The sequence below is a fragment of the Anopheles arabiensis genome, chromosome X, assembly GCF_016920715.1.
Source record: "Anopheles arabiensis isolate DONGOLA chromosome X, AaraD3, whole genome shotgun sequence".
Classification (NCBI taxonomy): domain Eukaryota; kingdom Metazoa; phylum Arthropoda; class Insecta; order Diptera; family Culicidae; genus Anopheles; species Anopheles arabiensis.
In genome coordinates, this window is record NC_053519.1 from 17,531,362 (window position 1) to 17,674,831 (window position 143,470).

A 143,470-nucleotide genomic window follows, 5' to 3' on the forward strand; every position below is an offset into this window, starting at 1 on the left:
AAAAACGATACACTTAAACAACTTAATGAAAATCGAAGTTCGGCTACAGACTAATTGCAAATAAACCCATCCCGCTCGGAAAATGCACCAATCCCGTAATGGTACGGTGTATCCCGGAAATCGTTGCCCCGCCCAAAAAGTTGCAGGACCCCCAATAACCCCCTCCCCTTCCCCTTCTCGATCGTCGTAAGCATTGAAAATGGCACGCTCTTTGTTCTGGCATTCGCATTCCCCTTACTCCTATGTCCTGTCCATTTTTGCTAACGATATTTCGTAATCCAACTGCCGTTAAGCTTTTCACTTCCGCTCATCAGTTTATGCCCCCTCCCACCCCCCCACTCTCCTTTGTTAATGCTGTACGAAGAGACACGCAGCAAAGTTCGCAAGATCTCGCCTATGAATTGATCACAATGGTTTAGCACGATACTTTTGTGTTTTGTGTTTTTAGCACGAATACAATTACAAATGGATGATAAATAGAAACGAAGCTAACTATGCCCTATTAAATACCACAAATGGCGCGGCAGGGTAAAAAAAAAAAGATTGGTTTCATATGTACAGGTCTTCTTGTTTCGCGTAGGCGAGAAACACACACACACACACACACATATAAACACATAATTCGAGAATTTTGAATTTTTTGAAGTGTAAAAAGAATGAAACAAAAAAACTTAGAAAAGAAAGCTTCGAGGGCGAGTCTTTGCGTAAAGCGTTTCTCCTTGACGTTTGTATGTGGTTTTGGTTCATTCGTCCTAGTTGCTACCCTTTGTGCGTTTCTTGTGTTTTTTTTTTCACTGTTTGTTCATATTCGAGACGTCCTTGCTTCTTTCACGTCCCTCCCTTCACACCTTCCAATTGGTTTTTTCCTTGTTACCTTTGCTGTATCTTTTCATCTTCTAGCATCCCTGCGGCCGTGGTACATTCCCCATTCTTGGACATTCCCTCTAAATGCCCTGTTTTTGGCCTGTTGTCTCACTACCAACGATCTATTGTAGCATTTTGACGCGTATGATGTTTGCACATATGTTTTATCCACACATTACTCAAGCTCCCTCAGTTTTTCTCTCGCTTCTTCATTTTCTTTCTTCTTCTTTTTCTCTCATTCTCTCTTTCTCGCACTATTTCCTTCTTGACTAGCCTTTACTTATTTGTAAAAAAGCATCTATCCGTCCATTGTAGGTTAAATACAAAATCGTTTTTAGGTTTTTGCTCCTCTAATTCGAATGCGATATCAGATGCAAGCAGGAGATACCGTTTGCTGGCATCCCCCTCCTTCCCCTCCTCCCCATAAATGAAGTACCCCTTGGGGCGGGTAAAGCGAGCCGGCCTTCGGCAAGCAATAACTAAGCACAAAAGCTTCCCCGCACCGGTGCCACCCTCCCCCCTAATCGTAATCCCGCGCTGTAGTTCTATTTTTTCGAGAAAGGTAAATGCGAAAAGAAAAAAAGAAAACAACACATACGTTAGCGCTATACACAGCGGTGGGGGCTAGAGGAAAGGGGCCACCTCCCTGGGCGCTTGGTTGTCAATATTGCTCATTTGTCTTGGTTGGTACCAAAAAAAAAAAAACACTTGGTAATTAGTGTTAGAGCGTTCATCGGATCATGCCTGGCTGCGTCGGGCACAGCTCCGGCATGGTAGAAGCAATGGGAACGGCCAGCGATGAGCCGCAAAAACATCGACCCATCAATGTCAGCTAGCCGCAGCACCGTGCCCTTACGATCACGCTTTTGGTTTTTTAGGTATGGTAGGCGCAGTTACAAAATATATTGTCATTCGTGGTTTCTTTTCCTTGTCTTTCGCTAATGGCGGCACCATCGAGATCGAGTAGCGTGTTCTTAAAGGGAAAATGAAATGAGTGAATGCATTGCTCTCTCTCTCTCTCTTTCTCTCTCTCTCATTATCTCTCTCTCTCTCTCTCTTTCCCTATCTTATTGCACCGGTGTAAATCGTATAAATCCTATAGGTATCGAAATGTTTTTTTTGTTTGTTTTCCCTGTGCCACTCTCCATTGGGGATAGGGGCAGTGTTGTTGTATCGGTGTGATTGTGTTGTTTCTTTTTTCCTTCGGCCAAATAAAAAAAAGGTTCGGCAGGGTTCGTGCTTAAAACGGTTCTACAACAGCAGCCACTGCGCTTCCTGGCCTTTTGGTAAGCCCACAATATTCACATACAAACATACACACAGACATACAAATAGGATTTTGGTCTTTACGTTACGTTGTCTATCGGCGTGCTGGCGCATTTGGCAGATATTCGGGCCTGGAGCGCTCGAACGAATGTTTTGCGTTTTTCGTTTGTTTGGCCACCGCCACCACGTGCGCGGCAAAGGAATGAGCTCTGAATGGTTTTTGCGCGTGTGCGCGTACGTTTGGTTTGTGTGGTGTTCAGTCTCCGGTTGCGTTTTGTGTTTTTTTTTGTTTTCCTTTTGTTTTTCTATCTTGTAGTGTAGTGTCGCTACACTTTATTACCGGGATGTCCTCATTAATACTCACTAAGCTACGCGCCAACTGCTCGGTTGCGCAAATATGTAGTAGCACGCGTGTGCCTTTTGCTCGTCTCCCGTTCTCTTTCTCTTGGGCCGAGATTCAACCTTACATTGCAGGGTGGAGGATGAACGAAAGTTTCATCCCCCCAGCCCACCTCCCCGTTCATCTCGGCTTCGTCGGACACGATCAAGTTGATAAATGTAAATTGGAAATGAATATGAGGATTCCGTTTTGCGGAGAAATCACCGGCACCGACCCCGTGTGCTGGTTTAATAATCGGTTGCGACTGTCGAAGGAAGAAAGAACAGGCGACCACTTCGCACAAGCGGTCAGTTCTGTTCCAGCGTTCGTTTGGCTCTTTATTCTTCCCACTCCTTCTCGTCTACGCCTTCCATGCTGTCCTGTTCGAGCTTCTTGTTCACGGACATGCGTGCGCTGACTGCATTTTTAATCTAAAAATAAATAGATGGAACATACGAAACCGGTGTTAATTTTACATATACTTTACCAAAAGTTTTAAGTGTTTAAGACGTGATTTTCAAAGCAATCTTTTTTTCGTTTGCTTTTTTGTATAGATCATTGATATCCATTATTAGTTCTTAATAAACATGAAAAAGTTGCTTAGCCATTTCTTCGATGAAACACTTTGCAAACTTATGTCTCATCTAATTCTCTAATCCGATTTTCAGCTTGAATACTAAAAAATGTTGGTTATCGTATGCCGTTCGTCTCTAGAATTAACTTTTGCGTTTTTCATAAGGCTTGGATATTATTTTGGATGTTTTCTATCCACAATAAAAACGATAAACGTCGTATCAAAACTCAATAAAGATACTGATTATGCACAAATATCTTGTCAATTGTTGCCTGACATTGCTCAGTACTAAACAGCACGGAATTGTCCCGAAAAGTATCATTAACACAAGAACACTATACATCAGAATAGATTCAAGAATGATGATGAGGGGTCCAGCGTATTGGCTAGAACCTATAGAGTTCCCCAAGGTAATATCTGGTGACCAGTATTGTTCTCACTTTACATAAACGACCTGCTTTATTTGATCCCCAAAGATTCCTGCTATATGTATGCCGTGAATTTCCGATTGTATGACAACTGTTTCCTCGTATGCTGATTGCCTGACTGTGTAAACCTTCTAAGATATTTGTTGTGCTCGGTGTAACAAAACTTCACGGATACCTGGCAAAAGTGTTCTGACATTCGATTGTCAGATATTCTAAAGATCTGAGAGGATTGCAGTGGAATCTCTCATAACTCGTTTTCCGAAAAACTGTGTTATGCGAAAGAATTGGTTCTAGGTCAAGACAGGGGTAGTTTTTTAAATGAATCTAAAAAACGAAAATTACAACCTAACGGAACATCTCCAAGTGACAACAGTAATGCATTAATTAATACTTAGAGTCGAAATTCTCGCCTTCACGAGCAAGCAGATCAAGAATGCATCTAAGGACAAACTAATCAATACAAAACACACTAGTGCAACACACACTTCTTAGGGGGCGACACACTAAAGTCCATGTCATGCCCAGTTACACAGCCGAAGCCAAAGAGAGTCTCCAATATTGATAAATAAGAAGGAAGGAAATGGAGCAATTAAACCTCAGATACTACTTCACTCACTAAACATGTAGATAAACTCTCCGCCCCGTTATCATATCTGAAAACAGTTACAGGGTTTACCAGTCCAATAAACAACTGTCCACTTGTTTATAACAATAGTCGTTTTGAATAGACACTGTGTGTGTTAATTATACAACAACCACAAGAAACCGTGCCGAATCCGACCGTTGTGCAATCGAAGGCGAAAATTGTGTTATTGAATTGGACAGAGAAGCTTACACCATCTTACGTGTGAGCAAGTGGTAGACAGCGGTGTCTATTCAAAACGACTATTGTTATAAACAAGTAGACAGTTGTTTATTATGCTGGTAAACCCTGTATCTGGACGTGGAGTGGACGCGCCCACGGCTCTCCACGACTTTTTTTCGATTTTTGTATGATTTCGTGAGTTTTGGACTGGCAGTAGGTGTTAACGTGTTACCACCCTTACACTTTTCCTATGCATTTATACACTGCCCCTGTTAGCAATAGGTTGATATTTAACGATTCTTGGCAATGAAAATCTAATCCGAATATCTTTGCCTGTACCCGTTCGAGAAAAAAAAAATTCTTAAGGTTGATCAATCACGTGATAAACATGGCCATCCAAAATTTCGGGATCAAAAATGAAATTGTGCGTTATGCGAGATTTTACTTGTTAAGAGGGGATTTAGGTTTGCTCGTTATGCGAAAAACTTATAATAAGGAGTATTCGTTATGAGGGGTTCCAGTGTTCTAGTTCAATTGTTCATAGAACTACGAGACTCATGTGATAATTATCCAAAGATATAATGTTCCGAACCTTTCTAAAGGCTCTATAAGTGTACTGTCTACACGTGAGCTAAACTGTGTGTTAAAGTATCCCAGCTGCGTATTGAGTATTAACACATTTAAAACCATACAACGCAATGCTTCGTCTTATCTCGATTTGGAACTCGCTTTTTGCTAACAGGACTTGTATCACTTGGCTATGGGCACAACTTGCACATTTTGTATTTGCTGCAACATTAGTGATCGAAAAAGGGACTTCTAAACTAAACTAAACTAAAAAACTAAAAACTGCCACGTTAAATGTACACCATCGGTTTCATAATTGTTATCAAAAACACACACACACAAGGTGTGTTTGCTTCATTAAGAAATGCGGTGCAACCCGGTATAACGAGTTGAACCCTTTAAGCAAAAAACTCGTTATTTCATTGCTATTATTATTGATCCATTTAGTCGATTATTTAAGTCTCTTTTTGATATTTACCGTTTGTTCCAATGTTCTCATGAACCAATGATGATTTACGTGATTTCCAATGGTTACGTGAGCAATAACAATGTGAAATGATATTTGATCGGTTTGTGTCTAGGGCAAGTTTGCTGCTGAGCTGGTATACATTTCTTGCCAGACTGTTTAATTTTTTTCATCAAAATTAAATTCTAAAAATTCTTCAGCACGAACTAACTTTTCAAAGATACAACAACGATACAACACCGAATGTTAGCCGATCGTGATCTTGATTTTTAATCTCCTTAGGCGAGATTTTAAATATTAAGAGAGTAATTTGATGAGCTTTTAGATTTGCTCGTTATGCGAAAAATTCATCGTAAGGAGTACTCGTTATGAGGGATTAAGCATATCCGATGAAAGAAGCAATCAAATCGTTTCCCGATTTGACCGTTAACGTAAACGAGTCGATTGAGGAGATGGCACAATTTTATCATAATCTTTAAAATCAGTCAGTTTCGATTGCTTCTAGTTTACCTGCTCTTGCACGTGTTCGGGCGCTTTGGCGAACGGTTTGTGTATGCCCTGGGTCATCAGCACGGTGTCGCTCTTCTTCGACGGTGTGGTCGTAACGGTCGGCTGAATCGAGGACACTGTAAAAGAAGGAGTCGCATTAATATCCTCGTTGAAAGGTGGAGCCCTCGTCGCTACTACATACGCGTATCCATGCCGTCCGGCTTCATGCTGATGCGGGCGGGCGCAACGTCCCGGCCGGCGAACCACTCCGCGGCGGTCAGCGTCGGCTGCCACAGCACCCGGGTCGGCGGGAACAGATCGTCCTGGAACAGTTCGACCTTAAGGCGCGGCACGGTGAAGCTGAGCGGCTCGACCGTCCCGTTCGTGAGGCGGAGGGCCCGTGCAAACTCAACCGCCGCCACGTCGCACTGGTTCTTGGCGAGAAAGCTGAGGCCCTGGGTCAGATTGGTGCAGCGGTGGTGCGAAAGTGGGCAAATGAACGGCGCCTCGTCGGTAATTTCGAAGCAGTAGATCGTGCTGTCGCCTTTGCCGGTGGCGAACAGCGTCGAGCTGTCCTCGTCGTAGTACGGCATCAGGATGGCGGGCGACACGTCCAGCCCGACCATGCCCATCGGTGCGCTCAGATCGGCCACCTTGTACACGTAGATCTGCCGTTCGGAGACTCTGCGAACGGGAAAAGGGTTCAGTTTAGTCGCGACGTCCCACTGGGGTCCGTCCCCGCATCAAACCTACTTGTCGAAGCCGGTCACCACGAGGTAGTCGCCCTCGAGCGCCCACAAGACGCGGGCCCCGCGCGTCCCGACCGGTCCGGTGCCCTCGCCGATCGGCTGGCTCGACTGGCGCGGCTCGTACACGCGGATGCGCCCGTCCTTCGACACGGTCGCACCGTACCGGCCGCACGGGCTCCACGAGAAGCAAAAGATCTGGTCGGTGTGACCGTGCAGGGTGCACTTTTCCTCCATCGTGCCGAGATCCCACACCTTCATCACCATGTCGACGCTCGCGGTGAGCAGCACGTTCTGCGCGAGCGGGTGGAACCGGAGCGTGTAGAGCTTGTCGGCGTGAGCCACCAGCACCGCTTCCGGCTCGTTCGTGGGCTCGGTCAGCCCGCCGGCCGGGATGCGCCACAGCTTGACCGAGCCGTCGTCGCAGGCCACCGCCAGCCGGGACGCATCGAACGGGTCCCACTGGAAGTCCATAATGTTCTGGATGTTGACCAGCGTCGGGATGACGCCGTCCGGCAGGCGCCCCGGATCGTTCAGCTCCAGCACCGCAATCTTGCCGCCGGCGCCCGCGATCGGCACCGCGACCCGCGCCGCATTTGCCGCAAAGCCGTCGCACTCGCCCGGTATCTGGCGGCTCAGGTTGCGTATGTTCTCGATGTGCGTGCTCTTGTGCCCGGGCGTACCCTTCAGATGGCGGAACTTGGACACGCGCCCGAACACGGTCGAAGTGCGCTTGGACGCCACATTGTTGTTGTTGTTGTTAGCGGAGGCGTTGTTGCTGGACGCGACCGTCGACACGCCAGCCGTGCTGTTGCTGCGCTTCACTATGTCCGGCATGTTTTCCTTGGACAGGTCGCTGCGGTTGCGCAGAAAGTCGGTGGCCGGCGGCGGCGGCATCAGGTCGGTGTCGTCCGTGCACGATTTCTGCTCGCCGCGCACCTTCAGCGATTCGCGGCGGCTAAACAAAACCAGAAGAGAAAGGGGCGTCAGTGCGTCTGCGGGAGGCGACCATTCGCGACCATGTGCTTACCGGAGCGGTGTAGGCGAGCTTGCCTTCTCCCCGTCCTGCACGCTCTGCGAACGGCTCTCGAACATGCGCCGCCGTTCGGCGAGACTGGTGCGCTGGGCGCTCAGCCGCTCGAACTGGCCCTTTGCGTCGTCCGCGGTCGCATCGAACTGGTCGACCGACTCCGACGAAGCTTGACGTTCAAATATCTGCACCACACAGAGAAGAAGAATGGAAATTAGAGACATTTTTGGCTGGGCACTTTCGGTATCAGTTGGGTCAGAAGGAGACTTTAAAAGGGATCACAATGGGATACTTTTTGTGGGTATTGCTGAAGAATTGGAACGCATTGTTTAACCTTTTCCTGTTCACCCGGCTGTTCAGCGCATGCAGACAGTTCCATGTCCCAAGGAGGTGTGGTTAGCGGTGTTAGTTGTTTAGAGGAGAGCGTTAGAAAAGAACATAGAAACAATTGGTTGGTACGAATTAGTAAGCGCACTACAATCACAATTAATGCTAACGTTGTGGGGCAGCACCGGTCCAGAGATGGGAATTCTTGGCTCCTGCTGCAGGTAAAGCGTACTGGTAACTTTTTTGGAAAGTATTATTTTGTTAGAATATGTGTCAAGTAACTCGGTATCAAAAAGTCAGTATCACTATAGAGTTGCCGAGAGGTGATTCTTTTCAGTTGTGTGGAATCAGCGTATATCAGCGGTCGGCCAACTTTTGAAGTAAAGGGCCAATTTTAATTAATGGTCGAGAGCCGCGGGCCAAGCCCCAAATCTTAGAAACAAAATAATCAAATAATGCTATCAAATAATGCGATTGGTAATTTATTTAAATTGGGTTAATTTTTGGTAATCTTTAATCTTTAATCTTTTTAAATATCAGTCAAGCAAAGGTCAAAATTGGTGGTTCCTATTATTGAAACTAGTTGTAAAAATTCATCAGTTAAGCATCGGAAACAAAGTGCGCAAAACAACAAAGCAAGAGTAATATTGCATCTTAATCACAAATATCACCATGTGCTTCTTGATGACCTCCTCGTTTCACGTCGAAAACACTATTAGAGATATTCTGGGGATGATAGAAAAGCCTTGATGACTGAAAAATCATCGAGACATCGATCAAAATACGTTACGAACTAGTAATGCTATGTCCTGTAAATTGATAACTAATTTCGTGTGAAAACATAGTTCGACAATTGTTATTCTCGTAAAAAGCAACAATGTGGAATCGTCAAACTCGTAAAAACAACAGGGTTTTTTTTTAAATACCCCTGAAGAAATAACAATGAAACCAACTGATTTGTGTGTAGTTAAGAAGAACTAACACAAGTAAAAACAATATTATCACGAGAAAATGCATGGAGCTATTTTCTCTATACCTAAAACTATGTATTACATGTATTGCGTTGGCGAAGGCCGAAAGCTTTCTCTCTCTCTCTCTCTCTCGTCGCAAAGTCGCATGCATAACTTTAAATAAATTTACTGCAACCAGACTTTAGTTTCTTCTCTATACAACATTTTGAATACAATTTCATTTACAGTCCTCCATTCCGAAAGTCTTATTGTCGTGTCTAAACAATGTAAATATAAAATATAAATTATTGAGGACCTCACTTATTGGCCCATTATTTCATTTTGCTACAATTAAAGTTGAAAGAGCACGACGGTATAAAATCATTAGTAATTTATGTAAGAAAAGTTGCCTCCCATCATTCAAAATCAGGCACATCCATTCGCCGGCCGGATTAAATGCCGCGGCGGACCGCATTTGGCCCGCGAGCCGGACTTTGCCGACCGCTGGCGTAGATGAATGGCTTGGACGGGATTCGAAAGTTTTACGTAATTAACATTAATGAACATTAAAACATTCTTCGCACAAAGCTGAGTTCGTTCCATGGGTCATCGAATCGCTTGCAAGATTCAAAGCACTCACTCACTCTTACACACAGTGCACATCTCTACTCTGTATTATTGTTTGTCTGCAAGTCTGCATCTCGGCAATTGGGAAGGGATTCTCGAGTATTTAATATTTTCAATGCCGCTTAGAATCTTAGAATAGCTGATGTAACGTGCATACTGAGTCAGTATGAGTTTCTGTGTTAAATTACTAAAATATTTCCCACATAGTAAAGTATGTGTTTTATGTAAAGTAAAATAATTGATGCTAGGGCCCAATGCTTTTAGGGGGGTCGCGTGGTACAGTCAACATCGCTCATCATCGCTTTGGGGTTATGTTTTACTCTGTGAACATCGCTGTAAATGTGACTCACTTAGTTAAATCGTTCGTAAGTTACGACCATTCTTCGAGTGTTCATTCTAGATTATTTAGCTCTCCACGGCAACTAGCAACGTTATCTATATTAGCTTTACATGATTATTTGATAATGTCATTTAAGGATTTAGGTCATCGTACGTGTGTCACTTACTTTCGTGGTTACGATGGAGCCACATTTAAAATAGTGAGTGGTTTAGCGGTAACGACTGTATGTACTTTCCAATTAATTTACTCTTATTGCTCATTGCTAATAATACGATTACTACGTAAAGCCCCGTAAAGTGATCATGTTTACTTTAATTTCTATAACCAGAGTTGTCCAAAATTTATAATATAAAGAATTAATTTAATGCATCAACTTAAAAAAAACTGTTTATACCCCATTACTTCTATAACCACCTACCCGGGTAGGTAATACATGAATTAAGGTGTTTTAGTTTCGGTTTAGTTGTTAATTGTATGATGATATCTATAGCAATGCCTATTTCTAGTATTCATGGATTCTATTCCAAAAGTTTTCTAGCTTCAAATATTCTTCTAAAGCCACATAGATTAAAATGCTTGACCCAATAGTCAACATGAACTGGCAGTCTGTCAGTGTCAGTTGAAATATTTATTCTGCATTAAATTAATGTAGCTAAAACCATACTTCATTAAGTTATGAAATATGAACCATTGAACCATTTAGTATCTATAATACATAATAAAAAATAAAAAAAGAAAAATATTCAGAAATATAAATGCTAATTCATGTAGAAAATGTATGACCTATTCGGGTAGATGGCTATAGAAGTAAAGGTGTAGTTTTTGTTATGAATACGAAGGTTAAAGTAAACGTGATTATTTTTAGTGTATCATGAAATACAAAATACCTATCAAAAGATAAGAGTGCCAATTGAAAAGGAATTCTATCTTTCAAATAATTTGCTTCATTTTTTACAATAACTAAAAGCTTATTTTTTACATATCCTCTTTATCCTACAAAACTGATATAGAACAACAACAAAATTAATTAATTAGAGGAATGAGCCATTCTTTTTTTCGTGCAAGACGCCACTGATGACTAGTTACTTTTTTCTTGTTAATTGCAGCGATAGTTTCGTTTGTTTTCCTTTGTTATATAAATTCCCATCTCTAGTGTATCCTGCCCGGGTTGACGACTGACGTGCTTACCTTGCGCAGCTCGGCATGCGGTATGGTGCGCGTCTCGACGTCGCACTGGTCCATCGGTTCGGCCGGTTCGGGTTTTCCCGGCTCGGTTGGACTGTCGTCCTTCGGCTCGTCCGGTTCGGGCGACACGGTCAAGGTGTTGCCGTTCTTTTCAGCCGGCGCGCTGCTGCCGCCGACCGTCGGGCCGGGCAGAGCGGCAGATTCCTTGTCGCTTCCCGGTTCTGCACCCGGTACGGCTGGCACGTTAAACACCTTCTCGAACGAGAAGTCCCCGGACGAACCGGTGCTACAGAACGGTTTCGGTCCAAGGCGTGGCTGCACGATAGAAAAAAGAAGTAGAAGAAAAAGAAGCAAATAATTAACTACCGAAGCGATAGGAATTACTCTTCATTTCGTTTTTTAGCAAAACATCTAAACACCCGATCGTTAATAGAAATGAAACCAATACGACAGAGCATGCAAAAGGAAATAGAAATAAAGTTTAAAGAAATAAGAAAAGGGAAATACATAAATGATATAATAAATAGTAAAACAAATTAGTAAATGCTACACACATGACCGCCTAATATTAATAGCAAAACAAGTAAACGAATAAAAAAATATAAAAAAAAGGCACAACTATGGTACATCATCAAGCGACAAAAACACGGGTGAAAGACTCGACAAAGGCACGCAGGTTGTTAACCTTGTATCCGCTGGTGGTGCGCGGTCGGGCAACTGGGCGCGGCACGTTGGTCGCCCCCGCCGGTGCGGCCACCGGCCCAGGCGGGCTCACGTCCTCCCCGCTGCCAACCGAACCGGCCGTCCCGGCCAGCTGCTCCGAGACGGAGTTGTTGCGCGAGGTCCTCGGCAGTGGCTTGGGCGGCGTCGTTTCGCCCGCCACCCGCCCTCCATCCGTTTCCGAGTCGAACGAAGAGCAGGACGTTTCGCGCTGCTGCTGCTGCGGATGATGGTGCGGATGATGATTGCCGTTGCCATTGTTCTCGACCGCCAGCGGTGTACCATTGCCCTCCTCGTCCCGCTCCTTGTGCACCGCCGATATCTCCTTGAAGCGCTGCTCGAGCTCACACTTTTCCGTGTGCGACTGCTGCTCCATGTGCTTGATCTTTTCCTTGATCGGCACGAACGTCGGCTTCACGTACGGTTCGCGCTCGATCTTCGCCGCGGTCGAGATGTTGTTCGGCGACTGGGCGCTGCGCATCTTGTTCGCGATATTGTTCACCACCTCCGTCAGTGGCCCGCGGAGGACCTTTTTTTTATTATTTATTTATTTTTTCGGGTTTTTTTAATGCGTTTTTTTGTACGAAGTGAATGGTTAGCGCGGGATTGGTTTTTGTGTGGTAGAGATAGAGATGGATATGTGTGTTGTTTTGTTTTGGTAGTTGATACAGAAGAGAGAAGCCACCAAGCAAGGTTAGATTGAGGAATGAGAGCAATGGAGAGAGAGAGAGAAAGAGAAAGAGGGTACATATATTTAGTGGGTATGGTAACAATGGAGTTATGAGACGGAAGGATTATGTCCAGCTAAATGCGGCTCTTATCATGGCGCAAATTTTGCCGCGCCACTGCACTAGATACATCGAACAAAGGATACGATTCATCCATCGACTGCGTGGTACGGGCCCACGCTCCATGCAGAATGTACAGGCACATTAGTAAGCTAACCCGACTATGCTAGACAAAAGTCTTAAAGGGGGTAAAATCATAGGTAGAAGAGGATGAAGATGACGAAGAAAAAACCTACAATGATTGGTGCATCGCCATGTTCCCGTTTCGCTGGATCGAGGCTAATCTTCGGCACGGGTGTGTTGGCACCGTTGAGCCACTGTGTGGCAGTCATTTCACTCTTGTAGCCGTTCGTGTCCGGGTAGAGATCGTTGTGAAAGTCTCGATACGTCTAGAAAGGAAAAAACAGTAGCCGATTATACCAAACTTTTGCCAAATTGCCCAAATGCTTCCAATGCTCCACGCAATGCCCGCTTACCTTTCGCGGCACCTGGTACATGATCGGGATGACCGAGTTGGACGTGAGCTGCATGATGCGGTTCACCTCGCCCTCCATCACCTTGAGCGCTCGCTTCGGCACCAGACAGGCGCCCTTGGTCTGTTCGCCCGAGTGCCGGATGCCCTCGATCAGGTACGGGTCCTTGTCCGTCACCTCGAGATAGTTGATCGTCGTGTCACCCTTGCCGGACAGGAACAGCATGTTCGTGTCGGGATCGTACAGCGGCATCAGGATGCCGGTCGAGCAGTCGAGCTCGAGCGTTTTCTCCGGCACCGAGAAGTTGCGCAGGTCGCGTATGATGACCTGGCGGAGTCGGGCCGCATCGAAGCCGGTGCTGAGGATGCGGTTCTGCTCGCCGAGCCAGACCACGCGCGAGTCCTTGATGCTCTGGTGGCTTTCGGCGGCGAGCGTGATCGGGGCGCTGGCGCGCGGGTCCAGCACGCGAACCATCTTGTCCTTGCAGCTGGTTACGCACAGCCGGCCGTCCTGCTTCCAGCTGAGCGACTGGATCACCTCCGGATGTTCGTTGTTCGCTGCAATCAATGCGAAACGTTGATGATAAATGTAAAGTAATTTCTGGTCACACTCTTCATTCAGGGTGGCTGAGCATTCTGTATCGCGGAATAATCAAACAAAAAGTACTTACAGAACGCTTCCTGCTGAGTGGTCAGATCCCACAGGCTGACCCAGCCGACCGCGGTCGCATACAGCAGACAGTCGGCGGTCGGATGGAAGCCGACCGTTTCGACGCGCCGCTGCTTGGTCGTGAACGTGCACTCGGGCGTCGAGAGCGACTGCTCCAGGCCCTTCTCCGGGATGTGCCACACCTTCACCAGGCAGTCCTGTGAACCGGTCGCGAGCAGCCCGTCGTGAAACGGCGAAAAGTCGAGATATGTCACCGTGTCCGAGTGGGCGTGCAGCAGCGGCATCGTCTTGCTCTTGCGCCCGCAGTCGTCGATCGGCAGCACGGCCAGGCTCGACCCGGCATGCTCCCAGTTGAACGCGATGAAGGCGGCCGACGCGGCAATGTTATTGCCGTACGTTTGATATGACCCGACGAAGATGTCCCGTATGCACGCCTCCGGCTTCGGCACGATCGGGGCCGCATTCTTGTACTTGGACGCCTTGAACCGCCACGCCATCGTGATCGCGCACTGGTTTAGCCTGAAAAGCAGGAATAGCGGTTAGGATTCTGGTCAGGGGATACGGTGCATCTTGATTAGTGATGGGCAAAGTAGGCAAACATCCGGAGTCGATTCCGACCCGACTCCCGAAATTTCGTAACTGACTTCGGAAGATAGGTCCTCCCAGCATTATCCAGAGTCGTCCAGAGTCGTCCAGAGTTGGAGTGGTCTAGAGTTGTCCGAAGTTGCCCAGAGTCACTCGAGGTCGGATTCGGAGATGACTGGAGTCGGCCAGAGTTGGCCGGAGTCGGAGTAGGCCTCGAAACAAAGCCCTGTATACGAAGTGCATGTGCAAAGTGAAAGACAAAACAACACAACAAAAAGAAGTGCCTGATCACAAGCACATTGCACCGGACGTATCCGGACGACTCCGATCGACTCCGGACGGCTGCGATTCCGGACGACTCCGACTATGGACGACTCCGAAAGACTCCAGATAACTATGGGCGACTTCGGACGACTTCAGACAACTAAAGACGACTCCGGATGACTACAGACATCTCCGGAGGACTTCAAACGACTCCGATCCAGACAACTACGACTCGGGATGACTCCAACTTCGAGCGGAATTAGTGGTTCCCATTTTGCTGGAGTAAGAATCGAGCTAACAATATTCGGAATTGGATCGGAGTCGCGTGTGCGCTCCAAAGAGCATATCATAAGACTTGAGCTAGTGGATAAGTAGCTAAGTGCTGTAAATTTCATATTTTGATACTTTGGGACTAACGGCTCACAGTGAGTTGCAAAAGAAGGCTTAATGGGTGTCAGTATTGAGTCGCCAGAGAGGATACGCTTGATTCTATTTAGTTTTGAGTGTCAAAACGAGTGAGTCAAAACATTCAAACTCCTTCCAAAGGCAATTCCTCCACTCGGAACTCACTAAAAGTAGTGATTATGCTTCGCTCCAATGCCCGTAATTTCCGGCAATCTTCATCATCGGTTTGGAACACTTTCCTAGAAATAGGAAGATTGCACTTGTGCGATACGAGAGGTATGTTCTTCCCGTTTCTCACCTTCCTCTTCTTTCTCGTCACACCCTTCATTCAGGGTGGCTGAGCATGCTGTATCGCGGAATAACGCTACCGTTTGCATCCGGTGAAGATAAGCTAGCGGAGAGTTTGCACAACAAAAAACCTGCGTGAAGGAGTGTGACACATCGATCAACAATTGTAAAACCTACCTAGAGTGTAATGAATTGGTGTCGGTTTTGAGCCGCCGTGCAGGATTAACGACTGAAGAGTTAGCCAAAACATTCAAACTTCTCCCGTGGCACGCTTTCTCTGCGCTTTAATACGCCAAATACTTTACTCTAATGCCCTAGTGCAAATGGTCGGGAGTCTCATGCATCGGTTTGAAATGTTCGAACCTAGGCAGAGGAAGATTGCACTTGTGCGATACGAGTGGTATTTTCCTCCCGATTCTCATCCCCCTCCATCGTCCCTTCCTTTCACATCCCCTTCACATTCCGGGTTGCAGTCCGCAATCCGTATCGCGGAATAAATGCTACCGTTGCATCCGGCGAGGAGAAGATAGGGGCGAGTCTTCAACGCAGGAACAGTACCCCACTTGGGGTTGAGCCGACGGAGACGGTGTGTTTTATGCGACAGGAAGAGACGAACCAAAAAAAACAAAAAAAAAAAAAACAAGCAAAAATACACACAGACGCGCACATGGACGCGGGATTGCGGGAAGACGCGTGTGCGTGCAGACAAACCTGCGTGTACATGTGTGACAACCATCGGGTAAGAAGTTCCAACGCCCGCCCGCAAAAAGGGATGGAACGGGTCATGCGGGACCCTTTTCCTTCGTGGGAGGGTGGAGCGGGGTGGTGCGTGTGGTTCGCTTTTCGCTCCGTGAGCAGAGGCGCGTGCGCTTTTCGTTAGACATATGCAAAACTCCCATCCAGGGGAGGGTGTTAGAAGCGGCGAAGGGGAGACGGAGGGGGAAAGGGAGCTTGTGGAGGGATATTGCTGGCGGAATACTGGAAGAGATATCAAACACGCATGCACACAAACACACATTTCCGCCTCGCTACTTATCGGACGCTCTTTTTCTCTCTCTCTCGCTCTCCCGGTCTCAGATATTTTGAGTTCTTGCCGTATTGTTTTTGTGGTTCGCCCGTCCGGCCCACCTACAACGGGTGGTTATATGCAAGCATGGGTGGTGTACGGACAGGAAGGCAAAAGCTATGCGCGCGATATCAAATCAACCGAGACCGGATCGAAGGGATAGGGAATCGCGCAACAAAGAAAGAGAGATAGAGAAAAAGAAACCCGAGCATGAGCGGATGTATGTGTGTGTGCGCGCGCACGCGAGAGAGAGAGAGAGATAGATAGAGAGAGAGAGGGAGGGAGATAGAGAGAGAGAGAGAGAGAGAGAGAAAGACAAGAGAGGAACCTTTACGAGTTTTGTGCACAAAGGAATACACATTTGAAGATAGAGTGACAGTTTGGGCTGTTGTTTGTTGCGAATGAAAAGAGAAATAAAGATACACTAAACCATTTCTTACGGTTCGTAGGGAAAATCAAATGCTTTTTTTAACCAGTTTGCACGTCGGATGGTGCTGATGGAAAATTTTGAACAAATTATGGAATGACTTCGGTGGACTTTTCTCACACTTTATCGTTCGGCTTCGGCCGACAAGTGCTACCATGAATCCCGTTTTTTTCTTATCCTTCCCTTCTATCTCTCTCATTCTCTCTCTATATTTCTCTCGCTCTCTCTCTCTCTCTCTCTCTCTCTCTCTTTCTCTCTCTCTATAGCTCACCCTCTATCGCTTCTTCCTTTTCCACTAACACTACGGCACTGGAAACATGCCCAGGACACAAATGTGGCTTTAATGGCTAATTCATTCATTTGCGATGGTTTTTAAAATACATCAAGCTTCGTATTGTATCAAGCGTATCACGCACGGCTAAAAAACACTCCCCTCCCACTTCCCCGCCCCGCTACATCACCGCGGGCCAAATGGAAAAAGGTGGCCAGAGAGAGGAGCACAGAATTTGTTTTCATTTTTCACCTTCATCCCACAAACCAGGCAATGGGAGAGAGGAGAGGAGGGGCAACACACAAAAAAAAAAAAAAAACACACAGAAAGCAAAAAGCACGCAACCACGCCGCCGAAAAACTGCCGGCTGCCGGCCGCAAGGGCGGAACCCCTTTTTTTTGCGCGTGCCGTGTTTTCTTCGCCTGCTGTCTTTACCTACCCTTCCCCTTGGCGCTCACACATACATACACGGCCGATAGGGGTGGATGCTTTTTAAAGGGAAGAAAAGCGGACCACCCCATGCAAGGTGGAGCGTGGGAGGGTGAGATTGGACGGGCGAGAATTTCTGCAAGCAAAAGTGCATCGAAGTAGATTTTTTTGTTTTTTTTTTTTTGTTGGGTCCATATGTGAGCATGTTCTAGGAGGCAGAGAAGTAGGCTAGTTTCTAGGCAGGTTTAAATAAAGGCACGGCGAAAACTTTGGTTCTATGTGTGTGAGTTTTTTTTGTGTTTTATTGCTGTTGCCGCATGATTTGGTTTGCACTGCACCGTGAAGGGAAATGGGGAGAGGGGTGGCGAACCAAAAAAAACCCAAAAACCAAAAAGAAGCTTTTCGCTGTGCCTTCGCTTTCCACCTCCTCCAAAGGCACATATGTTCACTTTATCTTTTAAAACCGTTGCCCCAAAACTGCATTACCCGTTTTGTCCTTCCGGTCGGGCGCCCTTGTGCCCGCAAAAGGGAAGGGCTTTTTTTTTGGGGCGTGTATGCTACAGTTGTATTGGGGAAGCAAAAAAATAAAATAGAAAAAGGACAGCACGCACACAGATGCAGAGACGACCGGGACGAGGTGAAACAATAGTTCCTTTGCCGGCGTGCGCTCGCGGACGCTCTTTGTCCCTTACCTTTGCTTTGCTAGAAGGTATCCGGAGGGTGTGTGTGTGTGTGTGCGTTAAAATGGTGACTTTTCGCCTTGAGCTTGAGCGTTTGCCGGCCGCTTCGGGATGTCTTGTACTTTGTTGTTGTTGTTGCTGTTGCTTTGGGTTGCTACTGCTTGATTGCTGCTGATTGCTGGCTCGGGCCGCTTACAGTTGTGCGTACCTTACATACACATGTACACATACAACTCAAAATTCCGCTTCCGTCACTGTCACTTTGTCCTTGCAGTCCCGGCTAAAAACGTCACGGGAAGTCGGCGGCCACCGGCGTCGGGAGGGCCACAGGGCGCGAGATAATATACCCGAAAGTGTACACACACTTACACACATACACGCGCGTACGCACGGACCGATAATGCACCGATTGCAGCGCGATGCACCGGGAAGGGTTTTAATTTTTTAAACAAACCGAACCGAAATGAAAAAAATAAAATAGATAGAGCGCCCGTTTCCGTGCACGGTAAAAAAAGGACCGGAGCAAAAGAAAAAACAAAACTCAAACGAAGATGTAACAAATATTCGCAATCGCCGCACACTACACACTACGCACACACAAACTACCGAGCGGACAGCAAAATGCAATTCACGGGCGTGTTCGCTTGCGATTGATTCGGGTTGCGCTCGTACTGCTGCTGCTGCTGATGCTGATTCGATTCCTGTGCTATGTTGCTACCTGGCTGCTGCAGACGATCGAACGAGACCTCCATCCGCGACCACTTCTGTTTCGTTAATGCTGCCCGTCTGCCCTTTTGCGCGATGCTCGGGCGGCTCTCGCTGGAAAACCATGATGATGCCGCCCGGCCCGGCCCTGCCCGGCCCTGCCCTGCCCTTGCCCCGCCGAAGATGCTGCTGTGAATGTGTGCGTGTGTGTGTATATGCGTGTGTGTGTACGCGTGTGTGTGTATGTGTAGAGTGTAATCGCCCTACCGTACGAAGACGCCGCGTCTGCGCCTGCGTCTGTGTTGGTGAGACGGTTGGCAAGGCGGATGCTTGCTACTGGAGCGCGCACCAACACACATACACAGATAAATGCAAAAAATACACACACACACACACACACACACACACACACACACACACACACACACACACACATAAAAATGTATTGTTACATTTGTCTATTGTTTGTAATTTAATTGTAAAAAATGTGTACAATAATAACAATTAAATTTACTAACTTCACATGCTCCGTCAGATTGTACGGCAAATTGCTAGAGTAAAACCGTCGTAGGCGGACCGTATGGTATCTCGGCCGCTGCACTGCCCACGAAGGTTTGCGTCCCGGGAAAGCCGATAGATGGCGCTACCCGGCAGTACGTTTCGTAGCCGTCGCGGGCGGCAAGCAATTTGATTTTCTGTTTTTTTTTCTGTTTGGTAGTTTTCCTAGAAACCCGATCACTGATTCGAAGGAATCGCAAAAAATCACTAGAATTTTGATCCACGTAAAGCTGTTGCTTATCAATGCGAGCGGCATGGAACAAGTGAAAACGAAACGCTCAAATTTAAATTTACCCGTCCGGTAGAAATGAGTCACATTAACCTCTGTAAGTGCATTTATTGCCATTGCTACGTTACTTCTCAAGGAGCATTTGCGTGCCAATATCGAGAAATTATAAACGAGGTTATTAATAGCTTTAAAGTGAAAATTTAAAATCAGCACTTTCCGGTGGCGAGTGCCTTTCTTGTAGAGCATAAATCGTAATATTTCGGCATGTTTATGAAGAAAACTAACCTTAAATCTCATTGTCACGACATCCGTACATTAACCCTATTCCAGGAAACCGGCTACCCGGGTAGCCAAATCAGTTTTCATTGCTTATTCCACTGATTCTAGGAATCCGATTGACTTGAAATTTGAAATGTAAGTGTAAACCACAGCCATTTTTCTCTGAAGTTTTTCGTATATGTTTTTGATTATAAAAATCCTGTTTTTTAGAATTATTTTTTGCAAATACTTCTATTTCAGGCCATCGGGCTACACGTGTTGCCAGCTACTTTGGTGGCTTATACCTTTTGAATGCGTAATAAAAACCGTTACAACACACCTGTCATCATAATTTTATAAAATGCGTTATTGCGACAAATGAAAAATTTCATAAAATGCTGTTTATTGATAAGTTATGTTGAATATACATTGTGTAGAGCTCCCTTATCTTTTAAAATTTTAATTGTGATAGAATTACATAAGACGTATAATATACAGTTCTCAAAACTATAATAACCATTTTATTGTGAAAATAGTGTAAAGTATTGAAATTTGAAATTTGAATTTTTTTAAGTTCTGTTATTTTTTGCCAAAAAACATCCTTTAAACTTTGAAAAGTTATAGCATAAAAAGAAGGAAACGAGTTGAACCAATCTAAGCACAGTTATAGAAACTACATTAGTTTATTCAATTCTCTTCAGAATTCTCATCGATACTCTTTCCTATTGGAAGTGAACTTCATATGTTGGAATTTGGACTCTATGGTACACTTTTTGGTCTGGCTGCTTGAAAATTCCTATTTGTCAAACAAGGGTGCTATAAAGTCCAATTCCCATTACATTAAGTGTAAGTTCATTTCACGTATGGAAGAGTCAATAAAATGAAATTGGAAAACTCTGTATTGTACCTTATTATTAAGCTGGCTCTTGACTGAGAGACGTAAATAAGCAAAATGGCAGAAAATCATGAGTCTTTTCATAAACTACATAGAATTGATAGAAAATAATGAAATAAAACAAATAACGAATAAAAACACATTGAAGGTCATGATAAGTTTGGGAATAGTTTTTAAGCAAATATACGGATTTGTATTGTTTTAATAAAACAAATATGACATATTGTACTTTAACATATTTCTACTTCTAAAGAGATTAAAATTTGAAGTTGGCGTTCCTTTGAACTACAAATGTCTTAAATAAATATAATTGATTTTTTCAAATTTAAAAATAGTTAAATACCATTGGCTGCAGCGCTGCCATAAAAAACTGAAACAATCTGAGCAAAAAAACATACCATTGAAACATTGTTCACATGCAAACCCCTGTTTCTAAGATTAACGACACGATGTGCAGGTACGTTGAATAGTTTAATTATACAATACGTTACCATGTCTCGCTCCAGACTCCGCGACGCGAAGCCCTCCCAAAGAGCTCGATTGAAAAACACTTTCCACGGATGTCTGCTTGCCGACCTGTATGTCGCCATAAACAGACGGATCAAAGTAAGCCCTCCCGACAGTGTTTTGACGCGCGTATTGTTGTTATTATTTGTTCCGGTGCTGGATGTTTGCGTCGCGTCGTCTGGCGAGCGAATACACATAAATATACCCCACGCCTAGCAGCTCTATCTGTTCGCTGTCCATCGAGGAGGGAAAACGCAACTACAAATTGAACTGGTTTGCGGTGGCTGTACGAATGTATTTAAAATTTAAACGCTCCTTTTAATCGAAATAAAACTTGAACAAAAGCTTGATTCACCGCTATTTGCTAACGGCAACTGCAACCAACGGCTCCATCGGTTATCACACGGTCCGGGAAAGTGGCAGTTTTTGCTGTGCTGCCCGCTAGGCATGAATCGATATTTAATCGGTCATGACTCATGACTTCATCCAACAGAGTTACTAATAGTCGGTTTGATTGCTTTCGAATGTTGCTGAATGGTTGGTGGTTTCCGGTGGCCCCCCTACATCGTCTTCTCACTTCAAACGCCCGCCAATGCTCAGCATAGGTAGACACGCGGTAGATGACTCATGCGGGGAGCACATGAAAATACATATGTGTTCAGATGCGGCGTAAGTCAAGCAAGTAAATCGACCATCGCGTCTATCTATAGCGTCTTCTTGCTGCTGGCAGCATCGTCGACATCGTCGGAGGATGCGGCATCGGCGGCGACCGTCGGGCCCACCGGGTCGTGACCGGGCGGCGCAGCTGTCTTCTTGCCTGCCCACCGGCACACCCCCCCGGTACAGTCGAACGGATTTTTCGGCTCCGTCTTGATCACGTTGCCGTCCGCATCCTTCTTCTCCCAGGGGTTCCAGTACTTGAGCAGGATCGGCTGTACGAACTTGTGCCACAGGTAGAGCAGCACGGGCACGATGAAGCACGGCACGCACACCATTGTTTCTTCCGGGTGTGAGATTGGAAGGTTGTCGTTTCCTTCACCGCGCGGCGGTCGTTGCTCTCTTTCCGGTTGTGTTGCCCTTGAGAATGAGTGTTACGAGCATGAGGCAGGTGTGGGCTGCTGGAGAATTACACTGAACTCACTTACTCAGGTGGTACGTTTGCAGATCGATGCAAACAATCCGTAGTCCTTTGGATTTGTATATTAGACAACACAGGGCCGTAGTCGAAGAACACTAGTCGAATGGGTGGAAGCTGCAGAATGGCCACGAATAAAAAACGACCACCACAGATGGTTTTGTGTTTTGTTTTGCCAGCCTTTTCTGTGTGATGAGAAAAGAAAACACACACACACACACACGCTCTACCAAAACAAGCGAGCTGACATCTGTGGTGTGACCAGTGTGACCAGATGATTTCGGCGGTTTGCGGTAGGAGTACCAAAATTGTATCGGATGTTTTCGGAAGGAATTTCAAATTTTGTCGGAAGTTTTCAGTATATTTTGAATCATAAAGGGGGGGTAGGTTCTATTTTTATTTCAAGGAGATGAATTAGATTTAATTCATAGCGGTCACACGAATGAGGCCTTTCAGTAGTGTCAATCTGAGAACCCAAGTGCCACAAATCCAGTAAACGACCACTAAACGGCTTCTAAACGACTCAAGTTCTCTACCTAAACGGAATATAGAAAGACTTCGTTTAGCAGACGGCAAACGACTCATGCATTCTAAAAATAACAAAAAAGCTGAAGGCGCCATCTGTTTGTGGGATACCTCAACCAGTTGAGCTTCATCGCTTGGAGGAGAGCTTTCTCATTTCCTCTGTACCCAAGTGCCACAAATCCACTAAACGACCACTAAACGGCTTCTAAACGACTCAAGCACTCTACCTAAACGGAATATAGAAAGACTTCGTTTAGCAGACGGCAAACGACTCATGCATTCTAAAAATAGCAAAAAAGCTGGTGGCGCCATCTGTTTGTGGAATACCCAACCAGTTGAGCTTCCTCGCTTGGAGGAGAGCTTTCTCATTTCCTCTGTACTGTTGTATGGTTTCGCATTGAAGTTATGCATCGCTAGAACTAGAACGGCGATACGATTGTTTAAATACTAAACTCCAACGGAAACCACCAGCACTGAAGCAAGTGAGATTTGAGTAATGGTTGTTGGTGTTGACACCTACGTATCTGACCACACGACCATTCAAATAGATTTTTGCTCGGAAAGTTAGGTCATGATCGGCTGTATAGGCTATATAGGTCATGATAAGATGAAACTTGCCGAAACACATTGCAAGAAAAGGATAGCAATATAATGTTGAGTTGTAATACGCCATCTATTGATCAAACCAATGAAGCTGTGGAGCTTTCATTTTTTTTCTATGGATATTCAATTTTCCAGTCGTTTAAGCTTAATCTGTGGCGCTTGGGTAACGAAGCTTGCATAGCAAGCATAGAACTGACAGCAATTCAAATAGCTATGAAAATGGCTATCCTGAAAAACCTGTGATATCCTGAAAAAAGCCAAAGATGAGGAAGAAATTGAAGAAACGATATATTTATTTATTTATTTATTTATTTTTATTTTATTAATTGCTCGGCCACGTTGGGTTACAGCAATAGTGCTTACTGACTATAGTATACAATTATTCACGAAGGAGTAGGAAGGAGTTTATGGTAAGGAAAAGGAGCGAAGACGGGATCGGTAGACAGGATAGGAGAGGACAGCAGGAAGGGAAGGCGGAAGTGATTACATTAGTAAACGCTGCTACAGCTTGATTTATGTCACAGTCAGCATCAGTAAAGGACCAATCGGTACCGGCTAAAATATGATGAAGCTTTTGGTAGTCCAGTTTCCTAAAATTGAACATACGAGCCGTAGGTATTCGTTGAGAGGATGCAGGGCGAGAGTGCGTAAGGAGCACACTTGTCTCATGAGCAGGATGATGATTGTCTAGCGCGACGAGTGGAACAGGTGAAGCTATGACGGGGGAGCAGCGCTCCAAGAAAGCATAGCATTGGCAGCATTGACCTTCTGTCCAATTGACTTTCGCGTATATTTTTTATGCCAGATAATTGCAGCAAACCGTTTACCGACATTCCATCAAGCAGAGAAACATTTTCACGAGATACACCAGTAGGAATGAAGTGATTAACCCACGATGCAAACGGTTGCCAGGAGAGTGATGGTGAATTAAAATCACCAAGTAACATCATAAGATCATTTGATTTAAGTTTGCCAGCAACGAAACTAACACTCTCATGCAAATCGTCAAGGACTTCTTCGGAAGAACGCAGATCGGGTGGAATGTAAACGGCGCCGATATAGATTGCAAGGTTTTGAAGCTTAACAATTGTCCAAACAGACTCCAGCGTGTCGAACGACAGTGATAAAGTTGACGTGTTCAGCACGGAAGAGCAGGCAATGAGTACACCACCACCACGGCAACGGTTACTGCTGAGAGAATTTCGGTCGCAGCGATAGATGACATACGCATCCTCCGAGATAAGAGAGGACGAAATTGAGCCATCGAGCCATGTTTCAGTTAACACCAACACATCCATATCAAGTTCAGATAGACAGAGAGGCGTAACTCGTCTAGTTTTGTGCGCAATCCTCATACGTTTTGATAGTAGATGTTTAGTAGATCGATCGAAGGGATGAGAGAGCGAGATGCGCCGGGAGTGCTCTCGCTGCAAGTTATTAACGGCGAAAGAGAGTCGGACGGATTATGTGTATTAGATGCAGGGTTAGCTTCCATCAATTCAGGTAAAGTCGGTAGTTCATGAGAATCTTCAGCCGGATCAGCCGGTTTACGCTTGCTGAAAGTACTGCGTATAAGGCAAGCTCATAGGGCCATGATCTGGCGAAATAGTGAAATCAGCGTTTCGCAGTTGTGTCGTGTGGTTGATAGAAGATGGCGATGAAGGATGATCCGATTCACGAGTAATAGGCGCAGAAGGTGCAAGGGATGCTGCAGTAGTGGGTCGCCAAACATTGACGGAGCGGGGATTAAGGTCGATGAACTCCTTAAAAGAGATCCCGCGAGGCCAGGTTGAAGCAGCCAAAGCAATAGCCCGGTGCGAATCCGGTACACCAATTTTAAAAGATACGTAGGAGAGCGTAGAAAGATCCCGGTCGCGCCGTACAAGGCTATATACCAAGATGTCGTCTGTCCCTATGTTAGAACAGGCCATTTCACGGATCGCTTCAATCGGAGTATCAGGAGCAATACGGGAGATAATATAATATAATATAATAGAAATAGGAAATAAATTTAAAAAATAGAGGAAATAGAAATAGAGGAAAGAAAATTTGAAATGATACCGTGGGAGAAAGATATTGACATAAACCAGGAAGAAGTGAGAACAATAAACAAATTGTTAACAGGACACGACCTCCCAAGCGCCACAGATTAAGCTTAAACGACTGGAAAATTGAATATCCATAGAAAAAAAATGAAAGCTCCACAGCTTCATTGGTTTGATCAAGAGATGGCGTATTACAACTCATCATTATATTGCTATCCTTTTCTTGCAATGTGTTTCGACAAGTTTCATCTTATACCTATATAGCCTTCTAACTTTCTGAGCAAAAACTATATGAATGGTCGTGTGGTCAGATACGTGGGTATCAACACCAACGACCATTACTCAAATCTCACTTGCTTCAGTGCTGGTGGTTTCCATTGGAGTTTAGTATTTAAACAATCGTATCGCCGTTCTAGTTCTAGCGATGCATAACTTCAATGCGAAACCATACAACAGTACAGAGGAAATGAGAAAGCTCTCCTCCAAGCGAGGAAGCTCAACTGGTTGGGTATTCCACAAACAGATGGCGCCACCAGCTTTTTTGCTATTTTTAGAATGCATGAGTCGTTTGCCGTCTGCTAAACGAAGACTTTCTATATTCCGTTTAGGTAGAGAACTTGAGTCGTTTAGAAGCCGTTTAGTGGTCGTTTAGTGGATTTGTGGCACTTGGGCTGTCACCATTTTGGCTGACCAAAATGAAATTAGTAGAATCAGGAGTGTGCCAAATATGCCAAACACAAAATACAGGGCGGCATATGGTTTTTAACTGCAAAAAATACGAAACAAATAGATGAGACATAACATTTGATAGATTAAAAGAAAGATGGAAACAAGAATCAGGATATGAAATTTAAAAAAAAACAAATTCATGAAGGAAAATCAAATAGAAATTAAAAAAATACAAACAAAATAGCATAGAAAGACAAAAATGAATTCAAGAAAAAAGAAAAAAACACAATAACATAAAAAAACCCAAATGACAACTGTCAGGTTAAAATATAGAGTAGGTAAGGGCAATGGCAACGCTGATCGGATGCGATTTTATGGGACGAGATTTATATGGGATTTGACAGATAACGTCGGACGTGCGATTTCGTCGTCCGACGTTATCTGTCAAATCCCATATAAAAATTTGACAGGCCGTCCGATAAAATCGCATGCGAAAAAGCGTTGCCATCGCCCTAAAACCTTGAATACATTTGAAACGTCAAATGTAGGGGAATACATCCTCACTCACCGAAGAAGAAGAAGAAGAAGAATTGTCAAATGAAAAAAATCACTAAAAAGACATAAATAACCGAATTCGCTTCACGAATTGCATTAAATATGTAAAAAATGACATAAATGAGCTAAATTCAATAAACAAAAAGAAACAATATTAATCACGTGAATTTTGGCGGTAGGAATACAGATACATCGGTATTACTGGTCACTCTGCAGCTGACCGCCCAGCATCAAATTGTCAAAGTTTTCTTAACAGGTTCAAACCAGCACCAAAACACCGTTACACCGTTGGAGTGCGTTCCGTTTTGCTGTTTTTTCTTTTATACCTTTATTCTTCTAAATTTCTTTTGTTGTTGTTTGTTTGTAATCTTTCTTAGTTTTGCTTCCATATGTATCACATCAAGTTTTATTTCTGGTTGGTTTTGCTTTGCCAGTTTTATCTTTGCATCTCTTTGCCCAAAATGCTTTTAATTATATTATATGTGCGCTGATTAGTAATTAAGGGTTTCTTGCTCACCTTTGGTCTGATTAGGGTTGTCCGATTTTTGCGTTCCATTTTAGGTCGGGATTCTTGGCATGAAGCAAGAAGAAGAAGGACAAGGCAGGAGGCTGGGGAGGATTGGTTGATTGGGCGCTAGCGTAGTAAGTTTCGCCCGTGCGAGGGCTGGTTGGGTTTCCACATTACAAATCATTCCTTATATTACGTTCCTACTTTATACGCTTAGCATTGCTGCTACACCGAATGAAGTGCTACTGCGTACCGAGCGCATCTTACAGACACAGATTAATCACACCTAGCCGTCAGCCATCCATCACTTGGCCCAGCCGCGCACATGGAATTATGTTGCGATTGTGATGGAGAAGGAAAGCGGTAACGGGGGTCAGAGTGATCTTTTTGTTTGCTTCTTTGTTTGTTCGTTTTGCATTCATTGTATAAGGTTAGTAGAGCGGTGTATGTACGCGTATGCTTTCTAGAAGACAGAGAGAGATAGAAACAGATGTGTGTGTATATTACATATGTATGTTTAATAAATATATGCCTGTGCCAATTGTACATATCTATATATTTACCCATACATATGCGTGTAAATAAATCATCACATGCTCGGTACATGCGCGCACATTTGTATATAGATTATATTATTATTATAATTATTATTATTACTATTATTATTATTTTTATTATTATGTAAAATTGCATTAATTCTCACTGATTTTTTACTTCTTCTTCAACATATAGATGCATCTAATCGTCCCTCTCCTTTCTGCAAACCCATTACTTTTCTGCTGGTATTCCCCCCTCTTCTCGCACTCTCATTCTCTCTCTCTCTCTCTCTCTCTCTCTTGCTCTCTCTCTCTCTTTTCTCTCTTCATGTCGTTATCGTTATAACATTCCAGGTCAGTATTCAGTATATAGCCTTTCCGCAAGTAGATTAGCTTAGTACACCGAGCTACCATGCGCTCCGACAGGTCTGCGAGTGGTGAAATACGATATGATAAACACTTACACACTTAGAAGAAACATCGAGGCTATGTTTTTTTGACTGTTTTGTTTTGTAAAAAGTCTACTATTTTACGATGTGTTTTTGGTTATGTGGGCCTAATTGGGAGCTATATTTTCATCATCCAAATTGGAGTATACCTGACCAATATTCTACTTGCCTCCAATCTTCCGTTGCTTCTCTCCCTGTCAGCTGTACCGTCTACTAAAAGCGGTGCGATAGTAACCGCTCTGCACCTAAGTCTTCCACTAGTAGCTAGTTACTAATGTGTTATTTATTTATTTATTTATTTAGAAAAAGAAAAGAGATATCTCGATCGATCTCAGTCACATGATAGTCAGTCGATCATCACACATCAACGCATGCACACACTTACTGGGATTTTTCTCATTGTTCGTTTTGCTAACTCTCTTCCTATATCGTTATTTCTGGATCCGGCAATGGCATTCTTGCCAAACCTTGAGTGTGCATGTATGGTAGGAAACACGTACGTGAGTCCTTGTTCATCGATTTGATATGTGCTTTCTATCGTAGATTGGTGGAAACATGGGCAGCAACTGTAGTGTGTGACGGAAAAAAAAGCTTTAGCCCAGTTCATTGGTCCAAAAACACATCCTGACGTTCACAGTTGGAGTTGGGGAAGAATGGGGAAGCAATAACACATACACAAAAGCCTCCTTTCAACACACCCACTTACACACGGATTGGCTATACGGACATCTCGATTCGAAGGGCTCGAACTATCTTCTATTTGCTCTTTTACATATCTATAGCACTTATAATTACAAAAGTCCCTATGGGCTGGGAGAGGGGGTGGAGCGCTGTAGCGTCAGTAGCGGTCTTTTTCGACCATTGCTCCTTCTCCTGGATACTAGCAGTAGTAAGTGGTGGCAGCACTTCAAGCTGCTAGGGCATGCACATATATGGTATGTTTCGAAATCTATTTTTCACTTTGTCTGATTTGCTCTCCTGCATGTGTGTGATGTGTGTTAGTGCACAATTATAGCATGTTTTGTTGACATACAGATGGTTATTGATACGTTTGCTTATCTTGTTTCAATACGCTGTGTAATATCTATATAGTTTTTGTGTCGCTTTCGTACCGGCTACAGCCCACGTTTGAATGTTGATTAGGTTAGCTTATGGAAGCTTCGAGCTTGGCTCGCTATGTATCTGCACACAAGCTACAGATACAGATTCTTTTAATTGTGTGGCCGTCGTTGCAATGGCTAAATAAAGCAATGTAAAGCATAGTTGTAGCAGTGAAGTATTGTTTGTTGCTGTAACTAATTCATTCCTAAGACTTCTAAGACGTGTGTTTGTGTTTTGAGAGTTTATTTTCATTAAAACAAAAAATTACCGTAAACATGATGCATACTTCTAGCAAACGGTTATTACCGTTCGTTTAGTTATTAGAAATAATAAAAAGCTTTTAATTGCCTCATCTACACTCCTGTCGACTAGCGGTTTAGTTGCGTTAAAGCAAAAGTATAACTACAGTATATGTCTTATGATTTTGTCTTGTGAAAAGATGAAAAGATCTTAACCTAGGTCATGTTTGCCTTTCCTTAAAAAAAGAAGTACCTGTTCACCGTGACACTGTACACGTGTGGTTTTTTTTTTAATACTATTGCTACTCTATCGGTTGCTGTGCTCACTGTTTGTACGAATGCTGAATTCGAGGGAAAGCTCCACTGAATAGCATACAGACAAGTATTGTTTGTGTGGGTGTCAGAGTCGCGGGGGGCGCTAATACTTCTTTGGCGTAGTTTGGAATGGTTCTTGCTTACACTAAATTCACTACTACAGTTTAATTCGTTGTATCACTAACTCGTCGTGCAGCCGCAAGAATTGCTTGCATTCTAGATGAAGAAGATGTAAGGAAAATCAGGTGCTGCGATCACTAAAAAATGAACAACTTGTAAATAATAAAGAATTAGTGAGGGTAAAACAGTTGAAAACGAAAACGAAAACGAGACAGAGACAAAAAGCAAACAGTCGAACAAAGACTTACACGAACATCGAAGAATGATACTGGAGTGCAAGTGCAATCTGCACACTATCGCACACTGCACACTATCGAAGTACGGGGCAAAATGCTCCCGTCCCACACGCACATCAAAACAACACAAGAAAGAGGAAAAGGGTTAAAATAATGGATAGTTGTATTTTGCAATAAAAAAGGGGTATTTCTTAATAGAAGACAAAAACATTCGTTCATCTTTGACTGTGTTTACGGTTACTACTACGTTTTAATGCTAAACATCCACTCCCCCTCTCCCCCCCCCCTCTCCCTCCCCCAATTATCACCCACACACTTTATCTAGATAAATCTCTGCTCTTTGTTTCGCGCACTTCCACCTTCCCACTGTTCTGTCGGCGTTCACTCGCAACTACCGCCTGTTTCGAGCTTGTGTTGTTTAACTTTGCTTTTCTTCTATCTTTGCTATAGAACTTTGACGATGAGTGTGTGTGTGTGTGATTTACTTTCTTCTCTCTTTCTATTTTGCAATTGCGCTGGACTTAGCTTCCATTGCGTTCGTGTGGATATTTTTTTGATTGCCTAAGGAGACCCGCAGCCGGCTTGCAGTATACGGTTCTGCCCAGACACCCTAAATCCTAAAGCCTGCACAATAGATACATGCATGCCTACAAGCACGAATGGAGTACACATACACGCACACACACACACACACACACACGAATTCTGTCATATAATAATAATATCGCGCTTCCCATCCATCGGGGAGGACCGATGGTGCTTAGAGGCTGTTGTGAAACTAAACCGCCGATGAGGCGGCGATACCACTAAACTGTGTCCGCTAAACTGTGTCGTTACTTTATAAATACAATAAAACAATACTTTGTTTAATTAAAAAAAAGTACCATTGCAAGCAGAGTACGTATAATACAATATAAAGATCACGAATTCAAGTGTGCTATCGATAGCTTAAAATAATTTCCACATTTCTTCGTTTCCCCGTCCTGTCTCTGCGGGAGAAATAGAAAGAGAGAAAGAGCATATTGAACCAAAATCACGAACCTCTGATTAAACAAAACAAAAACCCCCCTATCGGAAGCCGCAACAGGTAAGCAAAACGGAATAAAAAGACAGACCGGCAAACTGACTTAGTGAGTACGCGTTACGATCACTTAGGAGCTTGCTAGCCTCTCACTGTGTGTAACGTTTCTGGCGTTACAAATGTCCCGCAAGTAAATGCACATTAATTGTTCGATTTGGCGATCGTTAGCGTTACTGGCTTCGCGCGGGAACGATTGTTGATTGATTCCGTCGTTTGCTTGGGTTTCCTCTTTCTGTCTTGCTGCTGCTGCCTGCTGCGATCCATCCGGGGTGGATCGGGACTGAGTTGTTGTGTGTGTGTTGGTGTGCACACAATTGAGATTGTGTCCTATCTTCTCCTCTCCCCTCCCATTCCCCGATCCCCCACCGTTTCCGATGACTCTGCTGGCCGGTTCCGTTCGAGCCTTGGTTTCGAGATTCGAAGCCGAAACGGCGACCTACTGGCCTACTTCAGCAGCCGTTGCGCGCTGCTGCCGTCCTCCTCCTCGCCATTGCTTCGTTTCGGCCGCGTCGCACCGGTGCCTTCCTGCTGCTCGTCGCTACCCCCACGCAAACAGTTCAGCCTGTACTAATTGACGTTCGCTTTGCGCGAGCCACGCGGTTTGATCGTTTCGGAAATCTGCCACATCGCGTCCTCGTCTAGATAGTACTCGAAGTTGTCGAAGAAACCGATGATGCGCTCGTTCTTCTTGAACGGGTAGGATCTGCCAAAAAGGAAAACAAAAAGAAATGTGCGGCACACAAGCACACACGAGGTAGCGTTAGCAAGACACAGTAGAGATGCTCGCCTTTGGTCGACGTACCCTTTCTTAAAACGCTTCATGTTTACCACGATGTGGTACTGCTGCCAGCGTTTGGAGAAGTTGGTCGAACCGTCCGGCAACAGATCCGGGTTGCCGATATGCACGAAGGTAAGATCCTGCAGTACAAGCCCACTGAGACGACGACAAAAAAAGGAAAATAAAATCAATTCAATAAATCCAATTGCGCAACGTGGATGGGTACGAAACAAAGATTAACGTAAAGCTGCGCTGCACTTACATGTACGGAATGCAGGGTGGGTTTGTTTCAGCCAACGCTTGCCGGTACGCCCGGAAGCTGGAGCTGGAATCGATCAATGCGCAGTACTCCTTCAATCCTTCCGTGATCGTTTTATGCCACTCGAGCCTTTTAACGGCAAGCCAGGAACCACCACCAAGAACGAATGAGAAGCCATCGTGTTAAAAGGATGCTTTTGCTTGCCCGTGATACAGTTGATGCCCCCTTTCTCCCCCTCTGAAACAAATCATACCTTCGAATCGGAGCCGAATCCAGCGCAGACAGCAGGGCCAGATACGAGTTGTAGTTGTTGATTTTCCGCAGATGTTTCATAATTTTGATGAACTTGATCACGTGCTTCTCCCTATCTTTGGCATCGTTTTGGGAAAGTATCTGCGTGCGAGCCCTATAATGTATTGTAGGAGTATAGAAATTAGTGCCATACGCCAAACCAAACGCTTCTCTGCACGACCAGACATCATACCAGTAAGACATCTTGTTAAAGTGCTCGGTAAAACGGGTCAGATTTGGAGACCGCTCCTCGCACTGCTCCTGCGCCCATATCAGCACCTCCGGTATTTCGATCTTCTGGAACAGCTCCGCATCGAGCAGCGTCATTTGCTCGGCTATCTCGGCCGACTTCAGATCGAGCAGGGTCGGCGGCTGTGCGACGAGCGCCCGGGACGACAGCGTCGGCACGGTGAGCGACGCCTTCTGCTTGTAGATCAACGCCTTCTCGATCAGCTTCACCCGGAGCAGCTTCGCCATCGTCAGGTGGCCGGCGCTTACCAGCTGATAGTCAAAGTTCATCAGTATCACCAGCAGTCGTTCGCTCAGATCTGGCGTACTATGGGGGGTGGGGGAGCAAAAACGGTAGCATATAACATCAGTAAATCATGGCAAGCAAACAAAACAAAAAAAAGAAAGTGAGTTCGTATGGTGCGCTACGTACGTCAGATCGTTTACCACCCGCACCAGCAGGGAAAAGGATTCTTTGGCGGCTTTCTGTTTGGCATCATTCATCTGACAGTGGTAGACGGTGTACCGATGGGACAGCTTCTGGATTAAGTCCAACGGCGAGATAAAGGTGCGGAACGTAGTTATGAACGCTTCACCGTAAGCTGCAAGGGTTACGAAAAGGGTAGCGAGAATATGGTTTTATGTGGTTACTTGCGTTACGCTATTATGTTTTGCTCTAAGCAGCACACACACACACACACTGCCAGGTGTCCTATGGGCACCACTGGGCGGTTAGAATGCATTGACAATAAGCAGAGCAAAACTTGGCAGGCTCAAGCGCGCTTATCGGTTCGTCTCTTAGCCGCTCAATTAAGTTGAGTGTTTGTGCCATTGCTGTACCTTTTGCGAGTTGCAGAAGCGTTAGAGGGGCAAAAGCACATTACTTAAATTACTACGTAACTGGTATGGATAAAAAGGTTAATAATTATTCTATTTAGGTACAGATAATTCTATAAGCAACAGCCATCCCTCTTGAATAATGATTAAAAAAGTAATTCTATACATTATGTAAGCAATACGACCAGGCCATCACTAATGAATAATAAATAAATGTAATTCTCTGAATTGAAATGGCGCTCATTAATTCTATTCATGCCAGTACATAAGGTAACAGATGATTTAGAAAGTTTACGAGAAAAGTGTGTAAAAAAAAGGTTAACCAATTAATTTATCAATTTGTGTTTAAACGCAAAAACACAGAAAGCAAGCTATTCTAAGGAAACATACAGTGAACCCCTTCATAACGATTACTCCCTTTTGGATGAGATTTTCGTATAACGAGCAATCTGATATGCTCTGTGAGTAATTAGTACGCAAGTAAGTAAGTTTTACAGGGTTTTCCAAGTCAGTTTCGAATGTAAATATTGATGTTCTGCGTGCAAAATATAATTCCACATCACTCGGATGTTTCATTTTCATCATACAGGGTTTTCCATGTCAGTTTCGAATGCAAACATTGTTATTCATCACGTGCAAGATGTTGTTCCACATCAATCTGATATGTCATTTCCATCATAATAATTTTGAATTCCATCACCATGATTTTTAACACGTCTCAAGCTGGATTGAGTTTTATAGCTCTTTGTGGTGTTTGTAGTATGTGTTAAAACTGATTTCATTTTGAAAGAAATACACCACTTGAGAGCTGTTGAAAAACATCTTGGATGCGGTGAATAATTAAGTGCACATTCGAAAAAGACTTGGAAAATCATGTATTAATTAAAAATTTCTTCATCATTATTTTCAACACTTCACCTGGCAACGTATGATGCGATCCGTCTTTAAATCCCGACGAAAAAACGGTGGCAGCCCGTTGATGTGTTGAAAATCATGCTGGAGAAATTAAAAATTATTATGATGGAAAGGAAACATCAGATCGATGAGGAATGACATTTTGCACGCGGTTGACAATGTTTACATTCGAAACTAATTTGGAAAACCCTGTAACGGGCAAAATTAAACAAAATTAGGGTAACTGTACCAGTTTTCGACAGTGTACCTATTTTCGGCAGGGTAGCTAAAAACGTGAAATTTTGCACAAATGCGGTAAAATTTTTCGCCAAACACAATTTTGTAGTTAAAGTGTACTCATTTGTTATTCACATACGAAGTTTCACACCATTTCATTGCGTATTTTTTCAAAATATCAAATAAATTGTGCTTTTTTCGTCAGATTTGCTGTCGGCCAATAGTTCGGCAGGTTTTGTGATTAAGAGAACCAGAACAGTAAGACAATAAAAAAGTGGTGTATATTAAAGATTGTATGATTCTTTAATTTATTCTAACTTGTTCGGTATTTTAAAATCAAGATAAACAAGTTATTTTTCACTTTAAATGCTACCGAAAATAGGTACACAGTAAATGTTCATTTTTGACAGCTCAATGTTGTGGGCTCCTGCCGAAACTCGGAACAATAACACACCTTGGATTTGGCTGAATATTCCTTTAAGCGTTTATCAGATCTACCTATTTACATTGATAAAAACATTATCTGACCCGTATTTGCGATGCCGAAAATAGGAACATACTACCAAAAATATTAGCAAAACCAATGTTTGCATTTTCATGAATATTTGAAAAAAGGACTTTCAAACGGCAAATAAAAAATAACTTTACATATTACGATAATTTATTAATCAAAATAATATCACTTTCATGAAAAAATATAAAAATTGTAGGTGTACGAGCAGTTTTTGTGAAACTGCTGCAGTAGCCTGCCGAAAACTGGTACAGTTACCCTAGCATTAACATTTCCTCATAGTTCCTCACACATATGTTTACTTCTAATGGTGCTATTAGATTTGGTACATGGAATTGGAATCGATATGTCAAAGCGGGTTTGGCAGAAGTTACCATGCCTCAAAAAATTAATTCGGATTACCATATGTAGATTCCGTACCGATAGGAATTTAACTGTCAAAGAGTTGATAAAAACGTAAATAAAAGCCCATTTTCAATTAAATGCAATTCTGAACAAAAAACAGACAGACATGCTTTCAACGTTTTAACCCTTTGACAGTCTCGTGATTTTGCAAAAAATGGATCAAAAAATTGTCACCCGTTTTTATCTCAGATTTTGAAGATTTACACTTAATAAATACTGAAAAAAAATGTTCAAGTCGATTTTTTCCTGATATTTTCTATTAATACATGCTTGAAAGTGGTATTGCTTGGAGTGATCATTATTGTTTTTTTTTTTTTTTTCAAGTGTTGTGTAATGTATTCTTTCAGTAGCGTTGCGATGTTAGTAAGTATATCGCAACCAGTGCTGTAAAACGTCATGAGTATCACGAGATTTTCACCAACGAAAACAATCCGTGGTAGCTTGATACTCATTGCTGATACTCAATAAAAGTGCGACATGACATGCTGAACACGATATGTGAATTCTTGAGTCTAACGCGATACTCTGACTGACAAGCTTAGCTTAATGCCGGCGCAAGCATTATCATGATTTTTTTCTGGCTGTGAACAGTGCTGCCAAATGCCACTTTTCAATCATCAACACTCATGACTGAAACGAAGCTCAAATCAGATCACGTACACAACTGAGATGATCAGTGACTATACCCAAAAAGTTGGAGAATCTATCACATGCTTGGTGACATTTAGTTTAGCATCCAACTTTTGATCACTCACTTGGTCACGACATTGTTGTCGGCGATAATCGCGACATTCTTGGAATATACTTGGCATGTGGGCTCTAGCAACAAAATGAGCATGCTTTCTCCCTCTATCTGTTTTGATTATCTGTCGGGTCAAACAGAACGAGAAAACATGCTCATTTTGTTTCTTGGAACCACTCGCACGCAATGCATATCTCCCGTGACCATCGCGATGATCACCGACTGTAAATGTCGCGACCAAGTGATTGAACACGAGTTAGTTGCACAGAATGTCACCAAGCATGCGATGGTCGCACCAACTGTTTGAGGCTCGCCTCTGATCTTCGCAGTAGAGCTCGTGACGCTGAGATGATTTTGTTTCAGCCAGAATTTGTCATGACTATGTCAGTGACATTTTGCAAAATTGATCACAGCAAAAAAAGTCGTGATATAGTAACTGACCAAGCGATGGTCGCAAACATGTCATGAGCATGTATTAGTCACACCAATCGTTCTGAGTATCACCTCTGATTATCACAATTGAGTACGTGACGCTGATATGGATTTTGTTTCAGTCAGATTTTTTTATGGCATTGATAGTGACATTTTGCAGCACTGATCGCAACACGTCTGCCGTTATCATGTCTTGAATAAAATTGTTTCTCAGAATTACAGTTTCAATGCAGACAATAACATCAACCATATCCTAAGCGCTCGTGAGTTATCACACAGATTTTTCACGCGCGATAAAGAACGAAATTAAGCAAAAAATCAGCCCGAGTCTCACTCGGGCAAATCACTGCAAAAGCAATCTGTTACTTTGAGCGAGACTCGGGCAAAACACTGAGTGGGTTAACAAGCGTTTAAGTCGTTCGAACAGAAATGATGAAACAAATTCCATTTCAGATTCCCTGTGCGTTATCACACTAGAGACAAGAATTTCATAAAGCTCGCTGGAATCGATCTTGACAGCCGAATTTAAATTCCATCTACCAAATCCAGAGTACTTTAAATAAGTGCTTAATTGACTAATGAATGTTGTTTACACTTTTTGAGATTGGTACGAAATGTGTATCTTTTTAGAAGGAAGTTAAAAAGAACGGTCAGAATTGGCCGTATTAATTTATTGTAGTATTATTATGGCATGGGAACCAATAATCTGTTTTTTGTTACTAATTGTATAGAAAATTCAACCAGCGTAACGAGCTTTCCGTATTACTAGTGGGTCAATGCAACGCATTAATCTCGTTATACGAATGTTTACTGTACACTACTTGAACAAAACAAGTCTTACAATACAGAAAAGACATATAAATAATGTAATCTAAAATGGATTAAAATATTATGTTATCAAAAAGGAAGTTACATCCAAGCTAGGAATGTGGACGATAGTCCAAGGTTCGTCAAAAAAAAACCGAAAGGTTAAATAACTGCCAGGAAAGCATGCACTGAGTAGTACAACAGCGTGAAATTTAAAAAAAAACGGATCGGCATGCACTAGATACTAGCTTCATACAACTTTTACGTAATTCGGTATTGGTTGCATTTGTAAGACGAAACCGCTTACCATCCTCTAAACAATCGTCTGTCGGTATGGATATTTGTTTTGTTTCGGTAGTTTACAGAAATGAAGCAATGTAATGACACAGATTAATTGCGACGTTCGATTGCGAGGTGTTAGAAGGTACAATGGGAGGGGGAGGAGGTGGAAGAAGGATAGGGCCAGTGAATAGCCAATGTGTGCCACATATGTTACAAGGTTGATTTCAGTTGTTGGAAATTGATTTTCAGTTTGATAGTTATTGTTTTGACATTTGCAATACATTAGTAATAAGAGGGTGAACGATAATAGAATGGTATTGTGGTAGTGGTTAACGTTAAAGAAACGAGGCGAAGGTGTATACAGGGATACCGCGACAAAACGAAACAGACAAAAGACAAAAGAAGAAAAAAACAATACACGACACATTAAACGTTTTGGTGTGACTTTAAAGTACAGTGATAGCTGCCGGTGTAGCTGTACGCAACGGCTAGTGAGGAGGACGGGCTAGTGGGACGACGTGGCCCACCTGCTAGCGTGTCGCAGTACACAACCCGGGAGCCAACCCACTCGGCAATGCTAGCGAGCGGCACGTGCACGCAATGGCAGGAGGAGCAGTACGCAATGCTTACCGTCTGAGTTCTTCTGCACCCGGGTGGCGTGAATTATGAGTGCATCCGGGTGGCCACCCTTGACGTCTGGACCGTCCTCGTTTTCCTTCTTAAACACTAGATAGTTGCTCACGTCCAGCTCCTCCATCAGATTCAGTGGTTGCTGTTGCTGCTCCATCGCCATCGTCATGCCATTCTGAAACGCGGAATAACAGATTTTTAGATTAGAACTATCAATTTTAAACACCTGCAAAACACTCATAGACACCTTAAAAAAACAAACAAACAAAAGATGCCAAGAAAATGACACAAACCAAACATTTAGGTCGCATAGACAAGAGAACAAATAAGGAATATTTGATGTTCCAGAAAGAGACAAAAAGGTTGCACAAAACACAGCAGCATTTGTCAGTACTAGTTGAAAACAATAAAATTTGTAAAGGTCCAGTTACATTGTTCGTTCTCGCTAGTGTAATTTTTATTTTCACTAGCGCATATAGCGACGACCAGCGCAAGCTATAGGTCGGTATAATTTATGTGTCAAAATTATTCATACGTGGTGTCTCATCAAGTTTCGACCAGGCTATCTGTTAAGATGTTGATCAACTTTCATAAATTGTTACAAATTAGGCCGTTTAGTGTTGTTGGTGGACAAATCGTCATTGAAACAATGCGCTAGGCAATATTTCGCCCCATGTTCCAATCTCTATCCATCAGTGTGTGTAATTATAGCCTCCTCGACCCGAAACACTTTTTGACAGATAAATTATGACAAAAATTACACTAGCGAGCACGATCAATGTAGCCCGGCATTACAGGGTTTTCCAGGAGTTCTCATAGTTGTCACTTCCTAGACACTTCCTAGACTCTTTCCTATTGGAAGTGAACTTCGTATTTTGGAAATTCGACTCTATGGCACCCTTTATGGACAGGCTCGTTGGAAATTCCTATTGCATCTGTAGAACAAGGGTGCTAGAGAGTCCAATTCCCATTACAATAAGTTCATTTCATGTAAGAAAGAGTCAATAAAGTTTCCCACAGCTATGAGAACTCCTGGAAAACCCTGTAATACACAATACTTCTTCTACACAATAATGCACAAAATATGAAATTAATGAAGGAAATGAAACCTCTAACCCTCTAATAGCCGTGAGCACTGTTATGCTATTAAGAAAACCCATAGCAAAAACGTTAAGCGAAAAATTATTTGACTAACAGAAAAAGGGAGTGATTAACGGGAGGTGATAGGTTAGCGACGCCATTACACGTCCTACGTAAATGGAGTGGGAAAAGGAAAAAGTAGAAAGTAATAGTAGTAGTAGTAGTAAGTGCACCTTATTATTCCGTCTAAGTATGACCTCAACCTCGTCCCCGTCTTTGTTGCTTGCCCGTTCGTCACCGGCATCGCCGGCCGGCAGTGGCGATGGCGTGGTGGACGCTTCGTAGATCATCGCATCACTGGACGGCAACACGGCCTGCCCGCCGCTACTGCTGCTGCTAGTTCTACCCTTGTTATGGCTATCGTTTAAATAACTACTAGATTCAACGTTATTACTACTACTGCCGCTAGTGTTATTGCTGTGGCTGTGGTTGGTGACGCTGACTAGATGCTGGCTGGTGCTGCCGCTGCCGCGACCAACCGTACTGGCGAGATTCAAATTGGAAGCAGAGGAGGGAAAGGCGGAGGAGGAGGAGGCGGACAGATTGTCGCCGGCAATGGGCGCTCGCGTGGTCGCATCGCACAGGTGCAGATAGTCATCGTCGGCCGCGTGCTGCCAACCGGCCGGATGCCGCCGGTTAGGGGAGTGGTAACGAATGCCGCACTGCTCGGTGGCAGCGCCAGCAGCAGCAGCGCCACCATCGTCACCAACGGAAGAGATAGTGGTAGTAGTAGTAGTAGCAGCTATGTTGGTGAGGGTAGTACTAGTAGTGGAAGCGGACGCAGCACTGCCGCTAGCAGTGGCCGGCTCCGCCTCGGGCGCGGATGCCGCCAGTGGTGGTTGCGCTACCTTCGGTGTTTTCACGTCCAGCGTTTGATTGCAGACAGCCGACGGTTTGCCGCCCGCACCGGACTGGGTCGAGGCGAGCGAGGACGTTGATGGCGAGGGCGACGTGTTGATTGCGTTCGGCGCTTGGGCCTGCTGCTGGTGATAGTGGTGCTGCGCGTGGTGGTGCTGCTGCTGGTCCTGGAATATCTTCGGACTAGGTGGCGGGGTCGATGCGATGCTGGGCGTTTTGCTGTTGATGCGCTGGCGCTTCGGTGGCAGCGCGGGCGGCTTCACGCTCACGTTCGGCGAGCTCGGTGGCGACACCGTAGCCGGAGCAATGCGCGACGGCGAGAGGCTGAAGTGAAGAGGACACAATTTAAATGTTAGTGGACAGCGCAGATGCGAAGAGGATGCATCCGATTGGCTCTTCCCCCTTCTTACCTCATCGTTTGACTGTGTGAGATGCTGTGATTGCTCGTGGTGCTACTGGTCGATATCTGCTCCGAGTGCGCCAAATTGTACGTGTGCACCGAGTGGCGCATAAACTCCGACTGGTTCTGGGTGGCACTGCCGAAGATCTCCATGTAAGCCATGACTGCAAAATTGTTAAAACGAGACACGAAACACGATTAGGTCTGCAACGGTTTTGGTAGGAGAAACCGAACTCGATTGTGTGGTCACACTGAGCTACTACGACAGGCTTACCGATAACTAATCAAACATAAGTTCAAACAAATAGGAAAAAAAGGAAATACCGTGTCTAGCGTAAAGCGAAGCGTCAACTAAGAGAGACAGAGAGAAACAGGAAGAGAGAGAGAGAGAGAGAGAGAGAGAGCAATAGGAAGGATGCAAATCATTGAACGACAAACGAAAGGAGAAGGACAGAGCAGGTGACAGAAATGGTATAAAACAGATGTTTTTTTTTGTTCTTTTCCGAAACAACAACACACATTTAGGAGTACAATTACATAGTTGCAAACTTAGGAACACTGCAAGGACTATTTGTGTAAATGCCTCTGTTTGGTGTGCGGTGACCCTACCCCCATTTTCCCCTCTCCCCTTGCTTAGGGTCGCTAGATTGCTGGGGGGTCAGGTTAGGTGTGTGCGTGTGTGACACATTTTACTACTATTTGTAAGTACTGTAAGTGTGAGTGGTGGTATGGATGTGGCCAGTTGCAACTGTTTTGTTTTTTAATTGCGGCCGAAATGTGTCCAGGTGATACTGTTCAGTAATCCAATTCGAGCAAATCTGTGTGTCTCATCGTCCCCCACGGTTTTGTTGGTCTGAGAAGATGTAAGAAGCTTGAACAGAACAAAACAAAAAAATAGCCTTGGAAAGAGAGGCTTTTGTTATTCTGTTTCGCGTGTACACAAAAAAAAACTGAAATTTTTGAAAACAGAGTTTTGAACTGCTTTCTGTGTGTGTCTGTGCGTGTTTGACACATGTTTTGATAATAGGATGTGTGTGTGTGTGGTGTGTGTAGAAACAAAAAATATTCAAGACCAACTTACCTGAATATGCAACACTTTGAAACACTAAAGTGCGCGCATCACCATAAAATTAGATTAGAGAACGTGAGTTTGGTTGGCTTTCGTTTGGGCGAAGTTTGGTTAATAACAATACAAGAAGACTTTACTCACACACACACAAACGCGCGCGCGCGATATTTAAATCACACGCCACACACACCGCATACTGGATAATGGAAGGGTTTTTTCCTCTAAACGCTTGCATTCACACACACACACAGACACAAGCGCGCATGGGAATGCTGTTCAAACAGGCCCCTACATCAAGGGGAATTTCCCAAATACTATTCTTAAAAAGGGCTTCTAAAAGACATTGCGGCCATGGAAGTGAAAACGGTACGGGCTAAGAAAAGGTACGGCACGGGGGGAGGGGTGGGGGAGAGACATTGAACTTAATAGAATGGAAAGGAAAGTAAGATTTCAGCACGCTGGGCTTGTAGGGAGGGAGGTGGTGGTAATTCGTACGCAAATTGCTACGGAAATGGAGTGAAATCTCTCTAAGATGTAGTCTCTTCAAGATTATTTTTTTATATTCTCTTAGCTACATATAAGTGTTGGGTAAATCTGTTTCAGATTCATGAATCTAAACGAATCTTTGGAATGATTCAATGAATCTGAATCTTATTTGCAAAGTTTCATGAATCTCAAATGAATCGCTTAAGATTCATGAATCTATAAGATTCAAAAATCACTGAATATTCATGAATCTCTTACGATTCATGAATCTATGAGATTCATAAATCTATTAAAATTCATATATCTCCAAGGATTCACGATACATGATTCATGGCATGACCACCTAGGTTGTTACGCCAAGAAGAAAAATACTAAAAAGCTAAAGATTTATGATTTTCTTATGTATCCCTTGAGATTTATGAATCCCTAGTCATTCGTTAATCTTTCGAGATGTAAGAATCTTTTGAGCTTCATGCATCTTTCGAGATTCTCAAGGGATTTCGAGAATCTCAAGGGATAAGTCTCTAAAAAATCGTAAAGCTTGAGCTTTTTATTATTCTTCTTCTTGGCGTAACAACCTCCATGGTCATGCCATAAATCATGAATGGTGAATCCTCATGAATAGATTCATGAATCGTAAGAGATTCATGAATATTTAGAGATTTTTGAATCATATAGATTCATGAATCTTAAGCGATTCATGCATATTTAGAGATTCTTGATTCTTTGAAGATTCAGGAATCTTTGAAGATTCGTTAATGTTTAGAGATTCATGAATCAAGATTCGTATCATTCATCAACGAAAGATTCATGAAACCCAACACTACTACAGATGCGATTCGGCTGCCTAGCTTCTCGAAGATGAATTTTTGAATGGCAGAGCACAACAAAATCGGTCAAAGGAAGCAAGTTTTTTCCAGTTGTTTCTTGGATACTCCATTAATTTTCTTTAAAAATAATCTCTCCCTAAACTGTAGGTCTGTTGGAGATATACCTTAGAGTGATTTCACTGTATCTGGTCATTATTGAAGGGTCTGCATCCATAAACTACGTAACGCTTGTCAAGCGAAAGGGTTGAACTAGAGTTGAACAAGAGCGCGTCAAAAGTTCCCAATTTTGATTAAGGCGTTACATAACTTTGGCATGACCTCCGACGCGCTATGTTTGCTGCCCGCTGCCTGTGTTAGTTCTGCTTCAACGTTACGGCACGTACACGTGAAATCATTGACTTTTACAACAGGGGCAAAAGGGGAAAAAAAGCAAGGAGTTTCCTCTTCTGTCTATATTGCCATATGCGGGTACGAACTCTGATGGCGGTTCGATTTGCTCTCACGCTCTAAGACAGTGGGACGCGCTCGCGGGCGAAGGAAAACGATACTCACTATGCTTCTTCTTGATCGGTAGCGGCGGTGGCTCCTCCTGGAACCGGCTCATATGCCGCGGCTCGATCAGACTGATATGCTTGCTCGGTAGATTGTGGAACATCTGCTGCCGGCTGTACAGATACGACGGCGAACTCTGCATCGGGAAGTGGCCAAACGAGTCTTGAGATCTACAAAAAAAGTATTATTAATTAAAGTATTATGATTAAGAATTAAAAATAAATCAAAAGCACATTTGTTCAATGTAGCCGCTCTTTGCAGTGTGATATTTACCCTCGCTCCAGGTCAACCTCGTCCACGTTGTCGTACTGCGACGGATGGCGTTCCCGCTTAATACTGTGCGAGCGCGTCTTGACTGGCAGGGCCGGTGGTCGGTCCGTTGCACCACCGGCCGACGTCCGCGGAAAGACGTCATCGTTGCCGAGCTCGTCGATGCTGGGGCCGTGCACGAGCAGCTTCGACAGGCTGCTGCTGCTGGACGTGGTGACGGTCGATGTCAGCGAGGTCGCGCTGGCAAGCTGTTCGCTTGCCCCCTTCGGCCCCGCGCTACTGTCGTCGCTGGCCTGCGTGATGATCGTGTCGATTTTCTGATGAAAGTGCTGCTGCTGCTGCTGCTGATGCTGCTGATGATGCAGCACGTGTGCCTGGTGGTGCTGCTGCAGATGTTGCTGCTGCACGGCAGCTTTCCCAGAGGCGACCACCAGTGCCGCCATGCCGTCCACGATGGATTCAGACTTGTGCACGTACGACGAAGAGGAGGACGACGAGCTGGCACTTTTCTGGTGATGATGGTGCGTGGTAACGGTCGCAGCCGTGCTCTGGTACTGCATATGCATCTGCTGCTGCTGTTGCTGATGTTGATCGCGGCTGACACGCAGCGAGTACATCGACTCGAACCCAGACTCGTTCGAGTTGCGATTCAGACTGTTGTTGCTGTGCTGCGGCAATCCGCCCGCTAGATCGCCCGCCTCCTCCCAGTGCTGCGTGCCGCATCCGGCCGCACCGGCACCGAGTATCACCAGCCCGCCGAGGCTGGCGGCCGTAGCGCTCGCGTGCGACGAGCAGCTCGTGAGCGCCCGCAGCTCGTCCTCCTCGCGCGAGTGATTCAGCGCCGAGTCGAGCGAACCGGCGCTGGCACTCAGCAGGCTGCAGTTGTCCTCGGGCGACCGCGACCGTAGCGACATCCGGTCCAGCCCGATGCTGCCACCGGTGCCCGTTGCCCCGCCGGCACTACTGCCCGGTCCGCTCCCGAGCTGGAAGATGGTCGAATCGGTTGACGCGCAGTCGGACGACGCCGTGGTGGTGTCGTGGAAGGAGTGATTCTTGGCATGCTGGCTCTTGCGCTTGGGCGGCAACGGTGGCGGCGGTTCCTGCGACCGGTCCGGCAGCGGCGGTTTGGGCGGCGGCGGCGGGCTCGAATCGCGCAGGATGCTTTCCGTGCTGTGCGACGCCCGCACCGTCTTGAGCGACGTCTGCTCGAGGATGTCGCGCTCGCGCGGCGTCAGCGGAATGTCCGGCAGCGAGGTGCGCTGGCTGACCACGTCGACCGTCGGGCGCTGCAGCGTGTTCGAGCTCGGTCCGCCGGCACTGTGGCCCGCCGCGGTACCGCCCACCCCTGTGCCCGGGCCGCCGCTCCCGCCGGCCCCGATTGCCTTCCGGTCGGAGAGCTTCTCGTTCGCCAGGTTCACCAGATTGTTGACAGCGTTCTCGACCAGCTCGACCACCTCCTTCACGTTTTCCTTGCTGAGCGACGGGCAGTCGTCGCCCTCCTTCGTTAGCAGCACCTCGTCGCACAGCTTCAGCAGGTTGCCGAGCGAGACATGCACGTGGTTGGTCGCGTTGATGAATGCCGAACTGTGCTCGTTCAGTGTGTACGATTGCAGTGCTAAAAAAGAAGGTAGCGGGAGGATTGGTGTTAGTTTGTGTCAACGTTTCTTACAGCGGCTGCCCGTGCTTACCCGTGTGCACGTTCGCGATTGATTCCAGCACGACCGTACCGTTGCCCGGCAGCATCTCCAGCTTGTTCTTCAGTATGACGTCCTTGAAGTGGGTCAGCGCATTCTTCACCTGCCGCACGTGATAGTTGAGATCCTGCACCGGCTTGGCCGGCTCGTCGGTGGTGCTCTTGCGGCTGCCATAACTGGCCGCATTTGCGCCACTACCGCCGGCGCCACCCCGTGGACTGTTGGGTGAGTGAGATCTGCGGAATTTGCCCGATTTGCGCGAGGCGATCGAAAATAGCATATTAGAAACCGTTTTCAGGCTGGGCTGGGGCTATGTGTCACGAGAAGCGCGCGGAGAGTGGGAAGGAAATTGGGCAAATGGGTTGCGTCTTCCAGGTGTTTCTATCGTGTCTGGTTCGCGGGCACACTATAACAGGCACCTGACGCGGCGGTGGTCACGGTCAAAGCACTAATGCGACACTAATGAACCTTTGCAGCGCGAGGGCGCCTGCAGCGGGCTTGAGGTGGGTGTCGTCTTCGCGCAGTACGTGTTCTCGCGTACCCCTTGTTGTTGAGACGACGAAAACATACACGACAAACACACACACACACAAATGTCAGACACGCCTCGGTCGCCGTGTCACACTCGTAAGGCGCGTTCGTCGTTCGGACTCTATCTTTCGTCGCTTATCGTAGATAAGCAAACAATTCACTGATAATTCTCGCCCCTCTCATTTCTTCGCAAAAATACTGCATGTGTGTGTATGTGAGTGTGTGATTGTTGGTGTGTTTAAGAGTACCGAATGGGGAAAATGAATACCGTACAACAGTCCGACAGCTTATTCAGAAGCGACTTTGGCTGCTGTGTCGGACATACACACGAAACACGCTGGGCCCTTAGGTCGCGCTTAATCCTCTTGTGGAACACGGGATGGCTTGTTCGGGTATTGGATAGTTCCAACAAGCCATCGCTAATATTTGCGATGGAAAAGGTACATTGCGTTCTGTGACTGATAAGAAAATCCTTTCGCCGATTTATATGGTCTGTATGTTCAAGAAAGCCTAGAGACTGGGAGAGCTGGCCTCGCGAAGAGTCGTACAATATTTCAAAAGTAGGGGCTTCTCTCTTGACGTGTCTTTGAAACTGCAACAAAGATGCTGTTGTTGATGTGGACGGCTTAAACGCCGGTTTCCTGCATGTTGGACACGGGGTGTATCCTAAAGTCTTGAATAACTAAAACAACAGCAAAAAATCCTACCTAGTCATCGTGCTGGTCGGCGTGCGGATCTGCGATATCTTCTCCAGAAAGTCGTCCTTAAACGAGCGCGCCCGACGAGCCAGCTTGTTGCCCCGGATGCTGCCCTTGTGACCGGACGAGCCCGGTGCACCGGGCGTAACGCTGGCGCTGCTATTGCCGCCTGCCGCCTGATCGTGGCCACCAGCCGTCGGTGTGCTGGTGACGGAGCTTCCGCCGTTGCTGTTGCTGCTGTTGCTGTTCGAGCTGCGCCCACTCGAGACGGGCGTGGACGTGAGCCCGATGCTGCTACTGCCGGTGCTGGTTGCCGGCGTGCAGCTGCCACCGTTATCGTATCCTGCGAGGGTCGTGAGAGAGATAGAAAGTGGTAGAGAGAATAGACAGAATATGTTAGAAGATTGGTGGGATAATTTGTGTGTCCGTTTTCACTTTTCTTGTCGGCTGGTGCGAACCGCGGCACTGATGCATTGTATATCAATGACCGGGTCGAGCCTGGGGCAGACATCGTACGGCTGGCAAAGCGTACTAGAGCGTAACATTAGTGCTCGAAGTTTTCAACACAAGAATCACCAGCAAAATATTAATAAAATATATATCTACTGTGGTAATATGTAATGCCATACACCTAAAATAATATCAATAATAGTAATACTGTGATGATCACTACATGTTTTGTCTTTCCCGTGAGCCTCAATCGTAAACATGAATAAATAAAAAAAAAAAATCAGGAACAGTTACGTGGTATAATCGTCAACCCGAACGACATGACATCCGGTTTACAGAGAAAATAAACCAAATCAGTCACAAATTTAGTTCACCCCACACTTAGGTCCGTAATTCTTGAGACAAGGCTGTAGACACTGTAACTGCAATTCTTTGCGCGAAGTAGATATAAACAGCTCTTTAAAAGATGTTATGTCTAAAAACTTCTTCATTATGCGTGTGCTAGGCCACGTCGTTTTAATTTGTCTTTTAGAGATGCTAATCAGTCTTTAAAGTTGTAAAACCCTTTCTGCTGACGCTTATGAGATTGTCTGTTCCAAATAAAATTGGCGTTTTGATAGCTGAATTCAATGTACCTGTAAAGTTATTCTTAAGCACGTTTTAAGACATTTAGTTTGAGACAAAGGCACTTAAGGTCAACTGATTTTATCAAACGCATATCATATCAGTCTTGAATGAAGGGAACTCGGAACAAACTGTACAAGTTGTCCCCGAGGTACGTCATTAACGCGAACCGCGAAGAACTCGCGTATCGAGATTCTTAAAGGTTGTAAGTCTGCAGAAGCGCTACCTTAAGCTATGTAACTGATGAACATTATCTTGTGCACGTAGATTGCATTACAAATGGTCTGAACATGTGATCAGCAAAGCTTTTATACTCTTAAGCCAATCCGTTATGATTGATACGATGTTGTTGATTGATGTTTCCAATATATGTCAGCCATGTTGATAATTTACGTTTTATATTTTATGTTGATAAACAAAATCATAGTTTACGTGCAGAACAGAAAAAATTGAAATTTCCGAAACGCTTTACATTTCATGGTTATTACGGCACAGCGTTGAAATAGTTTTTGGCGCAAAGTGTGAATGTTTTGAAAATTTTGAACTAATTTTGTTGAGACCAAAATAATGCATATAATTAAACTGCTTTGATATAGTTCAAATTATGAAATAGTATTTAGGGTAAGTGTACCAATTGTGGCTATAGCACTAATAATGGCTATAACGAGCCATATATTTGCACTCAAACAATCAATTTGCGTCCTAAAACCACGGATGGATTTCATAAATCAAATATGAACATTTTGAAACATTTGTGCTGGTCACTTCCGTTTGAAAAATATCATTCATTGAAAATGTGTAACCAAGTTGTTGGTAGAATATTAGAGATTTTCAAGCATCGAACCATAATTTTATCTTAAAATCGTAGTTTTTGTGCAAAATGTTAATTATCAAATGACTTTACATCAACATTAGTAACATTTTATCAAAAAAGAGCGATTTTTTTTTCGTATGTTCATAGTATGTACAATTTAACATCAATGTACCAATAATCGCAGTTTGCTAAACTTTTGCCTTTTTACAATTGTCAATTTGGTCCAAGTGCAATAGACCAGGTAAATAACCTATATTAAAAATAAAAAAGGGGGTTTCGTTGTTATTTTTGCAATCTAAAGTGTGTTAATTGTTATTAAACGTGTTAAGCATCGGTTTTGTTGAAAAATATTATAAAATCGTATCAGTATAATGAAGAAAACCAGTCTTTTATGACTTTCATATGAAAAAGCGTAATCTGAAAACCGCCAGCACTACATGGTCCTATTGCCTTGTAAGTGTGCTCTTGTTCTTCTCTGATGGTTGGTTAGTTAGGGAAAATCTCTAACAGAATGTAAGTCGTTCTTCTAGATACTTGTAAAATGGCTACGATTCTTCATTTAAAGAGACTCAAACAGACCATCCTGATTTGCGTGCATCTGCTTCTCGTGCCCAAAACAGTAGCATATCGCTTACAGGTGATATGAAGTGTGTACAAACTCAGTTTAGGATTTATATTATCTGTAGAATAAGAATGTAAAATATTAATGGGATTATCAACTGTGCGATTAATTGAGCGTAGTTATGAACACAGCCAGTAATAGACAACGGAGATTTCAAACTATTAATTTAACTTATTTAATGGTGTTCATATTAGTGGTTGGAGCTCGAAATCCTAACTATCTGATTCCAACTCCGTCTCCGGAATCGATTCCGATTTTGAATTCAGGATTGGAATCGAAATCGCATCCGAAATCGGCTCCGGATTCAGAATTCGGAATCATAATCGGCTCTGGAATCTCCAAAGCATTCTAAATATTTTCGATGAGAACTCTAAATATGGGGCAAGGTATATTAATTTGAGTATGTAGATTTGTTAAACACAGTGATTAATTGACTTTATGTAATTTATAAAATTTACATCAATACTCTTTAAAATCAACATTTGGAAGATCATAAGATAACGTCCCTGTGTTCTCAGATTCTTGTGACTTTTAATCCGATTGCTATAGACCTCGATTTAATTTTACCAACGTTATAAAAAATACCGAATATGGTCCCAGAACATTGCAGGTAGCACAACTAAACGTTCGATAGACTCTGAAAAAAAAAAACGATTAATACCTTTTTCATCAAATTATCAAAATAATTCCACAGTTTTTGCTCGAATGTACTGAATGCTTTAACCACTATTTAATAAACCGCAAAAGATTCAAATGTACTTGAAAATGATTTATTCTCATCGAGATTTCGGACCCGAATCTGGTTCCGAAGCCAATTCCGATTCCGGAGCCGATTCCGGAGCCGATTCCGGTGCCGATTTCGGGAAAAAATCGGAGTTAGTCGGAATCGAATCCAACCAATACTTCATTTTCCCGTCACTAGTTCATATACTTGTTTATCAATAGTAAAATTATTATTATTTGATTTGAGTTCTAACAATGTCACAACATGTTTTTTTTGGCTTAGCTACAGCTATGACGAATTGGTAGGAACGTAAGGCATAATGAAATAATCGTAATAACCTCGTTCAAACTATGATAGGATTTAAAATGTTTCTCGAGAAATTAACTATCCTACAACAATTCAATCGTTCCAATTTGTATGTAAAAAACCACAATGCATTGTGCCGCAAAATTATTGAATCTCTTAGGAATGTCAATAAGGCAAACTTATAGACAACTAGGATTAGGGAACTTGTCTGGAATCGACTTTCGATATGAGCTTAAACGAGACAGTTTTACCGTCATATTAGCGTTAGCTCCTATCGATTATTGTCGAACGGAAAATCAAGCTGATGTCGATGAGTAAGCAGCATCCTGCAGGCTTTTTAGTACATGCACGCTTAAAATGCAATGCAAAATTATGTTTTGAATCTTTTTGCGTTCGAAAGTTTCCATCGTTTATTTATGACTGTTTTTAATTGACTGCAGCGCCAGTCATATGGGACTGACATGTCATATTCAAATCAGATAAATGTATGTCAATTAAATTTAAATGCTGCAGATTTAACGAACAAAACGCTTGTAATGCGGTACGTCGCAGTTAGGGAGTTAGGGCGTATGTAAAAATAGGGTTTTAGACAGACAAAAAAAAATGCACAAAGCAATGCGGAACCGCCAGCGATGATTAACTGTATCAATCAAAGAGAGCTAGTTTCAACCCGTTTTTATTGGTTCTTTTAAAATGACTATCGCGTGATTCACGCATTCAATACTTTTTTACTCATAAAATAAAAGTGCATAGCAAAAGTCTGCGATAGCAAACACACATGGCAAGCAGCGCTGCTTTGCGTTCGCTTCCATACGAAACACCAACCAATGCGCAGTGAGTGAGTCAATGTTCCACCTAAATTGCGGAGCCGGAAATAGAATTTTACAACAATTTCAAATAAACAACTCATATCGGGAATAGAGCAACGACCGGCAACGGGGCAACTGGAAATCGCATCAGATTCAAAATAAAGTTTTAATATCCAGGCATGCAGGCTCTTACCCTACCGTTCTGGCCTCGCATCTCACCGGAATGCAGCATGCAAACCCGATAGTTGCATCTTCCTCTAGCGAAATACTCGCGCATAGTAAACACATGCCGTGCAGCAGCATCACCCTCTCCACCAGCGCCCAACGACATCCCCCATATCCCTCCCAACCATCCCCCTCACCTTCTCGACACTTTTCTGTTTCAGCTAAGATTTGTAAGTACATAAACATTCCCTCTCTCTTTCTCTCTATCGGTTAAGTTCACTTTTAATTTAATTCAATGTTTCATCGCCCCACCGTATGCAATTAAACACTGGTTCGAAGGAATTTGATTCTGTGAGTGAGTGTATACGTATTTTGTTTTTGCTGGTCCGTCCCATGAGTTAATCCCACGCGATGGTGCCAACTGTTCCACTTTTGCGGGATGTATAAAAATAGTACATCGAACCGCGTTCCCGGTGCAGCCCGGTACAAGCACGAATTTTGGGTAATTGATTTTCCGACCGATGAGGGAAGAGAAGAGCGTGGAAATCGAATTTTTCGTGCACCGATGCACAGCCGGGATAGAATTGACAGACACGACTGGTAAAATGTGAATGACAGACACACACACACATTCATATATATATTCATACAAAACGGGTGTTGAATTTTGTTCTCGCTTGTTGTCCGCGTACAGAGGTTGGATGGGATGAAGTAATGGGGGACGTATGGTAATATCAGAAATACAGACTTTTTTTTTGTGGTCACTAGTTAATACAATGACGGCTAATTGACATGCCGCATGTGACATGTAGTTTGGAAGCGTTTGGGTGTCGCTGCTCGCCTCGGAACGCGTGCCATTGAATTAGAATGGTTAGATGACAGTGATGCGTTGGCCAGCTGCAACCATTGGCAACAAAAACGTAGGCAGTAATTAATAAATCTAATTACTTGAGAATTCAAAAATAAAAAAGGGAGAGACGAAGAAACGGAAAGCCTCGTTTCTAGTGTTGGATTTCATGGATATTTCATTGAGATTCTTTCTTATGAATCTTCTGCGATGAGTAATTCGAATCTCGAATCGAATCCTTGAAGATTAATCCCCAGAGAATCTCCAAGGATTCATTAATCTCGAAAGGTTAATGGATCTGTAAGATTCATAAATCTCCTGGATTTCATGAATCTTTAGAAGTGTATGATTGAATTTACACGATCCTATGACACAATGGTAAGCTTGCACGACTTAACAACATGCCCGTCGTAGGTTCAAGTCTCGCAATGGACCGTCTCCCCGCAGTAGTAGTATTTGCCCAGAAATCTCAAAAGCCTGTATAGGCTGACATGACTACGTAGGTTGCTACGCCAAGAAGAGTAATAATCAGAAGCTCAAGCTCTGAAGCAGAATCTTTGGAGATTTATCAATCCCTTGAGATCCCTAGAGATTCGTGAATCTTTCGAGATCCACAAATCTTTCGAGATCTATGAATCGTTTGAGATACATGAATTTTTCCAATATTCAAATTTCAAAGATTCATTCAGATTCATGAATCTGAATCAGATTTACTCAGAACTACTCGTTTCTGAGGAGGCTATACAGCCGCAACAAAAAAAAAATACAAACGCGTGTGTAAATGTGTTGTAGCGCCTGCTGCGCAGAGATAATTGAGCAAAGAGCATGACAATACAAACGCTCGCCAACACACACCGGGGCAAAATGCACCTTTTTAGAGGTCAATTCAATTAACACTGGGGACCACAATTTGCAACGAGTTTGGGGAGGCTATGATATTCATTGACGATTCATGGAGTAACGTAGTTAAAGTACAGTCTTTGCCGCTAAATTTTGACTCTAACCTACCTATTTTGTGTCTCGAAGGCACCAATTATTGACATCGTGTTACGAGTTTTTCCTCTAAGGCATTATTTTTTTTTGTAAATCGCTTTATTTTCAAAATTCTAAACGGTGTGTTCCAAAAGTATTGAAATCAAGTTAAGTAGATGATAATTTCATTTACAGAGTTCAAAATATAACAACTTTTATGCCAATTTTGAAAGTTTTAATGGCGTGAAAAAGTAGTTATTTATTTTCAGGTGTAAACAATGACAAAAATAGGTGCATTAGAGGCATAAATGGAGGCCTTAGAGCCAAAATGTAAGTTAAACTGTAAGTTAAACGTTCGCTCTTCCACATGTAATCGCACCGAGGAAGCATGACGCATTGTGGGGGTTCGACAAGCCCAGCATCAGCTGTAGTTGTGTGCGGGCGCGAGCAGTTCCCGAAAAACCGATCGGAATGCCTCATCATCTTGTATCTTGCGACCGATTTGGGCGGATGGTAGGCGGGAGAGTTAAGGGAGGAGCGGATCAAAGCATTCCACGTACTGGAGAAGATTGGCAGCAGAGAGCTTCGCGGAGCTAGGAATAGTGTGCGGGAACAACGCACCACCAGACTGCACGTTGCAACATGATCAGTATTCTAGCGATGTAACCGAACAGTCTCCATCCTCTCCCACCCCCACTTGGAGTCACCTCGATTGGGCACTTGGCGGGATGAAGGCTTTGGGGGGGGGGGGGTGTTTCGCGGTTTGATCGCGGAATATCACAAAAACGGGAGAAAATGACGGTCGATCGTGCGCTCCCCGTGCAACTTGTTCCATTTGCGCGCGCGTGACGACATAAAGAGAGAGCAAGAAAGAGAGAAAGAGAGAGAGAGAGAGATAATTTAAATAAAAAAAACTCTCCAGTGCCAACCAAAGACTGCCCGCCACTCTATCGCGCGCATCACCGATGCTTTTCACACTTTCAGCAACAACTGCAGAGTCACGGCGGGGTGACGAGATCTGGCCCCCATCCGGCCTTGGCACGAAATACTGTGTCAGGGTTTGGTACTGAGGTGGAGGGGGGGGGGAAGGGGAGATCTTGTTCGCACCTAGCGCGTACCCTTTCGGGGCAGACACGATGGAGGGGTTGCCGTTGATTGATTTCCAATATTTGAATGCTTCCCACAAGCCGTTCTCTTTAGGGCGCTCCAGAAGCACTCCAGCTGAAGTTGCGTGCGCTCTCCTTCTCCATTACAAGACGAATCTCCCTCTCCCTCTCTCCCTCTGCGTTCTGCACCACGGTCGCAGCCCGTGGGGGGAAACGGGGAAATGTCGCAGCGGGCGCGGCCCAAACATGGACAAAACTGGCTGTGGCTGCCGATTTTGGAAGTTGTCGCCGTTAAAAATAACTGCGCAAACCCATCGGGAGCCGTTTCTGTGCCGGTCTAGGGTTGCCGCGTTTGTCTTTGCTGGCAAGCAGCAATCCCATTCCCCGTCCGTATCGTCCCCACTGCTGACTAGTGCTAGATTAATGAGCTGTCGTGCTAGCCGCGCGGGAAGATGCGCAGTATCGGCTGAGAACGGCGGTGGAAATACAAGATGCTAGGCGATGGAAGGGAGAGGGCAGCGGGTAAGCAACAAAGCAGAAAGAACGTTCCATTTGGACGATCGTTTGTGGAAGACGTTTCTTCTTGGGCGCACGCAAGAAGTCTGTGTGGTTGTTGTTGTTTTTTTTTTGTTTGGTTTTGCTGCTGTACGGCACACTGACGACACTGTTTGGGGTACTCAGTGTACTGTTACAACAATCATGTTGCACGTTTCAGATCATAAAGATCGCTTGTTTGTTTTGTTCGGAAGCACCACTCTCTTCACAGTCACACAAGAGAGCACTTGTAACACATGCACAGCGAGAGATGCTAAGGCTGGTGTCAAAGAGCGGGTTTTTGGAGCAATTTCATCTACACCAACTTTACACTGCTCACTGTACAACAAACGAAAGACTAATCCGACCCGGAACCGGATCGCTCCCACCCCTCGGCCCGTTCCCCCACCATATGATCACACAGTATCCACACCTTGGATCACACTCACTCACCGCGCGAAACTGTGCGTCATCGACGCGAACTGTCGAATGGAATTTGACCGGAATTCAAATCCACCAGGCACAACACCACAACACAAACCGGCTGTCCTTTCTTCCACCTGTGGTTTTATGTGAACGTGTGCGTGTGTGCACAAAAGAGTGTGACAACCTTTAGCGTTTTTTTTTTAATGTATATTTTTGGCAGGTTGCTTTATGGTCGGTTGATTGCCGGCTGGTGTCTGTGGTTGATCGGAGCGCGCGTGATCGGACCGCGTTATGGCGTTTTGCGAGTGCTCACCGGTGGACGGCCCTGGCCATACTGTTCGCGGCGTCGTCTGTCTGGCGCGCGGCACGCGTGCTCCGCGGAAGGCCTCTGTATCCGCCCGTCTCTGGATGTGTGCGTGCGTGCGTGCGTGTGTGAGTGATTTTTTCTGTTTTTGGGATTGGAATGGAAACACACAGACACAGGCGCGACGGCTCCGTGTGCGTCCGCCTTGCTCTCGAATGAATCTCTCGAGTGTGTTGGGGTTGATCACTTGCACACTACGCCGCACCGAACTGCTGTTCGTTAGTGTACGCCGTCGTTTTGGTGTTGGTGTGTGGGGTACTGCGCACACGGCACGCTGCACACCGCCAACGGCCCAAACAAAGCTGTGCAAAGTCTGTCTGTGGCCGCAGCAAAAATAAATACCGACACAGCTCGCCCTAGCTCCCCGTACAATACTTTTACTGACAAACCATTCGGAGGGGTGATGAGGGGGAGGGGGGGGGAGCGTCAGCGCGGTTCATCTGCCGCCCGATCTCGGTCGGAACGAGGATGCTGCCCCGCGCCCGCTGCCTGGTTTGTTGCGCGCAACGACGGCGCAATGCTCTTGCGTGTGCAGCATCTCTCTCTCTCTCTCTCTCTCTCTCTCTCTCTCTCTCTCTCTTCCTTTCGATGCTGCCTGAGCGCTGCGAAAGGAATGTGCACGATTCCCTATCGCGCCGGCACATGGTAGAGCCGGAGAACGTGCGGGACCGACGTTAGATAAAGGGCTAGAGAAGCGCACTTGTAGCTGGGGCGGGGTTGCTTCTGGAGCGGCGCTTGCAGTGCATCGCCACCACCACCACGGCGCTTTGGGTAGAGTGTGTGGAAAAGAATAAAAGAAAAATCCCAAACACACACCAACACAGAGACAGCTCCAGTGGATCGGTGCCTCGCTCGCAGAGACGAAGAGACGCAACGCAAGAGAAGCAACGCATCAGACAGCACTATTTTGGGTTGCAACCAGATGATCGTCAGGCCGATCAAGCGAGCGGAAACGCCAGAACGTGCAAAAAAAAATTAGCAAACGACAGTAAATCACCGCAGATAGAAAGAGAGAAGAGAGAGAGAGAGAGAGAGAGAGAGAAAATGAGTATACGAGGGCTTCTCTTCCCTTGCACAGAGCTCTTCTCATACATTTGTTCTACTCTCGCGCGATGGTGCCGGATGTGACAAAACAAATAAATACGGCACCACCACACTTTTACACTACTCTCTCTAACTCTAACTCTTCTCGTTTATGAGAGTCGTCTAAAACTATTACCTACTAAAGTATTACATACTAGAACGCCGATAAAACTGTAAAGATACGAATGATGATGATCGTTCCTACGGGAGAGATGAGTCCTGGATCAGATTTGAACTCACCTTCTCCGGCGCCATATGCCGGAGTGCTACGCATGGTACCAAAGTACCGCACTGGTACCGGTCGCGTGTAATTGCTATTTTGTTGTATACCTGTGCACATTTTTCGGTCAGCAACAACAGGTGGGTTGTTTTGCTTTGGCAACGTACTCAATCCGCTCGTAAAACATGTTTCCCTTTTATTTCATTTCATTTCATTTCATTTCATTTCATTTCATTTCATTTCATGTTTCCCTTTTATGATTTCCTTTTATATTATTTGAATCGCTTTCAAATAATTGCATATTCTTATTTGGTACATCGTCACGATTGTGATACGTACGCAAAGATACACAAAAAAAGAAGAATAAATACTCACATTATCATACATACTATTACGCACCCCCACCCCCCCCCCCCCCACCGATGGAGCGATAGCAAACAAACCTCACGCGCATGGTGCATTCTTTGCAGCGGCGGATGTAACAAAACATCGGCAGACGACTAGGTCGGTCGTGTGCCGCTGGGGCGATGAAGTGAACCGACCAAGACATAAAAAAACAACAACAACGTATGCCCCACCGGTGGAGCGTGCTGTAAACCGTGTGGCCGGGGTTCCGTGTTCATGCTACGCGGTTGCTTCTACGGAGCGCACGTCCGGAGGTGTTTGTTTATGATGTGCAATAATTAATTAACTAATTAATTGCTTTTGGCGGCTGCGGCGCCAGGTCATAGGTTGTGGGGGAAAGAAATGTAAAAAAAAAAAACAAAACAAAAACACCCACCACAGCATGCACACAACAAGCCTACCATTCATGAGGTGTGATGCTAGAGAAATGTGGGAAGCGTTTTAGTATAGATTGAGTATAGGCGCCTTAATTATCAGCAATTGGCACGGTGTCAGCACGTAATGAAAGGGCATTGCACACACGTATAAGGGAGGATACGAGAATAAAAAAAAAAGTGTGCTACTGTCAACGACAGTACTGGAGGCATCGGCTCACAACAAAGCGTCAAATTTATTTAACATGCATCAAATTAAGTTATACCCACGTGGCGTGTGATGCAGTCGGGAGGGGTTTAGTGCTTAATGAATTGAACAATTACATTACACAGTCTGCCTGCCAGCCATAACCACCAACACCTCCACCACCATCAAACAATTCTGGTTAATTGAATGCATTAGCCTAATTAATAGCGGTCAAAATCACTCTGGTGTGTTTTATGGTGTATTGTGATTGGTAAAATTCCAATCAGGCATAGCGAAATAAAAAGTAAAACAACAACACCAGTAAGCTTTTTGTTCGCGCCGGACACGGATCGGAACCAGAAAAACAAACAAACACAGACCGAAAGGAAAAGTTGGAACTGCGTAATACAACGCCTTAAAAATGACCAGTGAGATGTGCTCAGCCGCACGCCGTCGCTGCCCTGGCCATTATGGGTGTGTGTACTGTTAGTCACTTTCTCCATTCAGGCACATGCAACTTGCCGAGTTGCGTTTGAAGGACGAAAACAATCAGAATACGTAAAAGGCACGTCAGCGCGCACCAAAGCAACTCGTGACTGTTGTTATATTTGGCTACGACAAGAGAAAGCATGGCAGTGGAGAGCAGAAGACGAAAATCCTAATAGGTCCCAGGATCCCCAGGAAGTCATCATAGCTTACTTGACGTCTCGTCATGGTCGTCCAACGGTAGATGCTTGTACAGGAATGGCTGGCCGTGGGGCATCTTGGACAGCTCCTGCCGGTCCTGCCGCTCCCACTGGCTCACGTCATACGTGGACGAGTAGGACCCACCGAACAGCTTTATTCTGCTCGCCGCTGTTCGCCGCCCCAACCCAGGCGAGTCGAGTGTTGCGCTGCTTATGTTAGACACTTCCGCCACGTAACCGGCGCACTCTTGGCGCATGGTGGGAGCAGCCGGCACTGGCGCTTTCTTGAAGTCGACGTCCAGAAACGGGTCCAGATTGGAGGCGCTCTTGAGCACCACGGCGGACGGATGGAACCGAAGCTGATGGGTTTTCCATTTCTTCCGCTCGAACGAGGCACAGTCGAAAAGGAACGAGTCGTCAAACTCGGGCATCTTATGTGTTGCGGTTGCTCTCCCTCTCTTTCTCGCGCTTTATTTTCAAACTCTGTTAGGCTATATTGTTTCGTTATGCACTCACAGCGATCACTTTGTTGTTGGTAAGGCACTGCAGCAAGGGCGAAGGCACAATTCTAACACACATTTTTATTGCCTCCTCCGGAACACTCATTCACAGGGGTATAAGTTCTAGCGTTTTGAAGATGTGCGAAAAATATTTCATTAGGCACAACGATGGCAGCACTTGACGAGCTCAAACGTTCTTCCGTGCTGGTGCTCTTGTCACGATTGGTCAACATTTTTTGCTCAATCTAACATCAGATGCAATTTCAAGTCTACGAAAGTTCCCCAGAAACCAGGAACTGTATCAACACCGATTGCCGTGACATTAAATTATGTGTTTTTTTTTTTGCTGGATAGAAGCGACATAGAAGAAGGAAATAGACATTCAGTTCCCAGCAACAAACGTCACTAAAGCTCAGCATTCCCCGCCCTGTGGTAATGTGTTTCTTCTTTCTCTGCTTCTTGGTTCCCCTCTTTTGTTTTTTATTCCATTTTACGCGTCTAATAAACGCGACCGTGAACCAAGACCATGTCGTCGGTCCTATGGCGGAGATTTCCTCAATCCCATCATCATCATCGTCGTCATCACCACGGGCCGGTCTGGTAAGAGGAGGAAATTCTTTGCCAACTTCAACTTCGGCTGAGGGTCACAGACAAAGATACACCGAGAATGCCGAGTAGCAAATTCTCTCGGAAAAAGCGTATTAAAAATGCAAAAAAATAAGCCATCCAAGACGTTGCGGAGTTGGAGCTCTGGCAACAGATCCAAACGACTCCGTTCCGGTCACAACGCACACAGGCGAAGACAAATAGAAAACAAAAACCCAGAGCCGGATTAACCATCTGGGAGTTAGGAAGCAAATCGTTTCCACGGTTCAGTTCGATCCGATTGGAGCAGCAGCTCCAAAGCGAAGCTCTAATTCCAAAAGCAGCAGCAGCTGGGGATGTTGGCATCTTCCGACCATTGGCCCGTCGGTCAACGGCTGTCCAAGCGGCTCCATACAAGAGAGCACGTCATAGAGCAGCCGACCGGAAACCACACGCTTGTGTCTTACGAAACGGTCCAGAGGTTCGCAGTGGTGATATATCGCCTTCTCTACGCACAGGTTGGTGCGGCATTCTTGGAGCCTCTTGGCGGTGCGTGAAATATATGTGAGATGCGGGTTTACCTTATCCCCCCCCCCCCCCCTGCTGTAATAGAACCCGTTCTAAAGCCTACACACCGAATTAGTACGCTACGGATTCTTTTTTGGGAGCAGAAAAGCTAAGAATCTTACCGTGCGTGACTCAAAACCCGTTAAGTCTTGGCTGGTCTCTGACCCCCACGCAGCCACCCATCAACGGGTAATTAAATACGCAAAAAGTATTATTGCACCCTCACAAGGATTAAAAATAATGTTCTAATGTGCAATTTCATAAGCCGGAATCGTAAACAACCGGATATATGTCTTAAACCGAGGACCACCAGCGCATATTCACCACATTTAATTGGAATGTAGAATGCAATGTTTTAATGTGCGCTTTCAACAATAAACATCCGGAGGAAATTCTAGGACCGAGGACCACCATCGAGGATGTAGGACAAGTACCTCCAGGGCTCCCTATAAAGCACTAGCCAAACGAATTGGAGCGTTGTTTGTTTACTTTACAAACATTCCTGCAAAATGTTCACCCATTTTCGCAGCACAAACACGCAGCATAATCTAGCATCAAACTACAACTACAACGGATGAAGGTAATAAAAGATTCGGATTGCAAAGCAGTCGCCTTCTTCCGCAGGCGAAACGATCAACGATCCCTCGGCATTTTGGGGTAGGGCAAATGACTAGCCCAGAATGGCAGTGAAGAAGCCCCATAGCGGCATCAACTGCATTTGATTGAAGCGAATCGGGATCAGATCATGTCGTATGACGTTTGCCATTCGGTGCTAAAAATAGATCACTATGTGTCTGTGCGAGTTTTCGCACTCACTCTCGGGGGATGTTTTTCCACTTTTTTTCTGCTCGTTTAGCTCAGCTTTCCACGGACACCAGGCGGAAAACTGAGGGTAAAAAACAGACAAAGCCGCTGTTTTCCGTTCATTTTGGGTGACGTAAATAATCTTTTAAAAGGGTTTCACAGAGCAAGACGGGAAGTTGTACGTGATTGAGACTCAAAAAATGATTTAAACAAAAAGTCTTTTCAAAGGGTGACACCATACAGTGTGCTCGGAAAACATCCGAGAAGCAATGTCTCCTAACACACACACACACACACACACACATGCTATTGTAAAATAATAAACAAGAAATAACTACGAGCTTCTTCGTCCGCAAAGCCCGCGTTAACAGTAATTAAAATTGTTCCATCGTAGCTTTAACTGAAGGGGGAAGAGGTTGTAATTATGCCATGGAACCAACCAGCAACTAGTAAAAAAAAAGAAGAAGCGAATGAAAATACCAATTCCGGGGTACGACACATCGTAATCGGACGCCTGCCGCGGAAGACATTTCTGAGCTGATGATTCAAATGCTGGAATTTGGCCATAGCCAGAGCCATCGATGACATCGCGTGGTGCTCTGTGGTAGCCCCCCCCCCCCCCCCCACCCCTCTCTGGTTGACCGGTCTTTAACACGCACTAAGTAAACAAAACCGTACCAGGCAATTGCGTCGGCAACGGATTTCCGCCCGTTGCGTCGACTTGTGTCGGTGCTGTACTAAATATCTTTCTTGTTATTTTTATTTTTGTTTTTCATTGCTATTCTACCACAACGCTATTCCTAACGCGGTGACATCAACCGACCAATCGACCAACATAGAGAGAAAGCCATATTAGGAAGCAGCCGCCGGTATCACCGATTAGTCGGGAGGATAAAAGCGCTGCTTCTTAGGTCTTCCTTTTCGATGCGAGGAAAAAGATGATTGGAAAATGTTTCTGTGTGTCTGTGCGTGTGTGAGTTTCTTTTTCCAATCTTCCCCGTATCCCAGGTACAAAAGCGGACGAACACATTTAATCAACGTGTCATAAAACGGCGGCAAACGGAATTGCAAAACCGCGCGCGCGAACCGTATGGTGCCGTGACCAGGATTAAATCCATGTTAAATCGAATAAAGAGATGGTGCTGCCTCCGTCCCGCTCCCGCCATAAATGTTTCCAATAGACTTATTAATTGTAATCCTCATCTTAATGGGCTGCGTTTCGTTCGTTAGTACCCTACCGTGCCAATCTCCTTCTCTTCTCCCCTTGTTCGTTCCTTCGTTTGCTTGAAATCGAATTTTCCTTCAGCATTGGGTAAAGCCATTTGAAATCCGACGCGGCCAGTTACGCAAAGCTGGCGCCGCGCCTCTGCTCGGTTTTATAATTTCCAGCAGCAGCAACATAAAATATGGATACCGTTTTTTTTTAAATTCATTTTCGTCCCCGGGGGAGGCTCTCGATGCTACGCAACCTAGGTGACGCGCCGGTACATCTTCAGATCGCCATCGCCCATCGACTAATCGAAATTGCAATGGGGAGGGCGGTCTCTCGTCGGTGCAATTGTTGCGGTAGGGCTGACATAAGCGACTGAGCTTATCTGTTATAGCCTTGCGCCAAACTTTGCGGTTTGGTTCATGGGCCATAAATACATAAAAATTAAAAACCGTCATCGGCAGGAAGGTTTGAGTTCGACACACGCTGCACATTGGGGATGAAAAAACATGCACCAATGCTTTAGTAGGCACCTGTACGGAACATATGCACACGTTTATGTCACAGTCCCAGTATTGTTTCACTAATCACTTCAATTTTAAACTCGTCAAATGCGCACACTTTTCTATGTGGACTTTAGTCCTATAAACCAGGTAAACGAAATTTGGAATAAAAACGCACGCACAAACGTATCACGTATTTGCTTTCCTTTCGTGCAACAGGGCAGGGCAGACAATAATCGCTTAATGCACAAAACACTGCCCGCAACGGGCCGATGTAAGCACTTTCTTCTACTTTGGAATGCACCCGACGAAGCATCCAAACCCCGGACGATCGTGATCGTGCACTGAATATTCGAAATGCACTAATTGAAAGCAAAAGCGCTGTGTTGTTTTTTTTGTGCTGCTCACAAATGATTCCTTTCGTTTTTTGACACTTCAAAGTTTCACTCGAACGTTGATTGCGGAGAGTGTATAGGCGAAGGGAGGCCTCCTTGAAAGTGTTAACTGATAGCAGCGTGCGCTCCACTGAAGCAGATTTGTTTGATGTCCACTTCCTAGCGGGATGACCGCCGGATCTCTTCCGGGCTTATCGCCTTTGGTTGTGATCCCAATAAAACACACACGTCTAGCGAATCTATCACCAACCAGCGCGCCGAAAGCGACGATGAAGAAGCACGCGCGATCGCGAAACCGTTTTCGACGATGTCTCCGCCTGAACGTCACAATGCTAAATGGGCGCGCGCGCAATATTTGGCTACACGAACACCAAATAAACAAAACCAAAAAAAAAAAACCCTTGACCGAAACCCGGCAGATTGGCACAACTGATATGCCGGAGTGTCCGAGAGCACACTGGCGGTTGCTTGCCAGCACAATCCGTAGTGGCAAGTCAGCAGCAAGCCGGCCTCGCGAGCAGTCCCTCTATCCGTTTCAAATCGGCGCGCTCTCGGCTTGCGCTTCATCACCATCGTGAAGTAGGCGGGAGCATAGCCGCGACCAACAATAAAAACCCGATGGCGCACTGTGGTTAAATTTCATCTACCGAACGGGCGCACAGAGGCGCGTTGAGTTGTTTTGTTTGTTTGGTACCGTTTTAAGAAATATAACGTGAGTCAGTAACAGGGGCACCTATTCCAGCGATGGGGGAATACTAGCCAAACTTTTTACAAGGAGTTTGATAGTTAACGACTGAAATCATGCCAACGCTCCATACAATAGTGCACGCGAAACTAGCTTCAGATTTGCAGTCTATATTATTTCAGCCTGAAAAATATGTAAACAAACGCTGATTCGTCACGGGCTTTGATCAGGTTGGTAATGAATATGAATATTAAACTGAATATGAATCAAATATGAAAATATTGTAACTCTTTTCAAATAGCAAAAGTGAAAGCAACATTATTTTGTAACTCATCTCATCCTCATTAGTGAAATGCAATATGGCGGGACGCAACTATCAACTGGTTGTGGGCAACACAATCCGGATGATAAATATTGTTCCACTGACATGCTGAAATATTAGCGTTCTAGAGCAAAATATAAAAGGGGTTGTTGATAGCTTTGTTATATTCAGTCCATATTTGTTAATTGAAAAAAAAAAAACTAAATAGCAGCATATTTTTTAATTTCGGCGGCTGGAATGCGAAGGCCATTCCACAGCGCTCCTTACAGTCATCAACATTTTTGCGCCAACTAGGTTAGTCAGAACTGTTTTTTTTTTACCTTAACGCATTATTATCATTTACTGACAACGCAATCCATTGCAACTTGCATGTTGTGAAGTAAATGTTGTGATGTCCTTTTCAATTGAAATTTATATAAGTCAGCATTTAGAGATCATATTTGTTTTCGTGCTGGCCTTTTTGTAACTAAGTCTGACAATAAATGGATAAATAAAAATAACTTTTATAAAGCTAAATTCATTATTTACAAATGGAAGGAAAAAATAGTAGAACTTAATTAAAAAAAATAACTCGTCTCTTCTCTTCTTGATCTTCTTTACAGTCTTGGTGGCCTTTTTTTGTTTTGCAGAACAAATGTTTCGAGCCTGGATAAGTCGAACAAAACTTGTTTTATATGCAGTAGGTTTTGGTATTAGGCGATTAATTCCGAAAACATTAGCGTATCTTGAATAGACGCTTTTTTCGATCATCGAGATTTTCAGTTAAATTTTATAAGATGGTAAGTTTCATTTCAGTTTTTGGAATTTGATATAAAATTAATAGTAAAATTAGAGCGAATTACACTAGGAAATAAGCATTTTTTTTTGTTCCATTACACTTTTTTATTTATATCGATACCTCACAAAAGCAAGCATTCAAAATGATGCCCGCACAATGTCCACTGGCAGTTTCACAGTGCCAATTCGTAAATTTGCAGCGAGCTAGCTAGCAAGCTGTGTGGTAGTGGTCGGTGAGATCAAACTAAAACGCTTCGAGACAGAGCTGGCCAACAAAATCGTACTCGATGCTCTGAAGGTACAAGCCCTAGCATTAGAGGCTATGTATCCATGGGTGCTAGCTGTAAGATGAAGCTTATATTGCCGATCACTCACAGCTCGAGAAGGGCTGGTGCGAGAGTTTGCCATCTCTGGTCAGCGCATCAAAATGCATTTGCACCTAGCCCTTCACTTTGCCGTGCGAGATTTTAATTGCATTTTTACGGCTCTCCGGCGAACAGCGCGTGAACGCAGCCAGTGCACCGTGGCCACACGAACACTATAATAAAATCGGCTCCGTTTCCGTTCGGTTTGCTGCTTTTGATTTGAGATTTGCTGTTAGTATGTATCCTCATTTACATATCTTTTGTTATAAATTTTTTTTTCCGCATGTAGTCATAAATAGAAAAATAGAAAATCTCAGGTTGTGGGAGATATAGCTACATCAGTTTCAAATCCTTTCTTTTTGATAAAAAATAAAATCTCCGATTCAAGAAAGTCTTAAATGGACAGTACGAAATAACATCATTCGACCTGTCTAAACATCGTTACATTACAAACGGTACCAGGTGCAACGACGAAGAGGCGTCGTACAGTTTCTGTTGAGTGTGCCCAGAAGAAAGAAAAAGCAAACAAATTTAAAACAAGTATCAGAATCGATCAAATATGTCGCGGCTTCTTTTCTGCCAGGCCATATGCAAAACCCTATTTTCCCGGACCCGTAGTCAGCCACACGAAATGAGCGCACCAATGCGACGGGATGCAATAAATAGCTACTATACACAGCGTGCGAGGAGGGAGTTTGACCGTTTTAGGCGGAATTAATCTGTTGCTCCGGATTTCGCGATTGTTCCCCCTTCGTGCGTTCGGGCACCCGGGCGGGGATGGTTTAAGTGGTTCCTTGATTTGTTGTGTGCGTCCCCCTATCCTGCCCGCTTGCTCGTGATTTGTATTTTTTTTTTTTACACACCAATTTTGGCAGATGATGATGATGATGATGAAGACGATGCTGCTGATGCGATCGGCGCGACATTATAAATTGCCGATTGTTTGCATGCGACCGAAAGAAGAGCCAAACGATCGGCGGCGTTCCTTAGCTTCGGCCCACCTTCTGCACCACCGCCATCATCCCGCCGTCGGGTATTGTTTCGTGGGTGATTTATTTCCGTTCCTTCTTTCCCCCCCCCCCCCCCCCCTATCTATGCTGCCGACATTGTAGGTGTGTTTATTTGCGTTTTTGTTTCGTCTTTTTCACTCGATTTAGTGGGAGGATAGCAGCACTCCGGTCGGTTCTTGTGAATTAAAAGTAGAGGGACAGTATCTCTTAACGATACACATGGCTTTGCTATTGTGGAGTATACCTGCACTCCCCTCCCGGGATCGGACACCGGTTCGTTGTCTATGCCATTGAATACTTCGCGCGGGATGAAAATTGGAGCCAGCAATTTCGATGCGTGTATGCGGAACACGTGACACCGGGCCAGGGAAAATGGGCAAGCGAAATTCGTGGCTTCGATTTATGCTAATGCTCAAAGCTTCGACGAATCTAATCGTGCACGGCTAGATCGCGGTGGAAAGGGAAGTTCGGAATGAAGTTCATGGGCAGTTTCGTGAATCGTGGCGGTCGAGCGGATCGCACGATCAATCGCCTTTGCCCAAAATGGCCCGACCGCCCGGCTTGGGAGGAAGAGATTTCTTGGTGGAATGGTTACGGACAGCAGCGGAAGCCGGAGTTTGCGTGTGCGACAAACATGGAGCAATGCTATAAATCGCAACCCGGGATCGTCCTACGGGGTTCCATAAAGCAGGCTTTATTTTTAAATGCGTTCGGTTTTTACTAAAGTGCGTCACAAATGCATCTCCTCGCATCCCTCTCTCTCGCTCTCTCTCTCTCTCTCTCTCTTTCTCTCTCTCTCTCTCTCCCTCTCTCTCTCTCTCTCTCTCTCTCTCTTGTTCCCAGAAATCGCTTTTTTTACCCCTTCACAGTTCCCATCGAGTCCACCCAGTCGGTACATATCTTGCAACCCGTTTTATCCCTCCCTCCCGCTTCACCGTGGCCATTCATTGTCCAACGTTTATCTCTCTTTGCCGTTCACGCTACCGACGAAAAGGGCGGCTGCCAGAATGGATTTCTCACCCATTGGTAAATTACAGTTTTCTACAGCGTCGGTCGGGCAGTGCTGTGCACACTCTGACTCAGCTTCGGATCGATAATGGACAGTGCAGAAGAAAAAAAAACATCATCATCATAAAGCAAACAAAAAGCGTAGTAGAGCTGCCGCCGTCGCCACTAGATTTTACGCGCGAAAAATAAAATAAATAAAAACGCACCAAGCAACGAAAGCGATGTGTGTGTGTGTGTGATTGCATCTCGTGGGGAGGGGGGGAGGGGAGGAGACGCCTGCCCCCCACATAATCTGGATTGCCGAGCAACAACGGGCTGTAAATTTACATCCCGCACTTTTGTGTTGGTCGGGTTTTTGGGAAAACGAGCAGAGATAAATTTTATTCGCAATTCGCACCGGATATGTGATCTGTTTTAGGAGCATTTTTGTTGCTGTTGTTGTTCTTTCCGCGTCCTGAAAACCAGCTGTGTGCAGCTGTGTGCATGCAACGATGCAGCGTGTGCGGGAAAAACGAAGAGTAAGGAAAAACTCATAAATGTCACTGAGAAAACGAGCGATTGAGTGAGTGTGAGAGTCTGAGCGAGATAGAGAAAAAGAGAGACATACAAAGAAAGAGAGAGGGCAGAGAGCGAATCAAATCTTGGTACGGTTTGGTTTCCGGTTTGGTGTGTGTGTGTGTGTTCGGCGCGGACGGGTTTTGCACGGACACTTACAGTGTAAACATTGAAAATGATAACTATTTCCAAGTGGCGCCGACAGCTACCAACAAAGAGGGAAAGAGTTGGCGGTGGTGTTGGTGGTGGCACTCGGCATTGCTTAATTATGAGCCAAAACGTGGTTGGAATAGTAAACTGCAAGAACGTGCCCTGCCTGTATTGAGCAGGTGAAAATAGTCAAACAGCACCAAAACCAACAACAAAAATAGTCGACTATTCCCCTCACCTTGCACTACCGCCCTCTGCCACCCCCAAAAACATACGGAGAATGAACTGTTTTGCAATTGTTGCATTAAAATCTGTTGTGGCCCACAGCGCCAGCGGTCAATTTAATGGACAACGCGAACCACAGCATTGATCTGTCCATCATTGTTCATACTGTGCGTGTAAAAAAGGATACGCGCGTGGTGCTGTCCACCTCAAACTTGCGCACGCCAGAAGAGCCACCCGCCCGGTTGAAAAAAAAAGTGTGAATAAAATTTAAATAATTAAAAAAAAAACTCGATATCGACACGTTCCACCCGCCTAGCGTGTCCGTCCGTACGACGGTGCGCCGATTGGAAAAGCGCCAAGGTTTTCACCCACCCGGCACTAAAACGTGCTGAACGTTGCAAATGGGAGATTACTGTCTTTGTTTTTTTTTTGTCGTTTTTCTGCGCGCGCTAGCGCGGTCCTTCGCAATCGCGGCGGAAATGGATGCTAGTAGCCGCCCGCTATTACGGAGTGCGCGGTTTTCCCGAGTGGAAAAAATCGATCGCGCAAAGCTCGCCGTTTCGTTGGTAGAGAGAGCGCGGTTAGCTTTTTTTTTTTGTATTTGCTTTTTGTTTTTCTACGGCCTGCACGGTCTCTGGAGCAGAGCCGGAAGCCACAGGTGAAAAATGGCGAAAGGACGTGAAAAAGTGTTGACAATGAGTGGGAAATTGATTGAGTGCATTTTTCCGGTTCCTTCTCGCACGCCAAGCACCCCGTTTTTCTTTTCGAGCAGCCTTTATTCGCCCCCCCCCCCCCCCCCCCCCCTTGGCTCTAGTCCTGATGCGATTCTGTGGTACGTACTGGTCTTGGCCGCAATTCCCATCCACCAGCGTTTGCGTAAGGCTTCAGCTTCAACAGCCTTGGCCTTGGGGCGTAATGGTATCATATTTGCAGCGGCGCAGCAGCGAATGATGAAGGATTCGGTCCGGTTTCCATCTTGTCGGACCGGGCATGCAAATGCACCCGCCCAACGCCCGTAGAGATCCTTTCCCGCCAGGCTTTATCGAATCAACACAACACGGGTACTTTTTGTGCGTGTGTGTGTGTGTGATAGATTGATTGTGCAGCAGCCCAGAGGTGATCATATTCGATAGACACTTTTAGCATCGCTTGCTGCGTGCGTCCCACGTCTTTTTTCCCACATTTTGAATGACGGTTTTTATGATGCACTGAGAGTAAGCGATACAGGGGTTTGACGATTGTATCAACATCTTCAGCGAGTTGTTGCTTTGCTCGAGCATATCATTTACTCATTCAGCGAGATATTGAATTGTACGAAAACAGGCGTTAACATGTTCAGTGTTGCTATTGAGCTATCCCTTGTTTTGTTTACACTCTGTGATACCTGTGATAAAGAAAAAATCTCGCTGAAAAAGTCTATTATACGCTGAAAAAAAAAAAAAGCAACAATAACAGCCCGCAATCATCAATAACTCTTCAAGGGGCCATCCATAAATTACGTAACGTTCAAAAGGGTGGGGAAAGTTTTGAAAGCGATTAGAAGGCATTCAAGGTCTTAATCGCCTTAGGACGCGAATGATGATTTTTTGTACCAAGAGTTTTGCGACTGTCTCCCATGGGTGACTTACCCATGGATGTAACTGCCAAACAGAGATTTTTGTTTTCATTGAAACATATCAATGGCATTTAATTACTGCTAAATGCACTACTGATCGCCTTAAATTCGCCGGTGATTGCAAAGCAATTTGAAGATATTTGATGAAAGTTAGCAGGTAGTTACGATTGAACGAAGATCAGATAGGCAACAGTATTTCAGTTGGACGTTAAATATTCACTTACAGTTGAACAATGATGAAAACAGCTTAACATTGTTTATTTGTACTCGAAAACGGTGTATCGAGCAGACGATACAATTCTACAAAAATCAGTGTTCGTGAAAAAAATCATATTCGATATTCAATGCCACAATCAGACACATTTGATTGGTGTGCGTGAGAGGGATCCAGAGGAAGGGTGATCGTCTTACAAGGATTAGTATTAGAATAATTTTGAAACGATTGGTGAGTTTACGACGAATAAAACGGTTTCAAGACATTTGATTGTTAATACAGTCATTATACGATATACGCTATCGTACGGGACCGAGCGCAATAGCGTATCTCGAGTTTTTGCGTATAGCGGATTCCTGTGGAAAAATAGCTTTCACTACCGGTTCGAGGGTTGAAAAATATCGATACAGAGTTTTGCATTAAAGTTTTTTGTTATAAAACAGGTATCTTTTGCACAAATTTAATGCAAAATGGATTAAGAACATTAAGATAATTCAAAAATAGCGTAACACATTTCAAAGTACAGTCGAGCGCCGATTATCCGGGCTCTTCGGGGCTCGACCTCGCATGGATAGTCGAATAACACGGATAATGAGTCAAAGTATTTATTTTATCACAAAATCCTGGTTTGTTTTAGAAATTAATAGTATGTTTCAGTAAAACCTAGCCAGTTATATAAGCTTCATGTTTTTCAATGAGAATATTTGAAACGTGCCATGAATTATAGCTTATTTTGTTATGAGAAAATGCTCTGGTAACCGTTATTTCAAATATCTTCCTCAGCACACAATGTCTTATATGTATTGAACTGTCATTTTTCAACAGCACGGATAAACGGCAACCGGATAAAAGGTACCCGGATAAACGGCGCTCCACTGTATTTAAATATTTGCAAAAACACATGGAGCTGTCAAATTTAGAGGAATCACGTACTGCGAATTCGCGTATATCGAGTATCGCGTACTGCGGATAATTGCTATATGCAATAATTGTTGTTGTGACAGTAACAGTTGTGAAAATGTTTTATAAAACAAACGCCAATTCGTCGCGGGGACGATCAGGTTTGAAAATGAAGGATTAAATTTGCTTGCTGAAGGATATACATTGTGCAAGAAAGGTTAAAATAGTTTGGATTGACATTTTAAGTTTAATAAAAGTATTGCAATTCAGGGTGGCCACTCGAATCAGGATTTTAAATTCCCGGTTTTTTCCCGGTTTTTCCCGGATTTTTTTGGAGTTTTCCCGGTACACCATGCTTCGCCTGCCGGTTTTATCGATACTTCAATTCCAAATTAGTATGTCATAGGTTTTCAAAAATCGTTATCTAGAAGATGGAAAGTAAACACGGGCATTACGGGAAAGGTGGACACTTGTCATTGAAAATGGATAAAAGTTATTAGTGAAATATTCAACAATATAATATCCAATCTGGAGGTGTGACAACACATTTGAGAACCATTTTTGGCATGATTTCTATCAAATTTGTACAAACCAAATTTCAATCGTGCACTCGTTTGTGGATCAAATTTGGCTACTATGGATCTTAAGCTATTTAAATATGAATTACTGTATATTTTCGGAAGTTTTATATGAGCAAAATACTGATGAAACAATGAAAAAAAAGCTTTACGAATATTGCCTTTTGGTGGTTTAGCATCATGACAATAACGTGTAAAGACCCCGTGGCATAGATATTTTTCATCTGCTATCAATTGTTGATTAACAGATGTCATCACACAACCTTAAAAAAGGTAAACCGGAAGTCATGGACCAACCAGCCACTGGAGAAAGCATACATATCTGCAAAGAACGGATTTTCGGTTAAACAGCAGCCATGCATTATGCTGTTACTCGCCCGACGCTGATGATGCATCTCACGAATAGATGCAGGAGATTTCAGTGGGTTTTTCTTAATTTTGGGACACTTTCTTGAATATGTTTTACGGGAAGTGTACTTTATGTGATAATAAAACAAAGTAGTAACGATCGAACTGCAGAAGCGACGCCACCTCAATCATCAGTGCCAGCCAGTGTGGGAACCCAGTCACCCGGGCGGAATGAAGCTACAGGCCCGGAACCAAAATGCAAAATGCCAATGTACGTACAGGCGATGTGTGATTGGGTAACCTTAAAATTGCTTAAAAGGACAAAAATTATCAGTTATGTTCAAAAATTGGGATCGCCCACTAAATACACCGTTAAATTCGACATGACCGCAACTTCACGAGAGATGAATAACAAAAGACGAGTGCAAGGTAGATCAAATAGGCACACCATACCCGAAATATGCAAGAACCGATATCGGTGAATGTAAGTATTGCACCAGTGCGAATGAGAAGTATAGTACATCTATTGAGTACCATATGTGAGAAACGGAAAATGTTGTCCTTACACATTAGTGTGATGTTGCTGGCTTGTGGTAAGGTAACGGTTAGAACCTCACCGCATGCGATTTTGCCGCATGGGGCAAGAAAAGAGTTTTCTCAATTTTCTAGCTTTTCAAGGTATTATTATGATATTTTGTTGTTTCTTTATAAAGATAATCATTATTTTATATGATTTTAGACATTTGACATGGAAGAAACATGAAGTTAATAAAAACTGGGTTATTTTTATCAAAAAATAGGAATTTTTTAAAGAACTAATCAGAAATTGGTGATTAAATAAATCATTTGACTCATTATCCGTGTTATTCGCTTATCCGCTTATTCGCTCCACTGTAATTGAAAACGCACTTAGTACGATGGTTAACGGTGATAGCCAACGTTTGTGATAATTTCCCGGTTTTTTTGGGGAATTTCCCGGTTTTTCCCGGAAAAATAAAATTCCCGGCTAATTCCCGGTTTTCCCGGTTTTCCCGATTGAGTGGCCACTCTGGCAATTCATTTGAAATAGAAAATCGAAAAGAAAACAATTTTAAAATGCATTTTTTTTTTGTACACAAATGATGAAATCCAATATGGCCGACCGTAACTGTCAATTGGTTACAACCCGGATGATGAAGACTGTTCTACTGACAGGCCGCAAATTTCAGCTTGCTGGATAGGAAAGATCGGAAGAACTGCCGTGCAGCTCTTTAAAATTAACGAACTGGGTCGTTCAAGCTCTTCAAACCTTTCCAGAAAGATATTAAAAACTCTATTCCTTATTTAAACCATCTGAAGCACCAATGTTGTTATTTTTTCTTCATAATTAAAAAATACAGATTTTGAACTTGTTTAGATCTCGAGAGGCGTGTTGATAAATGAAAAATGTTGACGAAGGCTCATCTGTTCCTTAAAATGCTAAGATATCAATAGATAATTGGGCAAGTTTGAAGAGAATTGTTGAGCTTTTACTTTATATACAATACGTACTTGATGGACATTATCTAATTCTACCCATGCGTCGCTGTGACGACGTAGGAAATTGTAATGCATTCGCGAAAGTGGTCCAATCTGATCAAATCCTATTTAGCGATTTAACGAAAAATAAGCTTGTAACAACAACAAACCCTCAGCTGATAATGAGGAAAATATTATTTTATTCTTCGACAGTGTTTCAATCCACTGTGGATACACACACACAAACACAAACCAAGAAGCAAAGGGGGTTACAGAGAACTTTCTTTGCAAACTTTGATCCACACAAACCGAATGCACGACATCACGCCACCCATGAGAAGGAGGTTGAAAGGTGAATCATTTTCAGCACTTTTCTCTCTTTCTCTCTCGTTGTAGTGATTCTGCCCGTCCTGTCAAGCAACCGCCACAAAAAGGACACAGCGCAGAGCATGATCATCATGAGCACGCTCCTATTGATGTCCAATGGAAAATTAATGCAAATTGCTTCACGCTAATATTCTCTGGGAAAATAAAAGGAGTGGTAGGAGCGGGCGAGGAAAGTGTTACAGCAAGTAATAAAACGCAATTATGACTGCACAAAGTGCGCTATAAATGGGACGCCACCGACGATGGACGATGGTTCGGCCAAAGGTGTAAAGTGGAGAACTTAAAACACCCATTAACATTGTTTGCCGCAAGTTCCGTTCCTTGTTCGCATGTGTGTGTGTGTTGTGTGAGTCTGCCTCTTTCGTTCTCTCTTTCTTTTTATCTATGTTTCCCTTCTGTCCATTGCATTCGAAAGACTAGTGAGCCCTGTGGGCAGTAGCGGGGTCCCTTGCAGGCACTGAAAACTGCAAAACGTTTTCCACCGGGGGTAAAGAGAAGGTGAAAGGCATACGAGGTCTGTTTGTATGTGTGCAATTTGGAAAAAAGCCGGCAAAGCGTGAAGCGCGTCGGAAGCGGTCCACGGTTGCTTGGGTTTAGGTAATAAAGAAAAAGAAATTGATTCCAAAAAGTGTGCAGACACACTCACACAGCCACACAAACCCGATTAAAATTGAAAGCCAACACTTCTTACCCTTCCTTCTCTTCCTGCGTTTGCTTTCCAATTGAAGGGGTTTGTTTTCATCACAATGAGAGTTTGCGCCTTACCCGGAGAGCGGTCGAAACCGTTGGCGAGAAGAAGGGAGGCAGCGTGATGATTAGATAATGTTTCGCTAAAAGCCGCGAAAAGATGCTTTGCAAGAGAAAAGCAGCCTGCTAGTGGTGTGTGTATGTTTTTTTAGCCCTTCCTCGCTTTCTCTTTTTTGCATTTTTAATAGCCTTTTTGTTTTTGTTTGGAACATTATCCCTTTCGTTGCTTCGTCAGGTGGAATAGATACGCAGCGCGACAGACTGCTTGAGCTCATTGAATAATCATATTATCTTCCCAATCCTCCTCCCTCCCTCAATCAAATATACAGCACAATATGGTACACAGCCTCTGCGAATGCAACGCATTGAAATCTCCCGCAAGAATCTTGTTCGAAGGACTAAAAGTGAAAACACACTGTGTAAGTGGAGACGTAGGCAGTCGCTCGCATAGACCGTTCTGCGTAGTTTCTTCCTACCTTCTCCTCCGCTCATCCACGTCAAATTACGTCAACTCTTCAACTCCCCCTCTCCACCCTCGCTCACAGTGCCTTTTTCTTTTATTTGAGCTTGCAGGAACTGCAAAAATCAACCTTCAGCTTCCTTTTAAAAATAGGATGCATCGTTACTAATGAATCAGAATGCCTTCACCTGTGCAACCCACCCTCTCTCCCTGTCTGTGGTTGTCCTTTGTTGTTGCGAATCGATTCCTTCGAATGCTATTTCGGGGTTCGCTTTGCTGACCTGCACCAACCATCCTGGACCCACGCCCGTGGGTGGGTGGAAGGGACAAAACTCGAGCGATGCTGCATCCGATTTTCATCAGCTTTGACATCGGAGATGCAGCAACCCGTTTCGCCCACGCTTGGGTACGAGTTTCCGATTATTCTGACCCCCAAACTCTCTGCCCTCCCTCATTCTCTGTTGTTGCTTCTTCCCGCTTGCCGACCGGAAGAAATAACGAGCAGTGTAGTGTTTGTGTGTACAATAGTGATGCGCGATACGTTCCGAACCTGCCAGGTGCGATCCGTTCCATGCATGCAAGCATCGAGGAGCACGATACATCAATGAAGCCCAGGAAGTTCAATCTGAACCTGTTGCTCTCACTGTGGTAAGATGATGATGATAAGCCCCAGCACTTACTCCGACACAGGTTTTAGAAGAACGGAAGTATCTTTAAGACAATTTTATTCTAAAAGGCAGAGGCGAATTTTCATATAAGCGAAATGAGCGGCCGCAGGGGACCCCAAGCTCAACCTCCACATTGTTTTTTCGATGATATCGATGGCAAGGACGACATATCTAAACAAGAATACAAGTACACAATAATTAAAGTGGGACACTTAGATTTCAAGCTATTTTTTTGTAGCTGTGAAACAGGAAATCACACAAACTTGTCATCAAACCTCTCATAAACATGATTGAGCAAACTAATTCGGTACAAATGCAAAAAACACAAATGAATAAAATAATATTTCATGCCAGAATTTCAAAATGCACCTCTCAGGATTACTAGGCTTACTAACTCTCTCTAATCTGACACCTCTCTAATATGAAAATCTCCTTCATTTGAACTTTTTGACAGTCCCTTCATTTTCAGTACATTACAGTCAATTCCGATTCCAGAGTCAATTCCAATTCTGAAACAGATTCCGGAATCGATTTCACAGAAATTCGGAGCTAGTTGCAATTGATTCCGAACAAAACTTCATTTTTTCCATCACTAATATACAAATCTGAACCTGCTTCTCTCAGCGTTTTTTTTTACTCGATTCATTTAGAACACGAATCAGTCGTTCTCTTTTACTTATTTTAGGCAAGAAAATACTTGCTCATATTTTTTATGTGATAGATAACAACGATGATAGATAGAGATAGATGATAGAGAACAACGATTTATGTACTCTCTCACTGACACAGCTAACGGTATAACACCTATGCTATGAGCTTAAAAAAGGAACAATTTCCTATCCTTAAGGAAAAGTGCACTACCCGACGATATTGGACGCTCCCGTGGTGCACTTTACGCGTATGTTAGCGACAGATGTGATTAGATGCTATTGGCTGCTGTGAAAACCTCTTTAGTATAGTGCAATTAAATCCATCCTGATTTTAACAAACAGATTAGTTGAGTTAGCTAATTCACTTTGCATCAAAATTGCATATGCATAGCACAAGCTTTCCGATTCCTAAAAGACCTTCCTTATTAAATTATAAACATTTCGATTATATTTTTATTGTAAAGTGAGTTAGTTATGACATGTATATGCTCATAGAAATAGAATAGTTTTGCTCATTCACTAAACTATTATTTATCTTTGTTTGTATTGGGCATAGAAAATCAATGATATTGCACATCACAAAATACCATTATTGGGGGCCTTCACGATTCTAGTTAGTTTTTTGTATGGAGTTTGACAGTTGGAGGCTGAAATCATGTAAACAATCCATACAAAACATCACATAAAACTAGCCTGCGATTTTCCGTCTAGAAAATTTTAGCCTCAAAGCTAGAATTAGATTCCTGTACCCGAAAACACAGGTTTGTTTACATTTACCCCAAGGTGCATTAAAGACATCACGTGGTGGAATGTAGAATCAAAGTGTATGTAGTCCAGGTGGTCTCATAGCATATTTTTTTAAACCAATTTTGAACATCACTTTTTGACAGAACGAGTGAAAACTTTTGCTCCAACGAGCTTTCTGGAGGCTTGACGAATACTCAAAACACTCTTACAATCTTCATTCAGAAGCAGAAGCGATAAAAATCAGTTAGAAGGCTGATTAGAAGGCTGACTATTCATACACCTTGGGATAAGCCCACCTGTATATTACAGGTGTCCCCCGAGATACGACTGTATTTGGGACCGAAAAAATGTCCCAAAGCAAGGCGTAAGTCGAAAAAGTCGTATGTCGAATATCTGTCAATGTTAAGTTTATAATCGAAGTTGAAAAGATGAAATCTATGCTATTGTGATTTTTATTTGCCACAATGTTTGATAATGTATTATTTTACAGCAAAATTCGTTTGCACGATGCAAATATTGAAGATCGGGTAGTTATAGAATCTTTGAAAATGTGTATGTAACGGTTATCAGCACAGAAACTCAAAAAAATAAAACAATTTCTTGTCACTGATAACTTTTCACTGTCAAAATCAAAATCGTCGTATCTGCGAATCGTCGTAACTCGAGGGGGTCGTAACTCGGGGGACGCCTGTATACTCAATTAGATAGCTGCTCGAAAACTGCTATACAATGCAAACAGCTGACAGGCTGAAATTTCAGCCTACGAATTTCAAACGGAAAGGCCCCATTGAATGAATATTTTAAAGTGACCCGTATATAAAAGAAGCAACTAAAAAGCGTAACCAGGGAGATGATCTGGACCCTGAGATTCGTAGTTTTTTTTTTTTTAGTTCTTTACACACAGGTTCGTTCCAAACTATTCAGACCTGTTCCCATCACTAGTGCACACCGTGCATGCATCGCTTATTGCCCCATCTCTGCTCTTTGTTGTTGCACTAACGAGAGACCGGAATAAAACATCTGCACACACACGCACAAACACACACACACACATGGACATGTGTGTTGAATGTTAGAACCAAGAAGAAATTTCATCAACTCATAAACAGGTATGCTCGAAAAAAAAAGTCTCAATCGAGGGCGATAATTGGGTGGGTGTGGCATTTGCAACAGCATTGAATACGGCCACACGTATGTATCATATCTGGGCAGGCTCTTTTTGAGCAAAGTAAAAGTTTCCCGCTGCTTGCTGCCAGGATATGTTGCAAACAGTGAGCGCATTCAACGCTTCCTCCTGACACGCGGTTTCCATGGAGTTCTCTACCTACTCACCCATCATGGTAGCTGACCTTGGATCAAATCAAACCATGAGATAGCGAGACGACAGCATCACACACACACACACATACACCCAGTAGCAATAGTAACAATAAAACAGAGTACAGAACTAGCAAAGCATGGTAAAAGCGATGGGAATGTGGGCTTGGAAGCGCACACTAATGTGTTTCCTGGTTGATCCTGGTGGAAGAGATGTAGAGGATGAGGCAGGGGGGAGGAGGATATGGGTACTCATGAAGTAGAAGAAGAACAGCTCGGCTCTATGTCACTGCTGCTTTAGCGAGAAATGGGACAGGCCCTCCGACATCCAGTCCCTAACAGCGGCGATAATCGCCACACTCACACGTGTATCCTTTGCGCTTTATTTTTATTTCCGTCTCGGCATTCGGTATGTGAACATTTATTTCGCTAAACCGCTTTGCCTCCTAAACCCTCTCTTTTTCTCACAGCACCCCCGTTTTTCTCAATCATTGAGGATGATGAGGAGTTGACCGTGAAAATCCCCAGACGCCGATAGCGGACGGTAGTGTTTCTCTGCTTTTTAAAATGACCGATAACAAGCAGGCGGTAACCGACACACGCCCGGGTATCGAAACGTGTCAGTTAGACGAAAGGCGTCATGGGGTTATAAAGTCCCTGCCACGCGCATCCTAACCCCCGGGTCGGAGGAAGCTTAGTGATTTGTTAGTTTTAGCCGAGCCAATTAGTACCGGAGGCAACAACACACTGGCTACATTTGCGGGTGATTTGAAGCGCACAGCAAATACTTCATCACAATGCTGATCGGCGGGGGTCGGCGCCCGGGAAAAGGTGTCACCGCTAGTTAGTGCACAGTTCGCCGGCCAGGGAACAGCAGCAAAGCGACAAAAAAAAAACAAACAAACAAACAAACAAAATCAAAAAGGAATGAAAAGCACACACACAACACAATAAAAGCGCGCGTGCGGGCAGGAAGAAGGGGCACAGCTCAGCGGGACAAGGCGAGGATCGAGTTAGTGCCGGCCTGACCGTGAATATTGTGTCCGCGATGGTACCAAAGCGGCAAACTTTTGTCGCGCAAACACCCGGTTGCGAAGGTTGCAGGGGCCGTGGCCGTGAAATGTGATCAACAAACAAACAGAGGGTGCGCGGAGGGGTTGGGGGTGTATGCTCGGCAACAAAAAAAAAGTTATCGGAAATCTATCGACCCCGGGTGGCGACAGCACCGGCTCAAAACTACTGATAATTACCGACCGGAGCGAAAATGCCATTTGCCCGTTCGATGCCTGCTGGCACGGACAGAACTTTTCATGCCATCATACGGGGTCAGGTCACGGATTTTGCAATCAGCTACCACGGGGAAAGTTTGAAGCCGAACACTGCCGTGCCGTGATGGGTATCGTGCAGCAGCGCGGAAAATGCGCAACAACGGATCCAACGAATAGAAAAAGCAAATCTGTCGCTTCGCTGCTAGTCTTCAGGATCGTGACATTTCTGACGGTGTCTTGGCTTGCTGGAAAGATTCTAGCCTCACAAGCAACACTTTTATTTTTCGTTTATGTTCATACTGCTGGCTTACAAATGTGTTAATGCGCGAGTGTGTGTTTGTTTTGACTCCACCGATTCCGATTGTTCGGTCTGGTAAGCAACTCACCAAGGCGAAGCCGAACCTCACCAGGGTGCTGCTTTGTGAAATGTGATCGTAATCGGCAGAGCTTTTCCGGCAGCTCGACGCTACATCCCCGGTCGGCCACGACTGAAACACTATATTCGCCTCGGGTGTGGATGATGCACAAAAAAAAAAAAGCTGCAGCCAACCAATATGCGGCTTCACGGCTGGAGCGGCTTAGTCACTTGGCTGGGATTACATTACCCGTTTTGCGAGGGCAATGAGTGTGTAACAGACAGTTAGATTGTGTGAACTGTTCGCATTTAGTGCGCTTGCATGACACAATTTTAGCAGATCGTCAACGATATTTAAATCGTTTTTTCTTCCAATTGACACTGTTAAACCATGGTTTGCTACCATCTTCTAAGTCAACCCAGATCCGGGCATACGCTTATGATATAGGCATCATTTGGTTTGCAGCTTTCCTATGCAGCTGAAGCCAAGCCAAGAGATTTGTTCATTTATTTAATAACTAATTCACTGTTGCAGATCAAAAAGACAAAAACCAAACTGATGATTTAAAGATTTCACCTATCTCGAGTCAAAGGTCAGCAGTGACAGAGCAAGGAAGCTGAGTTGCGCACAAGGATGCTGGCTGCCAACTGGTAATTCTATAGCCTGAAAAATCAGCTTGAAGTCAAATCAGGACGAAGTCTATAGGAACTATAGAGCACCTATAAAGCACTGGTACTCACATACACTTCTGAGACATGGACAATGTCCAAATCTGACGAAACCCTGTTCGAGAGGAAAATGCTTAGAAGGACCCATGACCCCGAATGTATGGAAGGACAATGGTGGAGCCGGTATAAGGACGACTAATATGAGATGTACTTACTATCATGCAGCATAGTGTTGGGTTTAATGAATCTGTCGTTGAGATGAGTGAATCTTCAGTGATGAGTGGTTCGATTCTCGAATCGACTCTTCAAAGATTTGAGATTCATGGATCGCGAAGGATTCATGAATCTCGAAAGTTTGATTAATTTCGAAGCATTCATGAATCTCGAAACATAAATGAATCTTCAAAGATTCATGAATCTGAAAGATTCATAAATTCATTAAAATTCATATATCTCCAAGGGAGTCATATCATACATATCTATACGATTTTCAAAATATTTAATTTGCGCGGTGCGCCGTCTCCCCGTAGCAAAACAAAGTATCCGGCTGCGTGGTACTTGCCAAGAAATATCGAAAGCCTGTATAGGCTGGGATGACCACGAAGATTTCTACGCCAAGAAGAAGAATAATGAGAAGCTCAAGCTCTATGAATCTTTAAAGATGTATGAATCCCTAGAGATTCGTGTATCTTTCGAGATCAATTAATCTCTTGGAATTCTTAGGAAATCCTACGAAATTCATTAATCTTTGCTGCCGAGATTCCGATTCATTTGAACATTTCAAAGATTCATTCAGATTCGTGAGATACTCCGATTTCTGCCATGGCCTATGTAATGTTACGCATTAATATTACCATCCCTTTGGCAATAATTGCTGCTGTAATGGAACGTCATTATTTAATTTGAAAATCATGTAACATAAAACATAATGATTCGTGTAAATGTTTTTTTTTTTCAAATCTTCAATTAGGCCACTGCGCCCGTTGAATTAAACAAATAATAATAATAATAATAATAATAATAATAATGATGATGATGAATCAGAATCAGATTTACCTAACATCTAGTGCAGCGTATCAAGCTTGTCAGGCTCTGGTGAACTGGCCATGTAGTACGCATGGAAACGGACGAATCAGCCCGTAAAATGCTTTTAGATAGTCCACAAGGACAGAGGGGGCGTGGTAGACCCAATTCGAGGTGGCAAGATGGCTTGGAGGTGTTCGCCATTAAGGTCAGGAAATAGGATTGGCAGATGAAGGCGCCATACCGTGAGCGGTTTCGGACAATCCTGGGCCTCAGGCCTCAGTTTAGGGTGCAACACTACTATGATCCATGAACGTACCGTAACATATAAGGTACCCGAATAATGTTTTATTATGAACTGTTGCTAAATCAAGCTTTACTTCAATCAATGATTGCTTTGATAATTTAAGATACCCTCCTTGACCTTAAATTAGAAAACTTCTAAGATTTTAACAACTTCAGCAAAACATCTTAAAAATTGATTTAGAAAATCCGTCTAATGAAGTTCTAATTGTTTATCCATTTCACCGTAAGTCAGTATTTTATTGTTTGGGGATCGCACCTCACACGCATCCTTGGTACATTACACGTACCACCACCGATATCCATCGCAAGCTTTGCTGTGACCAACTGTATCTACCGTCGACTCGCCATTATTAGCCATGATTAATTCGCTGCTCTACTCCTTTCATACTTTCCAGTGCAGCATTACCGTTACACATGTGTGAAAAAGGCATCAGAATTAAATATCCAAATAGCCTTACGCACTACTGACGAGTGTGTCAAAAATGTAGAACTCTCAATAGATTCGTTCAATCTGTCCTTCTCAACTTTGTGTGGACGTGACACAGTGTCCCAGTTGTAGCATTTCAAATTGCCATCTCACAGTGCACTCACAGCATCCCAGGATCCCTTATAGATCGGCAGCATTTTGATGGCAAATGCCCATGACGAATAATTTTCTCTCCCTCACAAACGCTCCAAAGCGGGCAGCGTCAAACCTCCGCTTCCTGAATAATTTTACAGTTCCTTAGCTTCCATAACCCAAAACGAAACTGTAGTCCGGTATTATGTATTCTGCAAAAAAACGATTCTCTCACATGCACTAAGTGTACTATGGCAATAATGTTTTATTACAAACTGTTTCTAAATCCAGGTTCACTTAAATCAATGATTACTCTAATAATCTTACAGTTTCATTTGCAGAATATCGTGAAAAGACGAGTCCGAATTCTACGATGTCTAGTTTTCTGAACTATGTGTATTGTTATCAAATCTACCTCACTATATTTTATGAGAGAGTGTTCTTTCAATCTCCAATCTCGAATTCAAAGAAGTTGAATTAGAAGAGTTGCACTTAATTCTAGCCACAATATTAGCTATAGCCAGCTTTTTCCAAAAAAAAAAAATTCAATTCCAACCTGATGATCTCGAAGGAATCTGTGAGGTTCGCCAAGCGTCGCAGTTAATTTCAGCAATCGTATTATTGCTGCGGAAGCTGACATCATCTTAATCACCTGAAGCTTCACTCCAGGCTGACGATCATCTCTGAGGAATCTGTGAGGTTCGATCGGAGCGTCACAAGAGCGTCGCAGTTCATTGCAGCGTGAACGTCATATAGCCGCGTTGGCTGACTTCATCTCATAGTCACTAGCTAGCCACAGACATGTTCCAGCATGTCCAGGGGCATGTCTCGACACGTGTATATCAACCTTCTGGACCGGATGCCTACCTTCCACAGCGTTGTTACATGTGCATCGTTATTCAATCATTCTACAAAAAAAAAAACCTCCCAACCAGCATCCCATCCCGGCCACAGCAATCATGGGAGTAAAGATTTACAGCTTTGCTTGCTGTGTTTTCGTTGTCGTTATTCTTGTTGTTGTAGTGTTCGCTTACAGAATGTTAGAGATGGGTGACAAGGTGTGCACAGCATCCGTCCTCCAAGCAGTGTTGGAGAGCACCGCTGGTTAATTGGTTTGGAGACACGTGTGTGTGTGTGTGAGTGGCCAGAGTGATGACTCAGACACATCCGGGCCAGCCCTCTCCTCCCTTTACTCTGTACACCTTCCTGCCTGTGAACCACTTTGTTACAAGCTTTGACGGCGATTTGATCGACGGTTTGATTGGTGAATCATTTTCGTACGAAGAAAATTTGTCATCGTCCCTCAGCACCAGGGCAGCTGGTGGCACTGAATGAGTTTGTGTGTCTGTGTGTGTGTGTGTGTGTTTTTTGTGTTTGTTTCATTCTTTAGCTTTGCCAACTATGCACTTTCTTCTGCTTCGGTTGATTGGTGGTGGTGGTGGTGGTGCGAACTGTGCTAGATCCATTTGCCTGGAAGGGAAACTAATGGAACGGCCAAACATAGGGGCGAAGGGAGGAGGTGGGTAGAGTACAGGTGAGAGGTTGTGGCTTGGGGGGCGGTAATGTAAACTAACAAATATAATGAAGACACATGCACATATGAGCGAGAAGGTGGAGCTCAGCGAGCATTCGGATGCAGCGGCAGGCGACGAACTTGGACGAACGAGTTTTGTGCGATAATCGGGGACGGGAAGGAGGATGCTGGAGGGCCAGTGGAGGTTGATTGGAGCATAAGGTCGATAATGTGTGTTGTTTGCATTGCCATACATGCACACACACACACACACATACACAGTAAATGGCAATTTACGAGTGATGCTAGATATTCGCTTTGCCATGGATTTTGCCACGGTCACGGTCAATCGGTATGTGTGTGTGGGTAGGTATGTATAGTGAGGTAGGTAGTGTAGAAGAGGCCCCGGATGTGTCATCTCGTCATCTTGCATGGTACATTAGAACCGACAGTAGAAACTGCTAATCCCTTGCCTGCCAACTCTCCTTTCTTTCTGGAGGATATAATTTTTTTTATCAGCTCCACACGTTTGCTTCCCTTAAAAATTACTCTTCCCTCTCCCCAAACAACAGTCCCTAAGATGATCTGAAGTAACCATGGACGAATCTAAGTGTATGCGTGTGTGTATGCTTGATTGCTTATTGGAGCGTTTTCGAGATTCGAGACAAGACTGAAGCCATTTCTCGATTTGCGACACTTGCGTTTACGGATTTGTTTTTTTTGCGTATCCTGATTCCTAACCTGATTACTTTTGTGGTGGTGAAAGAGGAGGGGGGGGGGATGGGTTTTATGGTATGATAAAAATATGGATGCTTGATCGCTTGCGTTGCTTTGAGAATGTTCATAAATCGATAGTTATGATCGACATTTAAAACATCCCATGTTGAAGAGTATTACTCACTAGACGGAGTTTAGGTACTCAGTCTGGAGGTACTGCTGATTTGTCATAAATTGATGTTGCCAATGCCAGATTTTTTTGCAATTTTGCTGGTTTGCTTGAGATGCAAATCATGCAAAGCTAGTTACTTTTAATTCGAGGCAACAAATCCAACCAACACCACCTAAGGTCCCCCCTTAATGGGGGCATGTCCATTTGGTACCTAAAGAGCAGGACAGGCTGTATCCTTATTATAATTGCCTAACCATCTGCAGGACATCCACTAGATCAAGAAGATGAAGGACAATCGTCAAGAAGGAACTAAAACAAAGCACCAAAATCTCTGCCAATCTCCCATCGAATTCTGCCCAATCAATATTCAAACCCTTCGCCACGTACAAGGGTCGGCCCTCTACTGGCCACTGCCTACTGGATTATTGCAGGTTAATTAATTGCTCCCTTAATTTCTCGGACATCGGCTCATCTTCCAACGCCCGCTTCGGCTCGCAGCGGCCCAGGCACAATAAGATTATCCCCAAATGAGCGGCGCGTAGCTTACGGGACACTTACCATTGACGGGCATCGTGGCCGGATTGGTCGCTCGTTCGTCCTTTGGTGTCGCCATCGGCAAACGGGGTCCCGGGGGTGGTGGTGTGATGCGGTTTGGTTGCGCCTGTTGCGCTTTTCAAGCGAAGAAGACGTGCGAATCACTTGACTCCAAAGACGACAATGGCGGTCTCGTCCTGCCAGGATCCGGTGGACAGTGGGTGTGTTGTGCCGTGGTAAATTGATTGTAGACCGCCACTAAAACCGCCAACCGCTGCAACGCGCGCGCTCTCTCTCTCTCTCTCACACACACACGTGTGCTGTACGTGTGCGTGTGTGCGCGCGTGGTACTGGAGCAATGTCCAGCCCCGGGGGTGCCGATTGCGGGGATGCGCACTGCGTGGGTGCGGGTGGGGCGAAGCAGTTTACGCTGATTGCCGCTGGTGCGTCCCGGCGGTGCCGGGGGCAATCGTCGGCAGTGCTGTGGCTGCTGCTACGGCAAAACGGCCAGCGCTGGTAGTGCAGCAATGATGCATCGTGTTCGTTCGTTCACTAATCACGGGGTACGCGCGGGGAACCCCCCCTCCCCCCCCCACAACGGGATACGACACAGGACACACACCGCACCGACACAGGAGGACACAGGAAAAACACTTTCGCTTCGATCGATCAAAGTCACACGACACACACACACAAGCGCGCGCGGGGGCTGCGATGGTACGTCGTCGCCGTTGTCGTCGGCACGGATTTGCTGCGCGTAATAAATTGCCCTAATTGATGCCTGGAAATCAAAAACAGCGAGAGCAGGCAGCGTGTATTAAGGATGCGTTTTCGTTTGCGGAACTATTTGGGGATGGGAAGACAGAGCCAGACAGCCGAACAGACAGCTGCTCCATTCACTGACTTCTAAGCTTCGGCAAGGCAGCTGTAATAAACACACACACACACGCACGCAGTTCTTGGCACTCGAAAAGAATACGCAAAGGATACGCGCAAGAACTTTATACTCTGAAGGAACTGACTCACACAACAATTTATCACACACAAGCAGAGGTCTGACCCGCTGATGTCTCTGTGGGCGCGAACTCCACTTCCACCCAAATGCTAAACCGTCTCAGACACGCTCGCTCCGCACAGGAAGCCGTAGCATTGCTTCGGGAAGGACTGTTCACGTTTGCACAAAAAAAAACCCAAAAAGGTAGCAAAGAAAACCGAATTTTGAGGGATTTGCCTGCGGTGTGCCACTGTGTTTGTCTCTGTGTGCGCGCGCGGTGTGTTTCTGGTTCGGGCTAGAAAGGGTTCCCGGTGTTCTCGCAGTTATCACACGTGCACACTGTGCACGCCACCGTTCCCGACTGGGGTTTGGTATGCACTTCTCGGCTGATTATATTGCACATTCGCAACCGCAGCAGGAGCAGGTGCAGCGTCGCGGCCCGACCTCGTCTCCTCTCCGCGCGCAACCATCATCTCGCTCTCTCGCTCTCTCTCTCTCTCTTGCTAGTGAGCGTTGCTCTGCCTGTTTTTGGGTGGGTGGGAAGTGCAGCAAAAACGCTACCCTGACGGATGCCTGGGTTTCTGGATTGTCTCGGGTCCCGGCACTCGGGTTTCCCGGTGAACTGGTCGTCCCTCCGGAAAGTGGTGCCGATTCGTTTAGAGGAAACTGTGTGCGTGTGTGTGTGTGTGTGTGTGCGCCCACGCACCCATCGGAGAGCGAGCTACGACCTGTCCCGTGCGGTGTGCGTACTCTGGTGAGAAAGGTCACCCAGCAGCAGGCCCGCGGGTTCTTACTGCGCTGGGCGAGTCGAAACCTGTCGTAGGCGGCTCGCATCAAATGGAGTTAGATGTATAGAGAGAGAGAGAGAGAGAGAGCAAGCGAGCGAAATAGTGAAAACACCACCAGTGAGATAAAGCAATACAGGGTTTTCAATGTGTTCTTATAGCTGTGGAACGCTTTACTGAGTCTTTCTTAATTGAAATGAACTTAATGTAATTGGAATTTGACTCTATACCACCCTTGTTGGACAATTCCAATAGGAATTTTCAAGAAGCCTATCCAAAATGGGTACCATAGAGTCCAATTTCCAACAAGTGAAGTTCACTTCCAATAAGAAAAAGTCAAGGAAGTGTCCCACAACAATGAGAACACCTGGAAACCCCTGTATATTGACCTGCGTACGAGGCAACAAACAATCTCCCGAAAAATGCTACCCAATTTCGAGACACGAAAATATGGACGAAAAAAAAGAAGGAAAGAAAGAAAGCGAAAATAAATAGCATTGCTTTGACACTTTTCTACATACACACACACACATTCATATGGACAGACAGATAAAAGTTGAGGGATTTACATGACACGCACGAAGAGCGATTTTTTTATTGTTGACTGTTTTTTTTTTTGTTTCGTGTTGTAGTTGCCTCCCTGCGTGTTGTGTGTACGTGTGTGCGTGTTGTGAAAATGTGTGCTCTCTGTGCTGCTCCATTCCGAACGACAGTGTGCACACGCTCACGCACCTTGCTCGCTCTGCCGTTCGCTCTCGCGCTTAGCTTTCGCTTTACTCGCTCGTTCGCACTTTCACGCTCGATACGCAATGAAGTAATAGGCACGTTAAACTTTGCCCCCCCTCCAACACTCACACACACAAACATATTTTCCTGGCGACCCTCCGACGCCGCCTGTCTACTTTGCAGGCTTTTCCTCTCCTGCGGCACGGTGCGAAAACAACGTTGTATTTTTTACTGTGCGAATGAGGGATGGGCGGGAGGGGGAATTGTTGGAAAATACAGAGCGTGACTCCCTTATTAAAAAAAAGACCACTCATTCGCATTCACAAAATGGACATACATACGCACACGCACACGGAATCACATTCTCTCGCTCTCGGGTTATTTATTTATTTGGAAAACGGTACGCCACGCCGCCGCCCCGCTGCCGGGCGCTGCTCTTTCTCACACATACACACACATTCACGCATGCACGCACGGAACGATTATGGAATGAAAATTGAATCACAAACAACACAACAACAAAAAAGCTACCTAGCCCACAACATACGATTGTAACGCGGCACAAACAAACACACACAATCCGCACGCACACACTGGAGAAATAACACGAGCATCAAAGGAAACCTAACCGACTGGTAAGCTGTGTCAATCACGCACGGCACTGGCACAGGGTACACGATGTCACACAGTTGGGGCACGCGATAGATTCAATTTCCTTTTTTTCCCATCGATTTCCGCCTGCTTGCGAAGGTGGGCCCGAACTTGTGGAGCAATGAAACAGCAACTCTCCCTTTCTCTCTCTCTCTTACGCGCGCGCATACATTCTCAAACAAGCGCGCGCACACACACGCACACAGAGGTAGCAACACGCGCGCACTTGACACTTCACGCACGGGAAGTAACGCTCGCTCACACACAAACACACACAACTTGTCGGTACGGAAAGTGAATGGAAGTTTAGTGGCCACTTACGTTGCGCGCCCTCAGCACACACCTTCCGGCCGTAACGGTGCGCCAGCGTGATTGCGAGCGCGACAAAATGCGGGGGACTGTGTGCCCGGGGCCCGACTGATGCGTCCCGTTGCGGCCTCTGCGGAACGCTACAAACGAAAACAAACTCCCCCCCCCACCCCGCCGACTGACAAGCAGCGCGTTTGACAGTTTTGACACAGAGGAAGAGCTGTCAAACGTTTGTTTGGGTGGTGAAGGTTTGCAGTTATTTTGCAAGATTGGTATAAAATTGACCAAATAATAGTAATAATTGAAAGAGAGTGTGTGTTTTCTAACTCCGATAAAGTTACAATCAACTCTAGCATCTTTGTGTGCGTGTAATTTGGTTGGTAGTTGGCCAAAACAAAATCGTACTCAGCTCCTGTCCTCATTCGCAACATAACTGAACACCTACTTGGAGGTTGGAATATTTCGGCGTAAAAGCATTTTACGTGCTATGCACTTAAAAAAAGTTGAATACCAAACGTAACAGCCTGGGTGTACTCCACAACCTAGAACCGGATACATTGCATCCTACCAGCACCTCAGTGACGCAGAGCACCGCAGAGCATAAGCACAGCATAGCAATGTTGATGTGAACCATTGTTTGCATGGCTGTCAAACAGGTGCGCCGCGCTGTGCGCTTGGCGGGAGATACTTCGTTTTGAAATCCTCGTGTGTTTCGTTACAGCTCGACACCACGCTTTTTGGAGCGCTCCCAGCGAACGAGGATGAAGTTGAGCGAGTTCACCTTGTACTGTGACCAATTGGTCCATGCGTCACGCAACTGCGCCGACCGTTGGCGATGGGTGCGGGAGAAGGAGCCGGGCTACCTATGTCTGGAGACAGTACGGCATGTGCGGAGCACCGAATCGAACCCCCAGACCGAGGTGCTGGAGGGCATGGCCGAGCTGGACGTGGAAGATGATCCGTGCCTGGCCGCTGTCGGTGGTGGGCAGCCTACCGCCCGGATGCTAGCGTTCGAGTATCACGTGCTGTACTGTGAAAGCTACGAGGTACCTACACTGCTGTTTAACATATACGAGGAAGGTAAGTAGGACGGCGAACGATCGCCGCTTGCCAGTTATCGAAATCACATCGCCGGCTGATCCCTGTTTTTTTTTAGGTGGCGCTCGGTTAAACCTGGAGGAAGCATGGGAGGTGCTGCAGATTAGCGGATGCGTACCACCGGACGAGCGGTACAGTGCGATCACGATGGTGCACCATCCGGTACTGTACCGGCCGTACCTGAAGCTGCATCCTTGCAAAACAGCCGAACTGATCGGCTCACTCTCCGGCAGCACGAACCCGGTACTGTCTTTCCTTACGACCTACGCGCCGTACGTTAATCTGGAGCAAGATGAGCTGGCTCGGGCGTTGCAATCGGATGGTAAAAAAGAAACCGGCGAGTAATGCACCATGTGATCAGCAAGACTGCAACACTGAATGCGGTCTATGCAAGTAGAGTAAGCATGCGATACGTAAAAATAAAATTAAAGCTTTGATTTTGTGATTTTGCCGAGCAAGAGTGTATGACCATAGTTGGGATATTGTAACAAGTAAAATGCTCTTATTCTTTACATCCTTTGAATTGTAGACACTTAGAAGAGTACCTAGTTTCTAAAAATCGCGATGAGATAACATATCACTTTTTTATCGCCAAAAACTTAGAATATACAGGCGGTCCCCGAGATACACGGTTAATGGGGACCGAAAACGGCCGCAAAATACCGCGTATCTCGAATTTCCGCGTGAGTCGAATCTCGTGATTTCCAGCTAAAATATCACTAATTTTCGTGTAATTTTGCAAGTAAGGGGCGGTTTTGGTCACTTTATGAATTATTTGATATGATTCTGACTGAATATAATTGTTTTAAACCTTTTGAAATAGTTTTGCACATTCGATCAAAACGGAAATTATTTGGCAATTTGCAATTGATGTGTAAAATCAGTACAATTTGCTCAAAGAATTGTCAAATTTAGAAGAGGTACCGTGTATCTCGGGGACCGCCTGTATTAGAAGAAAAAATACACAATATAACATACCGTTTATGTTCCTACCAATCATTGTGTAGCGTGAAGCAACATTTTTCGTGACCCTTCGGATTGAACGACGGAAGAAATTCGTAAATTCCAATAATTAAATTAATCGACGTATTTCTTGGATCTACTGAATCAATCATATTGTGGTTGCGCTGAACCATCAACTATGCCTCGAAAAAGGATGCATGAAACGTCAAATGACACCGAGAAAGCAAAAAGAACGTTTTGATCGAAATCTAGTAAGCTGTGCGAACTTTGAAGTCTGATCACTTTTGCACAGTTGGGATTTGAGCAAGAGGAAAGAGTTGTTGTTTTTTCTGCGCTGGAGATAGATGTTATACAAAGGCATCAATATGAAACTGGAAGATTTCATCTGCAACTGTTTCTGGATGGTGAACGATTCGAGTGCACGGCCCCACGCCAAAGCCGTTTGGCAGTGGGGCGACGAGCGGCGCTTTATACGACTGGAGAAGGTTGTGTCGACAGGGCCGCCAGTAATAAATCTGTATGGGTTTTTAGTCTACCGGCTGTATCCAATGGTTTACCGGTACGATGTTGTGTGGGACTCCAAAACCAGAAATCCTAAGCTGCTGTTTAACATCTTCGACTGTGGTAAGTGTGTAGAATCGTAGTGTTTTATTGCGTTTTCGGGATACTCCGGCCCTACTCAATTCCTTCGCCGGTGTGTTGTCTCTTCGTAGAGGGAAATCAGCTGAAAATGCAATCCGTGTGTTCGCTGCTCGGCATCAAGTACAATATAGACGCGGATGATGATGATTCACTGGACGTGGAACTCCACCCAATACTGAACAAGCCGTACTATTGCTTGCCCCGCAAGCTGTTGGCACAACCGAACGGCCAGTGGATGCACATTAAAAATCCCATCCTACGATATTTGCTCAAATACACATCGTTCATTAACCTGACGCAGGAAGAGCTGCTTGAACTCAGCGATGAATCGCCGTACATCGAGTAGATTGACCGTATATTTATTCTAGTTAAATACCTCGACTTACCTTAATAGATCCGTACCTCGTTGATCTAATAAATGCTGTTAATTTTTTAGTACTTCAGATTCGTTTGAGCATAGATGCGGTTTGAGAGGCTTTTGTTGTCTAGTACATTCTGGTCGTCAACGCTAACCAGTAAAGAAAAGCATAAGATGTTTAGGGAACTGGAGTGTCTGGGACGATTAGGGAGATATTTGTCTAACGGTAAGACACGATGGGCAAGGAAGACTTTAAGTACAACTTTTTCGTTGTACTGTCTATCGCATGGATGGTGCGGCGCTGGAGTCGGAGACAGCATCGCCCGTGCTGCCATTTTCAAGATGGCTGAACATCGTAATCGACACTTCAATACATCCGATCGTGAACCGGCCATTCTTGCACGTGTATAGCGCGGCCAATTCTGGAATGGTAGGCATTTTCCGATGTTGTCGTACCTGCTGAGGCTCGCACCTTACATCGGTCTTAGCCGGGATGAGATACTTGTTTGCATGTTTTATTAGAGCGCGTGGAAAGCACAGCAATACCATAAAAGTGGTGAATTGAGTTCTATAAACAATAAAACACAAAGAAATAAAATTCCCACTGTAGACTGAAAACCCCTTCACTCCAACGGTTATATCAAATCGCAGCTCATCATTTTATGCAACCGGACAGTAAACGGGGTGGGGTATGGGTTTATGCTTCATGTAGCCCGTGTGAACACGAGCGAAACGCTTCGGCGGGGATGATGTTGCTTTCCCGAACGCATGCATGCAGCATGACAGCAGGCCGGCTGTCATCCCGGTGACAGCTCGAAATCAAAACAATCTGAACAAAAGCTTCATCTAGCACACGGCGCGATGAGTTCTGCATTTAGTTCCGGCGATAGCATTGTACAAAATCAAGTTCCGGGCACAGCCGACGACCGGCTAGGCCTGGCCGACATCTGGAATGATGAGCAAAGGGAACGCTGCCTTCGCTGGATACAGAAGCACAACCTGAAACGGGTAAGTCACTCCGACCTGCTCGTGAGGACGACTGTGTCGAAACGATATTTGAACCGGGGGCCAGGTTAACGTAGTCCATCCGTTCTGCAGGTTGCGCTACAGCTGCCGGACAGTGCGCTGCACCATAGTGTACAGATCGTGAGCGAGCTGCGGGATGTTGCCGGCGACTCCGAGCTGGCCCTGTTCGTGCTCGCCGATACCTCGTACGGCAGCTGCTGCGTGGACGAGATTGCCGCGGCCCACGCAAACGCGGACGGCATCGTGCACTTTGGGCACGCGTGTCTCAGCAAGGTCGCACGCATTCCGGTGCTGTACGTGTTTCCGCAGCTCACATTCGACGATGAGCATCTGCTCGCAGCTCTTTCGCAAGAGCTGCCCGACTGTACCGTTGCGCTGCGCTGCTTCTACGAAGTGACCTACGCGAATGCCGTGGCCAGGCTCAAGGGCGCGCTGCTGGCACGGTACCCGAGCGCGACGGTTGCCACCATTGCCGAGCCGGACCAGCAGGCGGACTTACTCTGCTGGAAGCTGGACGAGGGAGCGCGTCCTCCAAACGGCGAAGGGCCAGTCCTGTACATTGGGCGCGATAATTTAAGCTTCTTCAACACGGCGGTTGCGCTCGAGACGTCCCAGTGCTATCTGTACGATACGAGCCGGCCCGATCGGCGGCTCGTGCGCACCGATGCGGTCGGTGCGAAGTGGTTGCGGCGCCGGTACTACGCCATCGAGCGGTGCATGGACGCACGGTCGATCGGTATCGTTGTGGCGACCCTGTCCACCAAGGGCTACCTGGAGATAGTGTCGCGTGTGCAGCGGCTAGCCAAGGCGCGGGGCGTCCGTACGTACCTCATCTCGATCGGGAAGGTCAACCCGGAAAAGCTGGCCAACTTCATCGACATCGACTGCTTCGTGCTGGTCGGCTGCCCCGAGAACGACGTGTTTACGTCGCGCGAGTTCTTCCGCCCGCTGCTGTCGGTGTTCGAAGCCGAGATGGGCCTGAACGTGACCTGGAGGGAGAAGCTGCTCGCGTCCTACACGATCAACTTTGCCGATCTGCTACCTGACGGGCGGCTGCACTCGGACGTGGAAGAGGTGACGGCACTGGCCCGGGAGGCAAACGATACGGCCGATGTTAGCCTGGTCACGGGGCGGGCAAGACACGTCGCGGTGAGGGAGGAAGAGGAAACTACGGATGCAAATGACACATGCACGGATGTAGTGCCCAAGGGAAGGAACGAGCTGGCCCAGATCAGCTCGGCCGACCAGTTCAGTAATCGGTCGTGGCAAGGATTGGAGCAGAACTTGGGCCAGGATGCTCCCGCGCTAGTGCAGGAGGGTCGGTCCGGAATACCAATCCGGTACCAAAACGATCCCACAGACTAGGACTGGGTTAGGAGAACGGCCGTTTGATCCGAACCCGATTAGATTCTGTTTGAGGAGTTGGTCTAGGATAGGTTGTTAAATATAATAAAAGTTTTTCTTATTTTTATCATCAGCTTAATAATTTATTTATTTATAAAGTTGAGATACAAGTCTAGTACAGTCTGTTCCCGAGTTACGCGGATCTCGACATTCGGATTCGGAGATACGCGGTTTTCTAAATTTGACAGATTTAATGTCAAATCAGTACAATTTGCGTCAAGTTCGGTAAAAATTGCATTTATGCTAACAAATTGAAACCGCTTAAAAACCAGAAATATTATAATTTTTGCACGAATCATATCAAATAAATGATAAAGTGTATAAAAGTACAAAATTAAATAAAAAAAACTCCGAGTAATCAATAGTATTTTAGTCAAAAAACGTGAAATTCGACATACACGGATATTCGAGTTACGCAGATTCGTCGGGAACGCAGAAACCGAGTAACTCGGGAACAGACTGCATAGCGTGCGTGAGTCAATAGTGGGTAGTGCAGAAATATTTCAAATCAGCAAAGAAAGAAAACGATCACCGTCCAAATAGACATACAGCGGCAACGTCGCGAGAGACGACGTCGCGCGCGGCAAAAAGTAGTTCAATTTTGCAAACAGAGCTACTCGTCGCGCGCGACAATTTTGCTTCATCCTATACAATCGAATTATCTAGTTTTTTTGCAAGCGAGATTAATGCCAAACGCAAAAAATAGATTTGAACACATTTAACCTATTTTTGTGTGTTTTCAAATAAAAAAACAATTTGGTTGACTCAGTCAAATAAGCTACTTTGATCTACACCGAGTGAAATGTTGAGCTATTTTTCGCCGCGCGCGACGTTGCCGCTCTATGTCTATTTGAACGGTCACGGTTCTAGACACGGTGCCCAGTGAAAAATCTACTTAACATGCGCTCTGCTGTCAAACAAGCAAGGCATTATGACAAGACAGGCTCACAGCTTTGGTTGGAACGCCATATTAAAAGGTTGTTTGAAAGAAGTGGGTTCGATTGTTAACGTGAGTTTAGATAAACCGCGACAATTTCACGTCGTGGAGCGTGAATATATTGCGCAGCTTTGATTTTATTATGTTAAAGCGACATTCGATGAAATGTCAAATTATTCCGACTTGGTGAACCCTTTTCGCCGAGACATAACATAAAATTGTATTAGCCATTATACATTGAGCACGATTGCAAACGCAATTGCAACTGTAATGCTGTCAGTTTGACGCAAAACTTTCAAAATAGTTTTTGGTTTGAATTTGGCGCAATCGAAGCGTAACCGTTAGGTAAAATACAAAAACTTACAAAATTGTATTCTCTACAAGTTGATAATATAAATAATTACAAATCGGTTTTAATTCGTCACATAATTCTCATTTCAGTGGTAACATTGTTTGATTTTTCTCTAAACATATTTCAATAACAAAAAGTGGTAAAAAACATTGCGTCCAAATTGAGCACAACTATCCCCAACCTTTGGAAATGGGAGTCAAATCGTGTTTGCAATTCCAATTGCGCTGTGATCGCGCTCAATGTGGAACGGCTTTTAATGCGACAAATTTCTTACGACAAATCATAACGATTTTGTCTTTTCAGACCACACTAAACTAAAGGTTTTATTAGACGGAGGAAAATACTGTAATTTCTCGATGTGCATTTAGGGTAACTGTACCAGTTTTCGGCAGTGTACCTCCCAAGTGCCACAAATCCACTAAACGACCACTAAACGGCTTCTAAACGACTCAAGTTCTCTACCTAAACGGAATATAGAAAGACTTCGTTTAGCAGACGGCAAACGACTCATGCATTCTAAAAATAGCGAAAAAGCTGGTGGCGCTCTCTGTTGGTGGGATACCTCAACCAGTTGAGCTTCATCGCTTGGAGGAGAGCTTTCTCATTTCCTCTGTACTGTTGTATGGTTTCGCATTGAAGTTATGCATCGCTAGAACTAGAACGGCGATACGATTGTTTAAATACTAAACTCCAACGGAAACCACCAGTACTGAAGCAAGTGAGATTTGAGTAATGGTCGTTGATGTTGATACCCACGTATCTGACCACACGACCATTCATATAGATTTTTGCTCAGAAAGTTAGAAGACTATATAGGTCATGATAAATTGAAACTTGTCGAAACACATTGCAAGAAAAGGATAGCAATATAATGATGAGTTGTAATACGCCATCTATTGATCAAACCAATGAAGATGTGGAGCTTTCATTTTTTTACTATGGATACAGGCATACCCCGAGTTACGACCCCCTCGAGTTACGACCCCCTCGAGTTACGACGATTCGCAGATACGACGATTTTGATTTTGACAGTTTTAAGTTGTCATTAAGAAGAAATTTATTTATTTATTTTTTTGAATTTCTGGGCTGATAACCGTTACACTCATGTTTCCAAAGATTCCACAACTACATGATATTGAATATCTATACAGGCGGTCCCCGAGATACACGGTACCTCTTATACGCGGATTCGAAGATACGCGGTTTTCCAAATCTGACAGTTCTTTGAGCAAATTGTACTGATTTGACACATCCATTGTGAAATACCAAATAATTTCTGTATTGATCAAATGTAAAATACCATTTCAAAAGGTTTAAAACTGTGCAATTCATTAGAAACATATGAAATAATTATTTTGGTGGCTAAAACTACCCCCTACTTGCAAAATTGCACGAAAATTAGTGATATTTTGGCTGGAAATCACAAGATTCGACTTACGCGGAAATTCGAGATACGCGGTAATTTGCGGCCGATTTCGGTCCCCAATAACCGTGTATCTCGGGGACCGCCTGTATCTATAGTGTATACGGCTTTTGGAATATAATTAATACATTATCGAACATTATTTTGAATAAAATACACAATATCGTAGGTTTCAACTCTTCAACTTCGTTTATACACTTTTTATTCACAGAGATTCGACACAAGACTTTTTCGACTTACGCCTTGCTTTGGGACATTTTTTCGGTCCCAAATACAGTCGTATCTCGGGGGACACCTGTATTCAATTTTCCAGTCGTTTAAGCTTAATCTGTGGCGCTTGGGATCTCACTTGCTTCAGTGCTGGTGGTTTCCGTTGGAGTTTAGTATTTAAACCAGGGGCCTCCAAACTTTTCAGCCCGCGGGCCGCATTGCTTCAAAAATCACTATGTTGAGGGCCATTTGATGTTACCTATAATTGATGAGTGAACGTTTAAATCTCATTTTATAACAAAATACTAACGATACTTGAACAGATTCGTGTTACTAAAGCTTGATTTTTGTCTAAGATATGTAAAAAAAATACAATTTCTTTTGAAAAAGTCAAAATAACCTAATATTTATTCTAAATCTGGCAAAGTCATCGGGGCCGCATTTTAAGCACTTGAGGGCCGCATGCGGCCCGCGGGCCGTAGTTTGGAGACCCCTGATTTAAACAATCGTATCGACGTTCTAGTTCTAGCGATGCATAACTTCAATGCGAAACCATACAACAGTACAGAGGAAATGAGAAAGCTCTCCTCCAAGCGATGAAGCTCTCAACTGGTTGAGGTATCCCGCCACCAGATAGCGCCACCAGCTTTTTTGCTATTTTTAGAATGCATGAGTCGTTTGCCATCTGCTAAACGAAGTCTTTCTATATTCCGTTTAGGTAGAGAACTTGAGTCGTTTAGAAGCCGTTTAGTGGTCTTTTAGTGGATTTGTGGCACTTGGGTTTTGACAGGCCATCCGATAAAATCACATGCGTGAAAGCACTGCCACCAGCCGACGTCTCATCAAAATTATGGGAAAGAAAACTCACATTTTAAATAATAACTAGCGTTATTTTGTGGTTTCCCAAATGTTTCGTTACGGTGGGTTTTACGGAGTGTCTGGAAACGGCCTCATGTTACCGTCCCTCAATGTGACAAATCTTTTCTTTAGTTTTTCTATGGGATAACTGTCAAATCGTTTGGAATAGGCGAACCCGTACATTTTTCCCACTTTGCATTTGACAGTTGCTTGATCGAGTAACGATCATTCGGTAATGAAAAGGACAATACGCAATGTCAGCTATTTACTAAACTGCTATTTGTATAAAAAATCCTCGCATTTTTTTTTGAGAATTCTTGCTGATTGGCGTAAGGATTAATCAATTTTATTTATAGTTAGAGCTACACAAAGTGACACAACGGTGCAAACGCCGTTGACAGCTGACGTGACATTTGCCCGCTAGCAGTGTATGACCTGCCAAGTACGGGGTTCTCAGAACGGGCTGAAGAAAAACAAGGTTGCTAGGGGACGTCTTGCGCAAAACTCTGTCCGACCGTAAGCTCGGTATCCCTTCGATTCCCCAGATTTGCCGACGAACCCCGTACCCAATCAACTGTAACCCGTGCCGCTGCAATCAATGGCCTCGCTGCTGAAGTTTTCGGCTGGCCTGCGGGCGTACAGCCGCAGCCACCAGCTGCTGTTCCGGGTAAGTTGCTTTCCGGGGTGGAGGGAGGTGAACCCTTTTGCTCGCTGGGTGATGAAATTTAAATTACGTAATTGTAAGATTTCGTATCCGGGCCGATTTGACCGACGCACTGCCCGCTTCCGGACTGGTAGGGGGTCACCGTGCGGGACGATAGGGTCACTTCCACCAGGAAGGCCTCCAAAACCGCCTCTGTTGACACTCATTGTTCGTTTTGTTTTCGTTTCGTTGCTCGCAGCGCACTAAGGTTTCGAATGCGGCCGAATTCCGGGCCGCCCTGGTGAACGTCCCACCAACCGAGGTAACCACGCTGGACAGTGGGCTGCGTGTGGCGAGCGAAGATTCCGGATCGCAGACGGCAACCGTCGGGCTGTGGATCGATGCCGGCTCGCGCTACGAGAACGACAGCAACAACGGGGTCGCCCACTTCCTCGAGCACATGGCGTTCAAGGGTACGGCCAAGCGGTCCCAGACCGACCTAGAGCTCGAGGTCGAAAACATGGGCGCCCACCTCAACGCGTACACGTCCCGGGAGCAGACCGTGTTCTACGCCAAGTGCCTGTCGAAGGACGTGCCGAAGGCGGTCGAGATCCTGTCCGATATCATCCAGCACTCGAAGCTGGGCGAGGCGGAGATCGAGCGCGAGCGGGGTGTGATCCTGCGCGAGATGCAGGAGGTCGAGAGCAACCTGCAGGAGGTGGTGTTTGATCATCTGCACGCGACCGCCTACCAGGCTACGCCGCTCGGCAACACCATCCTTGGCCCGACCAAGAACATCCAGTCGATCGGCAAATCGGACCTGCAGCAGTACATCGATGCGCACTACAAGGCGCCGCGTATCGTGCTGGCAGCGGCTGGCGGCGTACGGCACGGCGATCTGGTGCGCCTGGCCGAGCAGGCCCTCGGCAAGGTCAGCTCGAGCGTGGACGGGAAGGCGGCGGCGCTGGCCCCGTGCCGGTTCACCGGCTCGGAGGTGCGCGTGCGGGACGACTCGCTGCCGCTGGCGCACGTCGCGATCGCGGTCGAGGGCTGCGGCTGGACCGACCAGGACAATGTGCCGCTGATGGTAGCGAATACGCTGATCGGCGCGTGGGACCGGTCGCAGGGCGGTGGCGCCAACAACGCGTCGAAGCTGGCGATGGCGTCGGCGACCGACGGGCTCTGCCACAGCTTCCAGTCGTTCAACACGTGCTACAAGGATACGGGCCTGTGGGGCATCTACTTCGTGTGCGATCCGCTCAAGTGCGAGGACATGCTGTTCAACGTGCAGAACGAATGGATGCGCCTCTGCACGATGGTGACCGAGGGCGAGGTCGAGCGGGCGAAGAACCTCCTCAAGACGAACATGCTGCTGCAGCTGGACGGCACGACCCCGATCTGCGAGGACATCGGGCGCCAGATGCTGTGCTACAATCGCCGCATACCGCTGCACGAGCTGGAGCAAAGAATTGACGTAAGTGTTGTTTGTTTGGTTCTTTTGTGGTTTTGGTTTTCGGTTCGGAGCGCCTCAGCTTTACTCATTTATATCGGTTTTGTTTCTCTCTCTATCATTCTAACGCAAACCCGCAGAGCGTCACTGCCCAGAATGTGCGCGATGTAGCCATGAAGTACATTTTTGACCGCTGCCCTGCCGTTGCTGCCGTCGGACCGGTCGAGAACCTGCCCGATTACGTGCGCATCCGCTCGTCCATGTACTGGACCCGCCTGTAAGATGTGGACGCATCCACCCCATTAGGTGACGAGCAAACGAAGTGGAAAGGAAGCGGAAAACAACCCTTGTCTGCGCGTAGGCAAGGCGAGAACGGAATGTGATCTACGAGACCTCTGTGACTACAGATCACGCATAGAACGGCGAGAGGGGATGATGGCATACATTGCTTAGCCAGTTGCCACACCTGGTTGGGAGCATCTCGACACTTACCTTCCTTGTTTTGTACAGATAGCCCGAAATTGAAATTAAAATACGTTAAACAAATAAAAAAAAAAACAAAACAAAAATCAATACATGATCAAGCAATTTGCACTCTTGTGGCGAGTTTATGATACATTGCAAGGCTCTAGAGAGCGTCGCGTATTATTGTTGGATGCTTTCACAGGACCATTCTGTGTGGCTGCATACCGCACGGGAATCCGTTCGTGGGAAAACGCTAACCTTTCACGTACATGTTGCTTCACTTGCCCGCAAGCAAGCAATAGTACACGGGCAATGGTACGTGCACGTAGCGGGATGCCAGTACCGAACGCGTGAAGGCGTGAAGCAATAGACTTCTGACTGCGATGCAACCGATGAGCGTTGGGTAAATATTGATCAGTATCCATTGCAGCAAACCGCTGGGACAGTTTTGCTTTTGCAGGAATTTTCGTTGTTCGCTGTCCGGTCCGATTGCTACTAAATCGATATCATGGTCTTCGGTCCGTGTGCTACTTCCGCTTACATGTCACGTATTTCATATGTTTCAATTTCGAGACTAAAACTATCAGTTCAGCTGCCTGCTATCGGGGCTTGGGTCGCTTTTGCGCGCACCACGTGATTGCGATGGCAGCACCGAAACGTGTGCTAGTGTGGTGCCAGGATGTGGTGGCGTCTGTGGAAATTCTACCTCACCCATCGCATTCGGCCATTGCACGCCGGTTTGTGGAATTATTCGCTGAAATCTATATTGCCCAACTTTCCACAAGCTGGTAGCGGTAGAATTTTCAATGAAATTGAGCCGGGCTTGGGATGGGGCTCTTGGCTTTCGGAATGTGTTGATTGACCGTTTTTGGATAAGAAAGTTGGGATGTAATTAAAGTTATTAAACGGAAGTGAACCGCACCGATGAAAGACGAATTTTGCGAATGTCCAAAGTAGTCGGCCGATTGAAGCACCGCAGCAGGAAACTCTGCGGCTGCAAGGGAAACGTAATGCGTGTGTAATAGAGTCCGAAACATCGACCAACTCCAATGGGAGAAACAGTATTTATTTGTACGTTGTTGTACTTCCCTCCTGGAGTTCATGGTTCACCGCTCGGAGTCATAATTTTTCGTTGTAGCGGCCATGGCTGAAATGAGGCATCCGAGCAGGCCACAATGCTAGAATTAAAAAAATAACACGAAATGAAGGGATGCCTGTACCAATGCTGGAGGTGAACGGAAGCCTAACATATCCCAAATGCTATTTCATGCTCCGTTGGCAGACGTTACCATTGGAAGCAGTACGCATACCAGCAAAACAACAGTGACGGATATAAGTTATTTCAGGAGTCAATGGTTCACCATATTGGTTTGGTCGCTACGCCAGTGCTATTATCTTGGACGTTCTTGCAAGTTTGAATTGAATATTATCAAAGTTTTACGGTTAAGGTAAGCAAGGTAAATAAAGCCAGGGTGCAAAATCAATCTACAAGGATTCTACTTTGCTGGACGTGAGCGACCCAAGCACAGGTACTGCTAGCATTACTGAATTACGGCTCTCTTCCACCGTCGGAAGGAGGTATCGACTTTGAGGCATGACCTAAGCAACTCTAACTCCAACAGCAAGCCTCAGCAACCTCCAACGCACAAAGCCTGAAGTCGTCCGATTCTACCACGATCTGATAACTTAACACTCCAACGGGCCCTCCAACGGCTTCGGAGGAGAGTTGGAAAAGTCATAAAACTGGGATGATAAAACTAAGGCCTGCTCAATAGAGAGTTTTCTAGACCGGTACGTCCATTGGCCGCAACAAAAAGCCGCAGTCTCAGGCACAAATCTTCTGCAAAACGTTAGCGAAGGAATTGCGCTCCGGCCGTACCCAAGCACGGTGTAGAATCGCCCTGGGAACGGACGGCAGAAGCAGCCGGATAATGTTATTTATAACAGAAACGATTTTAAATTGAATGATTATTCAAATTAAACTGTGATCGAAAAATTAGAGCCATTTTTACGCTCACTCCCGCTGGATAATTGTAGCCACTGCCACAACTTCTCCTGGACAGCGTGTGGATGTTGGTGAAGACACTGCTTCTCGCCAGTAGCACTACCTCTTGGCACTGCGCCTCCGGCTGCCTTCGGTCACTGCCTGTTTGTTGTCAAATATAATTGGAATACGATGGTGCTGTGGTCTAACGGCCGAGAAGAAACTGTCGGCGGGAGAATTTGTTCCTGCTCTTCATTTACATATAGCCACAAATACGTACTATGGGGTGGAGCAGTTGACAGAGTTCGGAGTTACTGATGCTGATTTTTTTTTATATCTTGCATAAATATAGAGCGTATCGAGCCATTTGTAGTAAAATATCCGCAACCCGTAGATACGTTGCATTGAGCTTTGAGGGTTGAGGTGCCACTGGTGGTTGCACGCATCACATGATTGATTTTCTTTTTTTTTTTTTGGTTTCCTCAACCCACAGTGTTTGGATTTGAGTTAATTGCATGCTTAATGTGTAGGCCGACTGGGTCCCTTTTAGTGCTAACAACTGTTGACAGTTTGGTTTTTTGGTCCGGTCCTGCAATGGCCGGATGCGGTGTACCGTGAGCTGATGCGTCGCTAAGCCTAGTGACGCTTTAATAATGCAGGTCGCAGCTGGAAAGCTCTTTAAAAGCAGAGCAAGCACAATTACCCCACAGCCAAAGTGCAGCGTAGTAGAGGCTGGACGAGACCATTACCACTACCACCCCACTAGGCATTATTTTAATTTGTCTCATTTCCAATCATACGATTGCTGCCGTGCTGTTGGCCCGTGCGTGCTAAACTATACAACGTCTCACGCTCACTGCCGTGCGGTAAGTGAAGCAGGAGTCTACACAAGAAGCCTTGCGGCTTGCGTAAGATATTCGATTTCGTCTCTTCGACAAACTTCCTCCGGGGACTGTGGAAAATCTTTCTTTAATTGAAAATAAATATAACATTGATCTTACCGGGCGGGCCCCAGGACGCCGGTCATTGGGTTATTGCTCGAGCTGGAGCCACCGTCCCGTACCGGTGATTCCGGTGATTCGATTTGGTTTATGCTATCGAGCAATAGGAGCATTGAATTGAATTGATATGCCCAATGGCCTCCATCCGTCATTTTTTGCTTCCTACGCACAGCCAGTTGGAGCAGCTGCACAAAGAGGAGAAGATAGGGCTATAAAAATATGGGCATAGCATTCCGCCCGCCAGAAGCAGCACAGCTCCGGACCGGATTGCACTTGGATCACTTGGGCTCGGTGGGTGCGTTCACGGGAGTCTCCAGAAGTCACCGGTCGTGTTTAGCGTGTGGTAGCGCGCACTTCTGCCGGCGTCACTATCTTCGTTCTCGGCGCTCTGCTGCCACTCCGAACGGTCCGAACGTCTGCCACCTACTGCGGGGCCCCGGATTCGAGTAGGAATATTATTTATTATTATTATGAGTACATCCCGGGCGTGAGGCACGGCGAACCCTTTCGCCCTGACGCTCGTAATCGAAACGGACGAGCAAAGGGAAGGTAATAACAAAAGCTGCAACATGCGTGCTTCAGGGGAACGGGATCGAGTTGAATGGCGCTCCCGGAACATCGGACGACGCGCACTTGTTTAAAGCAAAAAAGGAAAAGAACTCTACCCTGCACTGATCCATTTCAGTTTTTGCCCCTTCTCTCGAATGGCTGGGGCAAACCCTCCGCTCGTTTGTTGTGATAGAATCTTTCATGGTTGGTCCCTGCCGGTCCTGTCTCGACCGTACACATCCTGGAAAGCGTTTCGCCGCCGTACGAGGTGCGTGGTTTAGTAGCAGTAGTAGTAGTAGCAGCCCGTATCAGCGTCCAATCGAATATCGTCAGTTTCCATTACGGTACGTACACAGTACACAGTACACACCGAAATGTTGCCCACCACATCCCGCTCCAGCGGACGTACCATGGGGCAATTTGATTCTTTTATTGTGAGCACGAAGACGTACGAAGCAACATTCGTTGTGGAAGGTGAGTTGGGCTGGTGAAGTAGGAGAGAAAAGGGAGTGGGGGAGGGGGGGAATGTGCTAGCTATACTTCCGATGATGCTTCCGAAATGCAGCAAGCTCTCGCTGGACGAGCACGTGTAGCTCGAAACGGCAAGAAGCGCTGGAAAGCGAACATCCTCACTCACTCCACTGCTGCTCTTGTTGGCGTGTCAGTTTTTCCGGTTAGCAAAACCCAACTCGAGCAGGACTGAGGTAGTTTATACACACACACACATACTAACTACGCAGGATTTATGTCAGTCCAAGGAGGATATGCCAACATCTCGATTGGTTGCAATTGAATACTGCAAACCTGCCCCGCCCGTCCAGATCGCATGTCTGCAACCAATTTGCAACTTGCTTTGGTCTGCTCCGCTCAGCCTCACTGCATCCGAGTAATGGGACTGCTAACGTGTGTGTGTGTGTGTGATTGTGTATGTGCATAAGATATTGAATATTGGCTTTGAGCAGTAACAATTACAACCGCTTGAAATATATACGATGCACTGATTCACTAAATACTACTTCCGCTTGCTGGAATCTCCAAACTGGGAGTTCGAGCCCGGTTATCGGGATCTTTCCATATGTTGCCCGGCAGTGGTCCGTTGGCTACCTTCGCTTTGATGTAGAGTAATTAAATTACTTCAAGATAATCAACCATTTACGAACGGCTCATAGTAGCATAAGATATTGTATATGAAGCAAAACGATGGCACCCAAACTAGATGCACCAAAACAAAATATAGCAAAAGAGAGAAAGAAAAAAAATCGCCAGGAAAGGACAGACTTGATGTACATACGATTTCTAGCACTCACAGCAGAGTGTATGGCCACTTTGGTCATTCGGGCCATCTAGGATTGATCGCTCGGAAGGTGCCGAGGTTGGCCCGTGTGATGCTCGTCAATAGACACTTGAGCAGCACTTGGACGGGACTAATTAAATCAACTTCACAGATAAACGTCTGTAGTGAGCGTAGTGCGGGTGAAGATGTACGCGTGCCTTCCTGTGTGTGTGTGTGTGTGTGTGTGTAATTGATAGAACACTGCCTCTGCTTATCGTATCGCTATATTGCGTAACAAGATTACCTTCCCAGCTTCTTCTTCGCACTTCGCATGCGGACGGAACTTGAGTCAGAGCAGCTTCCGTTTCTGCAGAAGGGTACGACAACGTGTCCGTGAATGTGTGTGCAATGGTGATTGGAAACCGATTACTGTCTTGTGCCGTTTTGTGCCGATCACCCTGCTCCCCGTCCGCGAGCTAAGACGGGCTAGGTCCGGGGGTTTGCTAATGGATCTGCCGGCCATCCGCACCAGGCTGCCCTGTGGCGCCCCCGCTGGCGAGCGCCCGGTTGCGAGGTCAAGCGGCAGTTAATGAGATGTCGACTGAAGAAATTCATTAGCACTCGTGTATCAGCACTTCAGCGGCTGGGGCGACTGCACATTCTTCGGCTCTCTCTCTGACACACACACACACACATACACATACTCATAGACACATGCACACTCCATTCGGACAGAAGCGATCTCATTACCGTATCCCGTTCGAGTGTGCTGCAGCTACTTCACGAGAAGAGTCCTGTCCTTGAGAGCCTCACAACTGGAGCACACCATCCTTGCGCGAAGTAGGAAATTGATAAATGATCCAATGCGAATCGTGGTGGCAGACATTTCGCTTTGTTCCCTTTTTCTTTCTATTGAACCCAGCGAGCAAGGAAGACGATGCGCCCGATGCGAAGATCTTTGCTTTGATGAGCAGGTCGTCTCTTGCGTCGTCCATTTTTCTCAGGATTTTTCTCCTTTTCGGCAGACACAAAGAACCCATACTTGGCGGTGCATTGTGCACTGTGTGTGGCTGTGTGTGTGGCTATGGCTTTGTGCGTTTTATGCCGCAGGGAAGTCAATTTGAATTTGGCGATGGTGAAAAGAAAACGACCAGCACACGAACATACACACACACATATGCATAAAATTGGACATGTACGCTGTACGTTGAGGGCGCTAGCGTTCATGAGGTCGTGCTTTATCAGCGGCACCGTGCACGCGCGTTGATGAAGCGCGTTCCGTAAGAACTGAAGGAAGGTTATGTTGCCGGATGCTGGGATTGATGTGGGATGAATAATTTACATCCTCGCCCGGCTCGGGGAGGGTGTGACTTTCGTAGCAGCAGGTGGAGATTATTCGCCGGCAGTAACACCAGCAGCGAACACTCACTGTCGCCGAACCGAGATTGGGCAGATGCATGCAAACCCTGAATCGGTAGAACCGGTGCTCCGGTGAGCTCTGCTGGTGCCAATTTATTATGCTCAACTCATTCTTCGCATGCTCTATAGCTTGCCCTTTTTTTGGTTCGCTTGCGCTTTAAACGCTTAAGATGCGTCGTGCAAGGCGACGGCTCGGATTCAAAGTAAATAGGACCAAACATGTTCCAAGGCGGTGCGGCCTGGCAGCACTTCGGCGAACCCTGGCACCTTGTGATGGAAGGTAGCTGTTGCTGTTGTTGCACCAGCGTGTAGCGTTACAACAAGCGGTCGGGTGATTGCATGTAAATGGATGCTTTGCACACTTTCCTCCTCAGACGAGGTTGGCTGATGAATGCAGACATGCCGCTTCAGAAGGACCTTCGATGGTTTGATGGTGGGTCGCTGTTGCTGGTGACATTCGGGAGCGATTGAAGAGAGACGTACGGCAATAGCATTATCCTCCCATTGTGCCACTCAAACACACACACACACACACACAGACACGCACCCAGCGCGCTGTATTACTCGACACCCGACATACTTCTGAATTCCTTGGCACCCTAGTCCACCATTCCTATTCCGAACGATTTGCTGCAGGCGAGCGCCGGTCTCCTCACCGAAGTTATTTTTCGGTCGGTGGTTTAAAGTTTAAAGCACTACCTCCGCCCCCACCCTCCCTAGCAGCACTCGGGGTTTTCTTTACGACGGTCATAACTTTACGCCCGCCAAAGAAGTGTGCTCCCGGTGGGTGGTAGGTATTAGTGATGGGATCCCGGAATCGTACCCACAGCTCCGAAACGCTTCAAACTGACTGTTCCGGCCAGAGCCGCTCGGAGTCGTCGGAGCAGCCCGGATGGCTCCGAACGGTTCCAAGTGTGGAGTTTTGCACCTACCTTTCGGAGTCGTTTCGGATTTGGAGGAGTCATTCGGAAGCGATCCCGAGCTTTTGTTGAACTTGCGTACCACTAGCAGGTCTGTCCGCTCCTTAGCTTATGCAAACTTTTACCAATGGATGAACCAAAACACGATGCGAAACGAGCTGCCAAAACTGCTTTTTGGGGTCGTTTTGCTGACGCCGGCAAACCGGCGTTGCCAAAAAATGTGCTTCCATGTCTCTCTCTCTTATATTTGCACACCATACCACCCACGGCGAGTCGGGCGAAGGTTCAGCTTCAAATGTCTTATTTTTATTATTGCAGTTGCCCGATTCGCTCATTGCGCTTCGGGGTCTTATCCGGCTTTATGTTGGGTTTTACCCCTTTTGGTTTTTTCTCCCCTGGTTGCTTCCATCCGGCATCATCGAGAGGTAGCTTTCTTTCGAAGGTTTTTTTATCGCTTGCCGGACAGTAAGTGTAAAAGTTAGTACATCTTATCAGTACATAACGAACGTTCGGCATTATTGAACGCAACCCGGGCCTGGCGGGTGGGCAGGAAAAATAGGGCGGCAATGAGCAATTCATTACTGCCGGCAACAAAAGTTGGACTTGCGCGTACTTGGGACACCAAGTTCGGCCAAGCTATTTGTCGTTGGAGATATTGTGGCATTTGATGTGGATAAGGTTTATAGACTGAGGGCCGATGGGATGCATATTCCAGCGGGTCGTCTCAAGGGCATGGACGTCCGGTAACACGGAAACCTAAAAATCCTTCAGAGATGAACTCAGATCTTGTAAACTTCATGCTCAATGTGGGTACAGTGGTTTATCAGTAAGGTTTAAAATCCCAGTACTTTGTTCAGTTACAAAGACATGGTACGACCATTTTGTTCACCATAAACTCCCAAATGCTTGGGAATTGCACTGAGCTTCCTCAAACAAGCGGATATTACGAAGCTTGGTACATGTTAATTAACATAAGAAACACTCCGAGTTCTAAATAAACCAAATAAATACTATATTCCTTATACAAGCTCTCGTAAGGACAGGGCATTGAACATTTAATGTTTAGAACCTTGAATATTCTTGAGATACGGTAGCCTTTTGAATTTAGTGAAAAAAACAAAAAAAAGTTAATAATAAATACCTTCGAGCCAGATATGTGGTACCCATATGGTGGCACCCCTGATACATAGGACTGATTATCCATCTCTGAGTAACCAATATAGGGTTTTCCTAGTCACTTTTGAATGTAAACATTGTTATTCACCGTGTACAACATGTTAATCCACATCAATCTGATATTTAATTTCGATCATAATAATTTTTTATTTCTTCAGCATGATTTTCAACAAGACTCAATATTGAGTTTGACAGTTCTTTGTTATGTATTGAAAACCATATGTTGAAACTAAAATTTCATTTTGAAGCAAATACACCATTTGACAGCTGTTGAAAAACATCTTGGATTCGGTGAATAATTATGTGCACATTCGAAGCTGACTTGAAAACCCCTGTAAGTTAGAGATAGCCTTTAGTGGTCCAGAGAGGCATTGATAGACAACAGCTGTTGTGACATAGATGAAGAAGAGAAATAAGGTCTTAAGACTCCGGATTTTGTTAAAATCGTGCCTTGAATTAATTGCCTAGATCAGGTATGTCAAACTGGCGGCCCGCGTCGATAATGAATGCGGCCCGCGAGAATATTTTGAGAAGTACTGAAAGCACTGCAAACCAAAAATCTGTTATTACTATTTGTCGAAGTGTATTAAATTTTCCAGAGAAGAACAATCATTATGTCGCTATATTTTTCTAAATTAACATCAATGTTCCCATAACATCTAACAAACTTATTCTACACGTACGTACAGAAAACAAACAGAAAACAACAGAAAAACAGATTTGCGTCTGTCTAGAAACGAAATAGGAATGAAAATAACAAGATACACACACTTGGAAAATTTGCAACAACTAGTGATGGATTGTTAAACCAACAGTTTCGCTCGTTGCCGTCCGAAGCCTATAGAGCCATCTAGAGTCATTCGGAACCGTTGGAGTCATCGGTTGTCTCACGGAGCGGCTAGTCTGGAGTCGGAACCATTTCTGACGGTCCTACCGATCTTAATGTCTCTAACTGCCGAGTAAAGGCTTCAGTCGGTTCCGAATTGCTCCGAACAGATCTGTACGGCTCCGACCTTAGTATGTTACATCTTTGATATTCGATTGGAGCCACTTCTGTTTATTCCTAATCATCCCACCATAAAAATCAGTTAATATCCAATATGTACGACTTATCGAAAGCGTTTGTAGCCAAGATGAATTTATTTGCATCTCACATTCTACAAGACGAATTGTACTTTGCAACCTCCGCGAAAATCAAAACCAAAATGAAATGATTATGCTTAAGATAAAAGGATTTACATTAAGGATTAAAATAAACGAAATGCCGAAGTCCTGCAATACATAGCTAATTAATAGGTTAGCTCACACAGTCCTTTCCTTAATTAGCAAATCATTTCCCTTCAAGTGTCAAAAACATATTTGCCAATTTTTTTGGGTTCACACACCACGAATCTGCGTCGGATAAAAATATCGTAATTTAACAAAATTATTCATAAACAACGGGTTCTTGTTATTAGAAATGAATATACCACTAGAACAATTGGGACTTGGAAATTAGCGAAAACTAATGTTTAGACACGATTTATTACAATTTTTCTCTTGAACTGTCAAAAAATTGCAGGCAAATATTTTTGTTATTCATCCAGCGATGAATAGCTCAGAATGCTTATAAAAAAAAATTCGCAAAAGGCAGCTAGATTTCCCCTACCTCAGTGAAAAAGTATGGTTGAGCGATATTTTCTAACAGAGCTGCCGTGTGAGAACGCGACAAATGAAAAATATCCTATTTTAATAATAAGGATAAAATGGGATTGCATGTGACTTTAAAAGTATATTAAACTTTTTTTTTAATAAAAAAAGCACAATGGAAAATAACATCGCAAATTTTTGAATAAGAAACGATTCCAGATTTGAAGCGAGAAGTATAAAAAGTAAATTTGTTTAACAATAATGATTTTAAATAGTATTTTATATAAATATTGAGAAATATTTTTTTCTCAACTTTGCGGCCCGCGAATCACTGAAAATCTGTACTAGCGGCCCTCTGATGAAATGAGTTTGACACAGCTGGACTAGATCATCAGTACCTACATAATTTTGAGGTTTTCGCCGATAAATTGAGTATAAGTAACATCAAAAGTTAATTTAACATAAGTAACGTAGGGGAACCCAGTGAGTTCTATAGTTGGATCAGGTGAAGCGAGACCTATCGGAGATCGGGTGCCTATGGACGAGAGGCTGCACCCATGGATCGAGCATCGACGTGCTCTATCGTGAGCAGGCCAGCAAAAGTGTGAGAGAGAGAGAGAGAGAGAGAGAGAGAGAGAGAGAGAGAACATCTAAAGTTGGGTCAAGGATATGGCTAGAAATTTCTCGAGTTGTCAGAAACTCCAAAGAAGTTAATATTTGATCTGAGATCTTGTTCTAAGCAGTCAAAAAGTGGATTTTGATGATTTATTTACTCGCCCTCAACAATCGCCATCACAAGCATCACAATCTTTGAGAATTGGATGTATATAATTTAGTAACCCAGTTATAAATGAACATTCGGAAACGAGCGATGTGTGGTCTTCTGAACACAATTGTTGAAGGTCGTTCCAAGGATAGGAGATCGGTTTGAAATTCAGATTCAGACCTTGCACTATCAGAGCAGTGTGCTTGGGCACCTGGCAGTCTTCCGGGTAGCCTTAACACAATCTTTACTCTCAGGGAGTTTTGTTCTCTCCCCATCTCTCTCCCCTCCTGCTCCATATTTATCTAGCACACGACGTACCTTGACGTCATTAATCGTGCCAGCGAGAGTGTGACGCGCCGTTCCATGGGACGGGAAAACCTCTCGGCAGGCTTCAGATTCCTGCCACGCACGCAAACATCCCGCACCAAAGCAGTTAACAGTTTAGAAGTAGCGCAGAAGCGCTAGGCATCACCACCTTAACCTCAACTCCTGGTCTCTCTGTCTGGTCTTTTTGTTCTCTCCCTGCCAGAGTCAGCACAATCACGGCTACCCCGGAAACTACATGCACATAACTCATCGCACGCTCGGGCCGCACGTTTTCCGAGTGGGGTTGCCCGGTAGTGGGATTACTATGCTGCAAAATCCACTGGCACTGTATTCTCAATCCACCTTCCCCTTCCCTCCTTCGCTTTTGTGGTCGAAACTCCTCCAGGGACAGCAAAAACTTCCCACTTACGCGTGCCGGGTGCCGGTTCAGCAGGATGACACGCGAAACGAAACGCTAAAGGCCAAGCCCCAACAAAAGCCCCGCTGTGGGATGGAACACTGGGTGGGAGCGGCAGTAACAGAGGGGCGTACGGAGCGAAACCGGGGGAAGACCGAGCGGGAAGTGAAAATAACGTAACAACAAATTGAGTTATGCTTCCATTTCATTAAACTTTTACTCAAAACTTTATCTGTATTCTGCATCTTTAAATTATGTTTAGCAGCCCGTCGCACGGCCTCAGCTGGCATGGCGCAGTCCCTTTACTGAAGGCTGGGCAATGGAGCAGCGCCTAAGCGGAAGGGTTGAACGTGTAGCGTCGAGTAATGAAAACGGGCAGCAGCTCGGGCAAATCCTTGGGCCAAAGACGCACGCGGCACGCAAAGGCGATGGCAAACGGGGGTTCCGGCATTTCTTGAAGAATGTTTCTGACTTCCTACGGGTGCCACAAGAAATTTCCTCACCTTCATCGTGCCGAAGCACCGCGCAGGAAGGGCCCGGACGCGGGCAGCGGACGTTTGATGTTGAACAGTCTTTGACACGGTTTACCTTTGCATATTATTTTATTTTCCGATGAAAAAGGGCTCTCAAATAGCGGCACGTCCCATCCTCCCTAATCAGTGGAGAAGTCGCCCAGGGCACACACACATACACACACATACACACAGTAACCGGAAATGGGAAGGCACCCAGCCGTCCTCGATCCCTGTGTCGTACGTCTGTAGATGTGTCACGTTTCTGGTAGAGGGGCGCGCACGCCAAAGGTGTTGGGTTGTAAAGATGCCGAGAAATTTACCTTTTACGTCCTCCTGTACCACTGTACCAAACTCTCTTGCCTGTTCCACACGCCCTGTTGCATTTTTTTTTATCATATCCGGGCACAACAGGGCAAGAGCGGCGGCGTACCGCTTTCGTAAAAAGTTTTAACGTTCGTTTGGGGTGGGTCTTGCGTTTTGCATGCTTGCTACTTCTTGTACTATGTTTTTCTTTTACTTAGCCGCGCAAGGTTACTGAGCTGAGCTGTCACATGGCGAGGTGTTAACGGAGAGCTTTCGCAAGACACCGACTCCGTTTTACGAAGCCGCCTCGGTACACGCCTCTGGTGTGAGAAGGAAAAGGAAAAATTAAATGAAAACCGTATAGTGCATCCTATTGAAGTAAACAAAATATTCTGTTTGCAGTCTTGTGTGACGACAACGGTGGGTGGTATATGTCTCTATTATTGTGTTACGCTTTTTTTCTTCTCTCGAAAGCCTGGTGAATTGGGATCAATGCCGAGACAGTGATGATGCAATTTGCTCTATTAACTGACAAGTCATAGAACCTGAAAGCGTAATAATAGTTTGGAGACAGGTGGGGAGAAGAAACTTCTTAATAGTTACTTTCATTTATTTTTTAAACATTATTTTCAATGATCACTTCTCTAAAAGCTGAACCCTAAATTTGAGTTTCGAACTGGCTCCAAGCGTGCTGCAAGGATGTACAACCTTCCGTATACACCACTAGAACAGGCCTCGCCAGCGGAAGTTAAAACGACAATAACAATTACCGCAACGCGCTAATACTTTAGAACAAAATTGTCGTGTCCATTGATTTACGCTAATTGTAGGACCGACGTCGTGTCGCTTACCGTTGTTTTGTCGTTTGCCGAACACTATCGTACTCGAAATATATTGTACCGAGGCGGTTGTTTCAGCGGGAGATAAAAATTTGAAGCGGAAAAGACTCCGTGACAATCTGTGCCGCACAAACCGGGGACTCAAAAACGCACCTAAGCTCGTTTTGGTACAAAACATGATTCGCAGATATCGGGTGGACATGCAATCCCGTGGTTGTAGTTTCCCGCTTCTCGCACAATCCCGTGCAATCTCGCCCCCCCCTTCCAATCCGGTACGACGCTAATTCTCCCGCAGCATTAGCAGACCATTTATCACATCGAAGAGGGGGTGGTGGGTGAGTGTGGGGGAGGGGGGAAGTGGCTGGTAACCCAGGGCTCAGGAATGATCAGGAACATGGTCGCATCCATTCGTGGGGTCTATTGGGATGGTGGAAAAATCGCGCGGATTAGATCGGCAGCAGTCATTTCCGGCAAATGGGTCCCGGTTCACACGAAGCAAAACGTTGCACCCGTCACGTGCACAGCGTGGGTATGTGTCCGCTCAGTCGTACTATTTTCAAAACGAGTGTCGCCTCTCTCTCTAGAGGTAAGAGTCGTGGCAATTAACGACGCAATAAAATAGGCGATTTATTGCGGCTGCCGATAAGGATGTCCGGTCTTTTTCCCCTGAATGCTGGTGAAGGATGGCGGGATGAGATTTTGCCTGTGTTGGTGTGTGCTGAGGACAGGTAACAAAATAGGGTTAAAAATCAGTCAACATACAAACATGTATGTATGCTGTTGCCAGCGTTCGTACAGGTCTTACAACTGATTTATGATTAATAAGGTGGACAACGGGGTACGGGTAGGCCGGTGGGTTAAACTATGCTCCAGAAGTTATGTTTGGTTGCGTAACTCTGTGTTCGAGGAAGAAGAAAACAAACAAAAAAGAATAGCAAGGGCGTTGTTATTACACCGATATATTTATTAGTCACTCGAACGTCTGGCCAGCTCGTCCGTTGCAGACAAACAGAACCAACAAATAACGTGCCCGTCCGATAGCTCAAGATGCAATAATGTTTAAAACAGCGTAACTTTCACGTTGTAATGGTAGGAGCTGGTGTTTTTGCGCTGGTGCTGACATCACCCGTGACTCAATACAGCTAACACACACACACGCTCGCACACACAAACTGTATGGGAATTAAATGCAAAGAATCGAGCGGCAGCGAGCTTCCAGCTTGTGTCGAAGGTCCTTCTTCACGGTTGACCTGGCAGTTCCGGGGTAGCCATGGAGGCCGTATTTTCTGCGCTGCTCATCGACCGTGAAGCGAAGCATAAGAATCCACTTTTCCGCCGTGTATGCCGCTGTCTGCCTCTCCGATGTGGGTAGGTGCTCAATCAAGGTAGTGGTGCAGCGGCCAAACGTTGCTGCAAATGTGCAAACGAGACGCACACACACACACCCGGCTGCTGGTGAACCTCGAGCGAGCATTTGCGTTTGCACACGGTTAGCCAAGAGGTCAGGCCAATAATTAATGGGCTACTTCCGATATGAGAGATGCGAATGAGAAAAGAGGAAAAGAAGAAGTACAAGATGAAGAAAAAACGTAAATATATATATATAAGTCGCTGGCATTGTGGCGAATGTTACATTCGTCTGTGCGAATGAGAAGAAAAAAACAGGATGAGTCTAGCAGATTAATCCTGATTTATGTGTCCTCGAACTGCATTATGGTTTTGGAGTGTGCGGTAGTAGTTGTAGTTGGCAGTGGTTGGCAGTGGTTCTTTTTGCAGTTATGGTTTTATTTTATTCTGACAAGTTGTTGATATGCTTTGCCCAGAGAGGCAAACCCATGTGGGATTAAAGCGTCAAGCATTGCATAGGCTGTGCTCTACGATCGATCGAACAAGAAACAACCTTCCACGATTTTGCTACATTGAGTGAGCGAGTTAAATCATTCGAGTTGAGTTATGAAGTCAACTTTACAAGAAGAGTTGTTGTGACTTTTTGACTGCTTTTTGGTGATTGAAATTAGTTTGCTCTTGGTTCGGATTATTGGATTGGGTGACGCCAACTGAGTCGCCAAAAGGTTATTAGATATTAGTTAATTTGTAGAGAGTAATTTCGGCTTTGTGTGTAAAACCTACACCACCATAAAGATTAGTAATTATATGTATGATAGGTAGGCGTACACAGTCCATACCTTTGTTCGCGAATTCGCCTATATTTTTCCCTGCACACACCACAAATCTTCGTTGAATACAATTATTTTAATTTTGAAAAATAATTTGTAAAATACGGGTTGTAGGTTGTAGGAAATGCACAATCCATCATCGTTACAACACTTTAGCTCAGGGAGCAATTCAAAAAACAAGTTATAACACGAAAATCACGGTATTTCTCTTGGCCTCGAGGTCTCCAGGGGCCCCGAAAAAAGGACCCCGCTCACAAGTAAATTTGCTTCTCAATTCTTCTCTAGTTTAGAATTGCTCTTACAATTTCTCGCTCAAGACTTCAGAAAGGCCTACATTCGTGTGACTACTTAGGGCCTTCACTCGTGTTAATCTGCCACTGAGAAGAGCTCGTAGCGTATAAATTCGTCCTTTTCAAGGTTTTTTTTTCCTTTTGGTCCTGAACTCACCACGGTTTTAACTGATCCGATCAAATCTCAAGATGTATAGCGATCAGTCGACATCAGGAACCGCAGTGACTCTGGCGGTCGGTGTAAACACCGTTTGTTTACAACACATATATTTTTTATATTTTTTAAAATATTCCGTGTAAAAACGTGGCTATTACTAATTACTATTATCTACAATAACAAATTATGGAAAATTCGCAAAATAATAAAATAATAATTACTTACTTATTTACTTATCCGGCGCTACAACCGCTTTGCGGTCTTGGCCTGCCTCAGGAGTGTCCAAATCCGATCACGGTCTCGCGCCTTCGTCTGCCGATTTGTTATCCCGGCCTTAATGGTGGACGCCTATACGCCATCTTGCCACCTCAACCTAGGCATATCACGCCAACTCGGTCTTTGTGGCTAGTCTAAAAAGGTTTTAAAGGTCCATGTCTCAGAGGCGTATGTGAGTACCGGTACTATATAGGTGCTATATAGTCCCAGCTTCGTCCGTCGCGACAGGTTATTTAAGGTGAACTGATTTTCAGGCTGTAGATTGACCGGTTGCCAGCCAGCATTCTTTCGCGCAACTCAGCTACCGTGCCATTGTCGTTGCTGACCTTTGACCCGAGACAGGTGAATTCTGAGACGGCTTCGAAAGTGCGTTTACCTCTCTGTACATCACACATACGAAGGTTTTGATTAGTTATTGGTAGAGCGGCTGATGTTGATCTGAGTTGACTTATAGAAGATGATTCCTGCAGTATCCACCCTCGAGTCACGGATGGTTCTGTTTAACGCCTATTTGAATAGTAGAGAGGTAAGCCAGCCCCCCTGCCGCAGACCTTTGGTGATATCAAAAGGTCCTGAGAGTTTTCCTTGCACCTTCCCCTGGCAAGTGACGTTGGTCATAGTCATTCTAACTAGCATTATCAATTTGGCCGGGATTCCAAAAGAGCTCATAGCGTTGTACAGTTTTACTCTGGCCATGCTATCATATGCGGCTTTGAAGTCAATGAAGAGATGGTACGTGTTGTGTCTATATTCTGCCATCTTCTTCAAGATCTGCCATATGGTGAAGATCTGATCAGTGGTTGATTCTCCGTTTTGGAATCCTCCTTGATAGTTTCCGACTATCTTTTCCACGTGAGGGACACGACGATCTGGAAGGATCAGGAAGAATATTTTGTAGGCGGTATTCAACACCGTAATACCCCTGTAGTTGTTGCAGTCCAACCTGATTCCCTTCCTGTATATGAGGTAGATGATGCCGAGATTCCAATCACAAGGCATCGATTCGCTATTCCACACCTCTGTAACAAATTGATGATGATGATGGTATTTGAAAAATATTAATTATTTTTTGTAATACTTTTCTGTCGTGAGCCATGGTTCGAATGAATCATTAATGCAGATTCGTATGAATAAATCTTCTCGAACAATCCAAGATATACATTACTGTTTCTACTCCTCATCGAAAATCTTTTGTTTTGATTCACCTGATATTATTTTTATCTTGCATCAAGAAAATCGGCATGGGCTCTACTTTAAAATTGTAAACTTCTGGAAAAACTATAGAAGCAGAAGTGTTTTTCAGCGAATGTAAGTACCAATGGTGAAAACCGCTAGCCTAGACTACTAGACTACTAGGCAATGTCCATCCGGTTTGATCCTTGCATCGTTGTTTGTTTGTTTTTTCTCCCTCCCGTTTCCTGCTACCTTCAAATAGAGCGTTGCCTTACCTGCCTGCCGTCGACCCCGGGAACAAACGAGGTACGAAAGCGAAGCGCTGGGTGGCTGACTTTTTGACTTCACTTTCACCCTGTGAAGCTCCCAAGGGGGTGGGACAAGCGTGATGAGTGACCGGTTGCGTGTGTTTGCCATAACCCGAGCTAACCGCAATAAACATAAATAATCACATAAATGACGGTGACATCAACAGCAGCAGTAGCAGCAACAGCAGTAATGGTGGTAGAATTGTACGATGGAAAATATGTGCTGCGATGGGTTTACGGTGTTCCCTGTTGGATGGTAGTCTGTTGTGTTGCTGCTGCCGATGCTGCTGCTGCTGCTGCTGGGGGGTACATGAATTATTGAACGAATTGGCTTTCGGTACGGTTTTGCATCGTTTGGGTTTTGTTTTCCCAAACGCGAACCGAGGGAGCCCGTACGCTTCGCGCGTGATCCATTCAGGTCAGTCGTACCATTTGATCGACAGGAGTCGAGTTAGAGTGAAAGCCCGTGTACGCGTCTATCGTGGCCATTAACGGTACGGTGCACACTGCTAAACCGGGATTGTACGGAGTGCGCACTGCACAACGACGTCCCTCGGATGGTGCCGCAATTATATCGCGAAAACTGGTGGTCTTACTGCAAGGGCACGGTGCCGTTAGTTCCATCCAGCGCACTGTTCGATTGCTGTTTCGTGCGGGAATGTGGGATGCAGTAACTATCCAATCAACTAAACTACCACACTAACCTTCAGTATCCGTATCGATTACACCGTTAAAGCATAAAACACACTAAGCCATACAAACATACACACTCACAAACGTACTTGCGAGAAGGGTTTGCAACAAAATCTTGTTGTCCTGTAATTCGTTTCGGTCTGGACCACGGGCACATGTTTACAGAAATTCGTATTCCAGCGCTCAACTCTCGTTCTGAACAAAGGAGGGGAAAAAATTTACTATGTCACGCTTTTCTTGGCTGTTGCCTGTTTGGAAAAGATTCGGCCAAAATCACATCCGCATATTTTTGGAGCAGCCAGGCGCGGAACAAGCGAGTGGCGGAAGAAAGGCCCGGCTTTGACAACGTTGCCAACGTTGCGGAACTGTCACGTCAGCGGGTTTTCTTCGCCGTCACGGTTTGGCGTCGGTCTTTCGGTGCCTCCGTTCATCAAGCCAGTGCGCAGCGCTCGGTGGTGCTTGGCTCGTCCACGGCCTGCTGGAAGTTTTATTCGCAAAACCCACCCAAACCACCCAGTGCCCTCTAACATTTCCCCGTACACACACACACACACACATTGGAAGCTGAATTCTTTATGAAAGTGGTCGGGTAGAGAAAAGAGTTGATGACGATGTGTTCCGCACTGGACCGGAACGGCAGCCCCTTCCCCCCCGGACAGGCGGCCTGAGGCTTTCTGGCCGAAGGGGCGTTAAGTGAGCAGAGTGATCAGGATCGCCCCCAGCTGCCCTCAGAATGATTATTTGTCATTGCTTTGCCCGAGGAAATCATTGGATTTGATTGATTTTAGCATAAATTATTACATTGCAGTGTTTCGTTTCGTTTCGGGCTTTTGCCAGCCGCCTGAACAGCGCACCAGCAAACTGGCCGCAGTGTGACCGTAATTTTGGCGGACAGCTACTGCTACTGCAGCATCGAAGACATAAACAAGAGCGAATGGAAGAAATGCGTTCCTAGCTTCCAGCTAAATTCTTCATCGTCACGCAATGTCACATCAATCGGCATCTTTCTGCAAAAAGTTGTAGCATCCGAAAAAAAAAAAACAGAAAAAAACTGAACTAGAGCGCAAAAGGAGTGCTAGAATGTTTGCTCCATTCCACCCCACAATCAGGGATACAAGGAAGGCTCTTATGTGTGTGTGTGTGTGTGTGTGTGTGTGTGAGGGAGGTGTCACTTAAGATTTCGGGCTAGTAGATAATTTAGTGCCATCACATAAAGATACGTCAGCTCGGAAGCAAAATGCGGGTGCTTTCTCGGTCGATTCTCTGTGCTAACCGTTTCGCAGGCTGCTCGGAGGCTCGTTAATGTCGTTTGATTGGTGCAATATTTGTGTGTGTGTGTGCGTGTGTGTGTGTGTGTGTGTGTGTGTGTGTGTGTGAAACATTTCCATGCATTGCCGGATATGTGAACCGTGGATACTGGCCCGTACGGCTGCATACTTACCGACTGGTTCCATGGATGCTGAATGTTCACCTTTTGCATTCGACCCAAGAAACATTCCTGACGGTTTAAGGTGTCATTTGACACCTAGGTTTTGTTTAAGGTTTTCGGTGTGGCAGTTTTTTTTTATCAAGTGGGACAAGCCATAATGTAACAGTGGGAACTATTAATAAATTGGAAAACTACTCAAATGAAGATTAAGACACTACAACAGTAACTAAATTGAAGAGATATGTCAAGGCATTTACATCATGTCTCCGGCAGAGGGTCTTTAACATCTTTATTAAAGACTTCATAGTCTACGTACGTAAACGTACACCATTGCATACGAGTCGTTGAAGAAAGCTTCAGAGCTAGTGCTATGGCTAAGCTCACAAAATGTTGCTTGGGTCGAGCGATAGCGCAAAGGGGCTGAGCAAGCGGAAAGCCGCAATCTGTTCCGCAAACAGCACAAACAGCACCACAGTCACGCAAGGCTATACGGCGGGCACGGGACAAATCGACAGGGGACTGGGGGAGGCAGGGGGGAGGGAACACGTACCATCGAAACGTGTAGCTATCGCCTAATATGCACCAGGGCAGCGCAACTAAGAGAAAGAGAAAGAGAGAGAGAGAGAGAGAGAGAGAGAGAGAGAGAGAGAGAGAGAGAGAGATGCCGGCTAGCCGTTACGCGTGCCGAAGGGCACGGCTGCTTCATAGATGCTCCTGTCGTATGCAAACAGCACAGCAACACATCACACTATTGGTTGGTGTTTATCCGTTAGGCGCAGAGGGTTGCACAGCCCTGTTTAGCACGGACCTCAACCTAAGCTTCATGTTCGTGTCTTAGCCACCGTTTCCGAAAACTACGCCTCGCTTGATACAAACACGATCGAGATTGTTCGGCGAAAAAATAGTGAAGACAGCAGAAGAAATCCTTTAAAATGTCGATAGTTTCTACTGCTTTCCATCGGGTGCGGTGACAGATTCGGGTTCGGGACGGTCATCAAGTCCTGCCAGCATGTTTTGCCGTGTGCGTGTGTGGGCATGTTTTTTATGGCTACTTTTGCTTTCTGTCATTCTCTTGCATTTCCCAACAGCACAGAGGCCTCCCCAGTGAGTGGAACGATTTGTCGAAGCTGCATTAAAAGTATGTTTTCTTATTTAACCTTTGATCGAACGAGTTCAGGCCAGCTGCCGGGCAGGTCTCGGGTGTGACAAACTGCCACATTTGCCACGGTACACGGTGGTATAATGTGTTGCAGGACTGGGCTTTTTTTTAACTTTTATCGCCCCAAACATGAACTTGGGGATGCTTTTAACTCGTACCTTTATGGGTGGACGGAAGTTCGTTTGCCGTGAAGAATCGCTTAGGGTGTGTGATTTGCACCAGGCAAGCTTTTATCGTTTGAACTGCACTCTTGCACACACACACACGTGACGCAATAAAAAAAGCAAAACGACCGATCGCTATATTAGACAGGATATTTAGCGAGTTTAAGGCGAGTGACTGAAACGCCATCAACGAGCTCAACGAGACAGTTTCGGTGTAAAGTATTGCACGCTTTACACTGCTAAGCATCGCGACATGCGTACGATGGAAAAGGTAAGCGTAAGAGAGAGATATATAGAGATCGGAGTAAGGAGAGAGCGAGACAGATAGTGAATAAGTGGAAGCATTAATAAAATATAGAAGAAAAAAAATATATGAAAGCATAGCACCACTCGAAGCGGGGCTTCCTTTCCGGAAGAAACCACGACGTGGCCGTGAAAGTGAACTGGAAATAAACTTTTTTTAACGTTAGCCCCGACCGGGTTTTGAATTTTAATGTGCTTGTAACAATAAAAATTACATAAACCCGGTGCCAACAAAAAAAAATGTAAAAAAAACCCGTCAACCAGGAGGCGGAGTGCAAAAGCCGGATAAATACGTCAGTTGTGTTACTTATTCGTTTGCAGGAATTTCCCTCTGTATCGCTCTATCTTTCTCTCTCTCTTTCTTACTCACTCACTCACTCTCTTTCCCACACTTTGTTTTATCCCTAAAACAGTGAGGTAAATTTTATTGTTTTACCACCGCGTTGACGCATTGCTTCTTTGCTAGGCTGCGGTTGAAAGTGCCGGTGTTTTTTTGTTGTGTTAAAACAGCTTAAACATAAAAACCGAAGTTGACTACACAAATGTGCGTTTGGTAAGGTTTGTGTGTGTGTGTGTGTGTGTGTGTACAGTTGGTGTAAGGCACTGTAGACCTTTTGTCAAACGACCTACCGTCAGCGAATAAACAGAATATGTTTCAATTAAAATAAGACGCTTGCCTCCGAGCCCAATAACTGTCAATACTCTCCTTCTCTCTCTCTCTCTCTCTATTTCTCTCTCTCTCTCTCTTTCTCTCTCTATCTCTCTCTACATCGCTCTCTCCATCTTTTTCTTTCTTCCTCTTTTATTCATGAGAGCATTTTATGGCTTGAAGCACCTTTAAAACTCTCTGGGTGGTGTACTGGGCGGGAGGTGTAGTATGGCATTCTTCCAACATTTTCGTCCTCAAATCTACCTGCCCTGCTGTTGCTGCTGGAATGCCGGAATGCTGTTGCGCTGAATGTAGATGTCTTTACTTGGTCCAGTGACTGCTTTGTGTATGCCTGTGTGTATGTGCGTCATTCGGATCGTCGGCAATTATCCAAATGGCTTGTACTGCGCTAAACAGATCCGGTGCGACACGCTTCGGTCTTGGGCGGGCGGACGTAGTCATTAAACCGGCTGGCTGGTAGGGTTTGGTTGCGAGAAAATATGATAATTTTCCCTCCCGCGTGTACAGTGCTCCCGAGCATTGGTGGTTATATGAGTCCTCCCGTCCCGTTCCCTCTCTCATCAACTGGGTCCCACACACACACACATCTAACCACCACGCACACCATAGAACGATCCGTATTTTTTCCGATCCGTTCGTGCTATGTTTTGCTTGTCCCATTGGATCTGACTTGGCGAGCACAGTTTATTATGAATAGCTAATAGAGTGTCCAACGGGAGGGGGCCATGTTGGTGGTTTTTTTCTTTTTCAGTGTGTTTGAAAGAGGAAGGCAGGGGGGGTAGCCGCCGAAGTACACTGTTTTGTTTGATGTTCGCCCACCGACACGGCGCTGTTTGCTTTAGGCGAGCGGGTGACGTTCGTGGTGGTTGCCACACAAGCAAAACAAAAGCACATTTTAGGTTTGTGCGTGTGTATGTGTGTGATGTGGGCTTAAAATTACAATGTTAATAGAACAACCGTTGCTCCGGCTCATAGTAAATGGGAAAAAAGGTTACTTAACAAAAGTGCGCCTATTCCGTTCGCAGCGAGACAATATTTACACTGGCAACAACAAAAGCATCCAGCAAAACGACAGTATGGAGAAGACAAAAATAAAAAAAAAAACGCAGTGAAATTATGGTTCAATTATTGTGCTATTAATTTTTCATTGACAATGGCGTTAGTGAAAAGGGTACATTAAATGCTGAAATGACCAATTAATTCAACGCTGCCATTGGTTGGTGGTGTCGAGGTTGCTCTGTAAACTGACGCTGTGTAAAGCTTTGTAATTGAAATGCTGAAATTCTATCAACGATACAGGGGGTCTTGGCTCATCAATTGGCCATCATCATGCATATACGGAATTATTATTTTGCATACCGAGGCCAATTCGTTATTGTAAACTATGAATCGGTTTTTGTGAAGTCTGACTAGTGAAGTCATCATAAACCCTCAATTGGACATAGTCAGCTCTATTCTGTCGTTGTAAAGAATGAAACTATTTTGAATCCGGCGTACTCGGGCTCAGATTGTGTTGGGCTTTATTGTTTTGGATCCACAAAGCTACAAAGGAGTTATTTGCGTGCTACGTAAATAACTGTAATAAAGTAAAATAACATAATTTTATGAATAATTTTAAGTTATAGGTGATCTGTCACACACGTGGTTGTTTATTCTGTTTTGATAAGTTGAGTTACGAAGCGAAAAACGATGCTTACGCTAACAAAGTCATGCAGGAAGAGGACATATTTGCTCTCTGACATGTAATATTATACCAGCTATACCAGATGCACTGTTATAACTTATTTAAGTTAGAAACCAATGATGCCGATTTACATTATACATACAGGTATACAACAATACAAATGTGAGAAAAATAATAACATACAAAACGAAAATTTATTTCTGCTCCTTAGAATCCTTAGAAGTAAAGAAGTGTGGTAGGAAACTGCTCGACAGCAGTATTAGGAAACTGTACGATACCAGCATTAGAATACTGCTCGACAGCAGCTTAAACTCGTCCTTGTGTGCCTCGGTGTGACGCAAAAAGCGAATAAACGCTCTGTTGTATCCTGAACCTCAACCGAGTAAGAGGTATTTCTAAAGCTCATCCGAAGCCTCACGTGTAAGTGTTAGGGAATTTCCGCAACGAAGTACCCTGAGGTACCCTGGCCGAAAGTTAATGCGGGTCTGAGAGCACTACTCTGTACGTCCTTCGTTGAAGGTAATACATCGGGATGCTAAATGAAACAAGCTTGTGGCTAAGTCTACAATGCCAGACATTGGTAAATGTTTTTTTTTCGATATCTAACTTTGAAACCACCGTGAGATATCTCTTGTTGCTTTCGAACCTTATTATTATTTTTTGTTAACGGAGAGGGAACCTTCAATAGGTACCTACCTTAAGCAGTCGAATGTAAGGGGTCGCTGTCGTTACTCTACAAAGCCAAATTGCTCCGTCGGAACAAGCTCAAGTGATTCCAGCTTTCCCAGCCAGGTAGGGAGGCTAATTCGGTGGTTGTTTACGTGATTCGTGGGGTCTTTGGGTTGAGGATGGGCATCACCCTTGCGTACTTCTATGCTTTAGGAAGGTAGCCTAGCTCAAGGCACCTGTGAAAGATATTGCTGATCAAGCAGATGGCCCTCTTCTGAAGGTGCATTAGAATGTTAAAGACCCCATCGAAATCTGGATCCTTAATTTTCTTTAGCAGCCTCAGCGCTACCATGATCCGTCCCGTCGTAACTCAACCGTGTGGGGATACCGTGTACTACGCCTCGTTGACTAAGGATAAGCTAGCAACTACTTGTGCCTCACAGGAGTCAGGCATATTTACACCGCTGGGACGGCTTCAGAAAGCCTGCTAATGATGATGGTGCAGCTGAAGGTGATGTGGGGACAGTCTGTCCCTTTCTACGCTCCACACAGATGAAACTATCGTTCTCGCCATTTCAATCTATGCATCGGTTTTTTCACCATCCGCGTTTTTCCGGCGCGTGTTTTGCTGCACTAATCGCCTTCTTCGCCGACGGTTGGACTAGTTCTATTTCCTTTTCGTCATAGTACTGTGTCATGTTCTGTATTGGTCTTTATATGGAATATGGGTTTATTTCATTTATTGTATAGTTTTAGCACCAACCCTGTAATGAAATTGGCAAAGAAATTGTTTTTGCCTTCATTTTTCTTCCTCGGTAGCCACGTTTTTGAAAGCAAAGGAAAAAAAAAGATACTAGCACAGTTTAACAGCAAGGGTTGTGCAGAGTGTATACAGCATGATTTCAATTGACCAACGCGCTGCACTAATTATCATTCATTATGTTTACCCGCGCAATCGTTTGCAATAATAAAAAAAGGAACTGGAAAATGAAACACGAGCTTATTGTAATGCGTGTGTAATTTTCCGACCAAATGGTGGCCGGTGTTTATTGTTTGCACTACATGCAAATGCAATACAAAAATAGATAATGGGCTTCCTTGCCTGCCCGGTGTGTTGATGGTTCATCGGCGGTTGCACTTACATTGTCAAACAAAAAGTGCAAAATTAATTTGTACAGCACAGTGCAAATGATATGAGCCTATATCACTTTTTTCTAGCATACTTTACCACAGATCGCCGCCTAGAATAAACTGTGCACGCTAGGCGTATTAACTCTTCCAGCCAGCAGCAATCCTTATCCGCGTGATCTGTCCTGGATACAGCATGCGTATTGCGTTACTCAATCAATTAACTATTGATGAAAAGTAATAAATTCGCCGTAGTTCATTGAATATTAATTTCCATCAGCGGGGTGTTTCGGTCCCGTTCGGCGTACGGCCTATCTGCCGGGCCCGTTCCCCGCCTGTAGCTTCATGCTCCATGTGCGGTCCATTTGTCATGAAAGTGTAATCGATGGCGATCCTGGACGCTTCTGCCTGCTGCCACATTCCACGAGAGGGGTTGAAAATTTAGCATGCAAACCCCATTGCCTAATAATTTTCGCCCAAGTTGGGACGGGCGAGAAAAGTTGGATGCTGCGAACATTTCTTTGACTTTGGTAAAACAATTTGCAATTCAAATTCGGCTGTATTACACCAGCACTTTCTCTTAAAAAAAAGCAGAAACACGAAAAAAGCTGTAGGGCAAGGATTAGAGATCAAAATGAACGATTGTAATTGCAAAGTGCGTGCTGGTTGAATGGTTTTGTGTGCTCTAAAGTTGCTCTTTATCTTTATCTACGGAGTTTGTGTTTTGTTTGTTTTTTTTTTTCTTGAAATAGTACAGAAGGGTACAGTGTACGATTGGTCGCGCAGGCACTGCTTTTTTGTTGTGGAAATCTCACCACCCACCCACCTCCCACCCTCCCCTCTCGTTACCCATTCGCACAGAGGATGATCCGTGATGGTGATAATCGGTTCGCATACACGGACGTTGCAATTATCATCAAGTGTGCGAGCTAATTAAGTCGAGCGTTGTAACATCAATCAATTATTCACTTCTGACTCAGATTCATTAAAATGGTAATGAGCTGCAGGGGTGCGAAGGGTGCCAAGGGAAAAAGAGGGAGGGAATGAGGTGTGGTTCTGGTCATTGTAAGGGGGGTTTGGTGTAATAATTCACGCCACCTACTCGTTTCGCAAGGGTTGAGAAGTTGTTGGAACGTTTGCTATCAGTTGTAAAACTTATAAACTGGATGATTTTGGATAATTGGCATTGCAACTTAAGATGTTTCAGATAATGTATGCATTGAAAGATTCGCGCTAGCTTCTTCTGTAAAAGGTGGCAGAGCCTTGTAAGGCTGTAATAATTACACTGCTACGATGGTGAGATTTTTTTTACTTATCTAGCACTTATCTAGAACATATCAACCCGCGTTTGCTAATACTGATTCCAGCTACAATCCATTTAATTTCTTTTCCCATCGATAATCGTACCACCAGCAAAGGGGGAAAAGTGATTCTTTCCCATTACAAGCTACCAATTACCCACAGTTTCCACAGTCCTATTTCCCACATAACATACATCTAGATCAGACATTGTACCACAATGTAGAAAAGGTACAGCCCAAATAAAACATATTAAAGCACTCTTTCACTCTCCGTCCCGTGTTTCATTGGTTTACTCTTTTATTTTCCCCTGTGATTTTCCACCAACCCATTTTTTCCCTTTCCACTGTTTACAGGCTTTGGTCCTGGCTGCCATTTGCCTCTCATTTCCTTTTCACTGCGATTGATGTTGGTTCCAACGAAGTGTTCTTTGTTGTGCGAGATATCAAAAATTCATCCCCAAAGAGAATGAGCGGGAGATAGAGAGAGAGATAGATAGAGAGAGACAGACAGAGAGACAGAGAGAGATAGAGAGATAGAGAAAGAGGGAAAAAGAGGGACAGATATGTCCGTGAGGTGTGAGAGTTTAGGTCCGCGGGGTGTATGGGGATGGTAAATATTTTTTTTTTATTCAGAAGGGACGAGGGGATGGTGTATATAAAACTGTAAAAAAATACAGGTCATCTGCAAAATTCATGACAGAGTAAAGACGAACAATCGCTGACCGCCCTTTCCGGCGAATCTGCGTTCGTACAGGTTGCGCTAATTGATTAATTGAAGGATAATAGGGTTGAGTTCAGCTTGTTTCCTGTTGTAGGGGAAAGGGAAAGGTGAGAGCTATTTTTGCTCTCTTTCCCTCTAGTTGGCCAAATTTTACGTTTGCATTACTGATTGAAAATCATCGACGTTCGGTGTCGCTTGTTTCGCCCTCTTTCCGGACAGATTAATCCTTACGATGCGGAAGCAGTGGAGGATTAAACGGTGGGCGGCCGTTAGGGGCCCCGTCGATGGTTTGTTCAGCATATATCACAATTGGTACAGTAGTCCCGTGAGGGGCCTCATACTTGAGTAGGACGATGGATGATGGGCCCACGTGGGAGAGGAATCAAGAGCCCCCCTAACCCTTAACTTGCCACTGCGAGGAAGGTGCGAATGGCGATTACCGTTGCTGTGCTGACAGCTAAAACCTGAATAGAGAAGCCAATATGTAAAAGCACAATGCCCCCAAGGAACATTTTAAATCTTATCATAGTTGAAACGATTCATTACGTCTTTCTTTTTCATTGGAATGTCTTGTATGACCTAATAAGACTACAATAAAACACACTTAAGCCCATCTTAGCCCATCGTAGCCCATCTACAGAACTCTGTTAAGACTGCAAGTAAAAAACCATTTCTAGACCTCGAGGGTGTGAAGCGCAAATAAAATCTCAAAATTACAGCTTATTGCTATGTATATGTTCTTGGGACGACAATGAAGTTACAGGGTTTTCGAGGATTATATAGACATGTTCAGTGAGTTGTAGATTCGTTCAGGCATTTAATAGACTCTTTCAGCGAGATATAGAATTGTTCGGAAGTAGGCGTTGACATGTTCAGCGACCCTGTGCCTCAGCGTTCAATTTTTCATTCTTAAATGTCCTAAAACTAGCAAATAGCCATTCCCCAAGCTTTTTAATATATATATTAGTTAAAACCAGCATATTTTTTCGAAACCCGATTGTTTACCTTCTGATGGGAAAGAACCAAGCTGCAGTCCAAAGGATACGAAAGTGACAGCTCTATAGTATCACCGAACATGTCAACGAACACTCAATATAATAATAAAATTTGTTTTAAACCCCTGCTGTGAACGTGATTTCGGCTCATTCGTTCTTTTGAAAACAGCAATACCTTTAGAGTCTGTCAATCGGTACAATATTAGAAAATCGGTAGAACTACAGATTAATTTGTTGACTCGGGCTACCGCGAAAGAGTGGCCTTCGGTCATTGCCTTAGCCATGATGTTCGAGAGCCTTTGAGCGATCGGGATTTTTTGGCTATTGTTTAATTTTGATGTATCAAAAGAACCATAGCGTTCCTTTCTCATGAACCGGTTTATTTGTTTTTTAACGTGAAATGAATGAATCGTACGATTTTGTTTTATTTGGCACATCTCTATTTAATTGGCTTCAGATCATAAGGCCTGATCTCACGTTCAGACCATTTGTAATACAATCTGTATGGCTAAGATAATATTAAACCACACATAGCTTTAGGAACCACATGTGCAGACTAGGGATGGGAACTCGGAATCGTACTTACCCGATTCCGTGTTCAGAATCAATTCCGAAGCTGATTTCAATGTCGATGTCGCAATTGACTTCGGAGCCGATGCCGGAGTCGGCTCCAGAATCGGCTCCGAAATCAGAATAAACTTGGAAATCGTAATTTATTTTGGTAACGGAATAAGTTCTTTGATTGAAATAAGTAATTTCAGAAACGAAATTAGTCCGGAAGTCTCCATGAGAATGGATCGTTTACAAGTACAAAAATTTGATTATTGCGGCTATCATTGCGTAGCATCATTGGACCCAAACGCTTATTCTTATGGAGATGCCGAAACCAACTCCGTTTTGCAATTGATTCTGATTTCGGAGCCAATTTAGATTCCGGAGCGGATTCCGATTTCGGAATCAATTTCTGAGCAGATTCCGGAACCGTATCATTCCAGAAAACTTCGGAGCTACCCGGAAGCGATTCCGACGGAAACTTATTTTTTCCTATCATTAGACATACACAGCTTTCTGAATTTGATAGTTCTTTGAACAAATTGTACTGATTTTATGCAGCATTAGCTAAGAGCAACATGATTAAAATAAAGGTCATTTCGATTGTTTTTTTTTTAAATAAATTAAAAACGAGAAAAGCTTTTTTTTTATTTGGATTTATATCAAATAATCTGTGCAATCTAGACCATCCACAAGGACGCTTGATAGACGCAAATTAAGGTGGCAGGATGGCGTGGAGGCGTTTGCTATTAATCCCGGGATAACGGACTGGCAAACGAAGACGCGAGACCGTGAGCGGTTTTGAACATGTTACAACTTCTTATAATATATAGTAGACATTTGAAAAGAATTTAATCGTGAAGCTGTAATAAATGCAATTATAAAACGAAAGCAAAAAAATCACCAGTACCATTACACAGAGAAAAATAATTCAGATAAGTAAAGATCACTGAAAAAGCACTATCAGAGCGCAAAACCACAGCACTAACGAGTATTCTGTGTAATAATGGACTAATGTAAAATCAGAAGAACAGGGGGGGGGGGGGAGGAGAAGCGCATGTGTATGTGTATGTGTGGCATTCGAAACTATGTCATATTTTCCATTTAACCCTCACTAAGGATCATCCTTAGGTAACGATTTACTTTTACTACATCCAATCTGCACTGCATCTAAGAGGGGGGGGGGGTGAGAGTGTGACGGCAACATAAAGGTGAATGACGCACTCGCGGTTGGGGAACCACCGCGTACCAACCGGCACGAGCGGAAACCAACACGAACGGCGAACGGAGAAAAATGGGTTTGAAGCATGCCTTGCATACTGTTGGGCTGAGCCGCGGCTACGTCAGCATTCTGGCGTACCGTTCAAAACCTTTCCGTGCTTTAATTTTCAACCTTGCAAAGAATATCCCGTTCCTCTATTTCTCTTGGCTGTGCAGAGCTCCCGAACGTTGGGAGCATTTTCCAGAAACGCGCTACAAACCGGTATGATCTCGAAACAATTTCAACCAAATCAACACATTTATAGTTTAACCCCACGCGCCATGTTGTCGTGCCGGAGGGCAATAAAGACAGTGCAACTGAAAACTGTTCAGACTGTCCGTTTTGGGTGTTGAGTGTAGTTTTGTTTTATTCTTATTTTTTTCCCACAAAAATAAAAGCTAACACGCGCAATTTGATAGATGACCACCGGTACTTACTGGGCCCCGACGGCTTGAGACGGCGCTAACCGGACGGTGGTTCGCGGAACAATACGCTCAACGGAGAAAACTCAATTACTTGCTACCTGCTCCGTGCCTCCGTGTCCACTCCACCACCACCCCTTTGGCGCCGGTGTGATGATAATAAATGGAAAAATGAGTGCAGCACCCCAGCGTAAAACTATGTAATGAAAATCAAATGTCATCCCCTCGGACGGTAAGCGTGTGGACCGTGAAAAATCGTCTCGGTCCACCCACCCACTAGCTGCTTGCCGGGACGCTCCTGGCTCCTGGTGGACCGAGCCGCCAGCAGGAGTGCCGTTGCACACGGACTACTTGCCATCTTCCCCGCTCCCCGGGCTGCCGGAAATTGACAGAGAACAATGGAGCACCGGCTGACGGCCCGAAGATGGCGTGCCCGTGTCGAGTACAGGTCGGGACAGTCGGGACAGCGCGCAAGGCGAAAGCCATATACGGGTAATTGTGTTCATCTCGGTTCATGAAATTTTAATAATACGTGAATTTTATTAATCTTTGCTCCGAATCTCCCACTGCATTTGTCTTCCTGAGGGCGACGGTGGCCCCTCGAATGGGGTGGTGTGCGGGGCTACGGGACTGTGGGTCAACTTCCACCACCTCCGAACTTGCCCACGTGTCTCCCTCCCGAGTGCTGGAACAGGCTGGACAAGCAGTTTAGAGCGACGGTGAAGCACACAGCACAGGTTCGTCTCGGACTGTCGTTTTCTGGTTGGTGAAGCGTGAAGGCGTTTTGGCAGAACCGGAGAGACGCAGACGGGACGGGACAGTGGGAGGGGCCATCACCAAGCTCGGCTTGTTCGCGCCGGTGCCGGCAGAGGCATTTTTGGGGCGATGGCTTTTGCTCGTACGGTAATATATTTCAATCTTCTTGAAAATTACTCACCTGGGAGTGGCGAGTGTGCCGAAACTCTGCTCTGGCCGTTGTGATTGTTTCACTCGTTCCGCTACCGGACGGGAGGTGAGTGTTGAAGAGATGGAGAGTAAGAGACAGAGAGGGGAAGAGATTGTGTGCTAGGGTAATGAGTCGGTGGGAAGTATGGCGTTCGGTCACGATGGTGACCGTCATTTCATTAGGGCAGCATAGTCTGGTACACCCCGTCTCGCTCAGCCCGGCACATTGGAACATAGTGACAAGCCAAGTAGGAGAACTGGGGGTAGTTTCGACACCTTAAGATTTTCTCCTGATTGCAACACTTTTACCGTTGTAAAGATATTAGTACACATCTGAAAAGCTTTTTTGAATCATTATGTACCATCTTACGAGAAACTACGGTTCCTGGATTGATTTTGATAACGATTTGATGAAAATAAAAAAAGTGTGTTTTTTGTTGCATCAACTCTGCATTGCGGGTAAGATCGACACCATGATAGGGTAAAATCCACATCATGTGGGGTGATTACGATACATTAGTTATAACTAATCAACTCTCATGGCCGGTTGTTTTTAATTGAAGCTCAACAAAGTATTTCGTAGCATTTTTATGAAAAATTTACACAAAACATTATTAAAACTTGCGAAAGAAATAAAGTTACAAGCAAGAACTTTGGTTTAAAGTAGCATGGAATCAAGATCAGGATCCACATAGTAGAAGCTGCGGAGATAGCATCTGGTTTATGGAATTAATTGTTCGGATTTTTTTTTAAATAACCTTACCGCCAGTATCTTCCACTAATCTTCTTTTTCATATAACTGAGGGGTTTTCAATTTTATTTTTCTCTGCTAACCAAAGCCAAAAGTCAAACATCGGTCATGGTGATCCCATACAAGCGACTATATTTTTTCTTCCGTTGGGCCTGAACCGATCTAAAATAAGCCTTAAATACGGCCGAAGCTGTAATAATATTAAGTTTAATAGGCCTAAATATCATATTAAAAACATAATTTGTGTCCGAGTTTGGCAGAAGTTCTATGAGAGAATGATATCTAAATTCCATAATTATAAGCTGTTTGGTTTGTTGACATCTCGAATCTTATAGCTTCTGAGGTATTTTTTATGAAACATACGGCTAGACCTAAGTATAAAACCTAAAGTCCTGTTTGCTTTGGTAATAATAGCATCAAAATGTTGAGCTAGGTTAAGATTAGAGTCTAAAAGAACACCTAAATCTAATACTAATTTGGAACGAGGAAGTGTGACGTCCATAAGTTTGTAGTTGTATTTTAAAGTGTTCTTACTGCGAGAAAAGGGTATAACAGTGCATTTACTGACGTTGACAGATAACATATTTGCAGATTGATATTGCGCATACACACCAAGATTGGAACAGGGAGACAGAGTACTGCAGTTTTAAACAATCACTACTATTTCTGATCGCAGAGTACATTTTTAAATCGTCAGCATATAATAACATTGAAGATTCCGGTACTGACAAAACTACGTCGTTGATAAAGATTTTAAACAGTAACGGACCTAGTACGCTTCCTTCAGGGACACCAGCATCATTGGAGTAATATTGCGATATACTATCTCCTACATTGACGATCAAGGTACGATGGCAAAGATAAGTGTCGATACATGTAATCAAATCACAAAGGACGCCAAGTTTCAACAGCTTCTGTGACAAAGTAAGAAGGTTAACGCGATCAAAGACCGAATGGCGATCGGTGTGAATAGCATCGACCTGAGTGTCTTTCTCAAGTTGCGAGTAGCAGTAATGCAAGCATTGCACAAGGTTGGTAGCTGTAGAACGGCCGGGGCTGTCAATTACATCGGCTGTCAATTATAAGCATCATGTGTTTGTTTTGTAGTTAATTTTGACAATTGACAGGTTTATGATCAGTGAAGTGTAACTCAAACGTTCGAAACATTTTAAATAAATAAGGTGTACATTTGTTTATCAAAAAGTTCTATATATACTAAAACGGTTGAGTCTCGATCTTACCCACAGTGTCGAACCAACCCAGACTTCCCCTACAGCTATGGTGACTTGAGACCGGTACACCGTCGCGGATATAATGCTGCCAGATGGATTGATAGGTTCGGGCAACTCGAGTGAGCTGTCGACGTTTTCTGAAAGAGCGCGAGTGACGAGTGCGCTGTTGAATTCGTTCTTGCAACCATTTCCTCATAGGTCGGAAGTCAGATTATGGAGTAGCGCATTCTTTTGCGCAATTTGTTTACCTCTGTCGCGGATAATGTCTGTCGCGTTCAATTAGCTGTTCTGGCAACTCACTCAGGCAAAAAGCAACCAAGGTCAACTGATACAAAAACGAACGCAGCGAAAGTTTTGCTTATTTAACGAACACCAATGATTGGTTCCTACATTTTTCGAACAGTTTCACGGAAAATCGAGCAGTTGAAGTTGCTGGCACCCCCCAGCTCATGCAAATGCTGGGCCCTTTTCCGTTTCTAGATCGTAGACAGAAATTTCAGCTTATCAGTTGTTTGCATTGTATAGCAGTTTTCGAGCAGCTATCAAAGTAGGTATAGTATACAGGTGGGCTTGCACCAAGGTGTATGTATTTAGAAGGCTGATATTTATTGCTTCTGCTTCATTCTGAAAGAAGATTGATTGAAAGAAGAGTGTTTTGTGTATTCGTCAAGCTACTAGAAAGCCTGTTTGAGCAAAAGATTCACCCGTCCTGTCAAAAAGTGACGCTCCAATTTGGTTATAAAAACATGCTATGAGACCACCTGGTTTACATACACTGTGGTGCTAGATTATTCCACCTGATCTGTTTAATGCACCTTGGGATAAATGAAAACACCACCTTGTTTTGCCATTTTTTCGAGCAGGTACGCGAATCTAATTCTAGTTTTGTGGCTAAAATAATCTAAGCTGAAAATTACAAGCTAGTTTTGTGTGTGGCTTTGTATGGAGTGTTGACATGATTTCAGCCGCCAACTGCTAAATTCCATATAAAAAAGCTGACTAGAATCGTGAAGGGCTCCGCTGCTAGGGTCACTTGTTGCCTTTTGGTCGTCAAATTTTAATGGGCGTCTGTGTTAATAAAAGCATAATTTGCAAGGATGCCTCTCTTGTAAAAAAAAGAAAAAAAAACGAGCCAATTCATCATCATCATGTGCTTCTCTCGAGTTTATAATATCTTCCTCCAGCAATGAGCTGCCCCCGGTACGTCCGGTAGATGGGTCAGGTGATAAATGTACGCATTAAATGTACGCGCACAAATGGAGAGCAAAACGGACGCGAGTAGGGCACAATAAAACACACCCACATACTTGAATTAAAAAAAAAAAAACAAACACTGTGATCTGTGACAGGAGCGTCTAAATTTATTTCCTGCAGGCCTTTGGCTGGCCGAACCAGAGACCGAGGCCGGAAATGAATTTTTGAGCGCAAATAACAAAATAACAGCCGTGCTCCGGAACGGAAACAATTAAACCTTAATGTACTCATCGCGAGAAGAAAATAAAAAAAAAGAAAACTGTCACGGGGTCCTTTTTCAGGCGTTTGGGCGGGGGATGATGTTCGTCACCGGCCTGTGGAGATGGAGTTTTTGTTTCGCTTCCTCACCATTTACTTTGTTGCGTTGTGTTAGGAGCCTGCAGGGGTTGGGGTGTGATCGAATAGCTTTTCAAGGTGGGCAAAATAAGGCAAAATGGATCGGCATTGGAGCTCTTTTGAGGTGCATGTTAAGTTTTGTTGTGCTGCATGGAAATCTTACAGCAGCCATAGCAAAACCTTTACGTACATTCAAGGACACCTGTTTCGAACATACATACATTTGCTTGCCTGTATTGTTTTTTTTTCCCGAACATTTGTGCCACATCCACTTGAATGAAGAAAACAAAGAAAAAGAGCAGCAGCTATTCTCTCTTGCTCACCCAAACGCACTGTAATTAGTGCCTACTTTCTGGCTGAAATCGAGCATCACAATCGGTGATAGCAGAGCGCACAAAGCCCTCCTGTTTGGCCGCTCCAAACAGGCACACAAACAAAACAGTAAGTGAGCATAGCCGCGTACACCACGTACAGCGGAACCGCGTGGGTAGCTTAAAAAGAGGCGTGGGGGAGGAGTGGGACGGTAGGTGGAGCTAAAAGGCCAGCCCGGTAATATTTTTGTCTAACCGTCTAATCTCCCAGCGGTATCGTTCTCGCAAAAGCTTACACGACGGTATCAACCAAAGACGTTTCGTCGGTGCTGTTCGTTTCGTTTCGCATTCCCTCTCCCTCCCACCACTCGGCCCTGTTCTACCTACCTAGGCCTAGTGGTGCGGATGAAGCGAAACAGAAAAAAAGTAACAAAACCAAAAACAAAAAATGGAAAGAAAACGGCAAAACTGTATCCACTTTTCCAGCCCATAACGTGTTTTATTTATTTAAACAGCCGTTATGCCTACCGCATTCTAAGCGCGAGCGGTGGCTCGGGATGCCCAGTTCGTGCCTTGGATGCTCGTTCTACCGCCCTGCATCTCCCACTCCCCCTCCCGCTGCATCGGACGGCTTGCCGGTACGCTCACTTTTACCATTTTGAAGCCCCGTCGGGAAAATCCCCCTTTTATACTCGCCCGCGTGCGCGTTCGAGCCGCTAGGCGCTATCCCGATCATCATCCCTGTCCGCATATCTTCGGCGCTCAATAGCACAGCTAATCCCTTTTTCCCTTGCCGTTTGCCAGCAGCCAAGCAAAGAGCATTCGCCGCCCTTCGGTTGTCTCGCATACTGCTTGCTCTCCGTTTGCCGAAACGTAATGAACGAAACAGCGGTACATTACCGTGCCCCGGCTCGAAGGAAGCCTTACTTTTCGCCTATCTTTATCTCTCTCTCTCTCTCTCTCTCTCTCTCTCTCTTCATTATGTTGTTTTTATTTTAGAGCTGAGTGGATGGGAATGGGAAATCGGACGTAGTATTTCGGTCGGGACGGAAAATTAATTGAACAATTAACATTAAAGCAAACACGAAACAGAAAAGAAAAGAAAGACGAGTGCCAAAAACCTCTCATCCTCTTCAGCGCTCTGTTCGGGCAATTTTCTTTCTTTTTGCCGAGTGGTACACACTTTATTAGAGGTGAAAAGTAGGAAAAACACACACACACACAAAATACGAAAACACAACGATGAATTGATACGATTTGAGAAGAAAAAAAGTTGTTCACGTCAAAACGTGAAAACGCGAACAAGTTGAATGGGAGAGGATGAAAAAAAAGTATCGAAAAGTAAGTGAGTGAGAGTGAATGTGAAAGTGCGAGTTGGGCTTAAAAAAACACACGAAAAAGAAAGAAAAAAATACTTCCCTCCCTTTTCCCCTCAAAACAAGGGATACAAAACGTACCGAAATAACAAAAAAAAAGGTGGCAACCCGCAAAAATGGAAGAAGCTACTCATTTACTCAGCATAATTGATCGTAAATTGACACCGCTGCGTGAAACGTGCCCGCGCGCGTTGCGGGTGATGCGAATTCACGGGGAAAGATGTCGGGTGCTTGCTTTTAGGCATTCCGCCCGCAAAACACCGGTAGAAACCTGCGTGGAAGAATAATGAGAAAACGCAAAGGTAATGGGAAATGGTCACTTTGTCGTTCCCGGTGTCCCCGGGTTCCTGCTTAAAAGCTCCCGTCCCTTTTTTGCTTTTGTCGGGTGAGGGTGAGTGAGGAGGTTTAGGAGGTATCAAATTGGTTGGTTGCCTCTTCCCTCTATCTCTATCCCTCTCTCTCTTTCTCTTTCACCAAAAAAAAAAAAAAATGAAAACAGGAAAAGGTAAACATCGTTTTCGGAGGCGCGCAGAATGGTTTCACCTGGCCCCGGAGCACAATTTGAAGGTGGTGGAAAACGCGGCTCTGCCTGCCCATGCCACTGTCTGCAATCAGCGAACCATTGCCATTGTCCTTTCAAATCATCAAAGCTTTGTGTGCGTATTCGGGGAGTGCTATTGCCCGGGTGTTTAATTGAAAACTTTTAACCAGAAATATCACTTTATCAACGAATACTGGTTGGGACTATTTTGTATGTCATTTTGGTGTACCATGAATGCATAGATGTTACTTGGGACGAATCAGTTGCTGCGGGTGTTTCAGACATTTTTCGAGCTAATATGAGCTACATGCAAGGGAATCGTTTCATATGAAGAAGAAGAAGAAGAAGAAGAAGAAGAAGAAGAAGAAAAACAATGAAGTAAATAATTGCATGCCGTGGGTTCATTTGTTTGGCTGTGCCAATTTATTTGACATTCCTTTCCGGAGTCAACATTTCATCCCTAATTCTCGGCAACCCTTCCCTTCCATCAAAGTTCAAAAGGGTCCAAAGTCAGGCTACGTGCTTAAAGTTTCATCCACAAAATAATTGCTTCGAATAAATAACTGGCTGCTGGAAAGAGGACAAAGGAAGGGGTGAGGAAACGAGCCTCCAGCGTTACACAGGGCCGCTTTTGTGCATTTTCGCCTTAAAAACTTCATCTTTTAAAAAATGAAAAAAAAAAAAGAATCCATGCCATCGAGGGGCCATATCTGTACGCTCATTTACGCAGGCCCGCCGTAATTTTGGTCCCACGAGTCAATTATTCCCGACCGGTTGCCGCTCCCAGCTCGCAAGCAAACGCTGCCAGGGTAGAACGGAACGCGCGCAAAAACAAAATACCACAACTAACCGCCACCGCTAACAGGAGGGAATGCGAGGCAAGGTTGAAAAATGAAAAATATAGCTTCCCCCTAATTCAGTGCAGTGGTGTGTGTGTGTGTAGTTTCGGCAGGCATTCCTCGAACAATTCAGCGATATTTCCTCGCAAACAGCAGGTCTCGCCGCACTAAAGGAAGAAAAAAGCAGCACAATGTAAAACAAGGTTGAAAACCTTTCCCTAATAAATGCTCTGGCAGCTGGTTGGACGCTGGATGGGAGGGAAAATATGGAACTGTGACTGAGTGTATGGGTGTGTGTGTGTAGGTGTATAGTAATCGTTGCAACTACGCAACGGGAAGACACGAGCTTAAAGTGCAAACAGTTAGGCGTGACATAAAAAAGTACTTTCGCTCCCCCTCCATACTTTTCCAATACAAACACACACACACACACACATACACACACATACACACACACACACACACACACACACACACACACACACACACACACACACACACACACACACACACACACACACACACACACACACACACACACACACACACACACACACACACACACACACACACATACACACACATACACACACATACACACACACACACACACACACACACACATGTAGTGATGGGTCATACGACTTCACTAATGGATAGAACCGGGGTCGGGTGCTGCAACGAGTTCGGTAAGTTCAGTAGGTTCAGCAAAGCATATGCGATTCCGACTCGTGGGTGCAACGAGGTTAATAGGTTTCGTACGATTTCGGTAAGTTCATACGAGTTTGGTAGCAGTATACGAGTTCAGCAGGTTTAGTAGGTTTGGTGGGTGCATAGTAATGATGCGCTCTTTGGAGCGCACGCACGACTTTGATCCGACTTCCGCTATTGTTAGCCGGACTCCGAATCCGGAAAAAACTGAACCACTAGTTCCGTCTGGAGTCGGAGTCGTCTGGAGTCGTTCGGAGTCGTCCGGAGTCGTTCTGAGTCGTCCGGAATCGTTTGGATTCGTTTGGATTCGTTTGGTGTCGGATTCGACAGGATTCGGAGTCAGTCGGAGTCAACAGGAGCCCTCCGGTGCAATGTGCTTGTGACCAGACTTTTCATTTCAATGTGTTTATTGAATGTATTTTACTTTGTGCGTGATTTTTGTGTACATGCCATTGTTGCGAAGGTCTACTTCGACCCTATCTCCGGACTCCGGAAGTCCCTGACTCCAACCGATTCCGGATGACTGCAAATGACTCCGGATGACTCCGGACGATTCCGCACCACTCCAACCGACTCCGAACGACTCCGGACGATTCCGGACGACTCCGGATGGCTCCGAATCCCAATGCCAATGTTCAGGTGCTTTAGAACATTGATCAACTGTAAGTAAACATTTGATGTTCAACTGAAATGCTGATGCCTAGCTGAACTTCGTTGAAAAGTAACTAAACACCTAAGTTGATAAAAAACGAAGCTGAATCGAAGCTAAATATTTTGTAGTTAGAGCCCGCAATGCGTTAAAAGTATGCCCAACATAACTAAACTCACAAGTTGTTCGACTAGATCTTGGTACGACATAATCCCTAAAATCGACTGGACATTGCAAAAAGTGAGCAAAAATGAACTATATTTAGAAAAAAAAAAAACATTCGAATGCTTTTCGCCAACAAATATAAAATTAATACTGGGGCCCTTTCCGTTTGAAGTTTTTAGGCTGAAATTCCAGCCTTTCAGCTGTTTGCATTGTATAGCAGTTTTCGAGCAGCTATCTAAGTGAGTTTAATATACAGGTGGGCTTATCCCAAGGTGTATGAATTTAGAAGGCTGATATTTATCGCTTCTGCTTCTGAATGAAGATTTTAAGAGTGTTTTGAGTATTTGTCAAGCCTCCAGAAAACTTGTTTTCGAGCAGGTACTTGAATCCAATTCTAGCTTTGAGGCTAGAATAATCTAGGCTGAAAATTGTAGGCTAGTTTTATGTGATGTTTTGTATGGAGTGTTTACATGATTTCAGCCTCCAACTGTCAAACTCCATATAAGGAATTGACTAGAATCGTGAAGGGCCCGCGTCTTGGAAATGAAGATAATATGATCAAAGATCATGTAGAGGGAACTATCTCCAGAAGTGATGCATGCTTGTGGTGGAAAGAATTAATGAATCAGAGCTGGCAAATCATATGGAACAAATCACCCATAACCAACCTTAAAAAAATAAAGCAAGCTACGGAACTTTGGAACGATCCACTGGATAACAGCGATCAAAACATTGTAAAAAGACTGAGAATTGGATACACACGACTTACACATACTTACAGAATACAAAAGGAATCACGTTTAATCTACTCGTTTTGTTGATATGATACTACGGCAGAACACATTCTAATGGATTGTTTTGGATATTCCCCCGAAAGGAAAAATCACAAGCTTGGAGAGCATTTGGACATTGTAATTTCAAACAATTACAATGACATAGTAGCTTTTGAATTGTCTTTAAAGGATTTTAACCTCTAAAAACAAATTTAGAAAGTATATAGGTAAATGTGTATTTATTAATAAAAAATTTAAATTGAACAGCAGTAGAATAAACAGAAAAATTCACCTTTCATTGTCACAGTAATAAGAGCTCTTGTATTTTTTTATTCCCAAATGGGTTTGTTTATCTATCTACCTTATACGTAGTCTCTCAATCTTTTTTTTGCTTCCTTTTTTCGGCTCTAGCCCCTAGTAAGTTACGAAAGGTGAATGGTAAAAAGGCTCGTGAAAAAATAAAACAACAACAACCTAAATTGATCCGTTTGTTGTGTGGAATTTACACTTTTGTTTGTGCCTTCATTTACCTCAATAGATTGAATTTATTTGCAAATAATTTATCCGGATACTTTCAATATTTATAATTGACTATCAAATTAGTGCAACATCTATTGTAATAAAGCTCCAAACAATTTAATTTCAACCTGTGAGGATCAAAGAAACGGATCATGGTAATATAAACGTACGTTAATATTGGGGAAAGCATTTTTTTGTTTGAGATTGAACACAGTTCAGAAAGGCATCAGAATTTCAGTGAGCCGTCAAATGTTTACTTATAATGGAACAATGTTCTAAAACTTGTTTACCTGCGCTTGAAAACATCATATATATTGTTTTTTTTTTATATTATGTGTATTCATCTGTTAAACCCAACCTACTGAACTTGTATTCACCTACCGAATTTATATGCTTTTATCGATCTCGATGGAACTACTGAACCTATTGAGCTCATAGCACCTACTGAACTCGTATGAACTTTCCGATTTCGTACGAACATATTGAACTTGTTACATCCACGGGTCAGAGCATATGCTGCATATGCTTTGGTGATCGTAGTGAACCTACTGAACCTATAGGATCCAAAATTCAGTACCTGGACCTGGATCGCTACGGGTCGCATTTGGATGACTCCGACCCGTTAGGTTCGGGTCGACCCGCCCATCACTAGTGCACCTATTGGTTGACCATTGTTTGGCGAAAACGTGCGTAATTCCCAACGACTGGGTGGCTGCTTTTATTTTACCGCTATGCGTTAGGTTGCGTGTGTGCAAATGGACATTTTATACGCTGCCCCGCCCACGATGGACACATTTAATTTCTCAAACAACACGTATGCACTGCATGGCTTTTTTACTGTACCGTAATTGAAACTTGCTGCGCATCTTCCGCTTAATGCCAGCGCTTGGCATCGAGTAATGGCGATACAAATGTGGAAATAACTGGAAAGACGAGTGTGAAAGAACTTTGTTTCAGCGACCCTGCCGAGGTCCGAGCGCCGGGTAGTTCAATTTTCGGTTGGTGTTAGTGAGCTCAAATGAAAAACAGCAAAAAATCGCACAGCCCCGCACATCCTAATGACAGTAGAAGGGGAGGGTTTAAGGTAGGTTGGAAGCAGGTTGGAACCGTTAAATATGTAATAATAAGAAGAAAGAAAAAATGCCAAAAGCTAACGAGCGCGCATATTGAAGAAGTCCCCTGGCGATGCGTTTCACGTTTTTCGCTCGTGTTGGCTATTATTTGCTAGCGGGAACGTTATTGTAGTGCTGCGTGGGGCGCGGAAGATAGGAAGGAAAGCCAGC

The 143,470-nt window shown here is 44.7% G+C and overlaps 7 protein-coding genes across 21 annotated transcripts; 4 read left to right on the forward strand and 3 right to left on the reverse strand.

Annotated features, from left to right (window-relative positions):
* Positions 1-618: 618 nt before the first annotated feature.
* On the reverse strand, positions 619-18,946 carry LOC120905873 (coronin-7). 3 transcript variants are annotated; one of them, XM_040317149.1, is made up of 12 exons: positions 18,121-18,946; positions 13,695-14,212; positions 13,028-13,581; positions 12,788-12,940; positions 11,729-12,292; positions 11,047-11,358; positions 7,949-7,966; positions 7,615-7,799; positions 6,592-7,542; positions 6,041-6,522; positions 5,860-5,975; positions 619-2,940 (listed from the first exon to the last, which is right to left on the reverse strand). In XM_040317149.1, the coding sequence occupies exons 2-12, from the start codon at positions 14,188-14,190 to the stop codon at positions 2,848-2,850; spliced, it is 3,924 nt and encodes a 1,307-aa protein (XP_040173083.1). In that variant the 5' UTR covers positions 14,191-14,212; positions 18,121-18,946; the 3' UTR covers positions 619-2,847. The 3 variants fall into 3 exon arrangements, with proteins under 3 accessions (XP_040173083.1, XP_040173084.1, XP_040173085.1); XM_040317150.1 differs by lacking the exon at positions 7,949-7,966; XM_040317151.1 differs by lacking the exon at positions 11,729-12,292 and having other exon boundaries at positions 18,121-18,944.
* A 1,571-nt stretch (positions 18,947-20,517) lies between these two features.
* Positions 20,518-22,628, reverse strand: LOC120906591 (UPF0729 protein AGAP000931). 2 transcript variants are annotated; one of them, XM_040318376.1, is made up of 2 exons: positions 22,406-22,628; positions 20,518-22,337 (listed from the first exon to the last, which is right to left on the reverse strand). In XM_040318376.1, the coding sequence occupies exon 2, from the start codon at positions 22,253-22,255 to the stop codon at positions 21,965-21,967; it is 291 nt and encodes a 96-aa protein (XP_040174310.1). In that variant the 5' UTR covers positions 22,256-22,337; positions 22,406-22,628; the 3' UTR covers positions 20,518-21,964. The 2 variants fall into 2 exon arrangements, with proteins under 2 accessions (XP_040174310.1, XP_040174311.1); XM_040318377.1 differs by having other exon boundaries at positions 22,402-22,628.
* A 7,279-nt stretch (positions 22,629-29,907) lies between these two features.
* On the reverse strand, positions 29,908-89,466 carry LOC120906847 (guanine nucleotide-releasing factor 2). 11 transcript variants are annotated; one of them, XM_040318941.1, is made up of 17 exons: positions 89,339-89,466; positions 85,886-86,642; positions 47,248-47,581; positions 46,004-46,245; positions 44,319-45,930; positions 44,046-44,215; positions 42,190-42,213; positions 41,119-41,272; positions 40,024-41,032; positions 38,711-38,885; positions 38,106-38,123; positions 33,367-33,535; positions 32,899-33,261; positions 32,668-32,820; positions 32,418-32,543; positions 32,180-32,311; positions 29,908-32,080 (listed from the first exon to the last, which is right to left on the reverse strand). In XM_040318941.1, exons 2-17 carry the CDS (start codon positions 85,938-85,940, stop codon positions 31,945-31,947), a joined length of 4,872 nt encoding a protein of 1,623 aa, XP_040174875.1. In that variant the 5' UTR covers positions 85,941-86,642; positions 89,339-89,466; the 3' UTR covers positions 29,908-31,944. The 11 variants fall into 11 exon arrangements, with proteins under 11 accessions (XP_040174875.1, XP_040174878.1, XP_040174877.1 ...); XM_040318944.1 differs by lacking the exon at positions 89,339-89,466 and adding an exon at positions 88,996-89,236; XM_040318943.1 differs by lacking the exon at positions 89,339-89,466 and adding an exon at positions 88,914-89,236.
* Positions 89,467-89,526: 60 nt separating this feature from the next.
* On the forward strand, positions 89,527-90,869 carry LOC120906849 (ubiquitin-like-conjugating enzyme ATG10). Of its 2 annotated transcripts, XM_040318948.1 has the most exons (4): positions 89,527-89,777; positions 89,873-89,982; positions 90,048-90,406; positions 90,483-90,869. In XM_040318948.1, the coding sequence occupies exons 3-4, from the start codon at positions 90,088-90,090 to the stop codon at positions 90,767-90,769; spliced, it is 606 nt and encodes a 201-aa protein (XP_040174882.1). In that variant the 5' UTR covers positions 89,527-89,777; positions 89,873-89,982; positions 90,048-90,087; the 3' UTR covers positions 90,770-90,869. The 2 variants fall into 2 exon arrangements, with proteins under 2 accessions (XP_040174882.1, XP_040174881.1); XM_040318947.1 differs by having other exon boundaries at positions 89,527-89,982.
* Positions 90,870-91,612: 743 nt separating this feature from the next.
* LOC120906315 lies at positions 91,613-92,467 on the forward strand. The gene is made up of 2 exons (XM_040317888.1): positions 91,613-92,011; positions 92,101-92,467. Exons 1-2 carry the CDS (start codon positions 91,732-91,734, stop codon positions 92,373-92,375), a joined length of 555 nt encoding a protein of 184 aa, XP_040173822.1. The 5' UTR covers positions 91,613-91,731; the 3' UTR covers positions 92,376-92,467.
* A 760-nt stretch (positions 92,468-93,227) lies between these two features.
* LOC120906682 (2-(3-amino-3-carboxypropyl)histidine synthase subunit 2) lies at positions 93,228-94,890 on the forward strand. Its single transcript, XM_040318537.1, has 2 exons — positions 93,228-93,395; positions 93,486-94,890. Exons 1-2 carry the CDS (start codon positions 93,249-93,251, stop codon positions 94,776-94,778), a joined length of 1,440 nt encoding a protein of 479 aa, XP_040174471.1. The 5' UTR covers positions 93,228-93,248; the 3' UTR covers positions 94,779-94,890.
* A 4,148-nt stretch (positions 94,891-99,038) lies between these two features.
* On the forward strand, positions 99,039-101,263 carry LOC120906359 (mitochondrial-processing peptidase subunit beta). Its single transcript, XM_040317959.1, has 3 exons — positions 99,039-99,264; positions 99,500-100,714; positions 100,831-101,263. Exons 1-3 carry the CDS (start codon positions 99,196-99,198, stop codon positions 100,969-100,971), a joined length of 1,425 nt encoding a protein of 474 aa, XP_040173893.1. The 5' UTR covers positions 99,039-99,195; the 3' UTR covers positions 100,972-101,263.
* The last annotated feature ends 42,207 nt before the right edge of the window (positions 101,264-143,470 follow it).

Excerpts from the sequence above, each read along its gene's own strand:
- LOC120906315 (XM_040317888.1), top strand. The coding sequence starts at position 91,732 with ATGTTATACAAAGGCATCAATATGAAACTGGAAGATTTCATCTGCAAC. Across the intron at positions 92,012-92,100 it reads GTTTAACATCTTCGACTGTG|AGGGAAATCAGCTGAAAATG; the intron begins GTAAGTGTGTAG and ends GTCTCTTCGTAG.
- LOC120906682 (XM_040318537.1), top strand. The coding sequence starts at position 93,249 with ATGAGTTCTGCATTTAGTTCCGGCGATAGCATTGTACAAAATCAAGTT. Across the intron at positions 93,396-93,485 it reads AGAAGCACAACCTGAAACGG|GTTGCGCTACAGCTGCCGGA; the intron begins GTAAGTCACTCC and ends TCCGTTCTGCAG.
- LOC120905873 (XM_040317149.1), bottom strand. The coding sequence starts at position 14,190 with ATGGCGTGGCGGTTCAAGGCGTCCAAGTACAAGAATGCGGCCCCGATC. Across the intron at positions 13,582-13,694 it reads CACTCAGCAGGAAGCGTTCT|CGAACAACGAACATCCGGAG; the intron begins GTAAGTACTTTT and ends CATTGATTGCAG. Across the intron at positions 12,941-13,027 it reads TGTACCAGGTGCCGCGAAAG|ACGTATCGAGACTTTCACAA; the intron begins GTAAGCGGGCAT and ends TTTCCTTTCTAG.
- LOC120906849 (XM_040318947.1), top strand. The coding sequence starts at position 90,088 with ATGAAGTTGAGCGAGTTCACCTTGTACTGTGACCAATTGGTCCATGCG. Across the intron at positions 90,407-90,482 it reads GTTTAACATATACGAGGAAG|GTGGCGCTCGGTTAAACCTG; the intron begins GTAAGTAGGACG and ends GTTTTTTTTTAG.
- LOC120906591 (XM_040318376.1), bottom strand. The coding sequence starts at position 22,255 with ATGGTGTGCGTGCCGTGCTTCATCGTGCCCGTGCTGCTCTACCTGTGG.
- LOC120906847 (XM_040318935.1), bottom strand. The coding sequence starts at position 59,387 with ATGCCCGAGTTTGACGACTCGTTCCTTTTCGACTGTGCCTCGTTCGAG. Across the intron at positions 44,216-44,318 it reads GAGGTTGACCTGGAGCGAGG|ATCTCAAGACTCGTTTGGCC; the intron begins GTAAATATCACA and ends CTTTTTTTGTAG. Across the intron at positions 32,544-32,667 it reads GATTCGGCTCCGATTCGAAG|GCTCGAGTGGCATAAAACGA; the intron begins GTATGATTTGTT and ends TGCCGTTAAAAG.
- LOC120906359 (XM_040317959.1), top strand. The coding sequence starts at position 99,196 with ATGGCCTCGCTGCTGAAGTTTTCGGCTGGCCTGCGGGCGTACAGCCGC. Across the intron at positions 99,265-99,499 it reads GCCACCAGCTGCTGTTCCGG|CGCACTAAGGTTTCGAATGC; the intron begins GTAAGTTGCTTT and ends CGTTGCTCGCAG. Across the intron at positions 100,715-100,830 it reads AGCTGGAGCAAAGAATTGAC|AGCGTCACTGCCCAGAATGT; the intron begins GTAAGTGTTGTT and ends GCAAACCCGCAG.